Source organism: Molothrus ater, chromosome 1 (assembly GCF_012460135.2).
Source record: "Molothrus ater isolate BHLD 08-10-18 breed brown headed cowbird chromosome 1, BPBGC_Mater_1.1, whole genome shotgun sequence".
NCBI lineage: Eukaryota > Metazoa > Chordata > Aves > Passeriformes > Icteridae > Molothrus > Molothrus ater.
This window is the reverse complement of record NC_050478.2, coordinates 144,262,051-144,406,229: the sequence shown is the minus strand read 5'-3', so window position 1 is coordinate 144,406,229 and position 144,179 is coordinate 144,262,051. Positions and strand designations below refer to the sequence as shown.

Below are 144,179 nucleotides of genomic sequence, written 5' to 3'. Positions count from 1 at the left end.
ATAATTAGACTGAAAATGTATCGCTTAAAATTGACTCTGATAGAAGAACTATTTTTGAGCACTTAAAATATACTGGACCACAATTTCCTGAGCTTCAAACTTTACTAAGTTTATACATTTCCTAACTCCCTTGAGAAAGAATGGAAACAAAAAGCCCCAGATTCATCTGTCAGCCTAAATCTCCAATGTATTCTGGAAAGAGACAGTTATCTCCATGAAGGTGTTGTCTATCCACCTTATACACAGTGGATTCCACCTGAGTCCTTGAGGGAAAATGGAGTCCTCTCAGCTCCTGCTTAATATTAAATCATTCAGCTAAGTTCCGACTGGATGTAATGAATCTGGGCCAAGGTAAGTGGAGCTGGACACAACAAGAAACTACTTTCTTAATAAGGATGAGGGAACATCAATGGCCACCAGACCCCGACTGTATGTACTGCAGACCAGCATAATTTTGGTCTGGAACATCTAGAAATTCCCTAGAACTTCCCCTAGAACCTAGCAGAGGGCAAAAACTCTCAGTAAGTAACCTGTGTGCAGTCATCCTGTAGAGAGCAGGCAAAGTTAACAGTATGGACACGGATTATTCTGTGCCAGTCAGCCAGAGAACTAAAAGGCAATTTTAGGCACAGGTGTTTTACTAGAATTGAGGTAAGTGGGGCTTGGCTAAGCCCCAGCTGCCTCCAGATATCCCCTAACCAATGCCAGATGCAGATATTTTCAAGCTTCTCTTTTGTTGAAATCTAACTGTGGATAAATCAATGCAGTAACAGCATCTCATATAAAAAATGTGGGCAGCACTTTGAGAGATTTCCATTGCCATGTCACCGGGTTATGATCTGCTTGTGATTCCAATGTTCTGATTGTTTTTATTTAAACCAAACAATTTACGTCTCTCTTTGTGACCTTGCCAAAGTAAACATGCCAGGGAAGAGGAAGGGTCACAGTTTCACAGATCAGCTTGCATGGCCATAGGAAATTGCTCTCAAACAGACAAACCTGACTTAGAGAATTGTTTGGTTGTTTTGAAGTCTGGACTAGAAAACATATCTTGATGCTTAATATAATGTCTAAATTAGAAAGGAAAATAATAAATAATGCCCTGGACTATTCTTCAAGGAATAGGATTACCAATCCATCACCACTGAACATATTTAGAGAAAGAAGTCTTTTTTATTAAATTACTGTAAAAATACCAATGAATTTCTACCACACCTCCAAGCCATATGAAAGTCAATCAATGAATGCAAGTCAAAATGACTATTGCTAATGAGCTCAGTGGAAATATAGCTATGAATGTTTGGGATGTTTAAAAACTCAAGGAAAGATCATGGGTCAAGCATTAAAAACTTTGGTTTTTTTAAATTATATCTGATGCCACAGTGTGGGTGGTCTACAGTTTAGAAATGGAAGATCAAATTCTAAGATCATTCAAACCTTCACATCAGGTAGATCATTACCTCTGAAAATTTTATATTAATTAAGAATAACTTGAAACAAATGCATCCAAAACTACTGATTATTTTGGAAAATAATGGCTTTACCTTGCTCAATTATCCCATGTAAAATAAGGATGAAAGCAGCTTCCTGCTCTGTTACTCAGATATGTAGATCCCATCTCTTTGCCCACATTGCCTTCAGTAGTTCTATCTCATACTCAGATTGTTGGATTTTTTTGTTCTTTCTCTCAAATTATTCAGTAACGTTCACTAGCATCATCACTTAAACACAAACATAGGCAGTTTCCGCTAATTTCTGAAACACAAGTTTCTCTGACATTTAAAAGAAAAATATAATCAAAATTCCTGTCTTGATATTGACAAATTCAGCCAGTTTTGTGGTTCTTTCATTTATTTTTCCCCAAAATTATCAGTTGACCTTTTCAAGCAATTACAATTAAAACTTAATTATTATTGTTATATTTTGAATAATGTTCTTGTAGCCATAACTGTCTACTTTTCTGCAGAAGGCTTTTTCTTTAGAACTATTTTTTTTTCAAGAGTATCAGTTGAAATAATAAAAATATACTACTTTTTTTCTGTAAATCTTCCTTTTTTGTTGGTTTTGTAAAGAACTATCTCAGCAGCAGCTCAAATATCAGAGCATTCCAAGCAGCCCTCATTTCCTATGTAAATTAATTTGTCTGATCTTCATTTATTCCAAGTAATTTTTAATAAAAATCCCTGTGAAGAACTGAAACTGAATCTTAATGTCTCATCTCTAGGCTTCACATACCTTTTAATTTATGTCTTTCAAGCAGCCTATGAACCAGGCAAAATACAATCATGTGCTTGTTTTGCATTCTGAATTACATAGTATTCTTACTACTGTAGTAAGATTTTCCTGTATTTTTCCTAACAGTTGCTACAATAGAAAAGTTATCTAACATAGAAGTAGTTTTTGAGAATAAGGAGCAGAACAATGTTTTTTCCCCACCCCAGTTCTGTGCTGTAACTGCAACACCACAATTATATCCTCTCTTTTTTTTTTCTAGGACCAGAGGTCCCTCTTTGGAAGGATGGACAGAATGCAAGGCTGACTGGAAATAACTTCAAAACATTTAGGGGGGGAGGAAAAATGGAATCTGAACCTCCCTGGCTCTGTGCCAAACTCTCTAATCATTTCACTGGTACATAAATGGAGACAAAGAGGACTATGATGGGCACCAAAGTCAGTTCAATAGGAAACAAAACTGAAGAAATCTCTTCTGTGAGTCCCAGGTGGGTTGATGTTTTGCTGCTTGGAAAGGTGTCTGTAGAGTTCAGGAACCTGCAGGCTTTGTTCTATGGGTTTAGGGACTTCATAACCTTAAATTCCTTCATTACCTTACTGTCTTGTAAAACACACTCAGGCATTTCCAAAGATGCTGGGAATATAACAGCTTCTGTGCTTGGGACCATGCACTTTTAGACAGAAACATCCTTTTATTCATCTGTCAGTTTTGTCTGGTTCAACTGAGTGCCTCACTGTTGGTGCAAGGGCATGTGTGCAAAACTTCCCGCAGCACTGGCCTTTGGTGTCTCCTGAGGAAAGGAAAATTCTCTCCCTTTCCCAGAGACATTCAGTCGAAGTTCTGCTGTGCTGAGGCAGCACTGGCTCAGTCCATGCGCAGGAGCTGCCTACTCTTCTTGGAAGTATGGGTTTAAGATGCATCCCCATCTGGTTTGGGAATATTTTCCACTTGCTTTAGAAAAATATTGTATATATGTACAGGGATGTAGATTTCAAAAGATGATATCTAAATGTACAAAGAGCTATTTGAGGCCTGAATTTCTTCTTGGACTCAGTTCAGGACTTCCTATCTTCCACAGCCAAAACTCTACAAGGGTTCAGATTAAATGATTGAATGACTCTTTACTCTGAGATAAGAACACAATCATCGAAAACCTTAGGTCAGAAAGGACTCCTGGAAATATCTAGTGCCACTCCTCTGCTCAAGTCAAACCTAACTTCCAATTTGGGTGAGGCAGCTCAGACTCTGATTTAGGGTTCAGTCAAGGTCTAAAAATCCCCAAGGCTGGAGCTTCCACCATCTCTGTGAACCTTTCTTCCAGTGTTTAACTACACTCATGATGACTTTTTTGGTTTTTTTATGTCCCTATGTTCCTTATATCCTAAATGAAGAACGAGGAGTTTCCAAAGATTGGGAGGACAAGTAGTGTTCATGAGAAGGGGCTGATTAGAGAAATCAGATAAATTGAGTGCAGAGAAAAGGCTTGAAGCGCTGCTTGACGATGGAAACAGCCATTTGTATCAGCACTCTGGGATGCTAAGAGAAATGTCAAAACAAGAATGAGAGCAGTGAAGATTCAGGGAATAATCCTGCTTCTCAGTAACCTCTCAGCCAATCTCTTCAGATGAAAAGCTTGATCACAAGGTGAGCTTTGCAAAGGTTTCATGCTTCTCTTTCTCACAATAATGCTCCAATTATCAGAATCTTAATTACCAAAACAAACTACAGAGAAAGAAAAATATTCAGCATTCTATTTTTAACTGCAGGCAGCTGCAGCTGGGCATGATTATAATAGCAATGATTAGTTACCCATGGAAATTGCAATGATGTTTGTGAATAAACTTCCCCAAGTTTACATCTGAAGATTATTAAAAACAATATGGTCAGTTGTTTAGTGGGGTCAAGCAGTTAGAGGTTCCCTACAGGTGGCTCCCCTGAATCTTGTCATCCAAGTTTTTTAAAAGCAACAATTTCATCGCTTCTCATCAACTGTCTCACACTATGGGCTCACGTGAGCTTCAAACATAGTCAAATGATCTTCACTTTTCTGCTTTATCTCTTTATGGCAAATGGATTTCATTTGGTATTTCAGGAAGAGCATTTCCAACAGACATCCAAACACAGCTGAAATGTTATTGAAATCTTTCCCTCCTGCAATACAGAGAATAACTACCAACCCAGCACATCAGTGTCATTTAGATTACTGGTAAAACACTTCAAACTGCTAGGTCTATGGAGAAGCTCACCTTAATCTATAAAGCAGAGAACTTTAGGGAGATTATTTTAATGTTGCACGACAGTAACAACAGAATCACCTTAGCAATTCACATCACAGTAAGATAATTGATTCCATGAGATCATGCCTCTGAAGGGGTATTAAAGCAGAGCTTGGATGTACTGAGTGACAGCAGAAATGTAGACATTTCACCACAAATTGATTTACAGGTAGAAGTTGCATCAGTAGAGCTTCCAGTGTAAAGTCACACCTGGATCATTAAAGTAATGCCAAAGTCTGTGTGAGTATGCATTTCAGCAGCAGAATTGCTTACTTTTAGACTGTCTTATGACTGGCTCTCAAAGGAGTATTTTTGGAAAAGCTCTTACGCCAAAGCTATCCCAAAATAAAAATCCCCATCATGAAGTAAACCATACTCTGTATGACACCCTTTAAGTCCCTTTTAAACACCTCTGTCAGGCAATCAGCACTCTTTTTCTTATTTCTGTCAAGGTCCAGCTGCTTCGTAGCTTGGTCTCACTATCTCAGCCACATTTCCACCTCCAAGAGATTCCTCTGGGAAGCTTTTGACCAGCTGCTGAGGAAAAAGGAGCTTTGTCAAAATGAAGGGTTGCTTATTTACTCAAACAGCTGCCAGAGGAGAGAGTTAGCCCAAGAGTGAAGCATCATCAAGTCTAACTAAAGTTCACAATCTCCTCATAGTTTTAAATGCTCCTTGTTGACTCAAAGAGCCAGGTTCATCGCCTGAAGCTTCCTCATCCTCCTTTACTTCTCTTGGGTTCACTCCTGAAATATCTCCCTTAAATAGGTCTTTTCCTGCCTCACTTACTCCCCTATGCCAGCTCTGACTTTCCCCAAAACCGTCCATAGAAATGGTTTGTAAAGTGTTCTTTTAGTTTTTGATCTTAGACCTGCGAACTGCAGAAAAACCCAACATGTCTGTGTACTTGGCTGCAGACAGATAAATAGGCACTTCCCCTAAGCCTTTGTTCTTTCAAGGCCTTCTGATATTTTCTTTGAAGATATTTTTTATCTGCCCTGGTTTCATTTCTGACTGCTTTTACCAACAACCCTTTGTCTTTGTTCCTTGCAGCTATATAAACAATACCAAGTAGGTAAATTAAAGGATATAGACAATAGTTAAAAATTAACCAGACAGCTCCATCATCTGTGAACTCTTTTACAAAACACTCTTCTGAAAGCTGGCTCTGGGCTGAAATAATTGTGATACTTTGAAAACAAAGTAATTATTTCCAATTAAATCACTTTTATTGTGCAATTAGAGTGCCATATGGAAGAGTTTTTGTCTTCAAAACAACTAGAAGAATCTGAAGGATTGCAAAGAGGCAGGTTCATTGCAGACACAACTTCCTCACGAGGGGAAGAGGATGGGCAGAAACTGATCTCTTCTCTGTGGTGAGCCGTGACAGGACCCAAGGGAACGGCCTGAAGCTGTGTCAGGGGAGGTTTAGGTTGGATACTAGAAAAAGGGTTTTCAGCCAGAGAGTGTTTGAGGACTGCATCAGGCTCCAAGGAAGTGATCACAGCACCAAGCCTGGCAGAGTTCAAGGATTTGGACAATGTTCTCAGGAGCATACATGGTGTGATACTTGAGACAATCCTGTGAAGAGTCAGGAGCTGGACTCGATGATCTTTGTGGGTCCTTCTAGTTCAGGATAGTGTAGGATTCTGTGATTCATCTTTTCACTGGCTTTTACAGCCTCAGGTAGCAGTACAACTGGGAGGATTCAAATACATTAGCATTCCCTTTAAGCTCCTCTGAGAGAAAAGTCACAACTTCTATTTCAATGTTCCCAACTTCCAGACTGCTTTAAGACACTAATGATACAAAACAACCTGACATATGCTTCAGACTGGAAAAAGGTGAGTAGGAGCCTGACAATTTTGTCATTCTACAATTGAAGAGTTTAAGAATAGAAATCCTGAAAAAAGATAATGTACAAACCTAATAAGTTTTACTGTCCTTTCCTAAGGAGAGGAAAAATCCACCAATTCTGCCACAAATAGGGAGAGTGAGGGAAGGAAAAATAATGAAAAGCACTAACTCCCCACACCCAAATTAGCTCATTTCCATGCTAATAGCTCCCAGGTTTCATGCTTTGCTGCAGATATTGCTTGTGCAAGAGCATCCGAGCAGCCAGGTCTGGTGCAGGGAGTTTTGAGGGGCAGCTGTGAATGTTAGGAGATGGTCCATGATGGGAAGGGGTTATCTCACATCAAAGCAGCTTTGTCCTGCCATGCACCTGTTTCAGTCCAATTAGTCTGCTGTGCCTTGCATTTCCTAGGTTCTAGAGGAACCTTGAGGTTCTTCAAGACTTATTTTTTTATCTTTTAGGATCTGAACTGAACAGACCATTAAAACTAATGATCTAAAATATGGACTGCAGCTGCTTCTATATCTTATTAGATGTTCAATGTGGAAGTTACAAAGGGTTTTCCCTGCCCTTTTGGGTGAAATCTTGTTGACTATGCCAATGTACAGCTTATGGCTGTATGGGGTCTGCTTGACCAAGCTTTGGTAATGAGGAGTCATTGGGGGGGTTCTGTGAGAAGCTGCCAGAACCTTCCTTCATGTCTGGCAGAGCCAATCTCTGGTGGCTCCAAAGATGGATGTGCTGTTGGTCAAGGCTGGGACAATTAGAAAGGGTGGTAATGCCTTTTTAACAACATAATGAGGGAGAAAGAGAAACAAAAAGTCATTGCACAGTTGTGATTGTGGCCAGAGAAGAGTGGAATGAAAACAAGTGAGAGGAACAACTCTGCAGACACCAAGATCAGTGAGGAAGGAGGGGGTGGAGGAGGTCCAGACGCCAGAGCTGGGATTTCTCTGTAGCCCTGTGTGCAGCCCATGGAGATCCATGGGGATGCAGGGATCCACCTATTGCCCATGGAGGAGACCCACACGGAAGCAGGTGGGTGCCTGAAAGGAAGCTGTAATCCTGTGGGAGGCTCATGGAGAAAGGAGCCCAGGCTGGAGGAGCCTGTCCTTGAAGGACTGCACCCCCTGCAAGAGTGACCCATGCTGCAGGAGTTTGAGGGGAACTCTTGCCCATGGGATGGACTCATCAAGATGCTGCAGCAGGTCACAGGGAGATGTTGCTTGTGAGATGGAGCCATGTTGGAGAAGTTCATGGAGAACTGGCTCCTGTGGGAGGGACCCCACAGGGCAGCAGGGGAACAATGCCTCTCCCTGAGCAGTGGGAGAAACAACTTGTGATGAACTGATCATAACCCCCATTCCCTGTCTCCTTGCACTGCTGGGGAAGGAGGTAGAGCTGGGAAGAAGGGAAAGGTGTTTTGAAGATTTTATTTTACTTCTCATTATCCTGATCTGATTTTCTTAGCAATGAGTTCAATTAATATCTCTAATTTCAAGCCTGTTTTGCCAATGACAGTATTTGGTGGGTTATCCCTCCTGGTCCTCATCTGAACTCATGAACCTTTTGTTATATTTTCTCTCCCCTGCCCACCTGCAGAGGGGAGTAAGAGAGAGGTTTTGGTGGATGCCTGGCATCCCACTACAATTGTCCGGTGCAAACGCAGTTTCTTGTATGCACCTATGTGAATTGAGCATGTGGCATCAAACGTGACAAGCTGGGGAAAGAACTTCATCAAAAGCAAGTCCCACAATGGTCATCTTTCAAGTTTTATCATAAAGAGATTTTAAAATTACAGGCTACATTAATACAGTTGTCTCATCAAGAAAGCATCTTATGACATTCCTTATAATTCTTAACAAGTCTTTGTTCTTTCTCCCTCTGTCTAAAATGAGCTTCTTTACCAAAGAGAACCCAAAACTAGTCATGGTCTACAAAAACTTTCATCAACTATCACATGGAAAAGAAGGGAAAAGAAGATTTAGGTGCTGTAACATTCAATCAGTTTTCAGGCACCCTGAGTGCCTGAGGGTCAGAGCCCTGGGAGCACAATTAGGTATAATTGTCACTGACCAGAATCCACTGGGGACTCCACCAGTGTTCTCTGCCCATGGGCCCAGGTTTTCAGCTTAGTCCTGGAGCTTCAGCCCCTGCTTGTGCTCTGTCAAAGGAGCGCCAGTCTCTGGGTCTGACTCCTGGATGGACCTTTAACCTTCACTGTAGCTAAGTTCTATCCTGGATGGATCCAACTCCTCAGATGTATTCTGAACTTGTGCCTAAACTGGGCTTTAGGACTCTCTATTGGATGAATTTAGGGGATTCATTTAGGGGCCCAATCTTTTTGTGGCCCAATCTTTTTGTAGCCCAATCTCCAGTCCCATTCCTTGCTCCATGATCTTCTGCCCACAACTAAAACCCCTCCAGGGACCTGGGCCATGGTTTATTATTTGCCATGTCTTGTACTGCAAGCAGACCCTGTTAGCAGTGCCCAAATCTGTCTGTCTTGTCAAGATCCTGTGGGGTTCTGCCCTATTAGAGGTGGCACTGTCTGCATAAGGATGACACCCAAGTCTTTAAACAGAAAATATTCAATCTGTCTGAGACCATGGAAACCCAGGAACAACATAACTGAAGGGAAAAAATGATTTAGCACCTGTGAGCCAGCATATCTTTGCAACTACTCAGTGCTGACATCATGTTCTGCTGTTCACATGACATGAGAGGAGAAAAAATTTTTCCATAACAAAACAGCATGTCAATAAATATTCCAGTATGGAAAAAAAATGAAAGGCTTTAGATGACTACCTGGAAGGAGGGCAAACAGAAAGTTAAGCAGTTCTTGACACACACACATTGGAATATGTGTTATTTTGTTCTGGAGATAGAATAAGAGTTATTTTATATAGAAGAAGAGAAACAGAAGTTATAGACTGACACAGAGCAAAAATACCTGTAGATTGGCCTCTTAGAAATAGACTCATGATAATGTCTGTCAGCTGGAGAGAAACATGCCCATGCAGGCAGTGCTTCATTTTAGTCATTAAGAACAGCGCAAAATGGAAAAAGAAGTCAATTATATATAGGCAGAGAGAAGAGGAGGTTACTCGATAACAAAACTTTCCTTTCAGTCTTGCTTCTGACTTGAAAATCTGACACGTAGAACAATATCTGCTAAGTTTCATTGTCTTCAGGAGGATGCGTGTGGGATTAGATTTGTATTTGACAACTGGAAACAGAAACTTTCATTCATAGAGGAAATAAACATCATGGATGATTTTTTGGTTGCAGCTGAGTCAGAAAAGTTTCTAGATTTCAGTCAAAACAGACCTCTTAGAGGCACTGCAAGAGCTGATGCCAAAGGGGAGTGCCATAAGCTTGGAGACATATTCATCCCATCTCTCTGCCAGTCTAAGGTTCAGCCTCAGATATTCTTGTAGGACAGTTTCCCAGTTTAGGCAAGGAGACTGATAGCAGAGCTTATCCCTGTGAGCTCAGGCTGCACATCATTATGGAATAAAGAAAAAAAGCCTTTCAACAAGCACCTGCAGATAAATATTTGGACAGTTTGGGATGAGCTAGTATTTCTGTCATTTAAAATTCATGCTGTGCTTAATCATGGTGTCCTGAATCCTATGCAATATTGAACTTTTTGGTAGCTAAACTGGTCCTTGTTTTGTCGGAGCTTCTCTGCCCACTGGGTGGCCTGATTGAGGTAGATGACATAGATCAGAGAATCATAGAATATCCTTATTTGGAAGGAACCTACAAGCATCATAGAGTCTAATTTCTTTGTTAACTCCCGCCCTGCAAAGCAAGTGGGAAGCTGTGCATAGGGAGTTGCTGATGATGTCTCCACCATGGTAGGGTGACATGCCAGCATGTCATCACACATAAGCTGCCCATCAGCAAGACACCTGGAAAGAGACAGTCAAGTAAAGGATGTTTCTGACCAAACAGCCCATTCCCCAGCACAGCTACAAGTAGCTCTGACAGAACCCAGGAGAGAGAAAAGCAAGGAATCATTTCTGAGAACAAATTAACTCTAGCTATATGCCATGAAACATTCAAACAAGAATATCTTCTTGCTCCTGCCTTCTTTTTGCAGCACTTCTTCACCCAAAACCTTCTTCTCTTCTTCTGTGCTCCCAGGACTTTATGAGAGCCAACAACCTTCCTTCTACAATCACTCCTCTTAACACAAAATGGTCTCTTTCCCTGTTGGCAGTCTCATTTCTCTGAATAGAGAAACATCACCATTTTCTTCCTTAAAAGTATGAGGCAGAAATGCAAGAAATTTACTTCATTCTCCCTGGACACTCAGTTAATCCTCACAGCCCACTTCCCAGTACTTAAGTGTAGCTTTTACCTGCAACTCATCAAGTTCCTAGGGAGGTTCAGGTCTCATTTAGCCAAAGGGTCTCTTGAGTGTTTCCTCTGCCTTGGCAGTTCAGATTCTAAGAATCAGCCCTCCTCAAATAAATGGGAGACTATAACTGTGACATAGGTAATGATATTCTCTCTTTTCTAATCTGCCGTCTTGAAAATCTGCCCCTGGTGTTTTTAGGATTCCACAGCTCTGATGAATCCACCTACTAGATCATTCTACATATTTACTGGTCATCCAACTTATAAAGTTATTATAAGCCTGAATTAGAATAATGCATTTACATTTCACCCTTGTCATTGCAGTGAAATCAAGGGCCTAATACAATACAACACAACTCCAAACTTTCCAATTGTTGTGGGGACAGCAAACACCTCTGATGTCAAAGCTATATTTTAGAAAAGATACTGCAGGTGTATAATATATATAATCTCTGTTGTTTTTACTAAGCTTAATGGAATGAACCATATAAATTCTATTTCCAGTCCATCCAGCATTCCTCTGTCTGCACTGTACTTTTACAGGAAAAAAAACATAAAGGTCATTCTGTTTTTCTGAGGCAGCTTCTCTAATATAAATGGAAAATTTGTGAGGGTGCACAGCAGGTTTTCCTACATCTAAAGGACTCAGAGAGAGAAGTGGTTTCCAATAAGGCATTATCAAAATCACCTTGGTAGTCCTTAATATCTGTATGATGTGAATCAAGAGGGTAGGTGAATGAAGCCTACATTCTAAGTGTTAGAGTGAATGGCACTGAGGTATTCACCTGCAGCTCCTGGTATTCACTACTTCATTGTGACACAGTCACCAGCAGTAGGGAAAGAGTGGATCTCTCTGTCTGGGTCCGTTTCATGCTCTTATTACAGCAGATATTTGTATAAATGGTTTGTGTAAATGGTTCCATGCTTAGTGGGTCAGACAAAGATTTTTTCCAGCACCCATGTGATAAGGGGCCCACAGCACTTCTGAATACATTGCTTCAAATCCCACTCTATCACATAGAATACAGAATAGGAGATGAATTTCCCTTATTTTCCTTATTTTAGAGGAGTAACTGAACCACTAAATCCCTGCTAGAAATATCTTTGAAACGATTTCTCATTTTGAAAAGAAACTTCAATAAACCTTTTTTTGGCAGAGTTTTATGGGAAAAATAATCTTTTGTCAAATGTGACTGCCACTGTTCTTTTGTGTTGTCTCCAGTTCCTTTCTTGGGCAACATTTGTCATACTTTTCTGATACTTCCTCACCTATGATCTACCTCTTTCAGTGGTTTGAACCATACCTTTCTCAAATTCCTCTCCTAGAAAAAGGACAGTTGACTCTGGAGTTTTTCCTTTGGTGTTTTTTCTTCACTTCTTGTAATGTGAAGTACACTACAAGAACACATGGCTGGCTTCCTTCTATGGGAGATAAGGCAGGGAGTACAATGGAACTGATAAAGCAGCCCGATATCTTAGGCCTGATCCAGCAGAAACCATGGGAGACACAGACACAGATAACTGATCTCTGGGGTAGAAGTGACCAAGAAACATGTTGTGAAACTATGTAATGATTACCAGGTAACTGACGTCATGTAGAATGTGTTACCAATGGGAAATTGTTACCAAAAATAGAATCCTAATATAAGTGTCATACAAGTATACCCTACATAAACCCTTTGTGTTCTCAACAAAATTGGCTTTTGCTCCAGCTCAGTCATCCCTGTTTCTCCATTTCTGATATCCTTCTCTTGGGAAGCTCTTAACACTGGCTTTCCCAAAGGACAGAGATGTTCCCAATCTGACAGTGCCTCCATCTTCCTAGGTGCTATCACTGCTTCTCTTTCTCTCCTTTTCTGGACTCAAACAAGGATCAGTGTATGACTCAGGATCCCCTTGGAGTGAGAATTTCCCTGCGTGCTTGGTCCCACCACATCATTACTATTGAAAAAGACAGGAAAAGAAGGTAACACCTACCACAGGATCCTGGGGTGAATTAGAAGTTAGCAGTGAATGCACCTCCTTAATACACTTCTGCAGAAAATGCTATTCTAAATTAAAACAGGAGGCAAAATAGAAGTTCTTTCCTAGATTAAGATTTAACCCAGTAGGTCATTTTCTGAGTGTTCTCAGCCAGTGTATAGTGAGGAGCCAGGCCAAAAGTCATGGGCATTCTCTGATGTCAGACTTTAGAATATGAGGGAAAATTGACTTTGCTTCTTACTCTACAAAGAGGTAGTAAAACTCTTCTATCTTTGAAGTGCCCTTTTCATTTGTTATGGGTACTGCCTGCATGGGAAACTTATTCCACAGTGTCCAAGCAAATGAGCTTCAGAGTGACAGTAATGGTGTTAATCATTCAAGGATATCAATGTCAGGACTTTATAGTTTCAGGCACCTGGAGTTCAGCATATCAATGATACCCCATGGCTATATAAAATTAAATTGGGAGGCAGGGTGATAAGGTAGAATATATTAACTCATTGGGTGAAAATAGTGCTTCCCAGGAGAGTACAGCAGAGTAAGATGCTTGCAAGCTTTTCTCTAGTGAGAAAACCAGAATAGGTGTCAGTGGAGCTCACCTGGGAGTAAGGGAGTTCACAAGAGCAAAAGGATTCAATACTGCCATTCAGGAGCCTTTGTTCTGCGATTCTCAAGAAGCCACTGCAGCAAATGAAAGGCAATGAAAAGAGGTCCAGCTCAGTGGTCATTTTTTCCGCTCTAAGATACAACAACAAAATACATTGAGACTCACACTGCACCCTGAAGGCTGAATTCTGCTTGCTGGGTATTAAATTCCTCCTAGGCAAGGATGGGTGACTATGTTGGGTCTGGCCTTATGCCAAGCAGAACTGGAGAGAAGTGGTTGAACTTCTGCCAGCTTCTCTCTTTGCTGAGTCAAGAGAGTCTCAATGAGATGAGAACATGGCCTTGTATGTTCACTTCATACAAAATACTGAGGTTTGCAAAAATACAAAGCATTATGAGAGCAAATGTACACTACCTATGACTCTGAGCTATTGAAATAAAAAAGGTGAATAGCTACATTTCAGCTGTTGAGAGCCTATCAAGGATAAAAAATTATTCCTCCCTGTTCTGCAGAAATATTTGAAATTGAGCTTCTAGAAGCTGATGTTTCTTTAAAAGGAAATTAACTTGTCCCCCCCACGCACTATATGTACAATTTAAATTAACATAGAATAAATGAAGTTTTGAAATGCAAATGTGAAAATGAGTCAAGAATACATTATAAATAAAGTTTACATATGGTGATGACAAGTGTCATCACATCTAAGTAACATCCACCACACTTTTCAGAAAATCACTAATGCAGTTTGAATGCCTTCTTTCTTTCGTGAAGTATACATCAGTCAGATAGAAATACCTAAATAGCAATATCCTCTACAGTTATAAAACATTAATACTTGCTTTGTGTTGCTTTGCTTCTTTACTATTCTTATAATAGTGTTCTTTAATTTTTTTTTAGGAGATGACATTTGAAGGCAGCACCTTAAAACAGCCAAACAAGTGTTTTTTTGAACTTCCCTTCTGGTTACTTTTCCTGCATCTCAGATCAACGTCTCTCATAACTGTTTCTGGAAGATGCAGTATTTCTTGACATGCATGTCTCAAAACTGGTGCTCATCCACCAAAGGTCATCAGCTTTTTATTGGCTTTGGTGCACTTTTCCCAGGGCCTCTCTAACCTCTGTCCATGACTCAGGATCCTATCCCAGCCCATCTCAGGGACATCAGTCCCTTCCCCAACAAGGTCATAAGATGCCAGTCCTCAGGTCCACAGGCTGATGCCCCAACCTCAGCACATCTCTGTCCCCACAGAAGTGTCTGGTGACCTGGAATGGGGCTGCACAACTCCAGCAGGGGAGTGTAACCTGTACCCATCCCCCAGAGAGTCTCTGTCCCTTGCAGTACCCAGTACGACCTTACTGGTATTGAACAGAGTGGAAAGGATTATTCTGCAAGAATACCTTCCTGCTTATGCACCACAAGGTTTGTTTTCCCTGCAACAACATGACATTGTTGGCTCAATTTCAGTAACCCCCAGATCATTTCTTGCAGAACATTTAAGCAGCTGTTCCCCATCATGTGCCAGTGTAACCAATTATTTCTGCTTATATGCAGTGCCTTCCACTTGCCCCTATTGACTTGCACCTTCTGTTCTTTTCCTTGTTTTTCTTGCCTACATCTTGAATTAGCCAGTATTATTTTTAAATCTGGTTATGCCCTTCAACTGCAGGTGCTACTGTTTGTCCTGGTTCTTAGTAAGTATAGCATGTATTCCATCACACAAGCTTTTAACTCTGGTAGACATTTTAAAGCATAAATAATGCAGTGCCACTGAAGTTAAAAAGAGTCAACGATCTATGAACACAGATAAAATGGTCCACCAGGATGTTTGTTAAGGGTTTCTGAATATAGCTGTCTAAAACATGGAAGTTGAATGACCAGGAGAACATTTACTGTTGGAGTGGTATTGGATAACTCTCAGCTCAAATCTGGAAGAAGACCTCCATTTTCTATTTTGAATTTGTAGCACTAAAGCTTCACCACTTTGACAGCATCCTGCTTCTGTAAAAATGAAAAAAGATACTGTCTTTCCCCCTAAATACTTAAATATTTCTCGCCATAATTCTTCAAGAGATCTCAGAAGAGGTCAGGTGCTATATAAAGGCCATTGCTTAACACAGTGGTCACCGGTTCTTCACTATGTCTAAGTGGTGCAACCCATCCTGGGCTGCAAAACCATTGGAAATGAAAACTTTTTGTTAATACACGTTTACCAGGAGAATTATGCAATGAGGTTATATTCACAAGCTAAATTCAAAGAAAAAATCATGTGCAAAAGCTTAGAGCAATCAAACACACTGGGCTTTAATTTCAGAGGCATCTCTCACTTTACGATGTGAACTGTACTAGAGTAACTCTTGGGATCAACAGGCAGCAGTACCCCAGTTTCTTTTACTGCCAAAACAAAATGTCTGAGCTGCTGTATGTTGGAAACACCCACTGGAAATGTCTTGGTTAAAGAGATGCCAAAAAAACTTAGAGCAGAATGTAATGCAATGGGGAATTTCCTTCTTACAAAGCACTGGAATTTAAGCTATTTTGTCTCCCATTATGACTATAGAATAAATAATTTTGTGTACTTCCTCATATAGCTGAGAGCAGCCACAACCATCCCCTGTGTAAGTTATTGATGGTGCCATTGCAAATAATATTAATCACAATAACATTGTCTATAACTTATTCTCATATGGAACTGGTTAACTTGGATTTAAAGCCCTGTAGATGTCATAGGCATTCTCTGTGCTTGTTTCCTTGAAAATATATTTGGATGTTTTGTAGGTCCCTATATTACCTGGCAATGAGATTATGTTCTTGGCTCTAAGTAGCCTCGCAATGTTGAATGCAGAGTAGATGCAGGCTGTAAGATTGCTATTGCTTTTTCTTGTCATATAAGAGAAGATGAAATTAATCTCACATGTAGGGTAGACCACCTACAGACCATTCTTAAATCTTCATCTCCACCAAAAACCTGCCATTGCTATCAAAAGGAAATCAGATTTAATCTTCTACAGTAAATCCTGCAACACTAGAAAATGACAGGTGTTGGTGATTTAGAGAAATTCAATATCAAATAGATAGCTCAATCATGAATCTATTATCCTCCCCCTACGCCAAGGAAGATGTTAGTGAATGTAAAAACAAGATAATGGAATGGAGAAACAAGTACTCTGCTGAGCCCATACACATTAATTGTATCATTTCAGAGAATGACTAAAGATTGCCATGAGTCAACGATTCCTCCTAAACATTTTGTCTAAGTACACCTACCATCCCAGCTTGACTGGCAACGAGCAGATTAGCATGCTTCAGTTATGATGGCAGCTCAGTTTGAAATAAATCACTATTAACAGCAGCACACCAGGCATCAGTGCTCTCTCTGCCATACAATCAGTCACCCAAAGTGTTATTTTGCATACTCTCCATTTCCTAATGCAAGAAACCTTCAAAAAGAAGATAAGAGAGTGAGGGGCAAGAGTTGTATAGGGGAAAGAACTGCCTAAGAACCCAGTTGAATTAAACCCTGTGTTTATCTATGGGCCAGCAAACTAGAGTCCTACACATTCACATATGCAAAGTATCTGATGAAGCAATGTTTCAAAAACATTGTCTTTCAAAAACCTGCCTGGCACCCTGTCAACTCATCAAGAGCTGCTTGAGAACTCAGCTCAGGAATCTGATTCTAAGATGACACAGTGAAAGTCTTTTTTGGCCCAGACTCACAGCATTTTTGTAATTTTACCATCCTTGAACACCAGTACACCTAGAAACCCAAGTGACAGTCCCAGGGCTTCCAGTTTCCCTGGTTCATGAAACAGGGACATAAAGAAAGGAGTTCTCAAGAGCCTAATAATTGTATTTGTGTTTTATTTAAAAACTGAACAGAAATCTTTTCCCCCAGACAGAAGAAGGAGGAGAAGAAACAAAAGGAATTTCCTTTCCCTTGGAAATATGAAGGTTTCTAGGTTTTGTTCCTGTTCCAAGATTTAATACATGCACATTAGCACATGCATACACAACCCTAACAGACTTTCCCCTCTTTGAAGTGGCTGACAGGGGGATTTCCTCTTAGGATATGTCTTATACTACAGCAACTGCAGGATACTGATCTGGATGAATTCAAAATGTCATACAATATAACATTTCCCTATTTGAAGCCTAATTAGATTTATTGTATACATCCACAGGAAACATCTCCATCCTGTAACAAGAAAAACACTTAGAGATCTAAATCTTAAACTCTCTAAAACAAGCTAATTTTTTTTTTCAATTGAAAAAATTATACAGAATAGACTTATGTGTGCTTTTTTATGGTTTTAGTTTCTTTTGAATGTCTCAAATTCAAGTCTCCTTTGTAGTATTAATTTCACTTGTAGTTTCACTAATCAGGCTATCACTCCTAGAACTTGCTGCTTCAAGAAAATAAAGAATAAAATGTTTGTAAATGGATCATCTTCTGTGGATTATAAAGATTTCACTTTAGAGGTGAATTTAATATTAATTTCCTTTTAACTTCTGTTGCACTTAACATGTAAATCAAAGGTCTTTTGTATTAAAAGGGAAAAAATATCCCTCCTTCAAAGGAAGCCCATGAAGTATCAAGAACCATCTAGTGCTTTGTAAAAAGTATGATTAATTCAGCAGTGCAGGTGCTTCGGGGATTTACAGCATTACAGGAGAGTGGTGGTGTGCACAGGAGAGACCCATGAGCCAAGAAACAGATGTTCTCTAAAACCTGGTTGGGAAAGGGTGACAGAACTTCTGGACAGTCCAGGAGGCAATGGGAAGGACAGCAGTTTTGTTTTGGGAAGGGTTTTTTTTCAAATTCTTTAAGCTGCACTTGATTCTGATTTAGGATAAAGGGCCTCCTTTCGTAACATGGAAGAACAGTACTTTCTAGTCTTCATTTTTTTTCCTTCGGTCCATCATGTGTCTTCTCTGGCTCTGGAAGAAAACCAAACCAAAACCCAACCAATCAAAAAACAGAAACAGCCAAGCCATGCTGTCATCCACAGCAAAAAATTGAAAGAATCATTTGAAAATGAAAAACTTAAATTCACTGTCTTAAAAATGTGAATTTCTTCAAAGACCTAAAAATTTCCATTGCTTTAAAAATTGGTTGTATATACAGACCTCTTTTATTTTTAGTACAAAACAGCTATTCCTGGTCAGCAGCAGTGCCCAAAAAGTCTTGGGAAAAAGATTTGCAGTGGTCAGAGCTGCTAATCCATTTTCAAAACCAGAGCAAAGCTGGGTGGGTGAGGAAGGAGTGGACCTGGAAGAGAGAGGAGGAAAACACAGCTCCAACCATTGGTTAAAAGGTGCATTGTTTATCTCAAATCCCTTATTTCTCTTCATAAAATCCCCATGTTTAGACCATCTTCTGACTTTTTTATGTGGATATGTGTGTCTGTGAATGGAGGGAGAGATAAGAAATTTATTTGCATGTCAGGGAACTGCTGCTTCACAACATGGAGAAGCAAAAAATTGACTTATCTTGCTGCTTCTTTATACTCTGGCATAATTTTTTTCTTTTATTTTTGGTCCTTCTATTTCCCCCTGCTTTATGGCATCACTGGGGTATGCAGTAATTTAACTTCATTGCTAACAAACTTTAAAATATTTCATTGATACTTTTCTCATACTGAAAAAAATTATCTGCAAAGCACAGCAAATGTTGATTGTTTCCATCATCTGCTAAGATATGTGTCCTCATCCTCTTTCTCTCTGATATTTCAGTCCATGAAGCCTTGCATTCCTTTTACCATGGCTTTTATTAATTAGTCTGAATGCTTTTACTAACCAATGTTACAATTTTCAATCCCTGCCCTGTGCTTGCTTTTGTATAGACATCATATTGAGATATGCATTCATCTGAGGAAGGTGATAGACAGGGTTTTTAAAAGAAGACTCAGTCAGTGCCAGAAGTTTTTGTGGGGTTTTTTTGTTGTTTTGGGGTTTTTTGATTTTTTGTGGGGTTTTTTTTTGTGGGTTTTTTTTTTTGGGTTTTGTTTGTTTGTTTGTTTGTTTTGTTTTTGGTTTTTTTTTTTTTTGTAGTATTAGAACATCTAAAGTGTTGAATTGTTTCCAAGGAGAAGAGGAAAAAAAGAAAGAGGGAGTTATAGGAACAAAACTCCAAACCACTAAACAGGTAAAGAGATCGTTCCAAGTTAATTTGCTCATATTCTGTCATTTCTATCATTACTCAAGACACACTTTTCAGATACAATGGCTTTCTGTCAATTGTTTGGTTTTCCTTTCTTAACTTGCTTTGTCAAAAATTTATTTAAGTAAAAAAGATGTATAATAACACAAGTGTTTTTTCAAAACGTGTTTGATATGAAGACATCTTTATTGGAGAACCCTAGAGAGCTTTGCAGAGCATGGTGCCAGGTTTGCAATCCTGAGGACATAAATAGTCCCACTAAAATGAATGAGATCATTATTTGCATGATTAAATATCATAACATTAAACTGTACATAAATGCTACTGCTGTGGGTAGAGAGGGGGAAGAGGAGAGGAGTGTGACATAAACTTTCAGGTGACAGAAGAGGAATGAATTCTGCCTGATTTTTCATCCTTCAAAAGCCTTCTAGTGACAGTATTATTTTTAAATGGCTTTTAGTGATTTTGTGACACTGCCAAGTCATTTAGCTCTATTAAAATAAAAAAAGGAAGAAGAAATCCAACAGCAGCAAAACCAGAATAATGCACAGTATTAATCTTGTGCCAACTGAGTTTGGGACTCACAGGGCTTCGTGCCTGTGTGTGAAATTACCTTGTTGGACCCCCAGCCCATCCAGCCTTCATTGGCAAACAGGGCCCTGGCAGGATCACCCCTCTCCTGCTCCCCAGGATGGTCAGGCTTCTTCCTTGCTCTGCAGAGCCAAGAGCATTGCTGCAGTGGGTGCCAATGCTGAGATCTTTTCCCCTTCTTGGTGACCCTCCACAAAGGTGCCCAGTACTCCTGTGGCTGACTAAGAAATGAGCACACCGACTGTAACCTAAAGGCTCTGCACTGCTTTGCCATCACCACTGAGCAGAGAGTAGGCTCACCAAACACACAGATGGCACAGAGCTGAGGAGGGCTGCTGGCATGGAGGAGGACAGGTTTAGTTTTCAACATGTTCTATTTCAAATTTGGCATGCAGGGTGGAAAAAACAATGCATTCCAGTGAGGGCAAAGGCAAGATACTTCATGTAGGCTGTTATGCACATATGGAGCAAGTGACACCTGCCCAGGCCTTGAGGACAGCAAAGTTTCAGTAGGTCATCAGTTCTGGATAAGCCTGTGAATGTCCCAGGATGTATTAATAGGAGTGCAGATCATAAACATAGTCCTAGATATAAGAAAACTTTCCAGTGTAGAACCAAGTTGAGCTGCATGAATTTCAGAGAGAGGGAAGAAAGATAATACAATCAAGAAACAAGTGTATATAATCAAAACCAAACAAAAAAAAATCAGAGATCTATAAAATGTGACCCATGGGGGGAGGAAAAATGACAGAAATTATGTTATTTTGCCTAAGCAATGAGAAGGGGAAGAGGGAGTGGATAGAAGAGACATTCATTAAATATGTATAGACTACTGCCAGGATAATCTGTTCTCCCTGTTCATGGTGGACAGGACAAGAAGTGATGTGCTTAGTGAATGCTGCAAGGAATGTTCAGGTTAGATATGAAAATGATAAGGATGGAGAAGCATAAAAATAGACTGCCTGGGGAGGTATAGAGCCTTTATCACAGGAAAAATGATGAGAGTAGAGTTCACTGTGCCATGAGGCAAAGGAAACTGCCAGCACTGTGATTCAGTGCATACAGTAACATTAGAGAACTGGGATGTCCTATCTTGGTTTCATCTTATCTCTTTTGAATGGGTGTCTCCTGAAATTGTATTATATTTTTTTTTCCTTTTCCTTTTATTTATCACGATTTGTGTTGAGCAATCTCAATGAGAAAGATGCTTTCTTTCTGTGCTCTGGGGTAATAGCATTAATAATTATGATTTCTTTCATTAAAGAAATATATATGTTTTTGAGTAAGATTTCTCCTCTTATAGTATCAGTTTCATCTTGAAGTAATGCTATAATTTCCATGTAAGGGCTTTATCTAGGAGCAAGGATATGTGTCTTTATTACTATTGTGAAACCAGGATTAACCCTCTCCAGGTTAGCAGAGTCATGCTGAACCACAGTAAAGACCCATCTCTGTTCACAAAATGCCAGTCTTTCCTTGTCTGGGCTCTGGAGAACAAGAATTTCCTCTGTTTATATCTGTACAAAACCTGCCTCACACATGAGACACAAGACTTGTCTGGAGTTCCCGAATTTATTGTAGTGTAAATACAGAAACAATAGTGAAATCCTTCCTAAATCTCCATGTCCTCCTGACAATAGAAATAATAATAATAATAATAATAATAATAATAATAATAATAATAATAATAGGTGAATTAAGCCATGACAGCTGGAAGGGTGTTCATGGAGGCTTAGACCCACTGGAAGTCAAGCATCACATGCCATTTTTAAGCACCCCAGCTCCCAACAAGCCAGAGCTCCTACTGGGGTAGCACAGCTCCTTTCCAGGCAGGGCCTTTGTCCACACTGCTGCTGTTAGAAGGCAGCTGCCTGTTTATCTCAAAGAGTTCAGCAGGCATCACTCTTGTCTTTTGAAACACAAAGGAAAGTCCTCTCCCTTAATTTGCCATAGTCTAATGCACAGACTATATCTGTTTCAGCTGCTTCCAGCAGCATAGCTTCAGCTCCAAAACTGAAGGTTTCATCCTTTCCCTCAGGACAGGGTTCAGACACTTTAATGAGGTTTACTTTGGGCAGGGAAGGAATGGAAGAGATAAAGACAGGTACCTCTTCCTCTCCAGGCTGTGCCACCATGCACAACACATCCAGGTTTGCTGGCACAGAGTGACTCCACAAGCAGAGGAGCTGGAACAATTTCATCTGCCAGCATGGGGAGTGAGGAGTGGCTTTATATCCAGGCTCTGTGCATGGGACAGATTCTGTTCTTTCTCCAGCGTTTTTAATGTAAAAGCTGTCAGGATAGCTTCATCAAACATTCACTTAACACAGGGTGGTCAGACCCACAGTCCTGGCAGTGACATCACCTTTCTGATAAGGTTTGAACTTGCTCAGGCAGAGGTGGAGGGGCTCATAGGGCTCCCTCACCCTGGACAAGTGTGGTCTCTCCGAGCAAGGCCTGAGCATCTTCCTTGTGGCAGGGCAGAGGGATGCCGGGCTGCAGCATCAGCTCTAACTGAGCACTGTGCAGGGATGCACCTGTCAGGCAAGGCGGGACAGTCCAGGGCACCTACAGAAGGGCAGCTCAGAGAAACCTAAGTGACACTTGAAGGAGCCTCCTGGGGGCAGGGGACCTGCTCTGCGGCAGCCCCCGCCTGCTCTCCGCCTCCCAGAGCCGCGGCTGCGGCTGCTTTAACCGGGCTGGGGGGGTGCTGGCAGCCCCGCCGACGTGGCGGGCATCAGCTGACCGCGCCGGGCTCTGCCTCCTCCGGGCCGCCCGCCCGCAGCTCCACTCCGGCGGCGGCGGCGGCGGTGGCTCCGCCGTGCTCGTCCCGCGGCTCCCGGGACAGCATCCGCCGCCGGCTCCCCGCAGCCCCGCAGGCACCGCGCTCCCTGCGCTTTGCCCTCAACCCTTCCCGCTGCTGTTCCTCCTCCTCCTCCCTGCCACCGGGGAAACCCCTGAGCCGGAGCACTCCCTGCCCCGGCCCGCGAAGAAGTTGGGATACTCCCATCTGGCTGCCCAGAGCTCTGAGTTTAGGGCGGGATTTTCATTCCCCGCTCTCTCGATTTTTTTTAGATTTGGCGTATGATGTGATTTTTTTTTTTCCTCCTCCTTTCTTTTTTTCCCTCCTTTTTTTTTTCCCGTTGCCAAGCAAGCCGAGTGTCTGCGATGGATGGGAGCCCCGAGTCCCCCTCGGGCAGAGGCGCCCCGTGAGCCAGGGGTATGCCCCGCCGCCGGGGGAAAGCGGGCGGGCAGCCCCCGGCCGGCGGCTCTGGCGCCGTGACCGAGGATGCCCGAGACCTGGCTGCCTCTCCCCTCCTGCCCGAGCTCGCAGCGCTGCCGCTGACCACAGCCGCGGGAATTACAGCAACTCCCGGGCACCAGACCTCGGAGCGGAGCCCCGGGATCCCCGGAGAGAGGAGCTGCCCGCTGTGACCGGCTCTGCAAGGCGGCTGCCCCCACCCCTCCGTGCCTCCGGCCTCCGGATGGAGCCGAGGATCGCCCACCGGGCAGCGGGGCTGCGCCCGTAGATGCTCCGCTCCTTCCTGCTCCACCTCCTCTCGGAACCCGCGGCTCGGTTTCACCCCCGCGCACCGCTCCGAGGAGGGCGCGCACCGAGCCCGCCGGGGCGCCGGGGCTGCGCCGCAGCCGGGCTCCGCGGGATGCGGCTCCGCGGGGCGCCGCGGGAGCGGGCACGGGGCTCGGGCCGCCTGCGCTAAGCGGGCGCAGCCGCCCCTCGGACCCCGGCGGCCAACCAGCCCCGCCGCCAGCCGCACCGCCAGACCTAGGGACCTGCCGATAAATGTGATCCCCGCACCGCCACCCCGCCGCCGCCACCCGCCCTTCGACATCCCCTCCCTCCTCTCCTGCGGTTCCATCCCTCCCCCTGCTCCCCTCCCCAAAGACGGTGGGTGCCCCCCCGCCCGCCAGCCGGTGCTCTGCCCCCCGCCAGTCACCGCCATGGAGCTCTCGGAGGTGCGGTGCTTGAGCGACAGCGATGAACTTTACACCATCAACAGGACTCCCCCCGGCAGCGGCAGACCCCAGCGCCTGCTGTGGCAGACGGCCGTGCGCCACATCACCGAGCAGCGCTTCATCCAGGAGCACAGCAGCAGCAGCGGCGGCAGCAGCAGCGGCGGGGGCAAGGGCTTCAGCTCCGACGAGACCTGCTGCCCCAACCACCACCCGCACCCGCCGCACCACCTCCGGCGGCAGTCGGCCGGACGGAGTTTGGCCAGCGAGCGCCACAACAACGGAGGCACCAAAGTCTTCCCGGAGGGCACAAGCAGCAGCGGAGACTTGGGCTTTCTGCCCCTGGACTGTGCCCCCAGCAACTCCGACTTCTTCCTCAACTGGGGCTATACATATCGTGGGGTGATCTTCCCCACTCTCCGCAACTCCTTTAAGTCTCGGGACTTAGAGCGCCTTTACCAGCGCTACTTCTTGGGTCAGCGGCGCAAATCTGAGGTGGTCATGAACATCCTGGACGTGCTGACCAAGCTGACCCTGCTGTTCCTCCACTTGACCCTGGCCTCTGCCCCCATGGACCCCATTAAGGGCATCCTCTTGGGCTTCTTCACTGGCATTGAGGTGGTGATCTGTGCCTTAGTGGTGGTCAGGAAGGACACGACCTCATACACCTACCTGCAGTACAGTGGTGTTGTCACTTGGGTGGCCATGGCCACGCAAATTCTGGCGGCAGGACTGGGCTGTGGCCTCCTTGGGGACGGCATTGGCTATGTGCTTTTCACGCTTTTTGCGACCTACAGCATGCTCCCGCTGCCACTCACCTGGGCCATCCTGGCTGGACTGGTCACCTCTGTCCTGCAGCTCGTTATGCAGCTGGTTATCCCCAGGTTTGCCGTGACTTCTCTTAACCAGGTACTGTGGTGAGGAGAGGGTGGGAACAATCCTATTTTTCCATCACCCTGAGTGAGAGGAGTTGTGGGAGGATGTCCCAAAAGGTCCCTTCCCTTTTAATCAGGTGCTCAGAAGTTCATTACCTGGAGAGGGGATCATAGACAAAAATCAACCTTCTTGTTCTTCTTCTTCAGTCTCCCATTTCCCATCCCAGTGTTTCACCTCATGCTGGGGGTTGGGACTTTCTAAGCACCCTGTGCCCTCTGCTTGTGCTCACTACATTTCTGTCTTTTGAAATAGCACTGGGGTGAGAAGCTCCTGGGGCAAGTGGGGAGGATGGGTCATTTATTATTCCCCTCCCTGACTTCCAGCAGTGGTTTGGGGTTTGAGATGACTCTGTCTTGGCCAAACTCTCCCAGTGCCCCCATTTAACTGCTCATGCCTTTTAACTCTGAATCTGCTGGGGCAACTGGTATACTTTTATATGTGAAGGGTAGCTTGATCTGAGCTATGGGAAAACAGGAGCAAAGCATGCTGCTCTTCTGCAAAGAGAAACCAGTGAAAACTCAGTGAAGCCAGAGCAAATCTTCCCTGGGAGATTTGGTGTGAGATCCTAGACTATGGTAGAGGACACTAAGAATCCTTTTCTGCCAGTGGTCAAAGGACAAACACTGCTGTTCTGAATCCTTACAAGTGATGTTTAGGACAGAGTGCTGGTTACATGGTAGAGTGTTGTGTGGTGCAGACTGCTGAGAAGCACTGGTCAGGATAGGTCTGAGGGGTTAAAACCAGGTCTCACCTGACTTCACACACAGATGACTTCTTCCACAGTAAAGTGAGAATGCATCAAACTCCCCATATCCCTGCAAGGCAAGAAATAGTGTGTACTAGGACAACTTAATCCCGGAAATTCTTGCTGCTCCCTTTTCCCTCCCTTTTCAGACTGTCATATCTCAGTGCTATCAATATTTCATAGCAGATTATCATCTCCATTTGGCTTGCTCCACAGAATCGGGGAGGAAAGGGTGGATATACTGTCAGATAATCCCAAAAGGAGGGAAGGTACAGAGGAATTTGTTGCTGGTGGCATGTTATTTATATGAGTGTTGGGATGTGCACCTGGGAAGTGACTATCTTGCACCTGGAAGTTTGGTGTCCATGATTCTTGGGACACATCTACCTTCCTTAGACCCTGGTCCTCCTGAAACCCCTGCCCACCCCTGCCCATGCCCTTACTACATGCACTTGTTAGCTGTGGGCTGCCTCACCTCATGTCCCAGGGATTGGGCTCACCCTGTTTTGGGAAAAACAGTGTGTTGTGCGGGGCTGAGCCCTGTGAGACAATTAGGCTGTGGCAGAGTTATTGCCCAGCCCTTGGTGATGTGCTGATGAATGAACTGCAGCTGCACGCCGTGTACTACTCCCATGCACTGCTGCTGCTGCTAGTGACGGGTCAAAAGCTGTGTGAGTTATGCTGATTTCTTAATTTACTTCCATGTCCTCTCCTGGAGCTGTGAGTAATGTGCTGCTATCTCATTACACACCAGTATCACAGCTGTTTAGCTGCTATACACACACAGCACACACATTTCCCAGGAGAGATACTAGTATCTGTGTTTTGCAGCCAGTTGTGTGAACAAACTGCCCTGGAGCGATGCAAAATGAGAGATTACCAGCCAGATGATTGCCTTCATGAACTACACATATAAATCTCCTTAACAGGATCCACGCAGCTTCCCACACGTCGGTTCTGATTTACACCGGCTGTCCAGGGACCACTTAACACAGCCCGCCGCTTCGGCCCTTGGCCTCCAGCCCCTGCGGGAGAGGCCGGACCCTTCCCCGCCCCGGGGCTGGCTCCCACCCGATGCCAGAGGAGGTCGGAGGGGTCGGGGAGGCGCGGAGCGCGGCCTCGAGTGCTGTCCGCCCTCAAGGTGCTGAAGGCGGCGCGGCGCGGCCCGGGGGCTCCCTCCAGCGGCCCCTGGGCACCGGGGGCTGCCTCCAGCGGCCCGCGGGCACCGGGGGCTCCCTCCAGCGGCTCGAGGGGACCGGGGCCTCCCTCCAGCGGCCCCCGGGGACCGGGGCCTCCCTCCAGCGGCCCCCGGGGACCGGGGCCTCCCTCCAGCGGCCTGCGGGCATCGGGGGCTCCCTCCAGCGGCCCCGCGCGCACCAGGGGCTCTCTCCCTCCAGAGGCCCCGCGGGCACCGGGGGCTCTCTCCCTCCAAAGGCCCCGCGGGGACCGGGCCCGCCCGCGACCTTGCGGCCCGGACCCCACGGCCCTCACCCTCCCAGGCCTCCCCTCGCAGGGCAGGCATGGGGCTCGGCCCCGAGGCTCCGGAGAGCCGGACCTGGTGCCCGGGCGAGGCACAGCCCTACTTTGGCGCTTTCTAGCCTTGCACCATTTTCTTACTTTTGGCAGAGGATTGCTGTGCCCTCTCGAGCATTAGAGGATGAGGGTTTTTACAGCTGGTGAAGGATGTAGAATTGTTGCTTCACAGGTGAAGACAGATAATTTAAATTACTGTGCCATCAAGGTTAGGTAGAAATCTTTGGGCCAACAAAGATTTCTTCCTCCTGCAGGCAAAACATTCTCTTTATCACCAGGCTTATTTTCTCCAGGAAAAGACAGCATCTTCCCTTCAAAGAAGCTTTACAAGACTAAATGAACTATTTGATTATGTAGCAATATCTGTGAGCATCTTGCTCTGCCTCAGGATGCAGACAAAACCCAGGAATTAAAGTATGCAATGAAAGAAAAAGCAGATGGTAAAACTCTGATCATGCTACAAACAATGTGTTTTCTACTGATTTTTTTTTAAATCTAGATTTCATACAGGGAAAATACTGAATTTACTTCCAAAAAAAAAAAGTCAATTTAGTACTGTATCCAGAGTAGCCTCCATGGGCAAAATGGTTGTGACTCTCTTAGTCACACAGGTATAAGTCAGTCATACATCTATCTAAACTCATAAAGCTGCAACAGTTTACACAAAAGGAAAATCAAGTGCCTTGATGTGTTTTCCCCTAACCTCTTGGTTAAGTTTACCAACTTAGCTAGGTTTCACTGACAAGTTTGTTTAGAAGCAGGTCAAACCATTACTAATGCTTCATACAAGCATGCAGTACTGCTGCCTGGTTCACTATCTGCTGTAGTTTTCATGTATTGTCATGAATGCAAATAATTTATTTTGTTTTCCTTTCTTTTCTTGCAGTAATTCTTAAGATGTCACCTGATTTTTCTTCCCTAGCATCCTAGAAAAAGGTGAAGGAGAAAGGCTTGAAAATAGACTTACTAATTTCAATCCTGCTAAGTGTTGAATATTTCTGGGGGGATATGATCACTCTTAAACCCATCTGACTCCAGGCTGAAGTGCTGAGGAATGTGCTGCTGCTCAGCTTGAGGGGAACCATGAAAAAGAGACTGATACCATGACTTAGGTTAAGACTGCACTGGTACCGATTAAAGATTGGGTCAGGAAGCAAATGAGAATGAAAGATCTTACTGGTAAACAAGTGCAGTGCATGGATTTGTGTGCCTGGCCAGATACCATGATGGGGTAGTGTTTGTCTCTGACCTTCCCCAAAATGAATGTTTTATCTATATTCCATTTATTTTTACTTTTTCCTGGGTAACAATGTATACAACCCAAAATTTCAAAGACCACATGTGTTTCAGGCATATGGGGCAGAACAAACAACTCAGAGCTCCTTCATATTATGTAACATAGGCAGATGATAATATAGACATGAGTTTTGACAGGCTTGAAATTATGTAAGCTACATACATCCTCTGGATTTTAATCCTCTGCCTTTGCACTCTTCATTCACATAAGCAAATTCCACCAGAGTCAGTAAGAATACTCTCATTACTACATCACATTTATAAGGGATACCTTGCAGAACCAAGTCCTAAATTATGTATATTAAATAAAAATTTAAAAATACATTTAGAAATAACCTTAAAGTGGATAATACTAAGGCTGGGTAAACTCATTCTTTTCCCTCTATCTTTCCAAGCCTAGGCAGTTCTGTGAACTATTTTTTCCCCAGATCCTCTCTGTGTTATTAATAGAGGGAAAGGCAGAATTTATGAAGTCACAAGGAGCCCTACAGAGATAAATCTGTGTAATTGTACAATGGAAACTGACAGCTTTTGCATGCGAATTTCGGTTGCATGTTTTCCAAAATCTGATCATAGATATCAGTATGTGAGTATATGCAAAAACATCCTCATCTCTTCAAAATTTCTGCTAAATGCTTGTGGAAAATCTATCCAATCTTTAAAATATAAGGACATTTCAAAGTTAACTACCATTTGAGAAGCAGAATCAAAGCACTCAACCTTTCTCCTCATGTTTGCTTTTGTAGCATTATTTGCTATGCATTTTTCTGCCATAGTCTTTTGTGAGCTACTTATAAACTGAGTGTGTGATTTGAGACTGGATTACGAACTGCTTTCCTTTTATATCCTGTAATATCACCTGACCAGTATCAGTGGGTCACAGCTTAATTAGATTAGCATTGGATACACTTTTCTTTGGAGTAGCTGCATCATTGTTGTGCTAAGTAGGGCAAATGCACTAAGTATATTTACAATTTGATGATTAATTGCCTCCAATATATAGGAACTCAGGCAAAACCATGAATGAAACCTGCTTTCATCAGTGAATTTCAGCTTACAACAGTCAGTGTGCTTGCTCTCACTAAAACTTACCTCCCTAGATTTGATGATTTGATATGATTTTTTTTTCTGCTGTCAAGACACTTCTGGTTTGCTGTCAAGGGTTTGTTTATTGCTTGTTCGTTGTTTTTCATGGCCTAGAAAGAGGCACGTGCTCCAAAACAGCAACATCTAATGTGAAATAATCACATACCAGAGCAGTGCACTTACTGCTCACAGTTAACAGCAGATCATGTTTGAATGATCCTTATTAGCCTGTACAGAAGTCTGAAGGGGATAAACATCTCTAGTTCAGCTTCTTACTGCACTTCTCAACAGTTCAATGATGTCATGGGAATAGGAAAGAGAAGGCAAAACTGGAGCTGTTCAAGGGATTAGTCTTTTTCCAGAAGGTGGGGAAGGTTGAGGGTAGGACAGCTTCTCCTTACCTTTTCATATTTCCAGAATATCTGGCTATGCAGGAGATAAACTACAGCATTTCACATAAAAGGAAATTTAGTAAACAGAAAAGAAATGACACTTTTAAATGAATGCTCGGGTTGATGGAAACTCCAAACCTGAAAATCCTTACTCAGCTCCTGCCTGGCACTCCATTCCTGTAGGCACACAATGAATAATGGTCTGGGCCAGTGTTCAGTGCTGTGGTGGGCAATGGGCTGAAAGGAAGCACCCATGGGGTGGCAGCAAGTGGGTCCTTTTCAAAGTGGCAACCTGTCACAAGTGGAGTCCTCAGGGAATCAATATTGGGCTCAATGCTGCTTAATGTCTTTATAAGTGATCTGGAAGATGGGATCAAGAGTACCCTTATAAAGTTTGTCCATGGTCTCAAACTGAGTAAGGAAAGGAGAAGCCCCCCTGCAGGAAGATCTGGATTGTCTGGAAGAGTGGGCTAGCAAGTACCCTATGTCCTTGTCAACAAGAACAAGTGTAAGATGTTGCATCTAAAAAACATAACCCAGGATTGCAGCACAGGCTGGGAATCTGTCTGGATGGGAAGCAGCTTTATAGAAAGGGATCTTGGAGTCCTGGTGGACAACAAATTCAGAATGAGTGACCAGTGTGCAGCTGGGCAGAGGAGGCCAGCAGGAGGCTGGGCTGCTGACATCCCCAGCAGAGATCAAGAAGTCATTATCTCACTTGATTCAGCATTTGCCTGGCCTGGAATACTGTGTTCAGGTTTGGTCCCAGCTATACAAAAAAGATGTGGACTGGCTGGACAAACTCCAAAAAGAGGCCACAAAGATGAGCAAAGAAGGGGGAAGTCAGATAGATATATGGGAAAAGGCTAAGAGAACTTGGTTTTTTCAGCCTTGAAAAAAGGAAGCTTAGGGGAGATATTTTCACCCTCTTAGTATTTAAAGGATGGCAACAAAGATCAGACCTTTCTTACAAGGAGTCTTATAGAAAAGTTGAGGAGTAATGTGTAAAATTAACTCTTGGGGAGATTATGATTGGACACAAGATGAAAAATATTTGCAATGAGAATAATCTCTCCAGGGAAGTGGTTGATTGACTGACATTGGACAATTTTAGGATTCATCTGGACAAGATGCTGGGCTATTTTGTCTAGACTGTGCTTTTGACAAGAAAGGCTGGACCAGCTGATCCTTGAGCTCCCTTCCAAACTTGCATTCAATGTGTCTGTGACTATATGATCACATTTCTCTAAGTATAGCCTTCTTGCCCTTAATTGTGCTTCTGTTTCTGTGCACCCCATGAAGTGTCTCAATAACTCTAAGTTTCCAGGGAGCCTACCCTACCCAGCATCCAAAACTGTTCTACTTGCAACACATTTTGCAGTTCTACTACACACACAGCACCTGTCCAATGTCAAAGTCAGTAGAGAAGGTTATTGTGCTCTTCCTCTGTGTAACAAATATGGTAATGAAAATATTCCAGGGATGTGGTAGACCAAGGTTTGAATCCCTTTTTCCCTAGAGGAGATTGAAGTCTGTCTCTTACCTCACCAGAGAGTTTCCAAAGCAAACCCATTCCTAGCACAGCTGTCATTCTGTGAAGATAAAAGTTTAAGATTCAATGTGAAAAAAGAAAAATTTAAAAAACAATAATACTGACTCTGGAACCAACCATCACTAGAGGTGTTAGTGTTTTATATATTTTTTTATATTTTATATATTTTATATATTTTTATATATTTTAATGTTTTCTTTAATGTTGTTAAATCATTCTCTTGAACACAGGTCCCAAACAGCAGACTGTACAGTTTGATCTCCACTCTGACCTGGTGAATTTTGAACCTCTTTTTCAGAGTGCTGAAAAGCCCAAGTACGTAGGGGAAAACATCACAGTGATTCTGTAAATCAGGGAAACCAAGAGGAATTAGAAAAAACTGAGGTTTTAGACATACTCCCCGCCTTTCATAGTTGCAGAGTCTTTTTGCATACTGTGCAAGGATCTGTAAGACTATGGTGGCATTCAACATAGGCTTCTGAATTAAACTCTAGTAGTTGTGTGTCTGCAAATGAGTTGCTCAAGGACCTTGAGCTTGCTTTGTGGCTTATAAGCCATTTTCTCTTTATCTTGCCTTTCTTACAATGACAAGTTCTGTCACTTGCTGTCTTCTTGGTGCAGTGCAGCTTGTACCTATCAGGAGTGCAGAAAGGACTGTAAAGTTTCAATCTGACCCAAGGAGGGAGATGAATGCAAATGACTGGGTTAGTGCTGCAGTGAATCTTGGAGCATTTTGTTAGCAGTCTCAGTCATTCAAACCAGGGATGGAAGAGACCATCAAAAGTGATCAAGTACAAAAAATCCTGAGGATCTGGCATTTCTTGAAACTAAAGATTTTTCAAAGTGATATTAAGATATTAAGACCTGACTTACTCACAGGCTTCATTTAGATCCTTGATTTAAAGCCCACATAATGTAGTAGAAAGAATCCCATAGATATTAGGATTTTTAGGTGAATCATGAAGATGACTTGTCAGGATTCTCTTTAGGGAAAGTTTTGCCGTGAATCCACAGTTCTTCTTAAAAAGAACACAAATGTAGACATCCAGCTCCTCCAGGAATCTCTCTGAATGAGCTGTGTCATGCTTATCTCTCCAAACAGCTAGGTCTGCTGACAGAGATACCAGTGTGGTGCTGCTTAACCTAGAACAAAAATATCAGGAACTGTACACAGGATGAAGTGCAAGGCAGGCAGCCATTGCCTGACAGAGGAATGTCATGTCATACGAGTTGTATTTATTAGCAACTATTTAAAGAAATGCTGCTATTTCATTTGCCAGCTTCTCCTGCTGCAAGGTTTCATGCAGTTAGCTCTAGAGGAGAGAGAAAGTTCATTAATTAACCATTGCTGCAGTCTGTGAAGCAGCTGAAGTATATCAGTGTAAAAAAAAATCAAAACTAACACAAGCCATTTTTTTCCACAATCACAACAAATAATTGTACTTCTTCCAAATAGTCTGATGTTAGTGTTATGATTTTATATTATGCATTAGTTTAAATTTAGATAGCAGTAGCCCTGAGTATAAATGAAATGTCTGAGTTCAATAATATAATTTTTTACTTCAATTTTATTTTTCAATTTTGATTTAGTCATCACTTTACAATTTTGTATTTTCCTCTATATTTGCTTTCCTTTCCCTTAAAAAAAACCCAGAAATTCTTCTTTAATTAAATTAATGGAAGCTTTCAATATTGTCAGAATCTTCATTTTGAGAATCAGTTTATGTCTTTGGGCTGATCTAATCTTTAGGCACTATATTTATACTATATTATATACCTATACTATATTTCTCCTTTGTTCAAACTCTCCTGCTTCATTTACCTTAGAACTATTCAGGGAGGGAGCTATCTATTCTGTGTTCCTTGCATTAGGTCTGCCACCATAGAAGGCTCATTCATACATCCGTAAATATCACCACAGTGAAAAGAAGAAATAGTAAAAAAGCAGGAAAATTAATAAGCACAGAAAAACTAAATTATATTACATGATATTACATGATATGACATGATATTGCAGGTAGCAGATGTTATATAATTCTGGAGATAGAATTTAAGGTAAATAAATTACTTAGATCTCAAGGAAGTTATTCAAATAACAGCATAAGATCTAGATATACATTCTTTTATCCTATGATCCTCTTTTCATATGGGAAAGTACCTCCAATGCTCATTAATATTAAAAAGCTTCATAAGCATACTAGACAGGGTTATAATTGACATGGAAATCATCCCACATGTGCTCAGTATGATTTATTATGCAGATATGCTTGTTCTTTTAGAGGAAGGAGTAATGTTCACCACAGATTTGAGCTAGGGATTGGGAATGAGGATCATACTCATTCCATCACTAAATCAATCATTGGTCTGTGGTGACCCACAGATATCTTTATGGATTTCAGAGCTTCATTTGATTTGAAAATTTTCCTTCCTCAGCTGCTGTAATAAGTGACTAATATTCAATTGCTTTGAGAGTTTTGTGTAAAAATCCCAACATCTTCTACGATGCATCAAAAGAGGAATACTGCATTGGCTTCTTTCAGCCATGCATATTTTTGTTGAAATATGAATCCATTGAATATAGTGGGAATGCATGCATTTAACTTTATTCTTTCTTTAAAGACCTTGTTCCACATCATTCTCTTCAGAATTGGAAGGTATGTCCTATAAGAAGAAGTTAAGAACTCTCTAGTATGGAGAAGAGGAGGCTGAGGTGTGACCTCATTGCTCTCCAACAGCTGCCTGAGGAAGAGAGGGGGAGAGAGAGAGATGCTGACCTCTTATTCCTGAGATCCATTGACAAGCCATGTGGGAATGGTCCAAAGCTGGACCAGGGAAGTCAGAGAATAGACACTAGGATGCATTTCTCTACCCAGAGGGTGTTTAAATATTGGAACAGGCTCCCTAGAGAGGTGATCAATGCCCCAAAGTTGTCAGGATCTAAGAGGCATTTGGACAATATCCTTAATAATGTGCTTTAACTTTTGATGGCCCCTGAAGTGGTCAGGCAGCTGGCTTTTATAAGTACCATGAAACTGAAATATTCTATTCTATTCTATTCTATTCTATTCTATTCTATTCTATTCTATTCTATTCTATTCTATCCTGATCATCAGTGACTCTAACAGCCACCAGTAAAAGGAGGTGTCATATAGGTGGAAAAGGACCAGGGTTGCTGGTCAACAGCTGCCTGAACATGAGCCAGAGTGTGCCCAGGTGGTCAAGAAGGCCAATGGCAGCTGGCCTGGATCAGCAATAGTGTGGCCAGCAGGACCAGGGCACAGATTATCCTCTTGTACTTGGCACTGGTGAGGCCACACCTCAAATCCCTGTGTCCAGTTCTGGGCCCCTCGCTGCAAGAAAGACATTGAGGGGTTGGAATGTGTCCAGAGAACAACAGAACTGGGGAAGGGTCTGGAGCACAAGTCTGAGGAGGAGCAGTTGGGGGTGTTCAGCCTGGAGAAAAGGAGAATCAGGGGAACCCTTATCACTCTCTACAACTGCCTGACAGGTGGCTGTAGCCAGGTGGGGGTTGATCTCTTTTCCCAAGTAACGAGAGACAGGACTAGAGAATGTGGCCTCAGATTTCCCCAGGAGAGGTTTAGATTACATAATGGGATAAATTTCTTCATCAAAAGGATTGCCAAGCACTGGAACAGGCTGTGCATGGGAGTGGTAGTGTCACCATCCCTGGAGGGACTTAAAAGTCATGTAGGTGTGACACTTGGGGACATGGTTTTACGATGGACTTAGCAGTGCTGGGTTAACAGCTGGGCTTAATGGTCTTAGAGGTCTTTTCCAGCCTGACTGATTCTATGATTCTTTATAGTAACTTATTCTTGAAACATTTAGGGTGTACTATACCTCAAAATGATCAGGGAGATTTACAGGAGATTCCTCAAGGATCTGAAGTTCCTTGAGAGAAGCCAGTGAAAATTCTTTTTTGAGACTTAAGCAGAACTTAAGTCATATGAAACTTGCCTAAAGGGCTGTACAAGTTCAACAAATTGCTGTAAAACCATTTTTACATTCCAAATGTAGGCAAATGCCACTCTGACTGATGCTAGGACAATTTACATGTTCTCAGCAATCCTGAGAGTAATAGCAGTTTGCTGACAACAATAGGGAAAGAAGAATTTATTACATGTACTTAATTTGTGCTAATAGAATTGCTTTTGTCTGCTGTGTTCCATTAGCCACCTTAGAGGCTGTAAGAAATGCCAGAAGTGCACATGAAGTGCTCCTATTTTCTATGTGATGGTACAGGATGGTAGGCCCCCATTAATCTTATAATCTCAATAGCTCTTCTTGCTTAGAAATTATTTTTTTCAATGGCTTATTACTTTCTTCCCTGTAAAAGTACTTGTGTCTGGTTATTCTTAAGGTACATTTTCTGATGACAACCACTCTTCTTTGATAACACTGCTTGGTATATTATGTAACACAAGCATTCAGTTACTTCAAATCTCATCAACAATCAAAGCTTTAAGTACAGAACTCTCCAAGGCAATGTGACTTTGGAGAACGAGTGTACAAGAGTGAACCTTAACACGTCAACGATTTAAAACTCAAGAAAAACTCTCATATGCATAAAGATTGGTATAAGTTTAAGTTGTTCAATGTCCCCTAGGTTTTGTACAAAGATTGTAAGGTAGTTGCTCCATTCCTCTTCAAGCAGTTAACAGAACTTTGCTGGCCAGATTGCTTTCCATGACACCAGAACATGCTAACTTCCACACCGAGTTTAAAAATGGTCTATCCAAGTGAATTTATTAAAGAACACTTCTGGTGGTGTACAAGAAGGAAGAGGATTTGAGATCACTTCTAGTTTTCTTTTGCAATGCAAAGCTTCTTTACTTTGACTTGACCTAGTTGGTTTTTTTTAATCTAAAAGCAATGTATACATCTAGTAAGATTTCATATTTAAATTTCTAAAGGTTCAGACCAATTCATAGATTTACATATTTTTTTATTATATGATGGAAATACTCAGCAAAAGTAATGCTGTGAAATTTCAGGCTTTTATTCCTTTTTTTGTAACTTGCTTTCAGGCTCAGTAATTACATTTGCAAGTCAAAATAATATTTACTATGTCCCTAAAGTTTGTGTATATCTGAAGATGGTTTATAGGTGCAATTTAAAAATGGAAAATATGCACACCATTAATTAAGAGATGTTTTTTCTAATTACTATCATTAAACTATAATCTGGAAATCAAACTGTCATATTCTGGCTAACAGCAATATGGATTCAGAAGCTGCAGATTTTAAGAGAGCTTGAAAGGTGTTTAGTCAAAGCTTAGTACAAGGAAAAAAGAAAATGCTAGAGCATCCTACAAATAAAGAAATCATTAAATATCCAAATCATAAACACATAAATACACAGAAAACCCCCAGATTTTCTTGCAGACTTTGTACAAAACTTGTGGTCTCCAAAACATGGAAGGATAGATGGTTAACTACTGAGTTAGTCCAGAGAAGGGCTATGAGGAGCTGCCAAATGAGGAAAGGCTGAGAGAGCTGGGACTGTTCAGGCTGGAATGAGAAGGAACAGGGGTGTATGAGGGGTGGTAATCTGATAATTGTGTATGAATAGGTTACTCTAAAGTAAGGAGAAAAACTTTTCTCAGCAGTGCCCAGAGACAGGATGATAGTCAATGTGCATGAACTGAAATGCAATAAATTCCACTTCTACATAAAAAAAAAATCCTTTTTTACTCTAAATGTGAATAAGCGCTATGACAGGTTGCCTAGAGATGTTGTGAAGTCTTCATTCTAGGGAATTTTCAAAATCTGACTGGACAAGATCCTAAGCAGCTTGCAGGTGATCCTGCTTTGAGGAAGATCTGACAATATGATCTCCAGAAGTCCTTTCCATTCATAGCAGTACAGGTATTGTTTCAAGAATGCAGATACAAAGATCTACTGAGAATCTGGAGGGCAGACCTAACATGGGAATCCAGACTGAACAAGGTTCCATGGTCATGTGCAAAGCACATTTCCTGTGATCACAGGGTGACACCTGGTTTACATGCTGTGCCTTCTGCACAGACTTCAGTCCATTCAAGCCCCATGGGAGGGCCTTGCCTGCAGGTCTGTGTCATAGAATCATGCAATCATTTCAGCTGACAAGGACACTTTGGATCATCAAATCTAACCATAAACCTAAGACTACAGAGTCTACCACATGTCATCAGCTCTCGTTTCTTCATGGGATTTGTTTTATGGGCTTATCACCATCGCATGGTTCAAAGTTCAAAGCGGCAACCTTGTCTTCCCCATCCCCATCTATGGACATCAAGCACTGCCAGAGCACAAGCTTACAGCAAACATCAGATACATGCTCCTCCATGCTTCTTTTGGGTAACAATTCTGTCTCCACTTCCTAGATCTCTGTGGTCTGTGCAATATTACAGGTGGAAGAGTTTGAAAAATAAGGTGGAAGAGTTTGAAAAATATTAGTAATACATGTCTTTCTTTCTACCAGCAAAAAAAAAAAATTCCTCTACCAGTACCAATCCCTCAGTTTCACATGGTGCAATTGCTATGTTAATGTTAATTTGATATAAGTGTGAGAGTGTGTGTGTGTGTGTGTGTGTGTGTGTGTGTGTGTGTACTGTGGTCTCCCTAGGGCTTTCTCAGCAATCTTAAGTGCCAAAGAAAGCTGGAGGCAAGTTTACCCTCAGGCAGTCAGTCTACCAAAGTTAGAACAATGTTTTGAGCAACAGATCCATCTATTCAACAACTCTCCTTTAAAAAAAATAAAAGTAGAAACTAACCTTCTGCCAAGAAAGCACTGATGATCTTTAAAAATACTGTTTTCAGTTGCAGTGGATCCTGCTTATTTTCACTTCTTCTCAGGATAGAGGATCACTCTAAAATGAAGAGACAGCTGTGACAACTTTCAAATATGGAAGGGGTTGCTACAAAGAGGAAGAAATAAATTGCTCTTTGTTTCATCTATGAGCGATTGTGACATGATGGGTTAAGTTATTCCATGGAATAGTTACATTAGATAGTACAAGAAATTTTGGAAAAACAATCTAATAACAGTATCTTCAATAACCTCATTTTCTTGGAAGGTTTTACCTTGAGGTATAATTAAACAGTTTAGTGAGACAATTTTTAGGAGTGATTTAGGTAATAACCAGGACCTAGGAGCATGGGTTAAGTGACTTATCAAGGTCCTCTCATGCCCTACTTTCTATAATTAAATGAAACTTGCTCCTAATTTTGACTATGATGCAAAGTGTTCTCACCCCCAGTTTCAAAAGAAGCAAACAATTTCATATATATAATGATTGCTGCCCTGAGGCTGATGGATTACTCTGAATTATTTTAATTTATGTCGCCTGAAATGCCACAGCTTTGGGTATTTATATTTGTGGTTTGCTACAGAATTTTTTGATCAAATAATAGCCAATAATATGGTGCAAGAAAATGACAGAATCTGATTGTCTCTTCCAAGAGAGTAACAACTGGTGGAAAGGCTGTGTTGCTAATAAAGTCATGTAAACTTCAAAGCCAAAAAACCAAAGAGTGAATTTATTGATTGAATAGGGGCTATTTTTGCCCATTGAAATTTTTAGATCATCATCAGCTCATTTCACTTCACCTTTAATCTTCCTCATCTTATATCATTATCCTAGTCAGATTTATTTATTTTCATGGATATCTATCTATCTATCTATCTATCTATCTATCTATCTATCTATCTATCTATCTATCTATCTCTCCATGAAAATAAATAAATATTTATGTGTGTATATATATATATACATAAATATATTCAGAGGAGCAGTGTTATTTTAGATTCTTTCTATTGTATAAATGTGCATATACCACTTAATTATAAAGAATAAGAATTTTCCTGGATGTTCCTGCTCTAAGCAAATATTGCAGTCATTGTGTACATTAAAAGATACATCTCAGAAATCTTTGGGACTACAGCTGACTTTAGGACTATTACTAGATATGTGGTGCACATGAAAATAAAGGAAACAATATAGGAATACATAAGTAAATACAGAGATTGATTACCTGTGTACCTGGAGCATCATTAAGCGGTGGAAGAGTCCTGTCTCTAACTTTGCATCTAAAAATCCATCTAAACTCTGGGAATGCTCATGGAACATCTTGTCTCTTGCCAAGTTTCTCCATGTGTGACACCTCCAACAGGTTGATTTGACCTGTGGATACTTTCTGTCACTGCAGTACCAGAGCTCCCTCCATAGGGCTGAGCATCCCGCTCTGACACCAACAGGGAATTGGGGTTTTACTGTGGAACAGACACAAAATATTTCCTTCCTTCTCCAATAACGAGAAATGCCTTAGTAGCAGACAATATTAACTTGAGGAACCTGTTGGCTAATGCTCTCTTCAAGGGCAATAAACTCTGACCTTGGCAGGATATTTTAATCCTGGTTTTCATGTCGTGAAGGGCGATTCAGTCTTTCAGCAAAATGCTTTCATTCACAGACTACAAAATCAGTAGTAGTCATTCAGAGTAATTATTCAGACAACTTTAATGAAAGATTCTCAGACAACCATTTTTACTCCTGCTAGACACAGGACTCTCTTTGAAAAATGAGTACTTTGTAAATTATGCTGGATTTTTTGTTCAAGAGGGATGATGGTATTAAACACACAGGCAAAATACATTTACTCTTGTTCTTAGTGGAAGTCAGGTGTAGGACATCCTGGGTTATTCATCATAATAATAATTTTAAAGATGATTGACAGCATATGCATTTTTCCAGATGTCTTGTCATCCAGCAAAGAGTTTTTATTGAATACTGAGGTCAGCATGAGCTGAAACCCCCCAGAGGAGGGGGGTTTCAGCTCATGCTGACCTCAGTATTCAATAAAATATTCAATTTGCAGCTCTGAGTGGCAATGACTCTTCCATTTCAGTTTTCCAGTTGAACTGGGAGCTGAGGAGTGCCACATGCTTCCCACAAGCTGCAGGTGTGTTCTGAAACTTAAATATTTCTGTGTTGCCACATTTTCCCTTCTGGGGGCCACCAGACACATATTAGCCTAAGAAAGGCATTTCCACACCTAAAAGTCTGAGGTTTTCAGAAATGCAGCAATTGCACTGCTTTACTACTTACTAGGGAAATATAAAAGATGTGAGGGTGGAGTTTGGGGTTTTTCCAAATTCTTTCAAGAACTGAAAATTTTAACATAGAAACACACACACTTTTTTAAAATTAGCACTTCATAAAACTGTTTTGGTTCTCCATATTTAACTTGCTTGTCTCCAGGTATTGTTCCCCAATACTTGTATTTTTAATATCATCTTGTGAGGCACTTAGTCACATAGTTCTACTTCTATAATCAACATTTTTCTCCTTAAAAGCAACAACTGGCATCATTTAGAGTCCTCATCTTTTTTTGTAAACTCTGTAAAATACTATATAGGAACATATCAGAAGGTAAGAAAGAAGACCAAAATGCCTGGAAAAAGTAATTTATGATTTACTACATGGTGTATTTATTGGAAAAATATGTAAGGCTTGTACTCATATAATGATTAATCATGCTGACAAATGGATGTGAATATTCATGAGGATGACAACATAGAGAAGTCATTTGAACTTGTTCCTATTTCTATCTAGAATTTGATATAGATTACACACGTAGCTACTGTACAGTGTCAGCTGTGAGATATCAGCTTTATATCAGCAACTAGTGAGTTCATGGTGCTGTCTACAGACATGCTGGAGCCTTATTTTAATTTAAGGACAGAAAATTTCTCTTCCTTTTTTTTTTTTTTTTTTCTGTTTGAAACAATCTGATCAATGCTAACTGGCTGAGTGGCAAAACTTGTGCAGTAAGAACTGATTTCATCCTTGCAAGGATACCAAAATATTCAAATTGTAATCAGGAAGGAGCCATAAGCAATTCCTTAGGATTTCTGAAATGCTTTATTTCACTCATGTTTTGATATCTAACAGATCAAGAATGTTGGAAGAGACTGCTTAAAAAACCATTAGGGTCAGGAGAATATCTCCATCAAACAGATGGAATCCGGATCAAGCCTTAAACTCGATGAAATGTCATTGAACTCTGTCATTACCTGTGACCTTTCTCCTTCAACCCTTTCATAACTTAACTACTAGAACTGTCTGGCTTTCAAAAAATATCAACCAGTTGGAAGACCATTTTATGAAACTGATTGTCTTTGGTTTTCTTTTTTAAAGCTCAGAAGTAATGTTCTCTCCCTTGTCTGAAATTCCAGCAAGAAATCAACTCTATCAGCTAATTCCTGGCTGAAATGATGGGATGTTTTTTGTGCCACAAAACACAGTGTCATCAGGCTTGGTATTCATATGCCAGCATGTCCAAAACCACACTCAATTTCTTTTCAAGCACTGGTTTGCTTAAGTGCTCCTAGGAGCACAATATTTATGTATCCTGACTACAGTGATATTGACTTAAATATTAAATCTGTGAGCTAAATACGCACTAAGACCAAACACTGTTTTGCTCAAGAAAATTTCCTTTTGAAGACAATCAGCTTCTGTGTGAGCAGGTAAACACTGACCTTGCTCCTGAGTTGGTTCCTTTACACAACCCAAACTGCAAAAATGTCCACATCAATCATGGCTGTGCATTGTATCAAATCCTATACCCAGCCATCCTTATGTAAATAATCTGAGGGGCTTCTCTCATTATTTTATGTCCACCAAGTTTTAACAGTCTCCAGCAGCATTCCTTGTATCAGCAGGATTCATTATTCAACATCAGAGACAGAGGTTGTTTTGCTTTGCGTCATTTATTTAATATTCCATGAACAGTCCAGTTTCTGTTTCTCCTGCTTATACAAGCAGGGAAAACAAAGGCATGGCTTGTATTGTCAGGCAAGGAGAATTTGGCTCACGGTAAATATCAGGGTTTGAAGTTAATCCCATCCTTGTTTTAAACCAGAATAAGCCACTGCCTTCAAAGGAATTAGTCCTAAATCACACCACTGTCAGTGCAAAATGAATCCTGCACTATATGTCTCCTCTGCTAGCAAAGTGTCAGGAGAAGCCTAATCCTTCATTATTTGTCTCTGGTATATTCTGTCAGCCAAGGACTGAATAAACTCTTTTCCACAGCACTCTCTGTACTTTTGATGTCAGTTTGACTTCTTCTAGCTCACCACACTGAAGCGTTCACCATGACTAATAGCAGAACAACACCCACAGGTTTCACAAAGGAAAATGTTTGTCCTCGCCTAACTCTCTGAGATAAAGTTTTAATCCAGCAGGTCTGGAATGTTGTAACCTCTCATGGTTTTTGTCTGGTACATTTCCATTTGCTCCCAGGTCCTTTCTCTATTTTCCTAATATTTTATATTAGGGTATCCCTAAATGATAGCTTAAAAAAACTCGATAAAGCAGACTTTAAAGGAAATATCAAATAACATTAGATATCAATAAAATCCATGTTTAACATTGAGTGACTCATGTCATCTGCTGTGCCTAAGACATGTTCAGTTCAGCCCTGGAGGACAAAGTCTCCTGGGCCCTATTACAATCCCCAGCCATTCTAAAGTTTTCCTCACAAGTTCATCCAAATCTTTCTGAGCTCTCCATTTCCTTAAGTCTCCCAAGGCCCCAGCATGGTTCTCAGTGTGGTTAAGGGTGCCTGAGATTCTGTGTACACTGAAGTCAGACTACAACTACTTCTTTTAATATGCCCAAGATTTCTCTGAAGTGCTAGTCTCATGTTTACAGCTCAACAGGGACATCTAAGAAAATAGGTGTTTGGGGTTTTTTTATTTTGGGGTTTTTCAAAGTTTTGCTAGGAAAGGTCTCTAAAAATGGAATTGCTGAGTTCTGTCTTTTCCTGGTTTTCAGGTCATCACAGTTAGCAACAAAAGGAGATACTGAGGGAAAAAATAAAGACAGGAATATAAATTTCTTTTATTGGAGCTTTCTCGTCACTTTTCAAAAAATAATTTTAAGTGGAAGCAGAACAGCCATGATAAGAAATTTGGAGGCAGAAGATATTTTCCATAGTATTTCTGGTCTAGCAAAGCTAAAACCTGATTTGGGGAGTCTAAGTTGATTCTTGCTGTCTCACACATTAATCAGCTGTAAATTCAATGGGCAAACTCCATCACCAGTGACACCCATGCAAAACGGCAACCACTTACAGGTCAAAACTGGGGAAAACCTAGCCTTGAGATTGGCCTGCTCTAAAAAATGCTAATAATAAAGTGTAAAGACTTGTTTCCATCACTGTTTTGGCCTCTTTTTTTAATTATTATTTTAGGTCAATAGTTTCAAAAAAGAACAGCTGGAAGGGATAATTTGTTTGCCAGCAGGTATCACTGATTAACACACACAGGTAATTATTAGAGCTTCCCAGCAGAATGCAAGCAGGTTTTGGAAAAGTACACTCGACACTGTGATAACCCTCATGTATTTTTCATTAGCAGTATTCTCAGTACTATTTCAGTTAAACTAAATCACTTTTTAATAGGTATTAGTCTCATTCTGACACAGACTAGAGTGGATTTCATAAGGTTATCTATTTCTTGATAAAGAGTTCAAGAGTAATTTCAGATCATTGCATTTTGCTATTACTTTTTTTCCATTGTAATATCAAAAGGGAAAAACAATTTGCAGAATCTTGCTTCTTTCTTTGTCCTATGGACATACCTTGGTAATCCAGAGGAAAATACATGCAACCTGGCCTAACATAACTAGGAAGAATAACGAAAAGCTTCTCTTGTTGTTAGAGCTCTGTGGAATGCACCAAGGCAGGGTCACCCACACAAAAATTATGACAATTGCCGGTTCCAGTGGGAAGAACCATGGAGTATGTCCTGCAGGTAATTTCTGGGACATGAACATAATTTATTCGATGGAAAGGGAAATGACATATGCCAGAAAAGAGGAACAGCTGTCAGCCCCACAAACATAATTATTGGTCACCCTTTGACATCTTACTTTGGATAAGAGCCATTATCCAGAGCGATGAAAACAGCTGTGCAGAACAACACCCTAAAAATACTTAGCAGAAACGCACACTACATAATTCACATCTCCTTAAAATGTAGTGAAACTCTTTCCACTGCTGTAAAACATCTTTGATATGTTTGGGGTTTTTTCCTCCAATACTCTTAAGTGGTTGCACCATCTGATAAGGGATCCACTAAGAATTTTCTTCTTTGGCTATCTGACATCGACTTAGGTAAAACTATTGTAATAATTTGAAGAAAATTTCCAGAAGTGACTTTCACTTTAGGCATCCTACTTTTAGGTTCTCCAAGATCATCCTAAACTCAGTGATGCTCTCAGACTTTTTCAGACCAAGTGTCAGCTGGAATTTTTTGTCAGCGAGATGATGTTTAATGCTTGGTCCTCAAATGTACAGTAAAATTCTACTGGGAGACAGTTATTTACAACTCAGATATCCTTGCATGCAATTCAAGGGGAAAATGTAATATCTTGTAAGAGTTGCTTCAAAAAAACCCAGAGGCATTATTTCTAATTCTCAATATCCAGGAAGTCATGGGCATACTTCCCCATTTCAGATTAATTTGTTTTAAATCTTTGTTTAGATGTTGTAACTTTCAGCTAGAGTAATTTATTTCTCAAGCAGCTTTAAATGGGATGTGGCTACTTTTTGAACATAATTACTTTGATATTTGTTTTGAACAGTAAATATGCAGTTTGTAAGGGTGGACTGCTTCTGCATAGAATCATAGAATATATTGAGTTGGAAAGGATCCTCAAGGATGACTGAAGTTCAGCTCCTTGCCCTGCACAGGATAACTCCAACAATCACACTATGTGCCTGAGAACATTGTCCAAATTCTCATTCAGCTCCGTCAGGTTTGAGGCTGACCACAGTGACCACTGTGGTGAGGCTGACCACTGTGACCACTTCTCTGGAGAGGCTGTCCCAGGGTCCAAAAGCCCTCTGGATGAAGAACCCTTTCCTAATATCCAACCTGAACCTCCCCTGACATAACTTCAAGCCATTCCCTTGAGTGTTGTCACTGGTCAGGAGAGCAATGAGGTCAGTGCCTGAAACTCTGCCTCCCCTCATGAGGAAACTGCAGACTGTGATGACATCTCCCTTCAGTCTCCTCAAGTAACTTCAGCTGCTCCTCGTATGTCTTCCTCTCTAGGTCCTTCATCATCTTCATGACCTCCCTTTGAACATATTCTAATAGCTTTATATCTTTCTAATATCTTTGATGCCCAAAGCACAGGACTTGAGGTGAGGCTGCCCCAGTGCAGAGCAGAGCGGGACAATCCCCTCCCTTGCCAGCTGACAATGCTGGGCCTGATGCCCCTCAGGACATTCTTGGCTACCAGGGCACCTCTGACTCATGTTCAACTTGCCATCAACCAGGACCCCCAGGTCTCTTTCCACAGCCCTGTCCCAGGTGCAGAATCCAGTACTTGTTTTTGTTAAACTTCACACAGTTGATGATTGCCCAGATGTTTAATATGTCCAGGTCGATCTGAAGGGTCTCTCTGCCTTTGAGGGATCAACAGCTCCTCCCAATTTATTGTCACAGGCAATAGAAAAGTATAGGGAAGATTTCAGAGTTAGACGGAGCTTCATGAATCTGAAATATGGAAGAGCAGGAAGAGAAACAGCTGCTTTGCACTCCCCTCTGAGCAATGAACTGGGAAATACTATCTCTCTGTTTCCTAATTTTTCCCTGACTGCCACAGGCTGCTTCCAGTGTTCTCTACTGCACAGGATGTTGTGCTGTGCCTTGTTTTTTGCTGGTTTTTTTTATGTGTTTTTGCAGGATCTCCTGGTTAGACAGCACAGGTAATTTAAGTATTTCTGTAGTACATGTGCTCTGGTTTCAAGGTCACATATATTTAGAGAGGAGAAGAGATTCCTGTCTGAGCCCTTTATGTTACCTTATAAAAACACACCAAACAAAGTGATGTTTTTGGCAATGAAATATTATATGTCTGGAAGATTTGCCTTTAGATTTCTCCTTGTAATTGCCCTGCAATACAACTGTCTCAAAGCAGAGGAAAAAGGTACCTAACAAACACACAGAAAACACTGAATGGAGAAAGTTATTCACATCAAAAAGACAAGACTATTTTTTCTAAATGGGAACATTTTAGATATCTGGAGGTGACAGCATTCTGTATACAAAATGATGACAAAAACGTGCTTTGCTGCTCAGTGAACTGGAGATGTGATCACCAGATATCCTTGCATAGTTCAGGATCAGTTCCTAGGTAAGTGTCAGAGAGTTCAGCTAAATACCTTTTAGCCATGGAAAAGAGTTTCTAAAAAGTGAAAGTCATTTTCCTATCTTTGTTCATTCCCCTGTATGCATGGGCTATGACCCTGCCACTGACATTGTGCCAGTCATGTCTGGTCTCTTTAACATCTATAAAAAGAAAAGTACCAAAAAAAGATCCAAAGTCCCAGAATAGATTTATTTTATTATTAAAATTATTCCTGAACTCTAAATTTTAGACAAACTCAAGGGGACTAGGAGGAGATATGTTGAAACTTTGGGGCTGCTCAATGGCACTAGCAGGGTTTTGTATTTGCTTGACTGCCTCTGCATCCCTCAGTTATGTCAGTCCTTATGTGTCTGAAATGGTATATGATATAATTTTGATATTTTATGATTGATATTATTTTCTTGGAAGATCTCTTGTACCACACCATGTTGCAAAAGTTTTGCCATCGTTGGTAGCTGACTTAGTAAATTTGTGTGGCTTTAGATATTTATAGGCAACTTAATCAGACAATCAATAATGAATTCAATGGCAGGAAGAGCAAAAGAGGATGCATCTATTTTTTCCAAAAACAAATCAAACTCCTGAATATTAAAGATACATATTTTTAAATACTATCTTGAACTGGAACAATTGATTATATGCAAACTCGTCATTGTTCAGAGGGAAAATGGTTTTTGTTTTCTAAATTACTAATAGGACAAAAATTCATGTTAGAATATTCTGCAAAAGGGTAGAGAAAACTTTGTCTGAAATCAGTTGTTTTCATTGAAGGTTATATAATAATTTCTTGTGGTAGACTCTATGATTTGATAGAGCCAACCTGCTTGCAGGCTGCACATTTTATGCACCTTAAAGGCCAGACAGTTCCTAAGCACACAGTGAAGTTCTCTAATGACAGCTCTAGTAGTAGCAAGATCAGGCATCTTAAAAGGTCTCAGCTCTCCTAGAGGCATAAATAAGATCAGAGTTTTTGAAGAATCAGCCAGTGTTCCCATGGGAGCTGTGCACAGCTGAACCACAAAATTCAGTTCTGAACATGAAATCAGATGGTGACACTGGTACAAATGTCTTCTTTCGCATGCAGCAAATCTAGGGTGGGTGGGGTAAAGCTGTTCTTAGCCATCATAGTCTGTGCTTGTCTAACTTTACCATAAATAATCATTATGCTATTCTCCATCCCTGTCTTCCCAGGGGTGTGGTGTATTTCTGTCTTTCAGTAAAGTACGTGTATGTAGATCAGATTAAAGAGTAGCACTCACTCCAGCTGTGAGTAGGAGTTAAACATCTGCTGTACTTATGCACTGGAAAGTAGAGAGGATCAGGCACAGCTGAGTTTTCCAGAAAGTCGAGGCAGCAGTTTAGGCACCTTTGTGTGCCAGATTGATTTCCAATAAAAGTTACTGAAGAAGCACCCACAAACTAAACCAAACAAAACTGCCTCTTATCACAGCCAGGGGAATTTAGCAGTTAGACCCAGGAGAAGTCAGAATGAGTGAATCTTAGGAATAAGAACACTCTTCACAAGGTGATTTAACAATAAGGCAGCAATGATTTCCATTTAATGAGTTGGCAGCAGTGCCAGCTATGAATGTTCACATGCTTCCTCTTCCTGTGGAGGCTGTGCTGTGAACTTAATCAGATGATTGCTCTAGATATGGCCAACACCAAATGTTTGTTTTTTAAGTTGGCTAAATTCCCTGATATAGTTCACAGTGTGGTCCCACAAATAATTGATCTGGCACGGCAAAGGGGAAGCTGTACTGAGGGATCAAGGTGGGCATAAGGCAGTACAGAGAAACAGGTACTTACTAGTTTCTCTGCCAAGAGCTTTGATTCATAAAATCATACTCTCAGTGGGAGAGAGAGGCTTGCTGCAGCCCAGCAGTGAGAGAGCCATAGAGTCTGTGATGCCAGATGTTCCTATTTTAGAGAAAGTAGAGCATTTTGGTCTTCTTGTGCAGCTTTCAGTCCTTTCCTGGTGATAAGTTCTTATGAAAGCATTTATTTTCCCTCAAATCACCCAAGAAAGACAGTGATTGAGAAGGGAGAGAGAATTTTCTGAGACATTTTAATTACAAAAAACAACCTTGTGGTGAACTTCTATTTTTAGTTAAAAAAATAATGAAGAATCAAAATGCTTCTCCAAACTTAATTATCCAATAATAATTACCATAGCAACCAATTCTTTATGTGGCACATGCTGAAAACACTCTCTAAGGAGCACAGGTTTACTTTCCCTGTTTTTCCAAAACAGACAAGAAATACTCTAATCTGTTTCTAAAGCCCTGAGAATGACTAGCTGGAGATTACATTGAAAGCCACTTGCTTACTTCTCACATGTGTTTGGGTGACATCAGCCCCGACACTGCTCTGTTTCTACGCAGCAGAAAAAAATTGCTTGCTGAAGAGGTTAATAATAGGTTTATTTCTGCTAAACATTCTAGAGTGTATTTCTGCACTTGAGGTTGTAACACACAAGTTTGCTGTCCTGGATTTCAGAGTAATTTCAGCTTTCTCTCCTCTGTCTCTACTGTGCTTTCCATGTGGATATATGCTGTTGTTGTCTCAACTTCATTATGAAGTTACATCAGTTACAATCTTTTAGGGCTGTCTATCAATCAACATATTTCCAATCCATTTGGTTTGTTGAATGTTCATAAATATTCATTTTTCCTCAGGTTATGTGTTCTTTGGAGGTGCTGAACTCAGTCAATCAGTACACACTCCATAAACATCTGTTAATGGCTGGCCCTATGGCTCTAAATTAACTGCATATTTCAAAAAGGGAAATCGTGGTAAACCTAAGCACAGTTCACTTATGATTTTTGAAGCCTTGAAACTTCTGACATTTTCCAAACCTTCTTTAACTTGCTTCCAGTTATTCATAAGCTCACAGGATTCTGTGTAAACTCCTAAGGAAGGCCAACTCAATTAGGTGCTCTTAATAGCAGGACTGCCTAAGAATTGTTGTGCTCATCCCAGTATCTCACCTTTACCCTTCTGACCTTCCTGCTTCCTGACCTAGATTCAACTCTGCCTTGAAAACTGTCTGTAGCTGATTACCTACCACTTCACAACAGACACAGGAGTTACTTTACCATATTTTCAATGAATTTTCCCTCTCCTGTTTTCTTGCATTACTATATTGTACCTGCTTTGATTATCACTTCTTCCTGATGAGCCACGTCCGGTGTTTTTAGTTGTTTCTTTGAAACCTGGTGTTTCCCAAATCAACTCAAAAAGTTTCCTTGGTTTCGTCTGTCTTGGCAAAGACTCTTTTTATATGAGTGGCAGATAAAGATGATGTTATTTCAATTCTGTCAAATTTAAACTAGGCTTACTTGTCTGACTTGCATCATCTCCTTTCTTATCTTTTCATTTTTGCTAGTTTTCATAATGATTTTCAAAGGGTTCTGAGGTGCCTTTATGGAGGACACTTCATAAGTGACCCTTTATTTGACAAGTGATTTCTATGTGAACTAAGCTCTTAATCACCTCCTATGAGAAATGAAGAGCAGAGTTTTGGAGTAAGAATTTTAATGGCTGCTTCTTCTTGGGCACCTCACTTCCAAAGGGACATTGAGGTGCTGGAGCATGCCCAAAGGAGAGCAATGAAACTGTTGAAGGGCCTGGAAAACGTGTCCTGTGGCTGAGAGAACAGGGACAGGACTTGTTTCATCTGGAGAAGAGGACACTCAGGGAGACCTCATTGATCTCTACAACTGCGTGAGAGATTTTAGTGAGGTGGGTGTCAGTCTCTTCTGCCATGTCTCAAGTGAAAGGACAAGGGGAAATGGTCTTAAATTAGATTGTGCCAGGATTAGATGTTAGAAACAAAATTCTCTCTGAGAGAGTAGTAAGGCACTGGAATAAGTTGACCTAGGAGGCAGTGGAGTCTGAAATGAATCAAGAGGCGTCTAGATGTGGAACCTTGGATGTTATTTAAGGGTGATTATGGTGCTGCTGGGTTGATGCTTGGAATGGCTTACCCTGAAGGTCTCTTCCAACCTTGATGACTCTGTGGTTCTGTGATTCTACTGCCTCAGTGATCTTTTCAAGTAACTTCCTTTAGCTCTGCTTATCCGATTATGTGATTATGTGTAACTGCAGGTTCAGCAGGGACAGTGGTGTTACACTGTGTCTGTCACAGACAGAACCCCAAGCAGTGTGGTGAAGGGTACCTTGTTTGCATTTTTTAAATATTCAAGAAGCACACCTCCTCAGAGCCCCATTAAAAATAAAAATACATCACTTATGGCTTTTTAAGATCACTTGCTGTGCTGCAACTCTTCGTTATTTAAGTGCTGTGAAAGGTACAAATAAACTTATAAATGTTGTGAAAGTATTTTGTTTTTTCACATTATACCTCAGCTTCCCTACTGTGTAAGCATTGATTATTTTCAGGTCAGTCAAAAAGATACGAAACTCTGTTCATCTTCAAAAACAGAGTCTAAAACAGAGTCTGTCCTGGCTTGTAGCCTTGATAGGCTGTAGAACATCCTCCAAGACTTCTGAAATTGGCCCCAGTAAGCTCTAGAAAAAAGGAACAGCAATGAAAGACTCAAGTCTTATATGTCATTTAGTTCTTTTATTAACAAGAGCCCCAGATTAGTATGCCTGGCAAGTCATAGTGCTTTACTCCTTGGAGTGATTTCAATCAGACTACCATATGTCAGGAAAGCCAATTCTGCCCCTGCATAAACTGTTGTTTTACCTGTAACATGTTTTCCATTATTCCCTTTGTCCAAATGAAATTATGTACCCATGAAATCTAATTGAAAAACAAGTTCTAGTGCATTTGCTCTAAGGAGATCTGCTGAAGGGAGTGGAACAGGTCCTGAGCACTAGCAGAGATGGGTGACTGAACTGGGCTCATGAGGAAATTGCAAATGAATTTGCGAGCGAAGAAGGCCACCTATTCACTGCTTTCACTGATGAAATTCACTTTTCAAATGTTCTGGAGAGATTTTCTTTTTTTTCACCCTCTACTCTAACCTTCCTAGTATATGTGAAAATACAGTCCAGGTCGAAGTTAAAAGTCAGTCAAAAAGGTTTGAAAAGTTGACTCCTCAACCTCCCACAGCTGATTTCAGTTGTCCTGCTGAACAATTCAGTTCTGAACTAGTTCTGATTGTGAGTCTCATCATACGCCTCTTAGTAGCTTGCACCAGGAGTTATTTCATAGGTAAATTACTGCCTTCCCTGATTTATCTTGGATCAAAGGCAGAGAGTGTCTGGGGGAAGCTGACTGGTCCAGGGTAACATGTCTTCAGTAAAACAGGATATGGTAGATAACAGTAAAAATGCAGAAAGTGCAAAGAGAGAGTAGTGATACATGCAGAGTGACTAAAGAGCCTCAAATTCCTCCCTTTTAAAAAGTAAAAGTAAGGGGTTATGTTTTAAGTAAAAAATCAGGAACAGTGATGAGCTAATTAATTTGAAATGGTTACTCACTGTTTATAAACATGATGCAGCACTCAAAGAAATTATAAAACTGTGAATTAGAGGAAGCAAAAGGAAAAAGTTTTATCACAAAAGACCTAATTAAATTGTTAAAAATCTTTATTGTTGAGTGACATAGGAGCCAAATGTACTATTAACTTAATAAAGGCATCAGGAAAAGTTGTGCAGGTGCACTGAGTATGCCACCTCCAGCTTAGAGAATCCTGGAAGACAGGGAGATGCAAGGATCATGCTAATCATGCCCTACTTCTCACAAGCCTTGTCTAGACATCTACCACTGAAAAAGGTTAAACAAAACTTCTTCTGGAGCCAGGATATGCATTATTATTTAATCATGGCACATAAATTGCAAATTAATTCCCTGTACTATAGTAGAACAATACTCCAGATTCAGAAATACGGGAGTATAAAAAGCTGAAGTTTTTCCCAAATGCTTTTGGTCTGATATCAGATCTCACTTTCAAACCCACATGACTGTGGGGAATGAGATCTGCAGATCTGAGTCAAAGCATCACAGTGCTCCTTGTGATGCACAAAGCATCACAAGGAGGCCTCTAATAGGACAAACAACACTTGAATTTTAGGAAAACTGATTATTAGAGGACAGTAAGAAAATACAATGTCTATCCCAAAATGTTCTACAATCACAGATTGCTGGAGTGTTCAAGACTGTTGACAAAGCATCACATTTTCCACCACCAGAGAGAGTATCCTGAACGATGAACACTTGATGTGCCTTGCTGAGGTTGTTCTGGTGTTGTTATGATCCTGTATGTATCACCCATAGCTATCAAAGCCTTTGAAATCTCAACTAATTACAAGGATGAGATATTTGATAAAGGTACTGAGGCTGCAGAAATTTTTCCTCTCTCTGCTGCAGTCAAATGCTACCAGTTTCTTACTCACTTTCCCAACCAATCCTCACTTCAATGGTGTTGATGTGCCCTGCCTTACAAACATGCAGAGCACAAAGAAAGGTCAATGACAGATAAGTAATCCCCTGAAATTTACACTGCCCAAGGATCCACTCCCATTTGGCTCTCTTGAGTTCATATGGAAAAGGAAGAAGCTGTGACGCAGCTTCTACAAGGAAAACCAGTTCAGCTCTTGCGTAGACTTCAGCAAAGAAAAAGTCTGTGTACACAGGCACTGGCTGTGCAAGAATCTGCTTATCCTTTCAGCCTCCCCTGTTGAATGGTTCAGAATTCAGATTGTGTAAATTTATATTCCAGCATCGGTTGAAAATGAATGTATTTTTTTTGGTTGATAATAATACAATAAATATTGTCACTGATATTAATAATACAATAACTATTGCCACCAATATTAAGTCATAGCTAACTGATATTCTTTGTTTTCCTTATTATGGCTTGCTTCCCAAACTAAAGTCATGGAGCAAACCACAAAGTTTCTCTTGCAGAAGAGGCAGTGCAAAAACAAATTGTTAATTACATTTGTAATCAGTCCTTGCTAGAGCTCTCTGAGTCAATTTTTGGAAACATAATATGTGGTTCAACCAGAGTTTAATGCCCCCAAATACTGCATATCTCATCCTCAAGGCAGAGACAATTTACAAAGTTGATGTCCCTACTTAAGATCCAAGACATTCTTTTATGCAAACTTTCCTAACTGCTATTTTTGCAGCCTACAAAGCTGTCTTCATCTTTTTCATTTTTTTGAACAGATATTTTTGCTTCTCCTGTCTAATGAAGGTTTGTTGTTCATTGCAGATTGCAGCTCAGGCAGTGTTATTTATGTGTATGAACACTGCAGGAATCTTCATTAGCTACCTATCAGACAGAGCACAGCGCCAAGCCTTCCTGGAGACCCGGAGATGCGTGGAAGCCAGGCTGAGACTAGAGACAGAAAACCAGCGACAGGTATGGTCACCAGGAAAAACATTCCTGGTTTTCTATTAACTGGTGTTGATAGTTGGACAAGACCAGGCTTTTGTAGCCTTATTGGCTCCAGTGTGATAGCACCTGATTTGTGCATGTTAAGTGAGTTTTATGCTGTTGCTGTGCTGGTGTGAATTGAGTTGATGTGGCATCTAAAAGATTTCCCCTAGGAAACAGGATGAATAGAGTGGCTGCTCATCATCCTTTCCCACAGAAGAGGCCATCAAATGAAAGAGCACCTGGCAGGTGTTTAAAAATTCTTCTTTATGCAAGAGGGGTTAAGCTGGGGAACTTCATGTTTCAGAGTGTTGTAGATATTAAAAATTGCATTAGCCAAGTGGAAGATACTCCAGAACTATCTGGATGCAATCCTGTGCCATGGGCTCTGGGATTGCTCTTCCTGAGCAGGGAGGCTAGACCAGATGACACACTGTGGTCCCTTCCAATCCAACTACTTCTGTGAATCTTTCAAAACTAAGCAAGTTCATGGAAGTGAAGTCCATCTAGGCAGAGAAAATACTAAAGCATCCCTTCAGGCTCATAGATGGATTTTTGCAGCTGCAGCAAAGTATCACTGTTCTGTTTCTCTGCTCTTAAACTCTTCTTGAAAAATCAACCTTTGGCCACTGTGTGCAATAGCAGACTGGGTCAGGTGCACTTTTGATCTGAACTGGTATGGTTGATCTTAGGTAATCATCTTTTGTGATCCAAAATAAGTATTGAATAAAAAGAAGTCTGCTGCTTATTATTTTGCACCAAGGGAGCAGCACCCATATCACGTATGTTGCATTGCTGTATCCTTCTAAGATGAATTTAGCCTTTCATTTTGCCCTGCTGTATAAATATATATATGGCTTCTTAAATTTATTTAATTTGTCCCCTGAAAGTCATTCTCTTATACAGAGTTCTAGGAAGATGTCCCATTCTGGACTTTAATGACTCAGAACACATGACTGTGTTGAGTAATGCCAGGTATCTCTGCCAGAACATCTCTGCAGCCATTGCTGACTGAAAAGACTTTGAGGGATATTATCTGGGATGCTCTGTTCTTTTTTTGACTGCAGGATCATATTTTCATGCCTTTTGTGGATTTTGGGGTATTTGGGTTTTTTTTCTGCTCCTTCTTGCCTTATTTTTCATAAACCATCAGTTTGCAAGCTTTACTTTGACCATAGTTTTCTAGAGTTCATTGTAAAAAACTTTATATCACTAACAAAATGGTTCCTTGTTCCATATTATTCTGAGGTTTTCCCATTAGAATTATTTTATCCTCTCATGTAAAATGAAGGTAGTACAAAGAAAAATGTTTTGAGAAATCCAATTTTGCTGAACTTTTATTATCTACTAGGAAAATGAAAACAGAGTTTCCATTTGGGTGGGCAGATTTTTTGGTTTTTTTTCTTTTTGAGAAGGGGGAAGTAGTGGTTGGATCAGAAGTATTTGCTTTTGTTAAGTCAGGTTGAACTGTGAATTTTGTCTTGGCCCTGTGCTTTGCAAGGTTTCAGGGCTGTGTTGTTCCCTGAGGGCAGAACTTCCTGGAGTGTTACCTCAATGCAGCTGAGATTCACCTATAACCAAACAAAGTAGTGTGTCACAGGCATCATATGACTGGAAATGCATAAGGGGAAGTGTCCTTGGGCCAAGGAAAATGCCCAGAGGAGAAAAATACAGACAAAAGGACACCAAATTAATGATCTCTTCTGAAACTTAATTTATAATAAAATAGCTCAAATTTTTTAAATATTAAGTTGTTATTATATAAAAAGAAAACATTTTGAAATATTTCTGATTCATTTTCTTGCAACTTTGTAATTTTGTTATTATGGATGCCACTATATATGAAAATATTTAATAAACATTTCAGCTTTTCATTTGTATTTGGAACAGCAACATTAAACAAATATTCCAATACTGGAACATCTTGAGGAGTTGAGAGACTGTTTCCCTCAGCATTCTATTTTTCCATTTGTTTCTGGGGTAGCATCTCATTTAAGCAATTTTTAAACCTTTCTGTTTTAAGAAGACTGACAAAGTCACATCTTAGGTGACCATATTTTGTAGCAGCTTGTTCATGCTCACTTAGTATACAGGCAGTAATTCAGTGACTGCTAGCACTTTTCTATCTTGAGGAAAAATATTGCATGATAAACGGTATCTGTACTTCAGATTTATGTAAAAAAACTTATTTCCTGTTAATGCACATTAACTTTTAAAAAGTAAGGATTAAAGTTTACTAAATTATTTCCATTACTTTAATTTCCTTTGAAGGGGAGAAAAAGGTGGAAAAAGAGTGTGCAGGGTGATAGTTGTGATGTGTCTTCTAAAAATTTCTAGAAATATTGTTGATGAACAATAATTTGCAGGGAAAATTGAGGAATAATTATTTGTGTAATTCTTCCAGGAATTCCAAGTTTATTCCGCTTAATTTTATTTTCATTTCACTTGCCATAAACTGTTTAAAATAAAGGGTACTTACAGCAAGGACAATGTTTTGCTGCTTTCAGTGGTGGTCCTGCTACTTTTTATAGTAGTGGATGACTTAATTTAAATCTCTTGAAGCTTCTTTCGTCTTCACACATCTTCTGCTTCTTCAACTGAAAGCAATAGAAAATTTAAATTTATTGACATGTTGTATGTATGGCATGTCATGTGAAGTGGGACAGCTCGCCAGAAAGATCCTGTAAGGTCTGGTTTTTTTGGTTTTTTCTTTATTTTATTTAAATTATAAAACCAGTAAAATTAAAGTAAGAACAAAACAACATAAGTTTTAAACTACAACAAGGAGTGGTATGGTTGTCCATAAACAATTACAGAACAATGCTCCAATTTTATGTAATCATGGAAGTTATAGAAATGATTCAGATATACTTCTATTCATTATTGTGTATTGTTAAAACCAAGAAATTAGGTTTCTGCTCTCCCAAAATGACCCTTCCACTTTCTTAATATCCCTTGGATTCATAATCTCTAATCTTCTGTCGTTCTAATAATGATAAATGCTACTGCTCACATTATGCATTATTGTGCAATGCCTGAAAGAACCAGTCATGGAAAGTCACCCAATTGTGAGACAAACATTTTATAATCTGTTTTAGAGAAAAGTAAGAGGTGCCGTTAGAAATGTGGAGGTTTACAAGGAAAAAATAATAGTGACAAGGAAGGATCTCTCATTGTCAGGGGTTTTTAAGGATCCTCTAATGAATATATGTAGATTTTCTGGAATACAAATATAAACTTTCTACTGTGTCAGCTTCTGCTGCTGGTGAAAAACAAGAGAGTTTCTGTATTTCCAGATACATTTCATGTATATGAGCTGATTTTTTTTCAGTGAAAGCAGCTTCATTTCTTCACTTGCAACCATTGCATTAGGAGTGATGAAAATAGGAGGTGAAATCACCAAAATCCCACTAGGGATGAATAAACATTTTTGTTGTTCTTCAACTTACTCTAACCTGAAATTTGGATGTCATGTGTTTCCCAGATGCCATTATCTTCCAGCAGTGTCTCCCTTTGTGGGTTTTCAGGGTTCAATAATTCCTTGAGCGATTTCATTTTTTCTGTGAAGTTTTCAGTTTGACAGTCACAGCCATTGTGTTGTTCAGAAATGTCTGGGCCTATGGCCTCTGTAAATCTGAATTAGCTCCATAGGCTCATTTTCCACTGAAAATATCTTCAGGTGCAAGTTCAGCTTTTACACCAATTGCAGTTCATTCAGTGACTGTACAGGAAGGAGGAGAATGCAGTGCAGACCTGGATGATGCAAAAGACTTTATGGAACTTGGCTGATCCAGAGCAACCTGACACCAGTTTGGAAGTGACTCAGTTTCCAGAGTCTATTTCCAAAGGTCTACATACAATAAAGCTCCTATATCTTTTTTCATTCTTCCTCCCCCATCCCCATTTACTCTCCACAAGACTTGTAGACAAAATTTTCTGAAGTGTTTCAGAAAGTCAGGATTTTCAGTTGTATTTTCTGATCGTCAAGGATCTGATTTTCTATTGTTACCCTTTGTTTTTAAACACCTGGGGTATTTAGAAGTACATATTAGCATTTTCAATTGCAATGAATTTCCTAACTCTAATTACTCTATTATGAAAATGAGCAGCAGTGTGGCTACAAAGGAGAATTACTCCAGCAGTCATTGCTAATGATGTTTATGCACTTACCTGTATGGTATTATCTGTGTGACACCATTTGGAAATCCCAGCACCTTGTAAAACTGAGGGAACATCTGTCTCTAATTATTTCCTAATTTTCATTAAAAAATTAAAATTTTTGTGAAAATCTAAAACATTTCAGAGCTTGAAATAGTTAAAGGAGTTGATGAGTACCAGAAAGACTTTATCATCAAAAGATGAAAGTATCAGGGAAGCAAGCTGCAGGAGACAGCACAGACAAGGGTGTGGTAAAAACAGCCTCTGTTTAGCCATTATTGATAGAATAATGAATTTAAATATTTTCTAATGAATTGTGGTTAGCAGCATGTTCTTAAGGAATGTATTTATACCAAGCAGCCAAATATGGCCGCCAAAAATGTCCTCTGATTTAATTTTCAAAACATTGCAATTATGAATATAAAAAACCATGAGGCTCTCAGTTTTCACGAATCCATTTTATTCCAACAATATCATAACTTGCTACCACCTGTTTGAAATTTTGATTTAATACTTTCATTTGATATCAAAAAATGTCGACAACCAGTGCTGTACTTTGTTAGTGAACACTTCAAAGACACTGTCTTTGTTTTTGCTTGATTTTGTTGCAAGTACACAGCAGGTAATTCTGCTTTCATCATATCTGGGCAATGAAAATAGATAGTCTAACTCACTTTCTTAATTAGCAACTGAAAACCCTTCAAAACCAATGACTATATAATTTCCCTCATTGTGAAAATGCTGTGAAATTTCCTTAATGAAGAGCAGAAACCTGCACTAAATTTCTTTTTCATTTCTATTTCTCAGGATAAAAAATCCCCAAGTTTTAAATGAATGACATATTAAGTCCAGACACATATTGAGATGACTTTATGTAGAATTGCTTTCAATATATATCAGATGTCCTGACCTGCTCTTTCTCCAGTCTTTACTTGAAATTTGCATAATATTTTAAACCCTGAAATACTGCAATTTAATTATAAAGAGTCTCTCAGATAACTTTGTCATGCTGCCTTTTTGTGCACCCCACATACATATGTCAAGTTATACATATCTGAAAACAATTATTGTGTTGTGAAGTCAGGAATATTGTTGTGCAAGAAAAGTTGTGTTGGAATATTTGACTAACTGAAGCTGCAAATGAAGCCTTAAAAGGACTATACAAGGAAAATCACAAAAGTTAAATAGCTAAAATTATTATAGCTACAAGACTATAAAAATCAGTCCAGCCTTTACCCCTTCTCTTGTTATAAGATCACAACATTGCAGGACAGCAATTCACAGAAAAGGCATTTAGTCATAATTAGAAATTTCTCTGGTGTCATGACCACACATCAACTCCCTATCCAAGACTGCTCTAGACCAAAGACACTAATGAAGCCTGGACAAAGCAATAGAAAATCAGGGATGGGAGGCTGCTTTCAAGCTAGGGAAATTTGTTAAACTGTATCTCACTAACATGAATAACCTGGGATTTGAACTAATGATCAGAAAACCCAATACATATCCTCTCTGAAACATTTTTTTTGCATTATTTCTCGTAGATTTAGAGTACCTAATAACATTTGATATAGAAGTTGTTTGAGATCAGAGGGGAAAACAGTCCATATATGTTTGACTTTTGCATTCATCCTCTGGAGAGGTGCTCATTCTTGTTCTCAGAGTAGCAGGTTTTACCTCTTGCACAGAGCTCACCAGCAAGGCTGCTCAGCTCTTGCTGTGTTAAACTATTGGGAGGGTGTGAACTTAAATCAGAAACAAATCCTCCAGGTTCTAAGTCTTGACAAGCCAAATGGAGAAAATTATTCTAATTTTAGCACTACATTTGTGTTGTTCAGTGCAGATAGTTCAAGAAGTTACTAAAGCCACAACACATTAGTCTTTTTAGTTGTATTGTTTAAATCCCTTTCCAAGACAGCCCTCAGCAAGCACGCCCATTTCTCTGCAGAAACAATTTCCGATTCCACGGGGAGAAGATCCTCTTATGTGAAAATAAAGGTCCTTCTTAACATCTTCCTTAATTCTTATGGAAATGTTCTTGGGCATCTAACACACTGGCAGAGGAAATGGAGCTGAAGGCTGGAGGCAGGAGGGAAGGTGGGGAGCAAGCACTGCCTGCTCCCAGTCTTCAAGGAGTATTCAGGCCAGCGGACCCAGGCTGGTACCAAACCTTATCCACTGGGCTTCCAGGGATGCTTCCCATCAAGATGGGACAAAGATGGGTGTCTGCAAATTTTAATTATGGGTTGAGTCAGATCAGTGGGGAGAAAGAAGAAAAACTTTTCTACATTAAATGGTGTAAAGAGAAGAGTCCCCTAAGAGAGTGCCCTACAGACAATTCCTCCCTGCAAGTCCTGCCACTGGCTTACTGAGCACCAGCATTCCAGGTAAGCTGTTTCTCATAGGGGATTCCACAAATCCAATTAAAGCTCATTTGAAAAGTCAAAACAGTTTGGATAATGTTTCATTTGATTGGCATAAAGGATGAGCTCACCACCTGAAAGGACCATTTGTCCAGGTGAGAAGAGGATAGTTTTGTTTTCTAGGTATGATCACACATTCTGTCTTTCTAGTATGGGTATCAGAGCTAGAAAATAAGAAGACAGCCCTTAGTCTTCAGAAAATCTGCTGTTGGCATATTTAGTCTCTTCTGCCTGAGATCTTTGGAAAAACTGTAATCCTGTCTTAATCTCTTTTTCCATTAAAAAACCTGTTCTATTTGACCATTTGTTCCCTTCTACCTCTACTTCAGGAGGATTTTTTTTCACACTTTCCCCTGCAACAATCTCTGTTTCCCATAGCTTTAAGAAGCTCTCTGCAGATTGATGAACTCTAGTTTGTTTTTTGGCTTTCATTTTTTAATTTTTTAAAGCAGCTTACATGTTATGTAGGTTTTATCAAGCTCTCACAAAGCTAGAATTTAATCAACTGTCAGTACTTTGCAACCTCTAAAATAAAAGCAGATTGGACTGGGATTGGAAAGGACACTTTAAGAGGGTTAAGCACCATGAAGTCTTGTGTGTGTATATATATATATATATATATGTATGTACATATGTAGATATATGTGTGTGTGTGCATTTGTGTATATATGGTGGTGGTAAGAATACTAAAATCTCTGTGAATTGGTATGAGGATAAAGCTTAGATTTAGTTTAAAAAATAAAAGAATAATCTTAATTTTTGAGAGCACATGGTCTTTATAAAAATAGCTTAATGTGCTTCATATTTTAAAATTATGATCACAATAACTGAGCCTTTTTTTTTAAAGGGCAAACAATAAACTGACAATTAAAAAAAAAACCAAAAAAACAGCTATGTAAACCTCTGGTTAAATACTACATTTTAGGCTTTTTTTTCCTCTTGATAGAAACCAATTTGTTAACTGTGAGATTCTAAGTTAAGCTTCACATTTGTCCAGACCTTTTTTCATCTTAGTACTTTTCTCTAAAGAACCATGTTTGCCACTGAAATTTTCTCCTCGTGTTGTTCCATCAGCACTTAGATGATCAAGCTCTAAGTATAACATACTGGTTAATCAAAAAAATAAAGGAATATGAAATGTTTATACTGTTCTTCATAATCCATTTCCATATTTTGATTTAGTAGGTGACCTGTTTTCTAAATCAAATAGAAGACTTTTCTTCCTTATTGTTGGGGGGAAGAAATATTTACATGCATTTATGATTCTGTAGATACCAGGATGTATATTTATTACACCTTCTCTCAAAACCCCCCATTACTGAACCCATTTGCAGTAGAAATCCAAAGATTGTAAAGTCAGAGTTTATATGTAGTGCCTTCACATTCACTGCTGGTGTTTGTTACTTGTCATCAAATCCTAACTTCCACATTTTTCTGTCAAGTAGAAATCTAAGGTAAAATCAAGACAAAAATTATCTGCTTCCTTCTCTTCTATTCCTTGCAAATCCAGATTTGTCACATGGGCTCAAACAGAATAATGAGATTTATAGTCAATGACAGAGAGATAGGAGTCAGACCCTGAAGTGCAATTCATATAGGGGAGAAATCCCAGTATCTTCAGGCATGGGAGCTTTCCTTGGAAGAACTTAGTGAGAAGGAAACCTCCTTCCTAGTAGATGGATTTTGGATTCACCGTGGATAAAACTCCTGTGAGGTACTTTGATCTCCAAACCAGGTTGTTCAAATGTTGTGCTGGTCAATAGTGAATGAAACTGACAGGATTTTGGTGGCCTGTGTCTCCTGTGCTCTCAGCTCTTTGCTAAAGAGAGAGGCGTCTAAAAAGAAAAAAAGCTTTTTTCAGAGCTGCCACCAACTAGTGACCCTCGCTGATGCATCAGGGAAGTGGACAGAGATGGAATGAGTAAGGGGAATGAAATAGTTTCAGCCCCCTACGGTGATGAGGCTTCTACCAGCTGGGCTGTCACACATTCCCCTTGGCTTAATAAAGAACTCCATGCTCCAAATTCATCAAGTTAGTGCCTCTGCTCTGAGTTTCTCATTCAGGATCAGAACTTTTAATGTACTAAGAAACTTCCCTTAGTGCCCTCAAAGGACTGTAGGAAGACTCTAAAATTAATGTCCTTACAAGATGCTTAATTAATAGAGGGACTCTGTAGTCCAGGTAATGGTTTTAAATCATATTACCATAAGCAGTACCACACAGGACCACTTCCAAGATAAACAGAGTCAAGTTACTGATGCCATTACTGAGGTAATTTAAGGTAAAATAGAATATTTGGATTAACATTTTTAAATGGCTAATGGTTTTTCATATTGATGCCATTTGGGTTTTGCCTTTTTTTCCTCTTATATGTTCTCTGTATTCTTCACACATATATTTGTAACTCTGTCACCTATTGTATTAGTAGCTAGTTTTCCCAGTACTTTTCCATAGCGCTTCTGTGAGCAGAAAGACAAAACAAATTCCAGAGCTCCAAGGCCCAGGAGGTAGAAGGTTCTGTGCTATCTTGGATCTTCCTGGGAACCAAGGCCGAGAACAACTCGTCGAGATCCATTCTCATGGACAAAGTACAGCCAGTGCTGAAGGGGGGGCTCCAGAGAAGGGGTTTGACCTGGGGGGGAATGGCATCACCCTTTGTCCTCCTAATTGGTGCTTTTTATCAATTATGCTAATTTCCTAAAACCTATAAATGTGTACTTATCCCTGTAGGAGAGGGCTTTTGAGGACATCTTTCCATAACTGTCCCTGAAGGCCTTCATTAAAGATCCCCTTTTATATTACCTCCTTACTAAAATTGTCTCTAGTTTCATTGCCAGGTTGGGCAAAAGGCAACAATATCACCAGTATTCAACTTCCTATCTACAAGCCTATTCAAAAGGGGTTTGATTTTCAGGAGGTGACTATTTCTCCCACCTACTGAAAGGAAGTTTTATCCTGCTTGTTCTGTTTAGTACTGGAGTCTTGTAATCCTATGACAAGGTGCATCCCTTGTTTTAACCAGAAAATATGACCTTGTGGCTCTTATTCATCTTGGTGTCTGCAGTGATTTAGTCATAGAAAGCTGAACAATAAAAGGCACAAAAGCCTTTTTTCTGATATTTTCTATGCCATTAGCTGCCATGAGTACTCCTCACAGATGTGTATTTTACTGAATTTGTCTAGAGATTTTCAAAACAGCTCAAAAAAGTAACAAAATGGAAAAAGAGACATCTAAATCAATAGGAAAAAAAAAGAGTACAGAAGAATTTATGAAGATTTAATAGCAGATAAGTCAAAGCTGTTCCAGAGAAACACAGCACAATAAGCATTAAAGTCAGATGGTGCCATTCTGATATTTTAGAACAAATTTGAATTGTAGGAGCTGTTTTGTGATCATTTTCTATCCCAGTAAAACAAGGAAAGCTTAATATTATGTTATTATGAAATCAGTGTTGTGTCTGCCTCTCTCCTGCTCTTTAGCTCTGACTCTGGCCTTCCTTGCAAACTAACTGAAATTTATGGAAGCCAATACACGAGAAGATAGTACAAAGCTTTTTGTCATAATATGGGTCTTATTTCCATATAAATATTTTTCTTCTGAATATTTGGCTTCTCCACTATTGTTTAATAAAGAATAAATTTAAAAAATCATCATGATATTTGGAAGAAACAAAATTAAGAATATAAAATATAACTTTCCATTATTAGATGAGTCTAATGGGTTACTGTGGGGCTGGAGAGTATCACTTGTTCAGCTCAGGGATCCCCAGCAATAAGTAGGACATTGACCTGTTGGAGAAAATCTAGAGGAGAGTCATGAAGATGATCAGAGAGCTGGGGCACTTCTCCTATGAAGACAGGAAGAGAAATTAGAAATTGTTCAGTCTGGAGAAAAGAAGCCCACGGGGAAAACTTATAGAACCTCCCAGTGCCTAAAAGGGCTACAAGAGAGATGGAGAAGGACTTTAGACAAGGGCATATAGTAGTAGGACAAGGGAATGGCTTCAAACTGAAAGAGAGTAGGTTGATATTGCTATTAGGAAGAAATTCTTGACTGTGAGGGTGGTGAGACACAAGAACAGGTTGCCCAGGGAAGTTGTGTCTGCCCCTTGACTGGAAGCTGAATGGAACTTTGAGCAACTTGATCTAGAGGAAGGTTCTCCTGCCCATGGCCAGGTGGTAACTGACTGATCCTGAACAGCCCTTCCAACCTAACCCACTGCATGATTCTATGATAAATATTCATGTCTACAAGGTCGGGCAGTAATACAAATTGTTTTGTAACTCCTGCTTTTCACCGCTCATCTTTCTAACATGTCTGGGTTTCACAGTGAAATGTAAATCTAACATGCTCTTCATTCAGGAGATAAAAAATCATATGTAAGGGTTCAGAGGACCTGGAATTGTTAACAATTGTATGTATTCAATACAGACACTTAATTTGAGAGCTCTTAATCTGAGACCTGTAGATCCTACTGCCTAAGCTAAAAGATAAACAAAGCACTATCAGGAGATTGTTTCATGATGTGCTCCCACCCACTCTTGTGAAAGATAGTGGTGTTCATGTGGCCTTATGACAATTTGGTTCATTATACCTGTGCCATAGTGTAATTACTGCCTGCAGTTAGCAGTTAGCTTCATGATCAATTGTGTTGCTTCTAAATATTTTTTGAAGTATTTTTGTAAATATTTTGAAGAGGAATAATTATTTTTTATTAAATATACCTGCACCAGCAATAATAAGTATAATGCAAAAAAAAAGAAAAAAAAAAGTCAGGGAGTGTTATTCTACCAATTACCAGTATGTTACAGGATGAGCTAAATATTTATGAAGCAAAAATTATACTGGGAAGGCATAAAAACCCAAACTGGCAGCCCTGGAGTCATTCTTCCACATCTCAGAAACTGCAGGGTAAGCAGGCACTAAGATTGTGATCTCCTCACACAGCCAACTGGATAATAAAAAACACCTCCTTTTACACATGGCAGTAGACTGTTAGTCATCACACCCTGCCAAGATTTTGTAATGTGGCTTCAGGTGTTGAATTATCAAACCATTCCCCACCCAGCCAAAACAAAGGACCAGCAGGACTGGCAGTTCTCCCTTCAGCATGTGCTATGTATATTGTTTTATGCTGATTTGGACAACAGCATAGAGGAAACAATTGAATAACATCTTCCTACAAGAATTGTGTGGAAAAAGCTTTTTTCCTACTTTCATTGCCACAAACTTTGCAACATGTGTCATTAGGCACTTTCATGAAGTGTTCACTTTCATTTACTCATAAATACTGGATTATCAGTTTGATTGAGATTCTAGATACGTTTCATAAACAAAAGCTAAACAAAAGGAGACTCCAAGACCTTCTGTGTGACCTGGCCTTGTTTGTTCTTTGAAAACAGCTAAATAGAACATACCGCCAAGGATGGGATAATTTGGGATATTAATTACTGGAATTAAAATAAAACTAAGTTGATATTGCTCATATCAAACATTGCAGAAGTAGTAAAAGCTAAAAGGCAGCCTCATAACCCCACAAGTCTGAATGAATTAGGTACTGCAGTTCCTTCAGTATTTTTTAATTAACTCCTATTGTCTTGATGAAACACAAGAAAGAGCAGCTGCAAATAGACTGTCCATTGTGCACTTAGTAAGCACAAAGGAATTTCTCTTCAGAGCAGTTCATCATAATGAGAGGTGCTAATTTCCATTTTCTAGAGTGACATCTACAATAATTGCATCTATTCTCATCATGGTCAGATTTTCAGTACAAAACAATGCAATTTTTATTGACTTCCCTTAAATGTAATAAAAGCTCATGTGCTCCAGAAAGACTAAAACTACTGCTCTGAATGGCCCTTTTCACATCCTATTAAATTCAGTGTTTAAGACAATAAAACACCTCTGATATAAATTGTAACTGTTGTTAAAGATAAGCTTGATGGTTCTGGAAAAATTATTCTTAAAAATCAAGACGAAAAATATGAAACAGTTTCTCTAGAGCATCTATAGTTAAACACTTCTGGGCTACACCCACTCCAGTTTTACACAAGTGACTTGGGAACAGCCATCAGCAGCATGATTCCAAACCCAGACTTACTCCCACGACTTCTCTGTAGGTTCCCCCTTTTGATGGTACATGCAGAGGAAGAAGAGCAAAACCTGAATTCACCCATCAGTCAAGAGGGGCTTTTGTGCCTTAGCAAAGCCATCCCCAGTAAAAATTATGTGGAACAAAGAAAAGACTATGCCATCTAAATGGAGCTGGTGCATGGAGCCTTTGCAGACAGCAGACCCTGCAAGGGTGATTCCCTCACATGACCTGCAGAGAAACCTCAGGGAGTTTGACCTTTCTCTTAGCAATCTCCTCCAGATCCCAAATTGCTTGAAGATGTTTTGTTCTTGTTGGAGTTTTGGTCTCTTTGATCAGCCCAAGTGGAAAGGTCTCTGGTTTTTATTCACAAGACTGAGGTCTTGTGCACTGGTTAATTGACTCTTCTCAAAAACTGCTGCAAAGGTCATTATTTATTCATCAGGGATATGCCCCACTTCTCCATAAACGTGCCTACCTATGTTTGTGCAGTTGTAAGCACTGGTACCCCCTGATTTCAGTACAAGTGACCCAAGGGTTCATGCAGACCACAGCAAAGCTGTGAAACAAAGAATGACTATTGCAGATGCATAAAACAGTAAATGGGCCTTAGAGGCAGTATAAATGTTAAATTGTAGTCTTGGGATTTTAAGTAGATGTAGGTGACTCATGAAGTTAATTTACTTATCATTGCAGGATTTGTTTCACTGCTGCTAACTTTTCCTGAAGGAGTAGATTGGGTAGGAGTCAGCTCCACATTTGTCACCTCCTAAACTAAGTGACTACACACTCTTTACATCTGTGAGCTCCTACTACCATGGACTGAGTTCTAGTCAAAACAGGCAACAGAACCCAAAGGGACCCATAGTAACACCAAAGGAGTAATTTACTCAGTTGATTATCTCCCCAGATTCCTTGGATGAAATGAAAGTTTGGGCGTAACTACCTTGGAATCACAAAACTCAGGTGTTCGAATGCAGACCTGAATTCTACCATCAATTTGTTACATTTAGTGTTTTCTACTGTTTTTTTTTTTTTCTTTACCGTAGTTATTCTTCATGTTAAAGGTACTTTTTAAATTTATTTACTCTAAACTCTGACTGCTCCATCTTAAACACTGGGGTTGATTCATGTCACGAATTGTTATTAGAAGAATAGTTCACCAGCTCTTTTCTAGTATTCCTTTGTTGCTATTTTCTTTCTTCTATGTCTTTTCTCTTGAACAAATATATCTCAGCTCCTTTTCCAACCACTTCCACTGTTGCTTTGAATTGTTTCCACTTAGCCCATGCTGAACTAGTAAGCTTTCAAAAGATCTGGGTGATGGAGTTTCCTTCACCCTAGATTTCATAACATTTTATTAGGGTTTTCTCTGTAAGAAAAGGAAATTTTTCTCATGTGTTACCCTCCAGCTCTGAAAATACCTTCCAAGAGAGACTGACTAAAAAAGTGAGGAATCTTTGATCATGTAAATAGTAAGGTATAGAAGATAATAAAAAATGACATTTTTCTTTCCCCAGGATTAGCTACTGCCTTTTTGTACATCACCTCCACACATTTGTGCTGTTCTTCTGTACCACAGTATCTAAATCTGTGAAATAGGAGCAATAGTATTTAAGTAGCTTGAAGGGGAGTTATGTGGCAAGGATCTTTACATCAAGGAAAGAGTGACCTGACGCTCATTCTTGAATAACCGAAAACCTTTCTTAACTTTTGGATTGAAGAAAAGTGATGTGAAAGACCTCTGAAAAAGGACTTGTCCAGAGGACACTCGAATCAGCTGTAGGAGAAGAAAGAATGGAAAGGATCCACACTAGAGCCCACCTCAGTTCCCAGCTTGGAGAAGAAGCCTGGTTCAGCATCCCCACCATCTTGTCAGTGTGGTGTGATGTAGGAGTAGCTGGGCATAGCAAGGGACAGCTGACACCCACAGAGAAAAAAAATTTCTGTCATTTGAATGCTTCAGTACCAGATAATTGATGGTAACTGAAGTGCCTCAAAAAGTATACATAGAAACACACATGCACACTTGAATGCTGTTTTTCTTGCAGTGCTCTTCCTTAGCACAACATCCACCACACAGAGCAGTGACATGAGCTGTTCATCAACCTTCAGTTGTGATTCAAACAAAGGCTCATCACACGCTTCACTATTAATGGAGGAGGGCTGCTACAGAGGCAAAGTAATTAACCTCAGTTTTATGGGTCATTGCCAGATCTTATGTGCAGACAAGAACACTTAACTTACCTTAATGAGTAGCATGAAGGTTAAGATATCAAATGTCCTAGGCACATTTTTCTTGGCTTAGTGAACATGTGTCAAGCCAACTATGTTTTATTTTAGATAAACTTTCTAGAGGCATTGCTCGATACTCTCTTAGGTGAATGCAAATGATGAATGTAATATTTTCCTTTTGGGGAAAAAAATACATTCTCTATTTAAGCCATAAGTGTACAAAGGAACTGATCTTTTTTTAAATGTTCACTTATCATAGATTTCATAAACAGTTCAATAAAAACCAGTATTTCTGTTTGCTTTCTTTTTTCATATCTCCTTAAAAAAAATGGTCTTCCACTTTGCCATCCTTCATGGGTAAGCTAGGAAATAACATACTTCTTTTAACAGTGAAAAAATTTAGTATTATTCTGAATGTATCTTACAAGAAGCCATTGGACACTTTATTCATACAACTCCCTGAAATACTGATCTGATATGTTCAGAAGGTTTTTTTATTTTTTGGTCATAGTGAACTATATATCTTAATAGTAAAGGTATAAGAAAATCTAAGTGCCTTCTATGATAGGCAGCTTAAGAAAACAAAATTTTTAAAGTATTTCTAGCTCCCAGCCTAACAATCAGCAGCTCTTTGCATTTACTTGTGAGTGAAGCTACCTGAGGTGTAGATGTTCCTGTGAAACCTGGGTTTGCAGGAGTATGAAGGACCTCCTAAGGGATTAGTTTCATTCTTGCTATCACAAGCATCACATCCAGTGTTTACACATCAGAAGAATGAAGGATAGCAGAATTCCCAGGTGGAAAGGGTGGAACAAAGCCAAGACAAAGCAGATGTGCTAAAATTAGAACCACCCAGTATGAAAACAGAAAGTCTGAGCTTGGCTATTTCCCAAAATAAAGGATGATCTTGCTGCATTATAATTCACAGCCTGCTCTATAGCAGACATCACTCACATAATTTTTTGTCTCTTCCTCACAAAAGCAGGTCTTTATTTAGCAAAAGTTTGTAGAATAGGTGGATAAATTAAATTAGGAGATTCTCAGTTCTCTCATATTCTGTCAGCATGTTATGCAGGAAGGAGTGCCTTCTTGGACGGGGGTGTAACACTCCAGTGCTGCAGTGGTGAAACACTCCAGTGCTCCAGTGGAGCTTGTGGCAGCCTGCGTTCTCCCCTCTTAAACAAACACTCAGTTCACCTCAGCTGGTGCTGCCATCTAGACAAATGGAGGTGTTTATCCACAATGTGTTCCCATCAGAGCTAAAGAGTGTTTACTAACTGCTGACTAAGACTGCTCAGAGTGAGAATTCTTCATGATCTACACTGAGAAAGTTGTAAGTTAGTAGTGATATCACTTCCTATGAAAGCCAGGAAGGGATTCCTTCATTTATTCAGATGTTTCATCTATGGCAACATTTCATCCACATGACATTGAATCTTGCTGGCATAAAAATCATTATTTTCATGATTGGTTTGCTTGTCTCTCTCATTCCACCCATCATTCCTCTTTGTTTTTTCTTGTTTTCTCTGAAAAGAATTTCACCCTTGAGAAGGGACATAACATACAGCCTGCATACTATGAGATTATTTTATATCCTTCTGATATCAAGTTGCCTCAAAACAAATTCAACATCAGTTTCTTTGACAGAAAAAGGTGGAGGAGAGGAGAGGGGAGGGGAGGAGAGGGGAGGAGAGGAGAGGAGAGGAGAGGAGAGGAGAGGAGAGGAGAGGAGAGGAGAGGAGAGGAGAGGAGAGGAGAGGAGAGGACTTTATTCATCTGTGTGTTCTGTAGTCTACATGTGTGCCTGAATTGGAGTTCGTATCTGGTTAACCCTAGATATATCCTATTCCTCAAAATATTGTTTGAAATTTGGTTATAAATAGCTTACATATATGCTAGTAAAATTCTCTTCTTTAATTCAATAAGATTTCAGTATTTGCAATTCTCTAAAGCAAAAGAAAAGTGAAAAATTGTAGCTTTGCTTCAGAGTGATTGGGAGTGATAAATTCCAATACTGGACAAAGCTTTCTAATCTAAAAAAAAAGAGAGACACATGGAAAGTGGACACAATAACAGTATTTTAGTACAGAAAGATTATTATAGAGAAAGCAGCAATCAATAATTATCCATGCCCAATTTGAAAGGATAAAAAGAGGGTTTAATTTGCAGAGAAACAGATTTGGATTGGATACTTGCAAAAATCTGTCAAAGCCGTTAAACTGATGAGCCACTGAAGCCAGTCTAAAATCTCTCAGGGGATGATCTAGGGCTTTCATTAAAAAACTTGATTACTTTTTGAGGGCTTGCCTCGTTGTACTGAGATGTGGTTAGTTAGAGCATGGTGCTAATAACCATGAGTCCAGATTCAATCCCCATATAGGCCAGTCACTTCAGATCCTTGTGGTCCCTTCCCACTCAGGATATTTGGTGAAATTCTGTGAAAATTCTGGGGTTAATTATATTATGACAGGGATGGAAACAGGACTTCCATGGATATATCTTCTTATACACAAATACTAGAAGTATATGAGCACTAATATGCACTGATACACTGTGTTTGCATGCTAATAATAAACTAATATACATGGATACTCTACTAATATACAGTAGTATATTAGTAGAAACATGTGTATATATATAAACATATGTATCAAATGTTTATTCTTCCTGAGTGTTCTTGAAACACAGACAAAACTAATTAGAAATGTTGAATATGTTCTCCAGTCCTCTTAGTCAAGAGGACCAGTTTGAATGGCTGCATGTGAGCTCATTTTATTCTTCCTTACCTACACCAAAGGTGTCCTGGACTATGGACTCAGGCTGATAAAGTAAATTATCACAAATGGCCTGAGCTAGAATTTTTAGAGAGGAGGGTCACATCTTAAATAAGCAGTTATCCAGATCCTTAAACTGGGCATTGTGAAATACCAGTTCAGACTGAGACTGGTTTCCTCTTTGTTTAGGAACGACTGGTGCTCTCTGTGTTGCCACGGTTTGTAGTCCTGGAAATGATCAATGACATGACCAATGTGGAAGATGAACATTTACAGCACCAGTTCCATAAGATCTACATTCATCGTTATGAGAATGTCAGGTGGGTGAAGTAGCCTTTCTGTAATTTTTAAGGTCTCAGATGTTGCTAAATTACTCTTGTCTGGAAGTTTCCCTTCTGTTGCTTTTTTCATTCATAAATCAGAAAATTAATGTACCCTTGCTTAGTATTTGAGCAGAGAAGCATTTTGATGCCTTCTTCTACTCATCAGGATGGCTGGATGCCATGGCAATGGCGAGACCCATTTGAACTAAACACTGAATCTGGACCATTTGTGTCTTTTTTCACTTTTTTTCACTTTTTCACCCTCAATTCACTTAAGTGGTCAGGATTGAACAGGAAGGGGAACCCTGCCTAGATGTGGACACATATTCTGCCACAACCTGGCTCACCCCACACACTAAAAATGAGATGGAGACTTGTAAGATGTTTTCAAAGATGGTAATCAGTTATATGGTTCCTCTGTTTTATAGCCATTTTCATTTAATCAGTTTTATTATTATTTTCTTAATCTTTATTCTTCTCTAATTTTTTTCTTTCCTGAAATATTATCAGAAGGGTAATAACTATCCTATGAGCTGCTACTCAAGGTAATTAGTCCTAATTGTACATTTACACCAGAATGATCAACTTCCACTCCATGACATTACATAATCTTGGTTTTATTGTATTTCCAGAAAATCAGAATATTTTATTAAGCTAATAGCATTTTCCACAAGCCTTTCCCAAAACACAAGGGTAAATCATTGAGGGACCATCTTTGAAATCATTGAAGGAAGTGAAAAATAAGCATGGATATGGTGGCAGATAGTTTGCATGGGAAGCATGTACTTTGCCTTTCAATGAAACCAAAATATAACTTCGTCAGGAGAAGTTCAATAAAATATAATTTGCACTTCTACAGAAGAATAAATTGATTATCTGATGCTTCTGTGCCCATGCAGTAGCTTGGATATGTTATTTTATTAAATCTGATTGAAAGTATCAAGGACCCTCATAAAGGTTTGAGTTGCACTAAATTAAAATGTCTTCCATTAACCTTTTTCATACTCAGAGTAAGTGTTGCTGTAGAAGAATAAAAATATGGAGGAATGACCCTTTTGCTTTAATGGAAAAGAGTTGTAGACAGGGTGAGAAGTCTAAACGTATTATATGCCTGAAAGAGATTTGAAATCGAAATTTTGCATGCTTTAAAACAGAGATACTGGTTGGCTTCTATACATACTGCCAGAAACTAGATCTTTTCAAAAGAAGGTTTCATACACCTTATTTTGTTTCCTAAATGTTCAGTACTGAATACTACCTAAACCAATGGTATATGAATCCTTAAAAGTATCCAGGTAGAAATTTTTGTTGGTTTGAAAATTAAAAGTGTAGAAACTAGTAGTTTGAATATCTTATTTTTATAAATTTAGTCTATTATTACTATTCATTACTCTTTGAGTAGCTTGGTACTTTACCTTTTAATTTTATTACTTCTCACTGGTAAAAGTCTTACCAAGTTTGTAAGTATCTTGTTTAAACCTCACCCAAACCTTCACCAGTCCATACATTTGAAGATGTGTTATCAGTCAACCTGATTATTACTGTATTTCTTATTGGTTACATCAGTAATTCTCAGACTCAAAATTCCAAATTGCGATCTTGTTCACCACAAGTCATCAGCTAAAGTGAAACAAAATCTTCTGCTACTCAGATTGTAACACCAGTTATTGGTTGACTTTAAAGGGCTAACCAGGTTTGTGCCAGAATGATGTGTGTCTTTTTGTGCATTACTACTTTATAAGGTAGCCAATGCTTCCTTTAGCTAATAATTACTGAGCTATTACATGCTTTGTTCTGGGTGGTATCTTGCACACCTCAGACTTTGTGTCTGTTTATGTTTCTCTATATTCACATGTTGGCATTCTAGGCACAGTGAGCAGCCAAGAGGCAAGAAAAATAACTGGATGTTCAAACACAGGTTAGAAGTCTGTTTGCAAGTAGTTTGTTAATGGACATCCTACCACAATTTCAGGCACACAAGTTGATACACCTAAATTCAAAGTACAATCACACTGGGCTCCCTGTAAAGTCAGTAGAATGAAAAAAATTATCCAATTAAAGATTCATACCTTTTAAAGAGAACACTATAGTTCTAACTCAGGTACTTCTGTCACATGCCTAAAATGACACTAAATAAAACTGGCCTTAGCCTGGTGTATATCAAGACTATCACAGATTTGTCTGTACTCTTAGAATTTAAGACTTGTATGGTTTGAAAATCTAGACTAGCATGACTCCTATTTTTGGCAAAACATTTTCTCACTCTTAGTAGTATTTTTTTTAGTTCCTTCAATATTTATATTCAGTACTCCAGTATGTACAAAACTATAGAACAGAGGTAATGTTACTTCAAGGGTAATAAAATTATCCTTCTGCTAGTAAAATGCTAGAAAGTAACTTAAAACATTCAATAATTAAAGGAAATAGAGTGAAATATTAATATGTTTTCTTTTTTTAGCATTCTTTTTGCAGATGTTAAAGGCTTCACCAACCTTTCCACAACTCTGTCAGCCCAGGAGCTGGTCCGAATGCTGAATGAACTCTTTGCCAGATTTGATCGACTAGCACATGTGAGTTAAACAATTGATTTTCAAAAAGACAAAATCAATTTCATGTTTGGGAGTTTTGGGAAATACCCTCTGATCAATTTGAATAATATATATCCAGATTCTCCCAAAAGGGATTTTATACAGCAATTGAGATTGGAAGATACTGACAAAATTATATGAAAAATGATGAGTTCTGATAGCAAGTGAAAGCAGAGGTTGTCACCAGAAAATTAGGTTTCTGTAGTGCTGGATAGAGAATGGTATGAAGGGAGATCAGCTACCACAGTTTCTAAGGAAGCTTCATATTTTGGATTTTTGCTGGAAGTTTATTTTTAAGACCCTAGCTTTATTTGTCTTTTCTTTTGCAAAGTGAGGACGGTTAAAAGACGCATTCATTTAAGGTCATCTAATCAGTTCTCACAGTCATTGCAGTGGTTAGTTAATAGCAGGGTTTACAGTCTTTAGGATGGATTCTATCTAACTCAACAATGAAATTAATTAAACACAGCAGAGGAAATTATTGCATCAAGAAAATGAATTTCTCCTTAATTAGCACTAATCAGAAAAAAAGTGAAGCACAAAAATACAAGCAGAACATGCTCAGTTTTGCTAGCTTGCGTATTTTAATTTTTTCTTTTTTCTTTGGTCAAAATGTAATTTAATATGGATATCTTTAGTGTCAATATCTGAGTCTTCTAAATCGAGGCAATGAAGTACATTTTATAGAGTTTATCTTATAATTTATCCAGCCAAATGTATGTACATACTATGGGAAAATGCTAATTGCACTGAATATCATAGACCATGCTATCTATTTACTGTAAAGGAAACCTAAAATGGCTTGCCTGATGTAGAGATTTGCATCCCTCACTGGCTTTTATACATTTCTAAATTAGGGTGATGGGGTATTTGTACACATATTGCATGGTATCAGAGTAAGATCCTTGTGGTTTTCTCTCATCTTACACATTAAGGTCAAGAAAAGCAAGTCTTCTTATTGAAATTTCTTTTGATTCAGCTATTTTTACCTCAAATATCAGTGTGTTTTCTCTTGTACAGAGTGATGCCATAACCTATTGCCTGGGCAGTGGCAAATTAGCAAATGCAACCCAAAACATCTGCTTTGAAAACAAAAACCCCTTGTCAGCTTTGGTCTACACTGTAAAGCCAGGTGAAAGAATGACCTCAGTCTTGTCTTTTAGAAAGCTTAGAGGAGTAATGTCTGCTTTTGTATGGCTTGACAAAAATAGCTTTTTTAATTGAAGAAACATATTTTACACCAAATAGAATGTATGTATGTCACAGAAATATTTTAGGAAGACTATGTATAAAAAATTCTTTATTTCCTTGCTTCACATTTCAATTTTGGCTAGCATTCATGATCATTAACCATATTTTGTAACCATTCTATAAGCTATATTTAACCAATAGTGATTTTGTATAGAATGACTATATTCAGTAAAGGAGTTAGGAACAAAGAAGGCATTTACATTTAAAAGTCTAATCCAGTGAATCCTCCTCCACTTGCCACTTAACCCTGAAGTCAACTTCCTGCTTGTTTTGTTTTTGTTTTTTCGTTTTTGTTTTATGGAAACTGAAAATTTTGCTTCTTTTAATGCCTAGACATTTTCCCCTCTCTGTGGCTTGTCACACATCTCCACTTAAACCTTCTAGAAACCTTTCTGTTGCAGTTCTAAATTCATAAATCTTAATGGAGAACACTGAATATGCCACACAATAATAGGTATCCCATAAGTGTAGGTGAGTTTATTTTAAAGAAATGGTAATAAATATATCAGTCTGTTTTACATAGCCAAGAATTTCTTATCCAGAAATCTCTGATTTGGGATGAAAGAACATCTGTGTCTGCAAAACATCATTATCAGGATGATCACCTCTCAAGTGAACGTCCCAGTCACTAAATTCAAGACTCTAGGCTCCTTGATGCATTTCCTTTCCTAGTCTGGGAATTTACTTCTCTTTTTAACACACCATTAGACTAAGCCACTGGTGTAGAACAATCCTCTGAAAGGTAGAAGGCACAGGGAAGAACCACTGCAGAAATTGAACAGATTTTGCTTGCAAAGATTAAAGTTATATGATCATGAAAAATTAAAATTTAGTAAAAAGAAAGTCATTTTGATTATGTTCCTTATTTGTGAGTTCTGTGACCTGGATGTCATGATACCTGTGTGATGCCCTGACAATAGAGATGTCTAATACAGAGGAACCTCTCTTGCTTCCTTAGAAAGGGTTTGGTGTTTCTATCAAATTCAGGGAGACAAATTCTCCCTCTGCACTTTGCAGGAAACCAAGACTCCACACTGGACTCTTATGGAGGGGACAAGCTGCATAAAATAAAAGGGTTTCAATCGTATATTGAACTTCACCTTTTCCTCTGGAAAATTTTGGAAATGGACACTGAGTGTCCCTGAATTTTAAGGACTTGTGAATTACATAGATCTATCAACCTACACATCTGATATTGCATAAAGCTTTCACACCTGGTAAAAAAGGTGTATCTTTTGGAAAAATTCCTGGTCTTCATCTGGATGCACCGCGAGATGATCTTGCTTTAATACTGGTCCATCTTGGTAGTATATTCCAGTGCCTTAACACTCTCACTGTTTTATTCTGTATAGGTTTTTTCTCCTTTGATTTTTTACTGACTTTGAATTGCATCCATTGATTCTTGCTATGGCAAATCATTCTCAGACAAAAGGACCATCTTGTAGCCCCTGACTTCCTCTGGGAATGCATCTGGATGCTTTGATCAAGGGGCTTCTTGGGTTTCCTTTTGATAAAAGAAACAGACCAAACTCACGGCAAGGTTTTTACTCTGTGAGATTTATTCCTTCAAATAGTTTTAGGGGCTACTTTTCTGGAACACCTCCTGTTTTTGAGAATCCCTTTTAAAGCACTGAAAACAGTGTTCCTGAACTAACCTCCATAAGTGTGAAGGCAGATCATCACAATTCCTTCTAATCTCTCTTTCCTCAATCACTTTCCAAATGCCATGTTTCTGAACATACAGTGATAACACTATCATACTGAAAAATATTATTTTTGTGTTTTCTGGTCTTGCTGTCACATTGTGACCACCATGTCTGCATGGTAATTGTTTATTTTACTGGTCTTATTCCTTTTGTAAATGTTATTAGCAATAGTTTTCTACTTGCCTGTAAATCCTCCACAGGACTTTTGGGAAGTGGTTCTTTCAAGGCTTCCCTAGAAGGATCTTCCACTAAGGAGGATTACACAATCACATCTAGATTTCAGATCTATCACTTAACTGGTTCTTAATCAGCTTAACTAGAGTTATCATAACCCTTTAAAATGTTACTCAGACTCTTGGAGTTTGCTAAGAATTACCATCAAAGCAAAGACAGAAGTCGCAGAAAGCTTGAGGCAGTTTTTTATATTTTAAGGAAAAAAAAATGTATAAATCCTTATTTATTTCTAAATAAAAGTATTAAATTATAATCTCATATAAAGGTTTGTTGGATCTGCTTGAACATCTTATATAAATCATATAATATTAAAGAAGACATTTTCACAGCATACTGAAAAATGTAATTTAGCTAAGCTTCTTTTTTCTCTTATTAAGCTTTATTAAGCAATACAGAGCTAATGAAAAGTCTCTGATTTTTTTTAATCTTCCTTAAGTTACATCAAGTTTTATTGATGTAATTATTATACATTGATGCCTATAATTAATAACAAAAATAATCCATAATATCTGTATCATTACCACAGAACACTCCAAACAAAAATTAGAATTCAGTTCAATATTTCTTCTAGGAAAAAAATATAATGATATGTTATGTACAGCTACTTCCCATTTCTAATCACTCTGTGATATTTGTAAAAAATTTATAGTTATTAAAGAGAAAAGTAACATTTACAAAGAAGAAAAATAAGTTGACATAAAACAGAACTGGAGAAAGCATTCCCTTATTTATACTTCATCTACTGAAAGGCCTAAATGGAAACTCAATTAATATTAATATTTTCCTTAGGCAGAAATTTTGAGAAGGGAAATAAGATGACATTCAAGAAGATACTTAAGCCTAAAAAAAGTCCTGCCTTGGTGAAGTAAAAGTTATTTTTGATAACTTTTATTTTTGATGTTTGTTTTTCCTCTGCCTTCTCTGCAGTGCTAGATGTCAGCCAATACCATGATTTAAATTATCATCTTTCTAAATTCATCTACGCTCTTTGTAGATTCAGTTTCAGATACAACAAAGAGGAAAAGGAGCTTATTAAGGGACTGATGGGAGTTTTGTTTATTTTGTTTCTAAGGAGGCAATCTTCTCCTGTAACCTTGATTAAATTGTCTCCTGTGGTGCTGCAGACAAGCTGTCAAAAATTCCGTCAACAGTGTACTACCAATCTTGTGACTGCTGTTTCCAGAGGTGGAAACCAACCTGACTACCAGGCTCCACAAGAACACACCACCCATAACCCCAGTAAAACACCTGCACCTGTTGGTATCAGGAAGGGAAGACTGGAGAGTTTTGGGTGCTTTTCTGTTTCTTGATAAAGACATTTCCTCTGCAGTTCTTTACAGTCCCAGGCCACCTTTCAGCTCTGAGCTGGCAGTGCTTTGTTCCATGGTGAAATTATCTTCAAGCATGTAACCCACAGGATTCCAGAGACTTCCTAAAAAACCTTGTATGAACATATATGCCAGGTGTGAATTTTTTCATGTGTATACGTTTGAGGTGTTGCAGCAAGAAGCAGAGTTTCTGGATTATGAATATGAATATATAATATTTAGCTCATTATAAAGACATTGTATGAATTTATAGTAAAAGGATGGAGTGAATCCTCTTTTTGCAGTGCTTAACTCTGAGGTGTTTTTCCTCCCAAGCAGTGTCAATAATTAATTGGCTCATACTAATGAATAAACAACCTTGTTTACCATATTCTCCCTACATTTACAGTTTTTCAGATGGTAAAGAGCCCATCAAAAGAACTAAAGAGTCATATAAACCCCAGGCCACAAAACACTTTTAGAAGTGATAGTATACAGTTTTTTTATGAAAAAAATCAGATGGAAATGACAGATTAAATAAAACTTGTTTCAAATTTTCCAGTTATTTATAAACTAAGAATTACTCAAATTCAACCTCCCCCAAAAAGAAGCTCCACTTTTTGACTAATTTGGGATTTGAATTAAATTAGGCTTCACAAGTATATTCTTGGGAATTCTCCAACTCATTCTTAAGAGAATAATAGAATAATTAAGGCTGGAAAAGACCTCCAAGATTAGCCATGTACCTAACACTTCTAGGGCCACTACTAAACCATGTCCCTAAGCAGCACATCCACATAACTTTTAAATATCTTCAGGACTGACAACTCAACCTCTTTCCCAAGCAGCCTGTTCCAATGCTTGGCAACCCTTTAGATGAAGAAATTTTACCTAATATCCAATCTAAAACTCTTCTGGTGCAACTGGAGGCCATTTCTTCTTTTCCTGTCTCTTATTACTTGGGAGAAAAGATTGACCCTCACCTGGCTACAGCCCCTTTCTTGGCCACCTGGGCAAACCTGGCTCATGTTCTAATGTTGCTGACCAGTGTCCCACGTACCTGAAGCAATTCAGTTCTAGAAACTCCTAAGGGGCAGAATTTCCATTCAGAATTGTTGCTGTTTTAGCTGGAAAGAAACACCTTGAATCTTTTTCATGGGGATTTCTGTCCCTGAAATCACTTAAAGCATAGTCTTCTAATTAACACAAGCTGCCAAGGCAAATTGCTCACCAGACACAACAGTCATAAGAGTTTTCTTCTACAACATGTCAAGGAACAAAGCTGTTGATATAATAAATTACAAAACTCATTCACCATCATGCCTCAATTCCTTCTGCAGCATGAGAGATCTCAAACCTATTTTTTTTTGGCAGCACAGAGAAATCCTAACTGCCCCATTATAGGTTATTCTAAAAAAACCCCAAACCATTCTTTATACAGTATGTTAAAATATGTAGAAACTGTTTAATATAGTGTCATGTATTCAGGCAAATGAAAGACTGCCATATTTTTCCCTTTATGTGTATAAAAATTAGAAACAATCTTTGTAACTGTGTACCATATCTAGTCCTTTTTTTGCCTGCACGGCCAGGCTTGAGAACCCCCGTCCATCTGGCTCTCCCAAGGTCCCAGTTCTGTTTTCCAACGTGACAGAGCTGCAATAGAAGGAATTTGGATGGAGCTCTCTCACCAACCCACCCTAAAACAGACTGCTGATTAAGAGCTTTGGCCTAGCCCCCATTCATGCTGAGAAGTGAGGTTTGTCCAGGTTTCCTCTACCTTTGGCACATGTTTCAGGAACTGAGCTATTGTGCTCAAAGGCCAAGTCCCTTCCTCCTCCCACTCTGGCTGCCTTTTAAAAGAAGACTTACGTGTATGACTTCTCTTTGTTCTGCAGTTCAGTTGCAGTAATTTTTCATCCTCAATGTTCTAAACTTTGAGCTTGAAATTATGAAAATTGCAAAAAATTTTGCATTTTCTATGGTCTGTTCGCTATCCTATGGGGTTCCCTTCAAAACTAGGTGAAATGATTAATTCAGCACTGGCAGAATTGAAAAAGTGGCATAGCTTATAAAACAAAATCACTATTTTTCCCTTGTCAGAAATTCAGCCCAAGGAAACAAGAAATATTAATGAAGTCTCTGACTGTGTCTTTCAGTAACTTGTTATTTGAGCAACTCATTTCTGCAGCCCCACCTTATGCCAATTTGCTTTGCTTCCTTTCCAGTCACTAGGGGTATATTTAATAAGCTCAAACATAAATCATTCACCACATACAAGGCAATTATTTATGAAAAATCTGCATATTTTCTTTTTCTCTGGATTTAGGTGAATTGAAAAGAGGTTTCTTGTCAATTGCCACTGAATTAATCTAGAATTATTATTAAAAATAGTTGGGTGTTTGAGTCTGTTCAATTTCCCCAGGCAAAAATTCTGATTTAAATTGATCTTGGCAGAATCAGGCCCCTTAATCTTCCACTTGCAGCAAATGAAAAGCTGCAAATAAGGGGAGAAAAGAGCCCCTAATTGTGACATGCTGAGATTTTAATTGATCCCCTCAATAAATGCTATTAATGAATGAGTATTGAAAGGGGTGTGAGACTGATAGATACTGATGTGAATGTCTGTTTAATATCAGCTGTCATTTACATGCCTAAGGACAACTTCTAGAATTGCATATGAAAAAGGGAAGATGGATAGAATAAATTAAAGAGGAGATGATAATGGCCTCAGAATGGTGTAAGAATTTAGCACTGTTGTGAAAAATATTTCCTGTACCAAAGTTCTTGCATGACAATTTTCTCTTATTTAAATAATTTACTCATTTTACAGTTTCTTCATACATATTTAGACTTTTCATTCATTTTCATTTAATATCAACTTGCCACTCTTAGATACCATTGCAGTGAAATGATTTTAGGAAGTGGGCTTGAGGTCTTTCCTCTTGATTGATTGATTGATTGATTGATTGATACTATACTAATATCATGATTGATACTAATATCTAATGATTGATACTAAAATCTTGGTTGATACTTATATCCTTTTATACCAGAGAAAAGAGGGCAGGCCCTGACAAAACTCAGTCTCTGATATAAAACTGGAGCATGGCTGCCTGCATTATCCATGAGTCTAACCTTAATGCTCTTGTACAACCATTTTGACAAAGCTTTGAGTCTAAACTGTGGATGTGATTAAGCTACCGAGCCATTTGAGGGAATCTCAGGAGAGCAGGCAGTTTGCCTCTGCCAAAGGCAGATACCATTAGCCTCCTGTCCTTCTTGAGAGTCGTTGAATTATCTTCCTCTAGATGAAATATTTCCAGTGATAAAAAGCCCATAGTTTACTTTTGAAATGAGTATGATGGGAATAAGTAGGGAAGAATAAAAAATGAAAAAGCAATGTAGTCAGGCTGTAACACAGATCACATTTAGCAGTCATAATAATATGATTAACAGGAAAAAAAAAATAGGAAGACAAGGAGTCATTTAAAAGCTCCCTGTGGTTTCTTGTGCCAGTAGAGACACCTTGCCTGACCCCTACAATGTTCAACAGGACATAAATCTTATGTCATATTTGTTAGTCCTGTGTGGGTGTTTCACATACCCAGGGTTTTACAGACACATGGTGAGTTTAGGTACAGACAGCTGAACTGAAGCCCAGCCAACAGCTTTAGCTGTGAGCTGAATTTGTCCCCAGGCTTCCCTGACTGCCTTGCCTGGCTCTCCTTGGGCTCCACTGCTCCCTGGCGTAGGGACACCTGACACAGTCATCTCCGCTTGGATATTGCACTCCATGGATGACTTCCTGAGCTTTGGCAAATGAGTCAGGTGACATCACATGACAAGGGATAGAAAGCATTCATGAGGACTTGAATGGATTTCCTGTGTCACACACATGCACTCACATTTGCATATAACAGACCCTCGTTAGCAGATATTGACATGCATTAAGATTCTTATTCTTACAAAAAGCACATGCCTCTGAAGTTGTCTGCTTTATCCTGTATTTCAGACATGCAGGAAGGTGATATAAGTCTCATCTGAATTTACTGGAATCAGCACTGTAGCCAGTTTAAGTGAGGTATTAAGAATCAAACAACAGTCTTAGCCTATTGAAGACTGAGGTCATTAACTGTGCTAAAATAAATTCTCACTTAATATTCTCACTTAATAGGGATTACCCATGTCATCACATAGGTATAATAAATGTTGAAATCAAAAATGTAATTAAAAAATTAAAATATAATAATACTAGAGATATATCTTTCTTCTTTCTTTTATTCCAGTCTTTCTTTCCTAAACATTGACTACTTTTCCTTTTTTCCCCCTCTATCCTACTATAAGGTTATTATTTGTAAAGTATTTGTAGTGGCTCGAATCAAGTACTGCCTTTTGATTTATTCCACCTTGGTCAAGCCAATATGTCATTATACAGAATTCTTTTACTTTCTAGATGTGAAAGCAAACATCTCTTATAGTAAGAATCAATTGAATGGGACCTTTAGAAAAGCCCAAGAACTCTAGAATCTGTGGTTTATATATTCATCTCTTTGCATTTTGTCTAAACAAGGAACACAGAGAGAAGCTTAAGGAAACCCACTTAATGTTTGACATGCACTGATTTATGCCATTGAGTCCTACCTACTTGTTAATTAACTTTTATGTTTCATAGTTTCACTCTACAGTTAAAAAAATAGATGGAAAATGTGGTAACATCAGAACTCTAGTTCTTTCCATTGAGGAGGAACAGTTAAAAAAAAGGTTTTTTGGAGGGCTTTGGGATGTACAATTTCATTTGAAGCATTATGAAAAATTCCTAGTGTTCTTCTGTGGGTCTGCAGAGGGGCTGAAAATAAGGGGTTGAGGAGAGAGGAGAGTTACAGATGAATTTTGACATTTTAGAAGCTTGAGTTCAGTCTGGAATTTTGTGTGAAACTTGGATACCAAAGCATTCCACTTCAAAGACAAGCACTGGTTTTAGCTGGAGACTTAACCAAAGCTTCAAACACAGTCAGTTCCTACTGATGATTTAAGGAGATTTTGGGGTGAATCAGCTTACTTTGGCCACTTGCCCAGAGCAGCTTTTACCATTGCTGGCATGCTTAAGACTTCAGCTGTCTTCTCAAAAAGCTTTGGGTAAAAGTGTGTGAATTCTGTGTGTCACTCCAGGATTGTGCAAGGCTTGTCTGAGGTTGACTATAAACCTTCATTCTTCCTAAGCAAAACTTTGAAGGGAACCCATACTTGATTCCTGGGAGAACCAGCATTCACATTTGCTCCCATATCTTACTTAAATTTTTCTTTTTAAAGGTCTGTTATTGCAGCCTTTACTGATTGATTGTTAATACTACATTCAATATTTCAATGACTCTCAATCATAAAAACACTTCCTTGCCACAACTTGTAATGTTCTCTGCTCCTGTGCATTGATTGCCTCCTGTGAGGGCCCAATCAGCAGAATACATTGGACAAATTACAGGTAATCTTGGAATCATATGCTGGTCTGGGAACTGCCAAAATGCAGCAACTCAGATAGTTCTGCTCACTAGAAAAGGATCTTCTAAAATACTGATCGAGTTACACAATAATATTCTGCTTCAGTTTCTAATGATACTGTTAATATGCATTTTAGAAATTAAATTCACTATTTGCTCCTAGGGTAAAGGATGTCTCTAGCTGGATGCCAAAGAAACATCATTCCTCCATAGCATGAGCTTGATGCAGGACAGCTTCTTTGAGAACCTTGCCATGCAGATACTTGATCAGCTCCTATAGCTGTCGGGAATACTTGAGTGTCAGTGCAGAAACTTTAGGTGGGAAGGAATTTCAGTGGGAAGAAAGAGATTTTTCATTTATTTCCAGTGTAAAAAATGGGCAGGAAAACATGCCCTGGAGGAACATAGCTTAAATTGGGTTATTCATTATCTCAGCTGGCATTTCTGAATCCTTGGCTTATGTTCCTCCGAGCTCTGGTAAAACCTTTCTCCCCATCAGCAAGAATGTCTCTGATTAGAATAAAATAAAAATCACTATAGCCTTTTTTTGCAAATGTAAAGGTACTTAATTTCAAAAGTGATATAAATCATAATTATATTAATGACAAGCAGGAAACATCCAGAAAGAGGGTGGGGTGTTCGTTGGTTTTTTAAGAGTAATTTTTTAACCACTTTTACTTTCACCTTAACATGATGAAAAAATCTGCAAATATTTTCTTTCTCTTTGTTATATTTGTGTGTAGGAACACCATTGTCTCAGAATAAAGATTCTGGGGGATTGTTACTACTGTGTCTCGGGCCTCCCAGAACCTCGCCAGGACCATGCACACTGCTGCGTTGAAATGGGACTCAGCATGATCAAAACTATCAGGTAATGCCTTTTTCTCCCCCTGATTCATTGTTTCTGGCAGTGTTCTCAACTTCCTACCTGAGAATGTTATCACTAGACGAGTAATTATTCTGTTGGTTCAAAAATCTCAGCATTATCACTGTGAAAAGGACAGGACTTTTTTGATCCATGTAATGGGTGGGAAAAGTTGCTAAAATGATTTTACTAACCTGTGCTATTTCAGAGATGTAACACAATAGCTGTGTGTGCAACTGAGAGGCTTCGCAGTTCTTGGCAGTTCTCACTTTGTACTGTTGTCAATTTCAAGAGGAGACAGAAGAGGAGGAGTCTGAATTACTTCCTATAACCCCTTTAACAAAATTAAACCACAATATAAACACAAAATAGACAGCTTTGGCTATCCTTTAGCTTGGAAACTAGCTCATAGACAAACTCATAAGTACTGAGATTTTCCAGATGAACAAATTTTACCTGCTAAATTAGGTTCTTGCTTAAATTCACAAGCACTGGAAGTATTTTAATGAAGGAATGTGTTCCCATCATGTAAATATAATTATGTTGCTGTTAGATTATTGTATTTTGATGCAATTACAATTAATAATAATCATATTTCAGCAGCCTGTGGGTAGAGCTTGTCCAATGAGTTACCATGACATTGGTCAACATCTAGTACTCCAAGAGGGGTTTTGTCCATCTTTTAGAAATTTATGGGTTTTTACTGATACAACATATCAAAAAAAAATTGCTGTGCTTATCATATTTAAATACTTTTCTGTTGTTGTCTTCCCTAAAGTAGTGTTGCCTAACTCGAGCATTCTCCGCTTTCCCTGGATATTTTGCTGTCCAATCTCTTTGTCTGCTTCTTGTCCAGACCTCTTTGCCCCTTTTATCTGGGTCTGTCTCATGACATACATCAGACACTTAATGCACACTGCAGCTGCATTACTGAGCTCTTAATAGAGACAGAATTTGACTAAAATTAATTAATGGAAAATGTAACTGAATAATGATTATGCAACAGTGATATCTAAGAAGGCTGGATTCAATTATCACAGGCTAAATGTTGAATAAAGTAATCAATACTTTCCTTCTGGAATCCCCACAGTGAAAGTGAAACATGAATTAGAGAAAACAGAGATGAAAAACTCTACCAACACTGTCAACATTTTTTGGATACACACATCAAATTTTTGCATTTCCTTGGTAACACCACCAGCAGACTACCCATTGTTATCTCTTTTTCTTTAGACAGTAAATCTCTCTCCATCTCCGTACACATGTGGAAGTCTGTAACATCCTGTGCCCTTCAATGAACAGGGTCTTGAAGGCAGCAATCCAATAGAAATATTGCTCTATTTTTAGTATCCTAAATGACAGCTACAGTCAGTCAGAGCCATGACACAAAGTCCATCAGGACTTGGGTCATCCATCACAGACTACTTCAGTTCCGATTACCCCAATTTGTTTGATAATCCCAGTATCTGATTTTCTGTCTATGCAATGAGGATGGTTCTTCCCCCAGGCTTTTCTGTTCAGAGTCTTATATAGCTTATCTTAATGTGTGTTCACACAGTTCACAGGGAGGACCAATCCTGCCATGGAATATTAGAATTATTTCTGCCCACACTTCTGAGAAAATTTGGAGTTATCTACATTCTATTAATTAAAATTAAAGAAGTAGATATATGTCTCACAGTTAAGATTTAAAAAAATACCCTCTATATAAAAGTGAGTTTTTTATCACGTTGGTCCCCACAGAATTTTACCATATTTAAAACATGACAGAAATGACATTTTGATGATTAGAAAATTTTTTATCTTCATCAAAAGATTGCATAAAATAAATATTTTTAAGTCTAAAATAATAGGGAGATGACCCAAGATATGCAAAACCATCATTCAGATTGGAGAACTACATTGAAGTTATACAGACAAACATTTCTATCCATTGATATGGGCAATGTTGTACTCACCAGTACAACCCTTCTGGTGAGGCAGCACCCAAAAAACCCCTGCGATCTCAGGATACCATGGCTGAATACTCCTTCTATTGTCCTTGATGTCTCCATGGCCAAAGGGAATAGAACAAGAATGTCAGGTCCATTCATTACACAACATGTAAAATAAATCTACATGGACAGACTGTCTCACAAGGGACTTTTGAGTGTTTTCATACAGCTTGAATCCATACAGCTAAATTGTTAATATATTGTTAATTGACAGTCTACAATTTGATTTTAAGCTTGAATCTTGCAGCTCCACTACTCTTTTTGCAGATGAAAGGAACTGGTTAGAACTCAACAAAATAATTCAAGATCCTTATTTTTCCCTGTAATTTTTTTTTTTTTGCAACACCATGCTTTGTTAAAAATCCCATAAAAGAAGCACTATTATTGTTATTCCAATCTGTCTTCTTGTTCTTTGCTCCCTTAATTGTTGAGAACAATTGATGGGTGACTTTTAACCACAGGAAGATGGCATGGAATCTGATATTTACTCCAAAGTAAGGCAGTTTTGCTCCACCACATTTAGGCAGGTGAAAAAGGCCGTATTCCATCTGTGCCACAAAACCCAAAGACCTGTAAAATTCTGTTTATCTGCAGCTGGAAATGCGAATTAAAATAAAAAGGACAAGATTTTCACAGGGAGTTCTTTTGTTCAGCTGGTTTTCACATCTTTTCACGTGCAGCAATAACTCTCATTTTGTTTAATTTTATGGTACCAATGCCTGTCTGTACTGACTGTTGATGGAAACAGGATTCCAGTGGAACTTTTAGTCATGAGATGATAATTCATTTTAACAGTTATCATTTCATGATAATTCATTTTAACAATTATCACCCAAGCAAGTGGCTGTCAGGAATAGCACCACCTTCTCAAATGTCCTTATTCCTAAAACCTCTGTGACTGGGAGTAGAGGGGAAGGGAGATTGTGTGAGACTCAGCTGGACTCACTTTCACACTGTAATGATGGAAATGGCACATTATATATAACACTGGAAATTCAAACAAACCCTTGTGCTGGTATATTTGTTTGGTGAATCAAGGAGTCCTGAGCCGTTTCATTTGTTGGGTCATTTCCCACTAAAAGCCATCTGAAAGAGTAACTATTATGACAGAATATATGGTCATATTATAATAGATTATTTCTCCTATGATCTACAAGGCTCTTCCTATGATGCAATAAGCTCTGATTCACAGAAGACAGGATGTATTCACAAACCCAAAAACTAAGCCTTAACGTCATTTCTGTGTGGTGGTGGAAAGGGATATTGTAACATATTCACAAGTTCAACCAGCACTTTTCAGACAGTTCTAAGATTGAATATAGGTTTCTCACTGAGACTTGATCATATTGTCACCTCCATATGTCCATTTCAGCCACTGACTCTGAATGGAGAGAACATCAGAATAGATTTTCCTTCCCTGTTTTTGCTGTTGGATGATGATATGAACTAAAATGGGTAGAGATGAATGAGTTCATGCACTTCTGTGACCTCTTTCCTTTGAGTGCACCATGAAACACAGTCAAGGCCACGTTGGAAAAAATGGTATAGGACTGCGTCTATATATATACATATATATGTATATGATTATATATATTTTTATAACATACTTTTCAAATCAAAAAGCAAACTTCTATTGTGTGTGGTCCCTCTTACTGTATTATTTTCCTGCTTCTCAGAGCAGATTCACATAAGAGGAATGCAGCAGTATTAACTCTGCCCATGTAGCTACAGTTTCTCTCTGAACTCAGAGCAAGTCAGTTATATTAGTGACAACATGAAGATTCTCCAGGTAATAGTTTCTGCCTACACTAGATTACAGTTCTCAATCCAAGGTAAACTCATCCTGGTGCTATTTTAAATTGGCTCCTTGGGAAAATATCTACATTAAATTGTAAATTCAACTTGTGTAAAGTTCACCTACGAAATGTTACATCCGACAGGTCACATTGCCTGCACTGTACCATTCAAAGAGTTCAGTAGTTTAGTGTATCCTGTTACCAAGCTTTTCTAAAATAATGGATAATTCCTTCACAGGCATGACACAGTTCCCAGAGTCACACTGAAAAGATCACTTACCTTACTTCACCTACTATCCTGTAATGTCAACACCAAAAAGCATTTGAATTCCTTTAGGAAAATTCCGTAATTCTGTTGAGTCCAACCAAATGTTCCCTATATAACTGAACCTTATGATGAAAGGACATTTCAGTTAGCAGGAGACACAGGAGATCACCTGTCCATCCTTCTGCTCTCAGCAGAGTCAGCTAAAACCCTTATTTACTTCAACCAGAATACATGGACTTTCATATTTCACCTGCATGAGGATGATAATAACCATGTCTTGATGGGTAAATTGAATAACCCCAGAGAATTTTAACCATCACTGAGAAAAAGTGAAACAGACTGGCCAACTCCACTCTTCTGATGTCATTTTGCTTCCAAAACAAGACCGCTGAATTCAAATTCCTACTAGAAATGGTCTGGAACAGGATGTGAAAGGGCTTGTTGAGAATGAAAAAGCACTCTGGATTGTTTTAAGAATCTCAAAGCATAGTGATAACCTTGCACAATTGAACTGGCCAGCACAGAAGCAGCCTGTGTGTCACTCTCAATCTTCAGGGCCTGAATTCCAGGGCAGTCAGATTTTTGACAGCTACAGAAAAGGCTGAAAAGCAAATTTCTGACTTTTGGCTCACCTTCTTCATGCAAATAAGAAAGGTTTCAATTAACACCATAAAAATCAAATACCCATCAAAGAATGCTGACCAGGAGGAAATGCCAAGATCCAATTAAAATCATTGCATTTTTTTATCTCTGGCTAGACTGAAATGAGATGAATGGCAAAAATAACACCAGTCACAGTTACCTCATCCTGGATAAGATATCAAAGCACTTGTGAGGCAAAGAGGGCTGCTGTATAGATCATCAATAATGCATCTTTGTGCATGCACTTTGTCAATGTATCTACAGAAAGCCTGTAAAGTAGTTGAAGAAAATACATTTTTTAATTAGAAACTTCATTGACAGTTGAATAAATTTAATAGAGAGAAGAAGTAGATGTGGAATATCTGAGATTTTGCAAAATGGACTTTCTTAATTTTTTTCTCTACATTTTTTATCTAGTACATGCAATAATTTTTTTCTGAATAAGTTAGAGCTACCACTATTGATGAAGGTGATCCAGGCTTTGTTATTTCAGGCTTTGTTTTTCCTATACCTGTATGCAAACAAAACATCCTAAAGTATGTGCTAGTCTGGCTGCTAGAGAGTTAGATTTGACCATGATTAAGTCTCCTTCTTTACATAATTCAGAAATCTTTTTCAGCCCACATCACTCCCAATTTTAAATAAAAAGAATAACTCCATGACTTCTTATACAGTAAAAAATCACCTCACTTTTAAACATTTTTAGTGTTTGCAGATAAATTTTGAAATAAAGCAAACCATTTATTCTTTGTTCAATTTAATATCTTACAACAAAAACTTTTATATGAAGACTATTGTTTCCATGACAGGTTATCAACAGTTCTCCTTTCAGTCTTGTGTTGCAAACAATAAAGTAAATTGAATGAGACTAGGTCACCCTTGTGCTTTGATTGATGTCCTAGACAGGGCTGTTAAAATGTATTTCAGACTATGCCTGTTACTTCATGCAATCAGGTCCCCTCCTGCAGTTATTTTCCCACCTATCCAACCAGGAGCTGTGCATGCCAAGAGGAGGATGCAAAGACAGAGCCCTGCATGTGCCCCAGCACTGCAGCAGACAGAGAAACAGAATGTCCTCAGCCAGAGGCTGCAGGCAGGAGGCCAAATCCACTCGGACTGCTGGGGAAGAGCTGAGATCAAATATCACCTGAGCAGCACATAAAGAGCTGCTTTATGTGGGAGGGAGACTGTGAGAGACAGATAAGGCGAGGGGGAGAGGACCTTGATTAGTGTCTGCAGGAGGAGCTGTGTGAGTTTTAGGACAAATTCTGAAGTCCTGTGCTGCTGATGGAGGATGCCAAAGCCTTCTCAGGCCATCCCCATATTTTTATGACAAAGGACAAGTTAAATCCAGGAATACTTAATGGCCACTCTGGAAATAGAGGGGCACATTGCTCAGTTGCACCATTGTTTGTACCTGGTCTCTCCAGTGATATCTGCATGTGTGAGTTCTCATATAAGATACAAGAACCTAAATGAATAGAATAGAATAGAATAGAATAGAATAGAATAGAATAGAATAGAATAGAATAGAATAGAATAGAATAATAAGATATTTTAGTTGGAAGGGGCCTACAGTGGCCATCTAGTCCAGCTGCCTGCCAATTCAAAGGTCACCAAAGTTAAAGCATGTTAAGGGTAGTGTCCAAATCCATCTTGATCATGGGCTTGGGGCATCAATCAGCTCAGCAGAGAGCCTGTTTCACTGTTTGGCCACAGTCATGGTGAAGAAATGTTCCCTAATGTCCAAGCTGAACATTCACTGACGGAGCTTTGAGTTATTCCCATACTTTCAGTCACTGGATCCCAGGGAGAAGAGCTCAGTATCTCCCTCTCCCCTTCCCCTCCTCAGGAAGCTGTCAGAGAGCAATGAGGTCACACCTCAGCCTCTTCTTCTCTAAACTAGACAAATCTAGAGCCTTCAGCTGCTCATCGCAGGATATGACAGTTGGTAAAATAGAAATTAAATTGGTAAAATAGCACATGTGTCTATACATGTATAGAAAAATACATAAATATAGGCTATTAAAACATTTTATTAAACTTAAACCCTTCTTATTGATAGCATTTTTCAATCAAAAGCTTTTTGCTCAATTATTCCTCTAAATACAATTATCTTTTATTTCAAGATAAGGAAATCAAATGTAAAATTAAAAATAATTATCTTAGTCTGAACAAAAGAAAAAGGCAGACTGGGGAAACAGTCATGAGAGAGGTTGTGTGATAATTCCTCTGACAGTTACGAGTATCAGTTTAGATATTTCTGTAGCATATAAAAATTATTCAAAACAGATTAAAATCTCAGTGGTCTCACTTCTATTAGTTGCTCTCACAACACTTAAAAGTGCTTCAATGTGGAGGAAGCATATCCCATCTTCCAGGGACAGGTAATTTTTTGTATAATTTTGATATTTCAAGCTCTCTTTCTTGCATGAAATGAAGAAATTTGTAAATGAAAACTATAAGCTTTAATTATAAGGACACAGATCAATCCCTTCGCAAAGTTTCTTTGTTTATTATTTTATGATTTAGTATTTTAAACCTTTTTCTCTTAGCTGAAATGTGTTGGCTTCCTGATGTGATGAACAGGTCTTGTAGGCAAACTACTGCACTGAGACTTATCATATGCCTGCCTTTCTCCAACTTTTCCTAATCTGAAGGGAAGGGAAATGATGAATCCCTTATTTTCAATTATTCACATTTTTGTGCAACTAGTTTTCATTTTAGAACTCTTCGTTGTTTTTTTTCCCTTACAAACTGAGCTGGTGCTCCATTGCAACAATGAAAGCTCAAGTATTGAATGCAGAAAGCAATTTACCCTTTTCTCCTTTACAGAGGAACTGTCAAGGTCATTACTGATGCATCTGAAGCAAGGGTAGTTAACTTCAGAGCAGTGAAATAGAGCTGTTTATTCTTTCCCTGCTCTGTAGTGTGATCTTGCTGTGCTTCTATTGACTTCAGTGACTGTAGAGATGAGGCTCTTTACAGACACACAGCAGGTTTGTAGACCAGCAGTAGCAATGTGCTTTTCCTATCCTGAACACACAATTTAAAGATTAATGAACACTAGCTCTAAGACTATTTCTGGTGCAAACAGTTATTGTCACACAAACAGAACTAGAAAAGCAGTCTCTTAACAAATATGCTCATATGTTGTTTATTTTTGAGAGGTGAAATGGTCACCACCACCCCACAGATTTTAAACTCACATGGTTGTCATGACAGAGCAAATGGTTTTCTGACCAAATCTAATGAAAATAATCATTTGACAAAAAGTAACTCTGGAAAATCCCAGTCAATAAAATAACATTTTTCTAAAAATTGAAAATAAGTAAAAAATACACAAGAATATAAAAGAATAGACAGGTTTGATGAAAATAGTTCCTGTTCCTGAACTGTCCACATTGTTCCTGACAGTTCCATACTGTTCCAACAGTTCTGTACTGTTCCTGAACCTTTTATAAGGTACCAAGCTAAAGCATTCAATAAGTCCAACAAAATATTTTCACTCAGTCATCTTATTCTCTCTCTATTTTTCCCTGTCTGTCTGATTGAAATAAGAAGAGTGCCACTGAGCCATGCATGCAATTGAGTGCTTAATGATAACCTGGCTTTTAGAGTAATTTTATCACTACTTCTACCTTTGCTATTTAGAAAGTTCTCTCTTCATTTTACAGGCTAGACTGCACTTTGCAGCTAATTGACATCATATTTTACATCATACCCTTTTCAAAATGATATGGAAAATTGTGGCATATATTTTCATAAGTCTGGTCTTTTTTCTTTCTTTGTGTGTTTTGTTTAACAGATATGTCAGATCAAGAACAAAGCATGACATTGACATGAGAATAGGGATTCATTCTGGATCAGTTCTGTGTGGAGTGCTGGGCCTGAGAAAGTGGCAGTTTGATGTCTGGTCATGGGACGTGGATATTGCAAACAAACTCGAGTCAGGTGGAATTCCTGGGTAAGGCAAAGTGTATTTCCCACAGACAGAAAACATTGCCAGCACATTACACTGTTAACCTTGCCAAGAGATTAACTGTTTTACATCATTTCATCAACTATGACTTTTTTTTTTTTTGCTATTTTGCAGTTGGCAAGGATTAGTGAGGATATAGCCAAAAAAGGTAGAAATGGTCTGCTTGTAGAGCCATTTGAAAAGACAAGACAAAATTATTAATTTGTCTTTGTTACCCCTGATTTTCTCAGAATGATCCATCTTTTGTTTTCAGCCTTCATAGTCCTCAGAGGTAGCTCAGATTTCCCAGTTAGATGTTGACCATTCATAAGATTTTCCAGGCTTCATTCTCTCACTTTTTTCATTCAAACAATACTATGAGGTACAAAGCTATAATTTGTTCTATTTTATAATGCACAAACTGTGGGAAGAATTACATGTTCATGGGTCAATAGTCTAATAGCAAGTTGTTATGAACAGCAGGATCTCTGTTAATATAATTTGTCAAAATAATTTAATGCTTTAGTAGATGTTTTGAGATATTTATCTTAACCTGTCTATATGTGAAAATGTATGGTTTTCAACTAAAAAAAGCCTAGTTTCTTTCTGTATCTGAGTGTCTGATGTGGCTGATTCACCTGAAAGTTGAATGTTATTTCTGCTTGATATATATCCTGCTAGTTTGGAAGCTACAAATCCTAGATTTGAACAGTTGTGATTGCAGGAATCTTCTGTTCACTTTCAGTCCCACCTGCCATTGATGAAAGATGTAGAAAAGATAACCTAGACAATTCCAATTTTAGCCATAGAGTTTGGAAGCAATAGCAGCAGACATCTTTATGTGGGAAAAAAAAATCTAAATGGTGCTGTCACCTTGAATGACAGAGATTTTAAGTCATCAAAACTGAGTCATGTGCTGTCCTCCCTCCATACACATCAGGATCTGTCAGAGCTGTCATGTTCCCAGGAAATTGGAAGGAAATTTGCTTCATATATTGCAAATGCAGGCCCCTTCCACATTTCTACATAGTAAACCTTTATTCTAATATATATTCTTGGAATTAGCAGAAAATGAAATTCTGCATGCTTTGAGAACAACTTCTGTACTCTGCATATGTCACCCGTGTATAAAATTTCAGAAAAAAAATTTCATTGTCTGCTACTTATTGCACATGATAGCCCAGATGACTAAGAGGATGCTTTGTTCACATGAGCAAATTGATCATCTAAGTCTCCCCATTCACACCTGCAAAAAGCAGAGTCTATTGCTGTTAATGTGTGCAAGCTGTTTGGCTAATAATGAATAACCCAGAAAATGCACAGATAAAATGCTGCAGATAAAATGCCTGGCAGGTTTTCAGTCTGTCAGAGCAGAGTGATTTCCTGGATACCAGTGTGCCAGCAGAACAAAGCCTGTATGTGACAGCAATGAACCAAGTCCCTCAGAATAGTGATTTACATCAGAGTTTCCTAGTGTGCAGAGCAGATTTAATAGATCAGTTAAATTCATTTCAGCCTCTCCTTACTTCTCCCTGCCACCAGCATCCAAATCCCCCTATTTATTGCAATACTGAGGTCATTCCCTTTCCTAGAGCAGCTTGACCAGGAAAGCTGCCCTGGGGTTATGAGCAGTGCTGCTCTCAGGGTGTAAAACAAGAGCAAAGATGAACTGCAGCATTTTCCTGAGGCATAGTGGAGAGAGGAGCTGAGGATGGGAAACATCCTTTTACCCAGCTTGAGAACAGGAAAGAAGGGGCTCAGCTCTTCCCCTCAATGCTTGCATGTCCCCCTGAGCCCCATCCACCTCGGGTGATGCAGGGAGAGACTGCACCTGACAGAAGGAGCATGAACCAGCAGAGACCAGCTGCTGTGGGGAAGGCACTTAGGAGCACTGAGAAAAAAATGGTAATTTCCAGTTTTCTGAGAGTAAAAGATGTGTCCACAGCACCTGAGAAGGAAATCTTGTGATCTGGTAATCAGTGACGTTCTTCTGCCAGGATTCTATTTTCTAATAGTTTTTACTTAGTGTATGTGGTTATTATTCTGCAGTAGTGAATTGCATAAATCCTAGGTAATAATTAATTTTCAATATTGTCCCAATGACGGGTGTCATCTAACACTGCAGGCCTGATATGCTTTCAAGAGTAGGTCAGGCAATATTTTTTTACTTCAATACTCAGGTTTCCAAAGGTATTTGTAGAAAATTAAAATATATCTCTCCGCATTTTAAGTTTTTTTAAGCAGTACAAAACGTGAAGCCAGAAAATACTTATAATCTGCCAACTGTTTATTAATATTTGGCCCATTTAAGCACATCACATTAATAACTATCTCCATACTCTGGTAAAGCTGTTATCATATCCATCATAAAATCCATATTTCAAGGCCTTATTTCCTAAATTATATTAGTTGAATCTAAAGAGAGACACAGTCACCTTGGCAACTAGTGTATCACTTTCTCTTTCTTTTTTCTTTTTTTCTTTAGTTTTAGGTTAGTACTTTACTTAAATCAATTTAACCTTTTTGGATTTCTTAGGACTAGGAAATTCATCATCTTTCTGAGAGGTCACATGCTTTGCTGTTTCAGTCCAGGCCAAAAGTTGCTTATATTTGAGAAACATTTTTACTGGTTTTATAATGAGTTTTAATAACAGCATGACTTTAGAAAGAGAAAGTTTTACAAAACCTGGAAGAACTAGGGAATTTGAGACAGCCTAAAAATGACTGGGATAGAAATTTTTGATCTTTTAATTAGATGTTGATATTGAATGCTCCACATGAACAGTTTGTGCCAAGTTGTGATACTCCTGGGCACTTCACACTGCTTAAATACAACCAGGACTTTATTTTCTAGCAATGCATACACATCATATATGACCTTATAGTCTTTTATTGCATCAAAGTATTATGCAGTTTCATTCTGTATTGGCATCCTTTGAGTAACAGAAGAAAGTTCCCAAGGGACTTGCTAGGACCATTTCATTCACAGGAGGAAGCCAAATTGTGGTGCCTGAGAAAAGCAACGTAGGGTGTGTCATCAAGAAAGGATCAAGAATTTCAGCTCACTCTGAGTATTAAGGATCTGTATGCAAGTCTGTCTTTCAGAAAGTGACATACACCCAAAGTTTAATAAATCAGCTGGTTCAAAGTCACTACAACTATTTTCTTTGGGCCAGATAAATGCCTAATGAACAACTCTCACTTCATTCATGATGCTGCATTGTAGATTATAGTATAGCTGACCATGTTGATGGGCTCTAGAGGTGTCTGCAATTCTCCTACATGCAGGAACATGAAGATTCCTTAAAAATAGTTTGGCTGGAAGACATCCAAATTCCTATCATACCATTGCAAAATTTGAGCTCTTTTGCATGTAGTGTCTTAAATTCAGCTTTACTTTGGCCAAAGCTTATTGAACTCATTGCCTGGTCTTAATAGAAATAATTATGTTGTTTGCCTTTGCATAGTTCTCACATTTCCCTAATTCACTTCAGGTGCAGTCAGACCATAATTTCAAATGTTTAAGCTACCTCAGGAAACTGAAGGAAATTAAAGACCTTCACATAAACTGCTCCAATGCCTACCATTTATTTTTCTCTCAACATGCTTCCCTGAAGTACAATTTTCTTTCACTCAGAATAGCATTTTACTTAGGAAGGCCTCCCATTAAACTATTAACTATGAGTGAAGATATCAAGTGTGAATGTCAAAATGTTTTTCCTGTGACAGGACTTTGTGCATTAATGACATTTTATTGATGTAAACATATTTTGAGATTATTTGACGACAAATAAAGCTCATGTTTTTAAATGCACTAATATTCATTGTTTGCAATACAAAACCTTGTATTTATCCATGATGTTAAACAATATAGAGTTCAAAACCTCCTTCTAACCTACGTATAGTAGAGCACAATCAGTATTTGCTACTACTTATTTCACTTATGCAGGAGGATTCACATCTCCAAAGCCACTCTGGACTGCCTGAATGGGGATTATAAAGTTGAAGAAGGGCATGGCAAAGAGCGCAATGAATTCCTGAGGAAACATAATATTGAGACTTATTTAATTAAACAGCCTGAGGAGAGTCTGTTGACTTTACCTGAAGATATTGTGAAAGAGGCTGTCAGCTCCTCTGACAGGAGAAACAGTGGAGCTACATTTACAGAGGGATCCTGGAGCCCTGAACTTCCATTTGATAACATAGTGGGAAAACAAAACGTAAGTCAAACTTCCTTTAATGTCACTGAGATGAATGCATGATGGAGTGCACTTCAACAATGGAGGCCTCAGAGGAGGAAACTTCATCTTTAACCTTTATTCTAACATGTACTGTAACAGCAGAGGATTGAACAAATTGTTTCAAGGCAGAAAAATCATGTATTTAAACTGGGAAAATGCCAGTGAAGCAGAGATTTTGGGTTCATTGTTTTTTTTTTCTTTTTCCCAACTGAAATTAAATGCTGCATGGCTTAGTTTTAATTGAACCACTCCACAAAGTAATTAAAAATAAATCTAATGTTACTAAACTATTGGAACATTCTAGTGAGAGTGTTTATCTCATTGCATAGCTTCAATGTAGGGCCATCAAATTAAAGGGATGAAGGAAAGGGCATTTTCCCAGAGGAAAACACATAAAGTAGTTTATTGATATATGAAGGAAGAAAAAAAAAACACCTTGTGAAATCAGGTTCTTAATTTCTTACTTTTTAAACAAAAAAATTTAAAAACTCATACTCTAAGATACAATTAAAATTCACTAGCAGATGATTTAGACTCTAAGGACATCTGTACCTCAATAGAAATATGAGATAATAGCAACTTCTCCTGATCAGATATTTTCCAAAAGCACTGCATGGCTGATTGCCAGCAACCTGGGAACCAACAATTCTTGTACAGTAAAAAAAAAAAATCATTATTGTTTAGAGGAATTAAAGATGGAAAGGTTGAAATACCCTCAGACTCCACTCTTCTCACTGCACTTGGAGGATTGATGAGTCTTTATGACGCAAGGTCAGCTGAAGTTTTCTTTCATTTTCTTCGAGGGATCTGTAATGACATGATAGATCCTCTCTTCTGCTGCACACCCTAATTCCTACTTGTCTGAACTGTCTGTTGAACCTTAAGCATTGTTGTGTGGAGGTCTTGCTTTTGTCAACTGTCTTCTGCTTCTTACAAATGTGCTCAGAAGTGATAAAATCTCCCAAACAGTCAGACCACAGCAGTGTCTTCATCTCCTCAAACTGAATTGGAGCATGGCACAGTTTGCTGTTATGTAAACCACCTGTTTTATATATGTTCTGTACATCTGTGCATCTGCATGTACACTGCCTTAGAGCATTCTCTGTATTTTGTTGACTTGTCTCTATACTGTCATTTCATTAGGAGTAGAGATATGGGCGCATGCTGCTGTCAATATCTTGTGATCTGTCTCTATTTCTTTCCCTTTAAGATATTCCAATTTCTGTAGTCCAAAGAAATCTGTGTAGAGAAGGCTTTCATTTTTTTTGGTCATTTTCTCAGCTAAACCTGACCTTGATGCTAAGAAAGACAAAGAAAAAATTGAAGGATTAGTGGGTTTATCCAATTATTGATCAACTCCTAGTACTATTACAAAGGACTTGAAAGTAATTGAAATAGTCATAGCTTAACAGCTTCTTTAAAACTTTTTTTTCTTATGGCAATAAACAATCTACATTTAGAACAGTTTCTCACAGGTTTTTTTAAAGAATTTGAAGTGGTGTTGGGAAAAGCTGTAATTTTATATAACACAGTTTAACAATAAGCCTTTTGGTGGAGACAAGATTTTAAAAATCTGCTGTTCTATGTATGATTCAATTATTATGTAATTTTTAATTTACAGTTGAGACAATAGGCAGTATTGCTCATAAATAATGTATTTTAGCTAAAAAAATTCAGATGATAGATTTAAATTATACTAGGATGTAGTAGCATTTTCCAGAGGTGTGTCAGTCTTGGACAGAATAAGCATTTAAAAACACTAATTAAGCAGCTTAAAGGTCACTGTCAGCAGCAGGCTTTGAGAATTGTAGAAGCAGCAACCCAGCAGTGAATCACTCTGTATGTTTGAATATTTGCCAATTGAATTTAAATTATTTCTTTACCCAATATAAATTACAACAAAATTTGAGCAATTGATCACATGTGTCTTACTTTTAACTCCAGTTATGTTAGGAAGCATGTGAAAAGAAATCTCTGGGGTGTTCTTAAGCCAAACTCAAATTTATCCCAACACACACTCATTACCTTGAATTTGTGTTCTATGAACAGCCTGAATCAGTGAATTGTAGATGTGTTTATGTGAGTAAGAAACAAATAACCACTTTTTATGTAGGCAGTCACAGATATTAGCAAAAACTACACCCATCTACAGCCCAAGCATCACTATGTACCCTTGCTCTGATAGTGAGTTAAGCCAAGGGTTCAAGTTCTTGTCTGAAATTCAGCCATTCCCAATGTAAATCAGGGTTTCTGTTATTGAAACAAGTGTTTGGAGTTCTTTCTTAAAGCAAAGAAAATTGAACAGAAGTTATTTTATTTCAAGAGAGAAAAGGCTTCCTCCTCTAGAATGAATTAATGGCAGTTTAAGTGGGATTTCTTCCATGTACCTTAGAAAAGGAGTAACTGAAAGCATAACACGGTCACTGGATGTTCTGGTGGAGGCACCTGATGGTCCTGTCAGGATATGAATTAGGAAAATCAGCATTTTAAAATGTCTGTCTTCTTTCGGTGTACCTTAGTAGTGGTTGTAGTAAAGCTTAACAGTGAGCATAGAAATTATACTAAAAGACTGCCAAGATGACAGACAAGTCTAAAGAAAAGGATGGAAATCAGTTCAAAGCCAAGGTACCTGTGTGTTACAGCTGCCCCATTGTTATTATTGTTGTTATTTCTGTGCTGAGATGCCCCAGCCCTGCCCAGCTGTGCTCACCACTGACCACTGGTACCACGGTGTCCCTGTGTCTTGTTCCACACCTTCTGGCTCCTGACTATTGTCCAGTCCCCAGAACATCTCTGCTGACCACAGCTACATGTGATTGGGCAACTGAAAGTATCTGCAGTGTGTATTGAAAGAAGTAGAAGTTTAGACACTGAGCATGTAGACACCAAACTTGTCCACACCCTTATTTAGGTGTCTTCCTCTTGAGCTAAATCCTATCTGCAACCTGTTTTTTTAAGCATGTGACCTTTTATTTTCCTATTTCCTTCCAAAACATGATGCTCACAGTATGAAAAAAGTAACTCGAAACCTTCCTAAGATTTTCTAAATGACACAGATTAAAAATTTCCATTCTTGTTGAGAGCTGTGTGCTTGGTATTTTTGCAGGAAAACTTCCCAGAAAGAAAGTAAAATCTAATCTTTTAAAGTGTCTATAAAATTTGTCTAAAGTAGGAAGTTTATTATTTGATTGTTTTAATTAATCTTCTTTTAGTTTCAGATGCAAGTTTGGCTAGGGTTTCTTGTTTTGGGTTTTTTTTTAAAGAATTTTGTGTTTGTTTCTGTATGATCAATGGTTATTGTCAGCATCAGAAAACTCCAAAAGCCCACTGTAGAATTCACAACTGTGTCTTCCACAGAGCTGCTCACAAAAGTGAAGGAGAGATAATAGGAAGAATCAATATTTCTTTGTGTTTCATAAAGTCTTAAAAGATGCAGAGCAAAGAGGGGGATAAGATACAAAATGTGGTTAGAACTTATTCTTGAGACAATAATTTGCATGATGTTTTTTCATTGCTTTTATATCTAAACACAGGGAAGCAGTTTTTTAAAGTATGTGCACGTATATAAGGGAGAGAAAATGATGAAATAAAAATATGAATTTCCTTGTTATATTGTGAATATAAATGCAAATTCAGAGTCTATTTTTGCAAAATACTACAGACACCATGGCCATAGTGGTGATGTTATGTCATGTTCACCTACCATGAGATGTAAAACACTTCATACATTCAGCAAGGAGACAAGCCTTCATATCAATCACAGCTTAAAGTAGAATTTAACCAAAATACAGTTGCTTAACAGAATGAACTGAGATTATTGTCCTTGTATAAATAAAACAAAATGCTCATCAAAAGCATTAGGGATGTTCTCCACCCTTGTTTCCAAGGGTGGAGAAACAGAAATAAAATGTAATTCTGAGGAATCAATTTACACACCACCATCTGATGTAATCTTATCCTTTAGCAGGGACTTCAGACACACTCATGCCCTTTCAGACACCACAAATTGATAAAAGCTTTTCTTCCTAGCTCAGTTTAAAAGAGATAGGAGTACTTAAACTAAAGTAGTGTCACAGTGTGTAATAATATAGCATTTATCCACTTGCCTTGATTGTTTCCTCTCAGGTCAAGATATGAGTTCAGACATATATAAAACCTAAGCATAAGAAAAGTTTCTTTGATACTGTTTTTTTCTCCTAATGTTGATAATAGTGATTTGCTAGACAGAAGAAGGGAGGATTCGAATTGAGTGTCATCCCAAACCTTCTCTATTGAAGCCCTTTTTCTACTAAACAAACAGGAAAACTGCTTTTCACTTTGAAACAGAGAGAAGATTATCTGCCTGTATTTTGAGATCTTGAATTACTGTTAACAAGATGGAATATGAAATACTATCTGTGACTACACAGTCCATGGATTTGATTTTAGGATTGTAAGGAAAGTTGTCACCTGGGCTTTGGCAGTTGGTACCTGAGACCCTTCTGTGTTTTAATGTGCTGCCCAAGATTCATTAGAATATGTTTGTTTACTATAGTTTGAATATCAACAAGGGAAACCTCCCTACAGCATTTGCCCAATGTAATCCTGTGATGCAAAAGAATTTGTATCACAAAATTTGTATCACGCCTAGCTTTCCAGGGACATCTGGTGACAAAACATCCTAAGCTCCTGTTTCAACAATGCCCAATAGGAGATAGAGCTGAAGGTCTTTTCAGGAAGGACCTGTGGAATAAATTTTCTCAGGCAGAATTTTATTTCCCACCCATAATAATGCTGAAATGTCTTATGCTATGATGTATGAAGTTTCACATCCTTTTCATTCATTAACATTTCTTAACCCTTGGGAATATTACAGTAGTAGAGTTTCTTTTCCCATTCAAGTGGGAAAGAGCTGCTTCACTGTGGTTTGTGTCATGTAATGGCACCATGAAATGGGAATGAGTTATTCTTTTTATGAAAGCAAACTCTAACTCTTTGCTGAAGTTGAAACACCCTTCATACTATATCTGCTAGAATTCCTTTGTGAAGCAAAAGTATTTTCATTTTTTCCTTTGATTAGTCATTGAAATACCAAAGGAATAATGCATCTGAGATGATATTTTAAATACTAATATGAATTACAGTTAAATTAAATCATATAGCCTAACTGTAATGTTAGATTGGCTGAAATATACCAGTAGTGAAGAAGAACATATTATCTGAAAACTCATGCTGAAGTAATCAGAAATGTCACCTTCTTCACTCCTGACTAAGTGATCTGTTCCTTAACTACACACATCCAGTAACTTTGAGATAAAAAAAAACTTCATTACTCCTTTGTTGTGGATTTTGTTTTATATGGCTTCCATTCTTATTTATTAAAACACACCATTGAGTCAGATATTCTGCTGTGATTTTGGTGTGTACTCCCCTCATGCATGCTTTAATAATTACATATCAGATTTGGAAAGTGGAATATAGTCCTAATGCTCAGTGCAGCAACAAACCTCCTAGCCTGTAAAAAAGAAGGCATTAAAATTCCCACCTTAATGTACTGTATGTGTCTAGTGGAACAGAGTTATTATTTTACATTTCTATAGATTTCATTGAATGAATTGCATGGAATGCTGTAATGGTTTGCAATGCAACATGAACTAAAACATTGCATTTTTAACCCAAGGGGACCAGCAGGTTTATTCTGTTTGCATGTGCTTTCCCCTAGACTCTGGCTGCCCTAACAAGAAATTCAATAAATCTGCTTCCAAACCATCTTGCACAAGCTTTGCATGTCCAGTCTGGGCCTGAGGAAATTAACAAGCGAATAGAGCACACCATCGACTTACGGAGTGGCGATAAATTGAGAAGAGAGCATATCAAGCCTTTTTCACTGATGTTTAAAGACTCCAGCCTGGAGCATAAGGTAGCTGGGGCTTGGTAGCTGCAATATTCACAACTCAAATTGTAATAAATGTTCACTGAAGTAGAAAAGCTGTAGGTTCTGGCCTGTGTTGTTTTTTCTTGTTTTGTTTTTCTTTTTCATTTTGTTTCAGCTTTCATAAGGCGGGGCTGAGCTAGAGTTCATAATACACAGTGACATGATGCAGGTGCTATAATGCCGAAATGATTGCATTTCCTTGTTGGAAAATATGTACACTGAACAAACTCAGTTTCTGAAAACAGCAGCCACTGACTGGGTTGAAGTTCATATCGAGTACAAGCAGTTTTCTGTCAGATGACAGGTTACTTTGGCACTAACGGTGATTGAGCATATTAATAAACTTACATTTCTATTAAAAAAATACATGTCTATATTTATAAAGATTTGTTCCTTCCATTTAGTCATAGAATCCCTCTGATGTCTTCTATGCAGCTGCAATATATTTATTTCAAGTCAAGAGTAATTTTTCAACTCTCTGTTTTAAACATCCTTCTTAAAAAACCTGTTTCTAAGACCTAGATATGGTTTGTGTCTTTGCTGCTCCTCAACAGCAATATGATTTCATTAACTTCTCTTTCAGTCTACATCCAGATGTAAGTTATAAGTTTTAAAAGATAAGGTAATGGGAGAGCACTCCTCGAAAGCTGATGGCATGGGGTGAAGTTGCACAGATCTCAAATAATTTCGTTGACTTTCTTTGACAATCTCACTTGCAATGACAGTGCAGCAACAGCAGGTCTACAATACTATGTGCACTTGAAAGAGAATAAAAATAGCAGGGAAATGAAAGCACAGAGGCTTATCTCTCCATCAACACTCTTATTTCCACTGGAAAACAGACTTTTTTACTTGATTTATGAGAGACTAGTCCTCAGGAAGGCTGATTAGTGAGAGCTTTATCACAACTGGAAAAGAAAAATTCTTCTTGAAGTATACCTAAGCCTTATTGCACTAGTAATCTTGTAGAAGAAACAACAAATGTTTGCTAAAACAGAAATACAAGATTGCATTTCCTCATGAAGATATTTAGAGCGACACAAGGTAGAATCCCCAAAATCAAATTTTCCACAAATAATTATCTTCTGAAAAGGAAGATATGAAGATACTTCTTTCAGTGCAGTCATAGTGCAAAGCTGACACAGACCCAGAGCAAGTGGAATTCAAGATCTCTGGTATCAAATTAATTTCTACACCAAGTCCCAGAAGTCATGAATGATCTTTAATCTTTTCAACACACAGGATAAAAAAATATGGTGAAAGAATCTGAAATTTTTTGGTTAAAAGAGGAAATAGCCTGATCACAACAACTTGATGAATGGGCAAACTTGTCAGTGGCTCACCTCGCCTTACTGTGCTATTTTATCACACAAGGGCTGAGCATGGGCTGGTGTAAAAGGGCACAGCCCAGAATCATATCCCACATCCAGAAAATAAACTCTCTTATTATTTTATATTTCACAATTATCAGCCACAAAGAAAAACTCTAAGGGTAGTGTAGAATTCAATTTAAATGAAATTTAAGAAACCAAAAAAGATCCATGCCCTAATCCATCACATTACATTGGTCAGATTTAAAATATTAATACAGTTTTTAATTGCATCTGAATGAAAAAAGTCTATTTAAAAGTTAAATTTTTTAGCAGATTTGGTACATCTTCTTCCCAATAAGATATTTCCAGTGGAGAATTGGGCTGCAGTGTTTGGAGAATTATGCTTTCATTCAATATTTCCTTAGGTGTTAGTCCCTAGTAGCACACTAGTAGCACAAGCAATAGAAATAAAAAATCCATTCAGCAAAGTTGACTGAGTCAACTCTCTGTTCCATAAATTATTCTGGTTTCTCATATTAGGAAGGAGTAAAGTTTTAAAAAAATATCACCACTGCTTTATTTGTTCTGGCACATCCACCACCATCAGCTGGGCAGCCTCTGGTCAGCTCCTCCTTGCTTCTGCTCAGGGCTCAGGGTGCTCAGATAGTGATGGGGAATGTACTAGGATACAAAGAAATGATGTGGAGTAAGGGAAGAAGAATCATAGTGTCCTCCTTGTTGTGGACAGGAGAAATTATCTTATGGGACAGCATGGGAAATGTCCCTTTTCTGCTGCCTGCCTGTACAGTAATTACAGGTTTGTCCTTGTAACCTTAGTCTTTAACCATAGGTTTCCGGAAGTCATGGAAAAAAGTAATATTTGAACTATTTTCCTGCAGAAAGCAGCTATTTCCTCCATCCCATCTTGTTACTACCACTTTCTCCCTTCTTCCAGTCCATTTAGGAAACAGCAAATTCAGGTTTAAATAGCTGAGATCCTGGCCAAGTGTTACCTTTACCTCATTCAGTGAGAATTGTGTTAATGCTCTGTACCTCAAATGACAGAAAAGTGAGTAACCACATGAACAATAAACTACATTTCTTCCTCCAGCATTAGTAAAAGGACTACCCTGATGTGGGATCATGGGGTGACATGAGTGGATCTGAAATGTTGTACTGGACCTCTGTTTAAACAGTCTGGGTTGGTTTGAATTTTTTTCCACTATAAAACAATTCCAGATATCAGGTTTACACTAGCCATGAAATGTACAGATTTCTCCCTTTAAGATTTCAAAAGGTTAGGAAAAAAAACCCAGAATAATTCTGGAATCAACACGCACAAAACTACCATGGAGCTAGCACAGATCCTGGTTTTCACTGGTTTAGATAGCTGCTATGTCATTGCAGTTTAAGCCACTGGAACATCTTGCCACTCCTCTCTCTCTGTCCTTCTGTGGTAACAGGATAAGTGTCTATTCCACAGCAGGCAGTAGCAGTTACATTAGAGAATGAGTTACCTCTCTCAGGCATTATTTTCTATATGAATTCTGCAATACTTCATTTTTCATAGGATTTGTGCAGGACCCCACCTGGTATATTTTATAGATTCTTTACTGAAATTGACTCATCATTATTAACCTGTACTTCACCCATTAATGCTTGATATGTCATTTAGAGACAATGTGGCCTCAATTTTGCTAGAGGTTTTTTTCACAAATAGCATGTAGGCAGATCATCACAGGAAGGTACTTTTGATGGTGGCATGAAAAGATGCTAAAATTTCCAGTTATATAATAGCTCATAGGAAAATCTGATCCTACTTCAGATTATTCCAATAATTAAAAGATATCATCATGATGATCTCCCTAAATATCAGCAATTTTAAAATATCCGTACCATGTACTTTCATACAGGGTAAAGCAGAGGCACAGGACAGGGAATTTTACATGCTGGTAGGGATTTATTAAAGAAAGTTTCCAATGTAAATGTTTGTATAAAGATATTCAAAGTCTTCCTGCATATTTGTGCTTGGATTAGAAAACAGTCTGGTCTTAGACATGAAACATTTATGTATTTTCTGTGAGGTGAGCACACTGGAAATATCAAAAGAGCTTTGAATTTCAAAGTACACATTTTCTTAGTTCAAATATTAGACATAAATATCTGAATTTCTCTGTTTCACAATTTCTGACTGGTAAGATAAGTAGAAATTACATGAGTAGAAAAACAATTTTGCTCCTCCTTCTTTCTATATCTCAGCAAGCACAAGCATCACCTCCTTCCTTCAACTCAGAAACTTCCACTTGCAAGGAGGTCTGCAAGCTCAGGCAAACTCTGTGCCTGTCCAGCAACTTTTCTATTGTGGTCAGCAACTGGATCTCTGTCTACTCTTTGGTCTTCTCAGAAGTTCATTTTCTCTCCTGTCTTAGACTTCTTGAAACATATTCTTCCATTCCTCTCCTGTATTGCAGAAACTTTTCCAACTTCTCTGATGAAGAACAAACCTGGTCTCCCTTTTCATCTATAAGGTCCTGTCTGAGTCAAAGAGCAGCAGTGAGGATAAAACCAAACACCTTCCTCCCCAGTGCACAAACATTTTCTTTAGGGGAACATGTGAAGCCTGCCATATTACTGGTGCTCCCCTTTCAAAGAGGCTTTGGAGGAGAGAGGTGAGGAATATGCAGCATTCTCAACAGGAGAGTCCTGGCCTTTCTTAGTTTCAGCCAGCTGGCTTGGATAACCAGTTCCCTCCCAGCAGTGCAGGTAAATGGCCCCAGCCCCATGGGAGCCTTCACTGGCCAATGACCAAGTCACACCAGGTGGCTCTGTGAGGTGTGCAGGGAAGGTTTTCACTGCAGACAAGGTCACATCACAACTCTTCCTACCACTCTACACAGCTCTGGTTGGCTACATGCCTCCCCATGATTTTTGAAGGGCCTTGAGGCTTAGTGAATCCTTCAATTACTTCTCCAAGTCATTAAGGGGTAGACTGCTACAGAGCTTCTACATTTATCATTTATGTCAGTGCTGCCTAGGGATGCCAACAATTCCTCATCACAATGTTGTTACTGATTAGAACACAGCATCCATCCTTTTGACATAATGCTCAACACAGCAGGCCATTCCATGTTTGTGCTTCATTCATCTAGTTTGCCTTAATTTCCCTATGGAACAGTTGGGATTTCATGTTATATTTTAAGGAATGTACCTTTCTTTTTCCCTATTTGAAAAAAAACCTTGGCCATTATTTATGCAGACTGATACAGTTCTGTTTCCTTGCACATGAAATCAGGGTCAGTGCCTCTGGGGCTCCAGCAGCAAAATGAAGTAGAATTACCTGTGGCCAAAAATCATGCCAAAGTGATACTGCCAACAGCAGACACAAGGTGGAATCACAGGAGAGGAGGAGTCAAAATGAGGGACACCAACACATGAACCTCCTCTCTTACTCATGACAAATGGGAGCAGGGAAGTGAAACCTTTTTTCCATCTGGAAGCTTGAGACTGTTTTGATCAGATGTTTATGCTGAGATGATGTTCCAACCAAAGATCCATGTAGGGAAAGTTTAAGTCTAAGTCTAAGCTAGGATCTCCCTTCAAGAGCAAATTAGCTATGAAATCCAGTTCAAACTTGGACTCTCTCAGTATATGCTCTTGACACATTTCTTAATTTATTTTTTTTATGTTATAATGCTTTCTAGGCATTAATAACAGCAGTTTTCTCTATTTCCAAATATCTGAAGAGAGATTCTGGTATCTGATATTGCTTTGACTCTTACAACCTTTTTTTCAGCCCCTTTAAAACAGCAAAGGTTTAAACAAAATGAAGTTATTGTTCAGAGAAAGAAAAATGAATGAGGCAAGCCTTTGCAGGATTTCTTATAATACAAAGAAACTTTGGTGGCATCCATAAAGGGTACAGAGAATTACAAAACATATTCCTATGGACTAATCTTCATCTGCTGTAAACAGCTGCAGTTTAATTGAATTAGCAATGATAAATAACAGCCAAGGACTTGGTGAATATTTCCACTTTAACTGATCCACTGTGGTCTATCAATGTGTCTGTCACTCCGTTTCTTGGTAATTTCCATTAAAAAAGGGACCTAATAGCATTCTCAGTTGTTTGATATGCTTGAGAAAAATATTTTTTCAATAAATCTTTATAATAATGGACCTCAAATAGTCTTTTACATTTGGAGAACACCCATATTGCCAAGTTTCCACATGGCCTCTGACTTTGTTAGGATACAGAGTTTCAGCACCCCAGCATCCCAAATAGTCCCAGAATGTTCTAACTGCATAATAGAAAAATAGCAGAGCAGCCTCAACTTGGCCATCATAGAGACACCTCTGTGCCATCATGCATGCAGAGTCACAGATGACTCCAGTGCTTGTTTTCATGTGAGAAAATTCATGGTTTCTCTGGTTATTAAGTATTTTATTAACTTATTCAATGTTTAGTATTCTACACAGCAGCACAAGCTCCTGGTATCTATCTCAGGGTTTTTTAAGCAAATAATTTTGAACAAAGAAGAACAATTTTGTATTGAAAATTACAGATTTTTGCTCTTTTGGTTAGAATATTTTACCAGATTATTAATAATTTATTAGATGGGTTTTATTTTCAAACAAAATTCAAGTTTATTGATTTATTGGTGCATTGTGCTAATTTTCCCCATGTCTCCTATATACATCAGGCTTAATGAAATTACTTCATGTGTTAACAGCTAATTTACTTTTCTCTGTGTGTTTTCTTTTTTTATTCTAGTATTCTCAAATGCGGGATGAAGTATTCAAATCAAACTTGGTGTGTGCATTTATTGTTCTTGTATTTATCACCACTATCCAAAGCTTGCTCCCTTCTTCCAGGTAAATACAGAAATATATCTCTATATATCTGAAGGCACTCTTAGGGACACAGTGGAACAACATTTTTAGGATTGATGTGCAATGAACCAATAAAATCTGCTCATTCCCCAAAAGTGTTTGGAAATATTTGGTCACTTTTTTTTGCAATACTATTTTTTTACCACAATATCTACAGCTACATGTTTTCAAGTGAGACAGCAGCATGTGCTGATGTTATATTGTTATGTTTTCAAGTAGAACTACCACCAAGTTAAGTGGAAATTTTGAGTTACAAAAATTTGCTCCAGTATGTCCTGGTGAAACATGATCCAGAACAATAGCTGTGCCTCTTTGCTAATCACCCTGGCTATCAGTGACTCTCTCAGTTTTGTTTAATAAATGCTTTGTAAGAGAATTACACTGCTTGCTTTGCTGCTGACAGTGTGATTTGGCCATCTGGGAAAAGAAGTCTCAGGCCATTAATAAGCATGGAGGTGATCTGGTAGATCTGTTTTCACTTTGCTCTCCTCTGGGGCTGACCAAGCAATATATTCCTATCAAGGTGATGAAAATCTGACATAGATGAGACCTTGGTGTCCACATTTCACAGACTCAAACATATTATTTGGCATTTTTGTCTACAGTTTAATCATGAGATCACAAGAGTATGTGCAAGGACTGAGGTCAGTTTTCCAGGACAGGACTGCCACTGTAACAACCCCCTGGTCCCATTTGGTCTTTGACAGAGAAAGTGTTAAAAGAGTATTGCCAGAATAAAACATTTCTTGGGTAGTTTCTAGCACTCAGATGAACCTTAACTTATGGCTGACAGCAGAGTAACTTTGAAAATACATTATTTGTATACAACAAATAGGACATTTATTGTGTTACAGCAGTGCAGCAAGATTTCTTGGATCATTTCTGGAAGATGTGAGTTACCAGGTTGATGTCTGAGAACACCAAAGTGGGGGTTAGGTGCAGGCAGGCAAATACATTCTGTAGCAGTGTTGTCTCATATGTTTTGTAATTCTCAGCTGACAAAGTACCTGGAGAAGTATGTGACCTTCTGTTGTTCCTTATGTGCTATATTGCTCCCAGTAAGTTTGCTTGCTTTTTAAAAGCTCTTCTCCCAGTACACATTTAAAGTTCTTCATTTCTGGTAGATGTTTTTTTTTTGTTTGTTATTTTTTCCTCAGTATGTACAAGAAGATTTATGGATCTTATTAACAGAACTTGTTTTCCAAAAAGATTTCTGCTGCTATATCAATCACTGCCATACCAGATTAAAAAAAAAAAAGGCATTTTTTTCTATCTGCACAGACTCATCTCAGTTAACTCCTGTGAGGGTGTCTGGTGCCATTGGAGTGAGGGGGAAGGAGTCACACAAACACATTGCCTGCAGCTGTCTCACCTCCTAGTTTCTCATCTTGCCAGTAGTCTTGTGTTTTTCCCTGAGGACCTTTTTGTCACTGAATGTTAAAGAGGCTGCAAATACAAATGGGTCAAAATTAAGGTTAAATAAATTCCTACAAGAAAAGATCAGCAGAGGTTTTTTTAAAAAAATGTGAGTTTGTCTTCAAGAATGCCCTGGAAGGCTGATTGCTAGAACCTGGGAAGATATTTAGGGGAAGGGTATTTACCACTACCCCTTTTGTGAGAAAAGCTTTGGAGACACATGGGTATTTATTGGCACTTCCTATGTTCTGTCAGGAGCTGGAGATCACTGTCAAGGCTTAAGGAGACAAATTTTGGTCTCATTTTTTTAATGTTCTGATACTCTGCTTCAAAAAGTGTGTTTCAATTTTTTTAAAAAAGCATGCCTGTCAACAGATGAGCAAGCCTAAAATAACAGGATAGGGGTTTTGAGTGAGAAGGTTTCAATATGCTTAAACATATTGGATGAGAAAATAATCTGGAAGTTCAAATTTCCTAAGTTCCAGTTCTAAAAGCAGTTCAAGGCATGAGCAATTGAACAAACTATCACAAAGTTAGACAGGATTTGGATTCAGAGAATCCTTGAAATAACTTCATATTCATTTGTTATGCCTCTGGTAAATATCAGAGAAGTCAAATACTAGAGTGGAAAACCACGGAAATAGTTTCCTTGAAACCACTAACAAACTATAATTCAGTCCTCATGGTAACTTACCCATTTCCTAAAAACACATATAAGAGTTTTTCAGTGAATGCTTCAGATTTCTGTTGAACAAGGATAAAATTATGTATTTGCTTAAGTAGATAAATATTTTTTCAGCTGAGTTTTTTTGTTTCTGAAAATTTGGTGAAAATGCTATTTAAATTGTCATAGAACATATATTACTAAGGTTCTCTGGGGAGTTTCCCAGAGAATTTACCTTAGTCTGTGTGTTAAAGAAGGGAATCATATCTCAAATTTAATAGGTATGGAAGTTTCAGAATTTTCTCTGTTTATATCTGTCTCCCTAAGGATAAATATTTGATCCATTCATGCATTTTTCCCTGACAGGGCAGATGCATGTGAATTTAAAAATCTTTACAATAGTTTTTATTCTTTGAAATATGGAGTTGGGGAAATTAATCTAAGTGAGATAAATTAATGTCATATTTTTTGCCATAATTGCCCTTTATGAAACCATTATATTACATTGCCAACCTTGCAGTGATTCATCTTCTCCTTCTAAGAGGCCTGGGAGTTTCATCAATTTCCTGCAATGAACTGCTTATGTGCTCACATGGACAATAGGTCTTACTAGAGTAGACTGCTGAAATACTCTTATTTCTGTCCATTTTTGACTGGGTTATTCTTGTGAAGGAAAAAAAAAAGCATATTTCAAATTGTTATTAATTTAAAAACTTACATCTTCTGTTTTACATAAGTTTTCCTTTTGGCTCAAATCAGTTGATTTGTACATCAGAAAGAGGGAAGGCAAAAGCTCTTTTTAAACTTCACTTGATCTTGGCAGTAAGAGAATCCCTGAAAAGAAAATCTATTGGTCTTGAACCTCTTCTTGAATGAAGGGGCGATCCAAGCCTGGTGTCCTAGTTCTGGGAGAAGTTCATGGACAGAAAATTATTACAGTTTTTTTGTTTGGATTCCTCTAACCTTGTCAATGTATTTTATTGTACTTGATCTTATCAGTGTGCTCCCATCAAAATCTCAGCACAGATACTGGATTGTTCTTCTCAGAGGTCACACTATGCCACCTTCAGTTTTGTTTTTAAATCAAGCAGGCTTAGGCAAGAGACAAGCACATCAATTGAACAGCTACAGTGGAAAAATTTGTTGCTTATAAATTTTTTGTGAACAAACACAAGGTCTAAGTTTCTCAGGCACATAAGCAGGTTATTCTGCAATTTTGGGTTTATATCCCATACTTAGGTGTGTAGATGGTCCCTTTAAAGTATTCTATTATAGTATGCTCCTATTATAGTATTATTCAAAAACATGGGTCTTACAAGTAGAGTATGGCAGTCCAAAATAAGTACTAATGTTTAGTGTCCTCAAGCTGGACCTCTTGAGGCTTGATCCTAATCTTTCTGAAGGGCTGAATTTGGTTTTGTTCAGAGCTGGATCAGGCTAGCAGAGCTGGTAGGCTACACCAGTAAATATAGACTGTCTATATATATCTGAGGTATAGTTAGAAACTATCAGTTCCAAATCGGATTGCAGGCACTTGGCTTTGCAAAGCAAGAAAGCTGTTGCAGAACACTGCTGTACAGTGGCAAACTGAAGGAATTAATCTTGCATGACCCTCTGTCGGTGTCCATAACCCACATCAAAGTATAGCCACTGGAGAATGAGTTAATGTGAATCTCAAGTTGGCTTCTACCTGCATAAACCTAAGAGACTGCTATGCAGTGAGATGAATTGTATCCAAAGCCACACAGGTGTCAGCCCTCCTGACTCCCTTAACTAGATCTACATGGACAATCAGCTTTTCCCTTGATTTATTGACTGATTGTGCTGAGATTTAATGCTGGATTCTCTTTTTTTTTTAATTTTTTTTCCCCAGAGTGATCCCAATGGTCATTCAGTTCTCTATCCTGATTATGCTGCACTCCGCTCTCGTGCTGATCACTACGGCAGAGGATTACAAATGTTTACCCTTAATGCTCCGGAAAACTTGCTGCTGGATTAATGAGACCTACTTGGCAAGGAATGTCATTATCTTTGCATCCATTCTGATTAATTTTCTTGGAGCCATCATCAATATTGTAAGCTTATAGGAAACCAAGGAATATTATACAGTAAAAGATGATTTATGAATAATTAAGCTTGCTACAGGACTTGCTAACTATGTCTATAAGCTGTCTGTGATTTAGATAACATAAAAAAGGCAAAGCATTACAACTTCAGGAAATTCAATCCATTGCTTGATCTATGTATTTCTGAAATATCTAATTATTTCTCCCTCATGAGTGTCATCTATTTTTAAAACCTTTTGTCAAGTTTCTGTCCAACATATCCACTCTTTGAGGACCATTTGTAATTTTCTGACATGCTGAAATACTTTCTTAGAGACTGTCAATCCAAAAAATGCTTATGGATATTAAATTCTTCCTCTCATATATTCTCAGCTCATCTTACAGTTCTACTATTTTTTACATTATTTAGAAAAATAAAACAATTGCTGGAATAATAATTTTAAAAATTCCAATAGAGCCCTGATTATCCTGATATATTCAGCAACAGGAGAGAGCTTTGCATTATTTAGGGAGATTATAATGTCAGACAACCTGACAGGTCTGAGCCAAGAATGTGGTAAATATCTCACAGATAGATTAAAAGTACCACTGATAGGAGAGTAAGTCAGAGAAAGAAAAGTGCATTTCTATCATTACTGAAAAAATATAAATACAGTAAATGTCAGGAAGTTCAATTGGGCTGAAAACTTCCTGAAGAAAAGGACAGTGGTGCATTACAATACAAATCACTAAGCAGTGTTTTAGAATTTAGAAGTTTTTAAATCATGTATAACAAATACCTTTCAGGATAGATTTTGGTACAGATAGATATAGTTGGTCTTGATCTTTAAAAAAAGATCTCTGACACAGTATCTATGCCAAATTTGTTACTTCCCCTAATTTCTTGTGCATTATTTTTTAAGATTTGTCCTCTGCAATTTTCTGGGTTGGTTAATCCAAAGACTGTCAAAATAAAATTACATTTTACTCTCACACCAGTGGTTTTCTATAAAGCAGGAAACAGTCATATGTATTGTCATATATTTAGCTGGACAATGACTTGAGTCACTGAGTCCTGATCTCTATAGGAAATGACAATATTAATATACTCTCATTATTTCATATGTCAAAGTTCCTTCATAATAATGGTTTGTTCAGGAGGGACCTGCATGCATTTAAGAACAGGTAATGCATCTCAGCCTTGCAGCTTTATGTGTTCACTGAGTTCAAATGCAGCCAACTGGAGGGGTCTAAGACTCAGATGCTTTCTGAGCCATCAAGCTTTGGTTTCACCAGGGGGGCAAATGAGTCTTGTGAGTCTTAAGTACATTCTTATTTTTATAAAATTAAGTTTCTGATCCTGAAAGTCCCTTAAAAAAACACCTGTACTTGTTCTTGTGACATTCTGCCCTACAGAGAGGTGTTCTATACCTCATAAATTTTTAGAAAGTACCATTGATTGTCTGGTGTCATGGAAGAATGCACAGCCAAGCAGGTAATATTCCTGCACTGCAGAGATGGCTGAATGGCTGAAAGAACAAACAAAAGAGTGCCAAGTTCAAAATTAACTGGAATTTAATGATAAGAAATTGGGCCTCATTAAATGAATTCTTTAACTATTGGTTAAAAAGACCTCTAAATAGCTTGTACAAACCAGGTTGGTGACATGACCTATTATAATCATCCAAAGTGAATAAATATATATGACAGGAGACTCCATCTGCTTTAAGTGTCAAAGCATGAAGCAATTAATGATTTTTTCCTTTATTTTAAGATCATAATGTATTCCAACTTTACAATGCTGGTTTCTTTGTATCTAATGCTCTTGGTTGGAAATACCATTAAAATCAATGCAGGTCATAACAACAAAAAGCAATATTACATTATCATAACCATAGTTTCATGAGTGAATTTTTATTCCCTTCCATTCTAAGCATCACAGTTGCTGTTCTGGGACCACATCATGTTTTGGTACAGCCAGGTCTGTGTGATACCATTAAAGTGAAGGTTGGGTGTCCCATATCCAAAAGGATAACACAATCCATAGCAGATGAAAACAGCTTGCAGAAAGGGTACACATTCAATCTGATTTTATGCTCCCAATTAAATAATTTTCTCTATAGTTTATAGTAAAGTCTAAGCACTTTGAGAGGTCATTCTGAAGAGTCCCACATGAGTCCTCCAGAAGTCCCAGAGGAGCTCATCTTACCACTCTGGAAAGAGAGCATAGGGAAGCTATTCAGATGCTGAATATCTGCAGCACAGATGGCTCCCCCTTTTCCATTTCATCTCCACACCATGTCTTCTTACTGTCCATTTATTCAGCTCTTGGTGCTAGGTGGGATCTGGCATGGAGGGCAGCAGGTCACCCAGTCCCAGCCCTGAATCCAGACAGCCACACAAGCAATTAGTCACCAGTGTACAATAGCCCTGATTTTGTTTTATTTCTTCACAGCTCTGGTGTGATTTTGACAAACCAATAGCCCTGAAGAACCAGACCTTCAACTCCTCTGCCTCTTTTACAGACATCTGTTCCTGTCCTGAGGTATTTCTGAGGGTACTTTTGAATCTGAGGTGAATCCAAAAAGGTCATATGGCAACCACTACCTTGTGGTGGGGTCAGGGGCTCAAGACTGTGAGAGAGAACATTTCCATTTGTTGATAGAGAAAAGCAGAGGCTGGTTACAGAAGAATTAACCTTAAGATCTAATGGGGCATTACAAATAAAATTTAACCTTTGAACATTATACAGAACCTTTATGCTGGGAACACACCCAGCAATGATTTAATGAACCTAGTGCAATAAAGCACACTACCTAATTCACATGAATGTAATGGAGAGCAAAACTTCTTACATGACAAAGAGAGTAGTAGGACTGCTATGGTTATTTTAAGATTGGTCTTGGAGAAAAAAAAAAAGAAACCCTCTCTAAGATGAGCAAGCAGGCAACAAAATCAATGTGTTGGTCATGTGTAGATAAGAGAAGTATGTTGCTTAGAAAGTCATATGGCAGTGTCATGATACTGCCAGCAGTAAGCTCTAAGCAGCAGGGATACAGACTTTCCTACAGAGAAACTGTACTAGAGAAAAGCTGTACCCAGAAAAATGAATACAATCGCTCCTAAAGCTGTGTGATTTGAGTTAGTTTAAACTACTTTTGGACTGTGGGTGTTGATGTTGCTATTTTAAGTCTGAACAGCTCATCGCCATGATTGTCTCTCTCTATCCAGTATCAGCTGCATGGATTGCATTTGGCAGATGACTAATCATTGAGAAAAATGAGACAATGAAAAGATTAGAAAATAAGATATGAGTAAAACTTCCAGGCATCACATTTTAAGATAGTAATGTAACCAAGCTAGACCTACAATATTAAAAATAAAAAAAAAAAAAAGAAAAAAAAAAAGTCCAAATCTGTGCCTTTATCCTCTCTCCAGCAGCATGGGAAGAATTAAAGTAGAAATATGATTCTCCCATCCTGAGTATTTTGTGGGTCTTGTGGACATTTAGACTCCAAAGGAATATAAATTGTTTTCTCCCAGTAGACTTTTCAGTAGCAAGCTACAGCATGCAGCATCTCTCCCTTTCCTCTTTTAATTATAGAGGATGCTGTTTCACTTACAATGCAATGAAAATGCTCTAAAGGCACAGAAAACGATCTCTGCTGACATGGAGGTACCATGAAAAATATAGAATTTGTAATTTCACTTCTATTTTAGCAAAACACTTATTTTCAAAGTGCCCTGGGCCCTAAAAGGACTTAGCTGAGCACTGAAATCCAAAATAATCTTCCCATACTTCTGGTTACTCAATTGTTTACATAGATGCTTATCTCTGATCACCAGAATTAACCAGTGCTGTTTTCTATGCAGTATTTTGTCTTCACTGGTGTGCTGGCAATGGTGACTTGTGCAGTCTTTCTTCGTCTCAACTCTGTCCTGAAGCTGGCAGTGCTTCTCATCATGATTGCCATCTACTCTCTGCTGACTGAGACCATTTATGCTTCCCTTTTTCTGCAATATGACAACTTTCACCACAATGGAGAGTAAGTGTTCACAGCCCCCTTCAGGAACTGCTTTTTCTTAAGGTGATGGTTCAAGTCTTGCCAGAGTATGAGTGTATTGGATAGCACCAAAGTTAAATGTGGAGTGATGGTTGCAACAGGCAATGACTAATTCAAAATGATTCATAACCTGTTTTTTTCTCAACACTTTTTACTAAAATGTTCATTTCATCAGGACATTTAAATATTGATCAGGACCTGTCTTTTATGTCTCCTCTAGTCTATCAATGAGGACTAAAAATATGCATTGCAATGCACGTACCTTGGTCATTTCTATTCTTGAAAGCCCCAGGGATACCAAGTGAAAAATCCCCCTGTTTCAGGCAACAGGATTGAATCATTGATTTTTTATACTAAAATCCAAACAAATAGTGTGCACTTGTGAAAGATATAAGGAACATCGGCATGATCCTGTTTTGTAGGAGAGTTCTTGAAGGACATTCTCCTCCTCCTTCTCGTCCTCCCAGGTTTCTTTCCCAGGAAAGGAAACTGAAGAAGAACCACAATGATTTGCAGAGTCAGAGATGCAATTAGTGTTGCAACAACTGAATCTAGAGCAGCAGTAATTTAAATCATTCAGAAAAACATTTCTTGAGCCTTTGATACTTGACCAGGGTAGTATTGCAGTTGTTTGTGCTTGTTAGTGCAGGTGAAGATTCTCAGAGTAAGGGAAAAGCAGGGATTTGCAGTACAATTAATTCTCCCAACAGCCACATCCTTACACATAGCAAGGCTCTGCATGCACAGCTTTCCTTACTTGCTTCCTACAGTACCAAAGTACCAGAGATTTGGGCTGAAATTCCTTTTTCTAATGCTAGTTATCATTGTACAGACATATCATATAGCCAGAACAGACCCCAGAAAATCTGACAAATGGCAGTAAGGAATACTTGGCTAAGTAACTAGAAGTAGAAATCATGATAATTGTCACTAACCAGGCATGGCAATGAATCTCTTTTGTGAGATTCCTGTGAGAAAAACTTGAAGAATTCAGAGTAGCCTCTATTCCCTGTCAATAAAACTCTCTGGAGACTTTTATCACAGAAGATTGAGAAAGAGGCAAGAGTATTCCCTGAGTAGCCAATAGCCCAAGACATGGGGAAATCAGTTGAGATGCTCCACTCTCACAACAAGGATAGGAACTTCAGCTCTGATATTAGTGAGAATGAAGTTCAAGAGTGTGTGCTCTGAAAATTATTTGGCTTTTTAACTATATAAATCATTTGAATAAAAGGCTTTGCAGCTCCTTAAAAAAATCATGCAGCTGTGGTGGGTATAGCTGCAACACCACAATATGCAATAGCAGGTGGGTTTATGACTAAGACTTTTAAGACTCTTGCCTTTAGACAAGGGGTCATTTTGGAATGTGTTCATTTGGAGTGGAGGTTGTATTTTGGGCAACTTCAAAATAGGAAACATTTGAATTCCAGCATATTTGCAGATGACAAGGTTACTTCCTGCTTGCTCTTGCTCTGTGTTGATGACTCATCCCACAGCAGCACATTTCCAGCACAGTAAATTCATTAGGACCACAAAGACAGCTCAGTTATATCTCTAACTAGAAAGTTTCCTTTTGGTTTAGTCTCAAGTTCTGCTCTTTCTTTCTCTAATTTCTCTGTCATAGGAGTCCTCTGACAAATAGCATCCCATACTTCTTAGAAATTACTATGGAAAACAGATCCAGTATCTGGACTTTGCTTTGTTCTTAGATCTCAAGGCAGACTAAAGATTGTCCCAAAATCTCTTTCAATTTCTGGTCCTCATTTACTCATTTATTATTTTTTTCAAAAGTTCAGGGTTTTATCACCACATATCAACTTCCTTTTCTCATCTCCCTTTAACAATATAATTGAAAAGTATCTCTGTTCAATTTAACTCCAAATTTATTTTTTCTCCCATTTGCTTTACTATAAGTTTGGCTCTACCATTTCCCCAACCTCTTTTGTCTGTTACCTGGGAAACATGCTTAAAAAAAAAACCTGGCATACAGAGATACTTTCTTCAGCTTTTGTTCATCTTTCCACATAACTGTAATTTATCTCAGTATTTGAAACCCCCTGTTAACTGCTTTTAACCCCTTTAATTTTATTTTAAACTTTGTTTTTGTTCCATACACAGCACCTCAGTGATTTCATACAGCAGATTTCATATAGCCAGCACCTGCTTTACCCATCTTCTCTGCTTCCCTGTGGTCTGCAAGGTTTCCTTTACCTGCCTTGTCACAGGCTTCTCTGGTCTCCTCTTTGTAGCTCAGTAAAACCAGTCCTAGCTACTGTTTGCCATACTTTTGGTCCTCTTTTAATGCATGCTATATCCCTGTCATCTCCAAACCCTTCTCACAATATGTTTAATTTCAGCTCCTGCCTTGGAGATCATCCTTCATCTCTAGCTTTATTCACTGGGCTTTTACTTTCACAGCCTGGAAGTTTCCCTTTGTCAGCTCCATCTCAACCTTTCCCCCCCCTGATGTCACCTCCTGCTCCCCACAGGGGCTGGCACCAGGCTCCCAGGAGGGGACTGACTGACACACAGCTTGCATATCACATTTGAAAGTGAAAGCTCATCACCTCCTGTGTACCTCCTGTAGGCTACAATTTAGTTACTTAAGTTGTGTCTCCAAACAGGGAGCTCTCCAATTACACTCCTGTTCTCTTGAACTAATTACTGCTAAATTAAATTTTCAAATACAGTGGATTTCTTTTTAATGAACAACAAAAATTGCCACTTATGAAATGAAACTTCTGAACAATTACAACACTGGCAAATAAATAACTGTATTTTACTTTGTTGTTTGTTTGTTTTTCTCCAGCACAGACTTCCTGGGTACAAAGGAGGCCTCTTTACTACTGATGGCAATGTTTCTTTTAGCTGTATTTTATCATGGTCAACAGGTAATGCAAACATTTTCTTCAACCTTTCCCTTTGTCCCTTGCAATTACAAGATGTGACAACAATTACTTTTAAAATACCACCTGCCTTTTTACCCTCTTGAGCATATGACCTTTTGCAATTTAATAAACCATATACAGAATCTGATTAAAGAAAGCCCATATCTGATACTGTCTAGCATTCTTAAAGAACATGTGCAATATTCTATTCAGCAATACTCAAATTGCATTTTCTATTTGAAGGAACAAACAGGACACTATTATTTTAGACATGTGTGCAGTTCTGGAGGCACCTGACAGCTTCACTGCACTTGAGTAGGCATAAACCCAAAATAAAGGGAATAAAAACCAATAAATAATGAAACCACTGTGAAATAGCTTATTCTGTCTGAAAAAAAGCAACAGACTCAAGGAAGTGAGGAAAATTTGGGTTAAGCATCAGTACTTACTCATCTGTGTCATGGACCACTTACAAGAATCCTTTCTCATGGATCTAGATCTTAAATGGGATTTAGGGGCCTCAGAGCTTTAGGACTGACATCCTTGAGGATGAATTGAGAAACTGGGTATTTCAGGATTTCAGTACATGATGCACAGGGAGAGAGAACTATGGCAAATTTAGATTTAAAATAACAAATAGGTTGAAAAAAAACCAGCATAAGCAGGGTGCTTTCTCCACAGTGTTTCTGGTTCTCAAGCCCTGGATGTCAAACATGCTGAGTTGAGACAGTTTCTAATCACAAAAAGCAAGGAGCACACTGCTCTAAAGAAAGCCCCAAGCACAGTTGCCTTTAGACATTGTTGACTTGCCTAAAGATTTTCCCCTCAAGACCATTAGGCTGAAAAACTCCAGCATTTCTCAATCCTCCTGGAATGAGGTAGAAAGACAGAAATGATGCTGTGATTAATAAGATTTAGGTACTTTATTACAATAACTTTCTAAGCTGTCCCAGAAGTCAGAGCCTCCATTCCTTCCACATGAGAGCAAAAAGAAGCCAACACCTAAATATTCAATTCATTTTCCTACTGTTTTCAATTCATTTTCCTTCCCTTCTTTTTGTGGGAATGAGGAATGAGTGAGTAGGGGAAGCAAGGCATGAAATGCATTTTGCACAAGGCGCAGATTTAAATTTGATGGAAATCAATGAATTGTGACATGGCTTTATCATGACATAAAGTCCACTTAGGAATAATATGGAACAAATAAGAACTGAACCACTCAAATTTCAGATAAGCCTTATAGTATTCCCAATTATTATTAACATATGTCAGGATAAAAAATGTCAGGCTTGGGAATTAGCCAAGGTAGTGAGAAAAACAACACTAGACAAGTTTAGGTGCAGTAAGAATTAGGCTGAAGCCAGGCAATGCTCTTCAGGATCCCCATCCTGAGTGTAAATATCTATCTTCTACAAAAGCCCGATCTGGGGTGTTTAAGAGTGTTTTCCAGCCCAGAGGCCTGTAAGCAGAGCACAAGTTATTTTCCATTTTATTAACCTTTCTGGTTCCATAAAACAGGATAGGCTGCACTAGAACTGCCCTTGGAAATGGTCCCTGAGATGTGCTAAGTTCTGCATGTTCTCCCAAATGGTTCATAAGGCCAGTCTATCAATTTAACAGCATCCAAAGGCAGAGTCCAGGAAGATTTCATTGAATTGTTTAATTTTTTTTATAGAGTTAACATAAAGATTTCTGTATAGTTGTTAACTTAATATAAATTTATATATAAAAGTTCCATTCAAACTACATTAAAAAAAATAACAAAAGCCAAAACGCTTCTGAAGTGTGAAACGGGGAGCACATTAAGTCCAATAAAGCTGTCCTCCAGCAAGTCTTCCCACCCCACAAGCTGCAAAAGTTATCTGAAGTAGAATAGCTTAAAACTTGTCTTATTCTAGGTGAATTTTCTGAAAAAGATTATTTTTGTAAGATAATATTTATCGATGATCAATTTCTGAATAATTAACTTTTTTTTTATCTGTTGTGATTTAAAATTAATGCCTTATTTAGAATCTAAAATTTAAAACTAAATTTGAGAAAAAGGTGTGTGGTACCATCTTATTAGATTTAATTTAATTTTATGTGACAATTGTCTGCAGAGTGGTTGGGTTGTGCAGCATGCTGAGGACAAAATGTTAGGCTTTCTGTGTAATACATCTCTCTTTTCTTCACCAGCTATTGTAATTAGAGGTGTTTCTTAAAGGTACATATCAGGGCAGGAAACCATGGACACTTTGGGATTTAAATCCAGGAATATTTCTTCAGAAAATCAAGCCACTAACCTTAAAGTCAACCCTACGATTCTTTTAGTTTTAGCAAATATAAGAACTTAGCAAAACATGTTCTTAATATTTTCTAATTTCAAATCTCATACATATCACTCCTTTCTTTCTGAGCTGATAATGCCATCTTGGTAGTCCACTGATGATGAAAGATCATGTTTAAATGTGATCACAAATAACCAGAATGATGCTATCTAAAATGTAAAGATTAGCTGCTGCTATTCTGAGCTAGGCTTAGAGATGTGACATTTCCCTGTAGAGCAGCATAAAAAATCAGCTCTGAAAAAATACCACACTTTTTTGCCAAGCTCTTATTGTAGTAGCATTAAATATCTTGAAGCATCAAAGAACCCAAAATCCAGCAGCAGCTCCTATTTGAAGTCAAACTTTGAAATACCTTTTGAACTCCTTGAAAACTTCCAGATAATTTTTTCTTCTCAGTTAGTTGGTAGAGATAAAAGTCAGTTATCTGGTATGGGCTCTGTCTTCTAGCATAAAAGAAAGGCAAAGGAAACTGAAAAAGGTTGAAATATATGTTTAAAATACTCTTTCCTGACAGTCTGTTTTTGTTGCCATTAATTCAGGGAATTAATGGTCACAAGACAGAAGATCAACATATCAGTAGAAAAAAGTTTGTTTATAAAGCTGGTTACAGCAGCCAGAGGGCAAGTAAATCACTGCCAAGTTGCATACAGGCTTTGGAAGTTTATATCAAGCCACAGTCACTTTTAGCTTTTAGGAAGGAAAGCTCCCTAGAGCACAGCCAACAAATAAGGTCCCTTGCAAAGTGCTTTGCTTTTTTCTCCTGAAGAGTTTGCCATTCATGACTGCTGCTGACTAAAACTGTGACCAAGATGAGTCACCAAACAATGCCTGAGCCCCCTCTTAGTCATTCCCACCCACTGCAGGCTGCTCCTTTATTTTAGTTTGGTATATGAATTATATTTCAAAAAATTCCTCTATCCCAGCACCTTCTGATGTCTTTCAAAATTGTAAAATTCATCTATTTGCTGGCACAATACCAGCAAATAGATGGGTCTTCTTTACTGAGTGTTATTGTCTCTGGTTGGAGCATCTCAGACCTCACAAATAAATGTTCTCTTTCAGTTTACTAACTATATATATATATATTTCCATCATTTTCAGTAATGCTGTAGCTTAATAAGTCACCCTTTGCGCAAGCTACAGTATCAGCTGCCTTGAAATCTGCTTAAAACTCTGCTTCAGTGTGATGCACACAAAATCTCTGTCAGTGTTGGGCTTGTCATGTGTTGACACACGTGTGCCTCTCAGGCAAGTGACACAAGACTTCAACATGTTCCCTGCCTCAGCCAGCAGACAGCTGCCATTCATACTTAAATGAATAAGAATTTATATATATAGATATATATATATATATATCTCAACAATGCATATATATGCATGCATATATAACCTCTGCTGTGGACAGCTTTTGTTCTGCACACCCACTGCACTGGAAATCATTTCACTTCAGTTTTTAGCTGTGGGTATCAGGCAGTGAGACTTTGCATGGATAAACTGTGATTGTAGACTCTGATCCCACAATACAGGCACAGAGTATTGGAGGGGATGGCAAATAGCATATTTTCTGTTATTTTTATAAGATTAAAGTTGCAAATAACTGCATGTCCCAAGAGTATAGCTATATAATTTTTGTGCCACAGATTTAGACGTTCTCTTTGGGAGCACTTTGGGCTGGTATACAGAATTTTGCTGAAAGATGCTCATTCTTCAGAAGGAAATACTTGCCAAGAGTTTAGAGCTAGCCTTGTGCTAATTTTCTCATTTAAATTGAAAACACATGAAAAGGGGAATATATTTATTTCATATCAATACCTGCCAACACCTTATCTCCTGTCAGACTCCGTTATCGAAATAATAAAGATATGCTTAAAGGGAAAATAATTTGGTGACAGTTTGAATCCACTGACCATAGCAGTAATATGCCAAATATTTTTGCTCAACATTACTCTGAGAGTCTCACTGTACATAAAACAAAGAAATAATCTCTTTTTCTGGCAAGGAAATCAAATTGTTTCAGAGATCTCCAGCAGCACTGAAGGTGGTTACATGGCAGGAGCAGCCTGCCAGGACAGCAATACAATCTCTACTCTTCTCTTGTCAGGTTTTATTTTTGCCTCTGTTTCTTTCTGAAACTACAGCTTGAATATACAGCAAGGCTGGATTTTCTGTGGCGTGTTCAAGCAAAAGAAGAAATCAATGAAATGAAGGAGCTGAGGGAGCACAATGAGAACATGTTAAGGAATATTTTACCCAGTCACGTTGCCCGTCACTTCCTGGAGAAGGATCGGGATAATGAAGTACGTGTCGATTTTCTGATGTTTTTGTTTAATTAGTAAAAGAAAAGTAGATCTGGTAGGAAATTGCTGAAACTTATTTCTCTATAGGATTCATTGCCCAAACACTGCCAATATTTGATATCTGATCAACACTGAAAAATAATCATGTTTTGAAGTAAATGTTCTAGTACCACACCTGGAGTTATGCTCCAATGTTCTGAACCCACCAGTAGGAAACATGTGGACCACACATAGAGAAATTCTAGCGATAATTCACCAAGATGGTTATGGGTTTGGGGGATAAAACACATGAGGAGAGGCTGAGACAGCTGAGATCATGCAACTTTAGGAAGAAAAGACTGAAAGAGCATCTCATTGTTGCCTTTAAGTACCTAATGAGTGTTTATAAAGAAGACATTGTTAGGGGCCTGGAACATCTCTCTTATGAGAAGAGACTTGGGAGGAGAAGACTGAGAAGGGATCTCATTAATGCATTTAAATGTCTCCAAGGCAGGTACCAAGAAGATGGTGCCAGGCTCTTTTCAGTGGTGCCCAGGGACAGGACAAGATCAATGGCAATAAATTAAAACACAAGTTGTTCCACCTCAACATGAGGAAGAATTGCTTTACATAGAGGGTGCAGGCCCCTGGAAGAGGCTGCTCACAGAGGTCACAGAGTCACCCTCTCTGGAGACATTCCAAACCCACCTGGATCCATTCCTGTGTAATCTGCTCTAGGTGACCCTGCCTGGGCAGAGGGGTTGGCCTGGATGACCTCCAGAGGTCCCTTCCAGCCCCAGCAATTCTGTGATTCTGTGGTTTTGTCAGTCTGTGAAGGCAGAGCAGGGCTCAGCCCTCAAATCAAAAGGGCTGTGAAAGACTTGATCTTAGTCCTGCTTTGAAAGCAAACTGTATTAAACGAGATTCAGAAGTCTGTTCCAATCTATGAGTCTATGAAAATCTAGTACTTGAGTCTATGAAAATCTACTATTCATAAAAAAGATAGGGGAGTTTAACAGAATGTCTGTGCAAGTTTATGATAGAAGTATTGTTGCAGAAGTATTATTAGAGCCCTGATAGTGACTATGGAAGGAACAAGCTGCAACAGACCTGAGGCTCTCACATCTGCAGACACAAAAGAACATTTTTGCCATTTCGTATTGCCCCTGAATTGCCTGTTTGTGGCAGATAACAAAACACCCATTTCAGCAACAGAGTTTGTGGCTGGGTCCCTAAAAAGTGTTTGCATTACACAAAGAAAAGCATGATAATAGAGTCTCTGAATATTCCTAACATGAAGTTTGAAGATGGATAAAAGAAATTCCAGAATTTGTTTCTGAAAGTAGCAGTAAGTCAGTTGCTCCTCATTTCAAACAAAGTAAATGCATGTTATAACATTGCATGCATATTAAGGTACTGTATGATGAAATTGGATTTTTTCATGCAATGTTGGAATTCTCTTTTTTAATGGGAAGGAATGTTGCAAGATTCACCTTGCCAGCACTGACATATCTACTGATGGTGCAGCAAAAAGGAATTAAGGACACCATTTTCTGTTGTACATTTTGGAAATGGATGTAGGAAACCTAATTAGACTGCACAATGAGGAATCATTGTGTGCTGATTTCAAGTATCACCTAGGGAAGGATGGCACAGTGAGAAGCTACAAGGAAAAGCACTTTAGAAACCACTCTTGAGAAATTTTAAACTCTGTGGGTATGAAAGTGCCATAGAAACCCTGCAATGCACATGAGAAAAAGTGAGTGTGAAAGCAACCAGGTTCAAATGTTTTATTGCAAATGGAGCAGACCTTGATACCAGCCAGCAGTGTGCTCTGGCATATCTGCATTATGGATTTTCAGGGAGTAAGTTTCCCATCTTACACTTTCATTCACGTACAGTCACGTGCATAATAATCTTCAGAAGCAAGCAGATGCCCCATGGATCACTGCTGATGCTTCAATAATTTGCCACTGAATTAAATTCCACCACCCCTGCTTTTTGTAAGGCAATTTCCAGAGTAACTATACTTGGGGATGATTTATGCATGAGCTGGCAGACAGAAAAATCTACCAGATTTCAGTGCAATCAATCCTGCAGTTCATGTCTGGCCATTAAGTTAATTTCTCTGCTCTCAAAAAAATGAATTCCCAAATATGTACTGTAGTGGTTTCTTATGGATGTTTTATTTCTGTCCTTATGCTTCTCACCAAAAATAGAAAAATGGAGCAACTGAAGGCTCAGGCAGTTTTCTATCTTCATGATCCAAGGCATGAGTGTATGGCTGAGTGTATTCATGCTTCTCCTAGCACACATTGTCAGATCTTTCATAAGCATCCACGAATTAATGTGTGTATTACCTCTTTCTATACCCACAAAAGGGAATGAGAGTGTTCTTAGAGTATGGCTTCCATAACCCTGAAGATGCTCTTCAGTGAAAGAAAGTGTAAGGGCAGGAAGGGAATCAATCAGGTTTTCTCAACCAAGGCTTTGCCATGGCTTTGGAAATGAGAAGAATTTCCCCACGTTTACTCTAAGACACATTGTAAAGGAGCCTGGATAAACAGAAGCATTAGCAGCACATCCAAGAGCAGAGCAGAGGTTCGGGATGCTTCTAGGGAGAAGCAGGATAAAGAAAGAAGGGCCTGAATTGATCATATCAAGTGTATGGCAATCAGCAGTAAATCTTTTTTGTCGTGAAACCAAAGCATCAGCATTTCTTAAAGCCACTAACAAGAACTTTGAGAAAAAAGTACTTCAGGTCATAACAACAAAACAAATGTTCATAAACAGAAATGGAAGTGTCCACCATTACCTAAAACTACCAAAATTGCAGCCAGGAAAAAAAATCAAAGGAGAATACATATGATGGTGGTATATTAGCTGCAAGAAAAGCATACCAGGAGTTGTGGTAGCAATCCCTGGAATCTTTAAAGTTGAAATTTGGGTTTTTTCCTAAAAATTAGCTTTAGTTCAGACAACAACTCTCTACATTTTCACATATGTAATGACACAAGCCCCTTCATAAATAAATCTGTCATTCAGTACCAGAGTGAATTATATGAATAATGTAAGTGGAAGTTTATTCCAAGGCATAATTTATCCTAATAGCCTTCTGTGACTGATCCCTTATAAGCTGCTTTCTGTCCTCCCAGTATCTCTATTACCACTTCCACTTCTGTTTCTCTCTCCTTTTGAACCCTAAGAGTAGGAACATCTCCCAGAGCCAGGCAACCAAAGAGCTCCACAGCCATCTTAGGAGAACCAGAGTTTACCAGAGTAAGGTTTTTCTGAAAACTTGTGAATAAACAAACTTGTAAAGAGCTGTAGTAGTGTGAAGTACAAATTATCCACCAGAAAATGTGATAACTGGTATTTGTACTTGACAACAAATCCTTCATGTATTCAAGTCATTCCTCACGTAAATCAAAAGCAAAATTTCTATTTCACTTTTGCTGGTGTAGCTCCTTGACCTGAGAAGCAGAAAGAGCAGGCATTCAAAGAAAGGAAAACTCTGCATATAATCTGCAGTGAAAACATTAGGAGCTGTGAGCCTCCTCCTGTTGAACCTGGCTAACCCTTAAAATACTCATGTCAACATCAGATGTTAAGGTATTATGCATGGAAAAATTAAGAAAACTCTTCTAACTGCTGCCAATTACATTTTCTCCATTATGTTAACACTTCATTTTTCCTCATGATTTTTTCAGGAATTATACTCTCAGTCCTATGATGCTGTTGGTGTGATGTTTGCTTCTATACCTGGATTTGCTGACTTTTATTCCCAGACTGAGATGAATAACCAAGGAGTAGAATGTCTGCGCTTACTGAATGAAATCATTGCAGACTTTGATGAGGTAATGCCAGCTACTAGAGGAAACCTGATAGTGTTTAAACTATGAGTTTAAAATGGCAAATATGTCATCCTAAATTACCAAATTTGGTAATTATTTTGCTTCCAATAGTTCTCTGATTTTTTTGCTCATATTACTATTGTCTGGTTTGCTTTTTTGCCCTTCATCCTGCCAAACTTTGTTCTGCATGATCTAATGAGATAGAGACTGAAAGCAATCATCAGGTATAAATATCCATAAAAGCACAAATCTGCACCAAAGTATCTGAAAGTAGAAAATACTTCAGTTCTGCAGAAGAAAGAAGTATGAACATATCTGCAACTGTTCTGAAAAATAGTGGTCTAAATACAAACAGGTAAAGGTGTTGCTTTAAAGTTGTTGGTTGAATGGACTCAATGAACATTAAAGGGTAAAACAGTGTCCAGTTAAATGTGAAGCACAGAGCTCAGAAGAAAATATTGGGTAGAGAATGGAAGGTGGTTGTGACGTATTAACTGAGAAGACTTGTCTGGTTAGGATTTTTATAGAGAGATAAATGAAGTTCAGCTGCTTGTTTCACTGAAGAATTCAGCGGTGAAAGGATTTTTTATTTTTTTTTTTTTTAATAGAAAGGACACAGAAAGGAAAAATAATAAATTTAGGTATTCTGTCCAGATAATTTCAGAAAAGGAGCTGAGGAGGGGACAAGATAAAAAGGAGGAGATAAGTCAAATCCCCAGTGTAGCTATTGCCAGGTGAAAGCAAAGAAAACTTGGTAACTGAGGAGGAAGTCAGCATAAATTTGTATACTCTGCAAAGTAGTTTGTAAGGAAGTTTAGACAGGTGGTATCATGTCCTGCAATGAGCCCAAGAACAATTAAGAAAGGAGACAAAGAATAGGCCAACAAAGAGCTTTAAAAAAATTCAAAACCAGGAATGATGAATAAAATCTGCCAAAATTACCTAGCAGAGGGAATTTTAACCTCTATACTGCAGGCAGTTTTCAGAAGTGTGTTGCCCTCCTGAGATCCCTGAGTGGTAAAAATAGAATTGGAACCACCTCTACCTAGCAACAAGATTGGACCCGTGCTCCAGACTGCAATGGTCCAGAGAGAAAAGGAAAGGAGAAAATATGGTATCATTGGTCTGTGACTTCCATCCTGGACACCTGCATGGGGAATGAGTGGTTGCTCATAAAGGTTGTACCAAGGCTAAGATTACTGACACTGAAACTGAGAGTTTATCCATATCATTTGTGAGATACTAAAACCGTGAGTGGGAAATAGAAGAATTCACCAGGAACATTTCCCTTTGTATTTTGACTGAGAACAAAATCTCTCCCTCACAAGAAGAACTCTGTCACCTGCTAAGCTCCTGCACTGCATTCCCCATGGGTTTAAATGCCTGCTTCTTACCTCCAGGATCTAGCACAGCTGTCAGCATGCTTCTTGATTAATAGTTTTGTTTTTATTTCCAGATCTGATTAAAATGATTACCACTCAAATTAATTCATAGCAATAGTCTTCACATTAAGATATTTTGTCATGCACATTCACGTAATCTTCATAAAAAAATTCCTTTGCTGCTGTGGCAATTACTGAAGACAAGGTTTTAATCAAACCCGTAACACAATATTACTTTCAGGCCCCTAACACCTGCTCTGTAATTAATAAAGGACCTAATTAGAGACTGTATTATGTCCCAGACATGTTTAGTTGAAGAATAGATATGTTTTCGGTACAGGTAGCAAATGAAATTATGGGATCCCCTGCTGACTGCTAACCTACTTGCAGCATGGTGGTGTCATTAGTTTACTCTGTCTAAACAATCTGAAAGGTGATATGCCAGACAGAACCACTGAAAGGAGTAACCTTAGCCATGGAAAAGGAACCACAAATCATTCCAGGTGCAATGTTACAGGGCTAGCAAGGTTTCCATGTAACTGCTGACTGACACTCTACAATGTCACAATTCCTTCTTTTTTCCCCTGTGCTCCTTGCCAAGATTGCCTGCTGTTCCAGTTCAGCCCTGGGAGGAAAATGCAGATGTGCAGCTTGAGAGCAGAACAGCTCTGATATCCATGGGGAAACTCTGCAAGTGAACACCTCTGCAGAGACACCCTGATGTATAAATCTTAGCAAGGAGTGTAAGACATGGGCACCTGATGCCATTTGATATATCCTAGGTGATTTGGGACACTCACAGGGGATTTTTAGCTCCCACTCTGCATTGCCAGAAAACTCATGCTCTGGAGCAGGTCACTGGAGGTGTTCAAGACAAGAATCAAGATCACACTGGACATATATGTTTAGACAGCTGAGTTGAGTTCCTAAGGTCAGATCACATTCTACACTTTGAATTGCCTTTTTTCCTTACAGAGATAATAACATTAGAGGCCAAAATGATCTTCTGAATGGAAGTCATGGTAAAAATACAAATTTACCTGGTTTGGAAAATGTGATAGGTATGTGAGAAAGAAATCTGGGATATTTCTTCTTTTTAGAGGGTTTTCCTTGTTAATGCAACACAGCAAGGTTACAATCTGGATCTGTCACTTTGCTTTCCACCTGATAGATCTATGTCAGGGAGACAAAGCCAGTTACAAAAAAATAGTAAATATATAGTAAATGTTGGAACAGAACCTGTCACTGACAACTGCAGGGGGTAGGTACCCACTGAGGAGTCAAATTGTGACTGGGTCTTTCTTAGGGAGTGGGAGAATGTGCTCCAGAAGAGAGTTTTGCAGAATAGGTCGTTGACTATTGTCAAAATACAGCCTTCACTCAGTCTTCTTTTTCCCTCATGGTTCACAAATTTTTTGACTTCCAAATTATCCAATCTTCCTGCCAGCTGAGGCAGAACAGGAGGTGCTAACTTCTGGACTGGCAAAAAGAAACTAATATGAACATTGAAAACCTACCTTTTATAATTACTTGCTTTTTATATGACTGTAGTTCTAAGACACTTACAGGGCTAAAATCCCTTTCTTAGATATGTTAGACCAAAAAAATTAACATTATAACATTTCTGCAGATATTATGAGTCTTGAAGGAATTTTTTTAATGTTTTAATATTCTTTCTAGGCCATTTAATCTGTCATTTATGTATGTTAATGTTACCGTTGGGCTTTGTGTTTTCAGAAGAGCTTTCTTGTTCACAGATTCTTTTATTTTCTTGCATTTTATTTATCCTGCAGTAATTTACATAGTGTATATCACAACAGATATTAATATATTATGTTGCCACAAGCAGAGGTTTCAATAGAACACTGGATCCTGCTTTCAGATTCTTTGATTACTTTGCAGTTGTGTGCTATGTCCTGCAATATTCTTTTTTTGTACAATTTTGTGATCCCAGGGTCTGACCTCACACAATCTTGGCTGTACATGAATTGCAGCATCAAGCAATTAGTTTCTTTCTGGATACAAACCACATTCTAGTGTTTGAAAATGTGTCCCTGAACTATCATGTTAAATTAGAAGCCTATTTAAAACGTTTTTACAAATGGCAGCTGATTTAGGACTGAGTTGGAATATCTTTCTCCAATATCAAAATCCATCATCCTGTCATAACATGAAGAAAGTAATTAGTAAATAGACCATTATTTGAAGAAGGAAAGAATCTATTGAGCAGACCATATAAAGCAGGGGAAAAAAGAAGCAGAAAGAAGTTTTGGAAACAATAACGAATGAGGAAAAAACCCATAACTTGGGATAATTTTTTCTAAATTGCATCACAGCCAATGTTTTTTTCTTTCCTAAAAAAGGTAATTTTAGATATTTATTATAAATTTTAAATTAGTGTGCTATTTGCTGTTGCTTCCAGCAACCATCTGGAAATGAAAACATGGACTGTTTTGAAGCAAGACCATTTTCTCCCCTTGCTCAAACACATGGTGCTCTCAGACTCACTCTCTCTGTGACTGCTCACAGAGGCAGAGAAACAATCTTTTTCTTCAAGAGAGCAGTAGGAAGAGCTGCCCTTGTAAGAGGGAAAGGTACACAATGGGCTGTTCTGGCAGTTTGAAGAAAAATGAGAAGCAGGTCAAGTCTTTGGACTTTCCTGTCTTGGACAGGAGCCATTAAGCATATGGCTTTGTGTTCCCTACGTGGAATGCTGTGCAGCCTCCCTTGGAGACAGATGGTGCCATATCTGCACACCAACAGCAAAGCTCCCGAGGCCCCGGAGCTCCAGCTGGGGTTACTTCAGTGGCAGGGGATATGTCATGTTGCTTGGTATGTTTCTCCCTTTGAATGAAATAATGCCTTTAGTGGACAGGAATTTCCAACCCTCAAGAAGGAAAAGAGAATGCAGAGTGTAGAAATAGAGAGGAGAAAAATGTTTTATTATTTTTGTTATTTTGCCTGGCCACAAAACTACTTTTTTTTTTCCATTTGAACTCTAACTAAATTGAGCCCTTAGAATTGAAAGTTTGAAATTCCTTGTCTTGGTGAAGTGATTTTTTTTCCTCCCATGACTTCGTAACCATATTGATCCCTAAACGTATTAGACACCACACAGTTTATCACAAAGTTTGACAGGGTATTTGGCATTCACACCAGCAACAAACAGCTTCCTGTGATGAGGTGATTAATGCCCATATCCCATACTCTGTTGTCACTGATAGAATCCACATCCTGAACTCTGCTAAGGTCTTTCAAGGAATATAAACCTCTGGCTTCTATTTCATGGAAAGTATCAAGTTAAACCATAAATATGGACATGGAATAGGGACCAAACTTTCACTCCCACTTCATTCAGTGCTTTAGTCACTCAGCTAAATTTTTTCTTCTCTTCTAGTTTCTCAATCTGACAAGTTCTTTTTAACACTCTTAGCTATAGCAAATCCCAAATACATACAGGGATTTACCAGTTCCCATTGGTTCTTGGAATTTTCGTTAGAAGGGGAAAATGCATAAATGTATAGATTGAATGATCCAATGGACACACTGGTGTCCAGTCTGACCCTAAGCAGGGGGAAGCAGGGGATATAAGAGGACTTGATGTCTTACAGGATTTCTTTGGAGGCATCTACCTCCATCCACTGACTACGTATAGAGTGGTCTGTCTTGGAAGATCATCTCATTCCAAACCCCCTGCCATGGTCAGGGACACCTTCCACTGAGCCAGGTTGCTCAGAGCCCCAACCAGCCTGGTCTTGAATATTGGTCTCATCACCATAATTGTTGCTGTAGCAGCACTTACTTTGCAAACAGTTCCTCTAGTAGAGTTTTAGGAACAATTTTAGGTAATCAAGTCTTCTATTCACACATACATAGACAGAGAGTTTGTCTTCACTAGGATTCAGAGATCATACATCAGGAAATGCAGGACTTGGATGCATTTCTCTTGGGCTGGAGTATGCATGTCTTATATTATCCATTGTGGAACTTACCAAACAGCACAATTTAGCTTGCATGCACCCAGTGAGTAGATGATGTTCCAGAGTTCCAGATCATGTTCCCCAGGACCCAGAATAAATTGTGTTCCATGACAGACTGGAAAGTGTAAAGATACATTCTCACATCTTTAGATGTATTTTGTGCTAGGAATTACAGAAGTAACAGTATTTTTCTTTTTACATATGTATTAGTTACTAGGTGAAGAGAGATTTCAAGATATTGAAAAAATTAAAACAATTGGCAGCACATACATGGCCGTGTCAGGATTGTCACCTGAAAAACAGGTAAGAGGATAATTTTCTTTAAGAAGCAAAGCTTGTGATTATTCTGACCATTCATATTCAAAAATATAAGTGTTATCTCTATGTTGTTCATAAAACTTGTTTTGCTAAAATAAAATAGACATTTGGGGCTTCTGGCAGACAGCAGTTGCACTTCTTGATGAATTGAAATGCCATCTTGTGCTTGGAACAAGAACCATATGGATTCTTTCTTCAAATTTAGGTTTATAGGAGAAAAAAAATTTCTTTCAGTCACACCAATGTGAATCTAGATCAGGTCTATCTATATCTTCAAACATACTCTAAAGCCACCTCAGTAACTCAGACAGGAACCTGACTGACAACCTCCAATAACTGATGAAGAGAGAGGATCTATTAACTGACAGCATACTTATGCAAGGGTAAACATACTCATGCTGCATTTATACTTTATTTTTGATACAGCATGTCTACAGTCAGTATGATAACAACACATCAAAAAGAAAGCAGGCCACTGGTTCAGCTGAAGAAGAAGCAAACTGAGCTGAGGGGATAAACAGTCACAGAAGACACACGCACAGTCACAGCCATAAACCTCACATAAGTCAGATGAGAGAAATCCATTCATAATTCAACCCAGAAATTTGCCTGGAAACAAATTAGATAAGGCTCTAAAATACATCCAGTGAGAAGTCATCTGTTGCTGAAATCTGTTTTTTTGGCAACTGGTGCCAGTCCCCAGGAAGAGCAGCACAAAAGGGGTGTGATGCCCCTAGTTGGTCACAGACTGGGAATCAGATTTGCCCACATTGATCACAACTTCTAAAAAGCAGGAGCCAGATTATCATGAGCTTCATAAACCAGAAAATTTCCACTGTTTGTTAAGAATACATTATAAAATTCGTGGAGTGTAACTAGCTGAGCATCTCCCACCTACAGAGCAACAAGTGATGCTGACAGCTAGAATTCCATAAAACTTGATATGCATGGGATTTTTGATTGTCAAAATGCTTCTGTGTAGACATGAGCAAAGAAGGATAGAGCACCAGGGAGATAGTTGGTTTTAGCTACACAGCTCCTAATCACTTCCTTAAACTCTAGATGGGGATAAAAATTCAAAGGGAGAAAAGCTTTATTGCCTTTCCAAGACTGATTAACTCATCTCTTTTCTTGAACTATAATAGCTTAATGGAATTTTAATGGGTGTTTTAAATATACTTGTCATACGTACATGTCTGCCACCTTGTCAGCACCTAAGAGGTGCAGGCTGCTGAGGAAGGTTGGCATGCTGAGAACAGAGCCAGTTCAGGATGAGGACCAAGCATGGTGTGAACAGAGCAGGGTGATGCCAAGGAGAGGTTCATGTTCAGTATTAAACACACAGGATGATGAAGACTGCAAAGGGCTGGACTGCATCACCCAGGGAGAGACTTACAATCCTTTGTACTATGAACTGGAAATTTGAAGAAGGAATTGCCTTGCTTCAGAACAGATGAGAAGACATCATACAATCATTGGGCCAAACCCACAGTCATCTGTTCTGTTGGTGCTCTGGGAAGACTAAAACCTACTGCTGGTCTCCATCTGTATCTTGACTGCTTTGTAGGAATGGAAGGGAAGGAGCGGGGAGTGACTTGCCTGCCCTAACGCAATTAATGAGCTACAGAAGAGCCTTTTCTCTCTCCCTTAAGCAATCCCAGATTGCCTGGTTTGCCCTGTTGTTCCTGTCATCATTACATCTCTGAGAGCACTTGAGTATATGCTTTTCCTGGGTGACAGTGTCAGCAATGGAGAATTACACATCCCTTACTTCTTTCACCCTACTTCATCCTTATGTGGGTCATCCCTTGTTCTCACTAGATTTTGACCCTTTAGTCCGAGCAATCTCAGTCCTCTCTATACTTTCTTTCTCAGCCTTAGACATGTTTCACATGCTTTGTTAATTCTCATCATCGCCTGATTGTTGACAGAAAGTTACTTTCTCTGGCCCTTTAAGCTGTTCTCTATCCAGTTATACAAGTATAACATAATGGGAAGCATTACCGTTAACAGCAGTGTGTCTCTCTTTCATCTACAATGTTGAGGCTAGATTCCAAGTGCAAGCCCTTGGTACTTGTAGGAGTGGGTAGCAGCTGGGCAAATGAAAAACTTTACTAACATTTTGATGTATAACTTTTTCCTCAGCAATGTGAAGACAAATGGGGACATTTGTGTGCTCTGGCTGACTTCTCCATAGCTCTGAATGAAAGCATACAGGAGATCAACAAGCATTCCTTCAACAACTTTGAACTCCGGATTGGTAAGCATGGTTCAAACGCCAGAGTTAAAATGAGCTTTTGTCTGCAAGGTTGTGACTCCATTGAGGACAATTTAGAAGAGTCTGTATCCTGTATCCTCTGTTTTCAAATACTGTATCCTCTGTTTTCAAATTGATTTCATCCCAGGCAAAGTCAGAAATATGAAATACTCCACTTGCAGAATATAGGCCCTGGTTTGGAGATTGCAGGAGTCCAACATCTCAGTGAATTATGAATGGGAATAATTAATTTACTGTCTTTAGTAAGTCTGGTACTAAGAACCCGTAGATATAACACAGAAAGTGAACAGGACAACCTAGATCTAGCCCCAAGACTGGTACTCACACAGTCTCTAATTAATCTCCCCGCATAATATTGTTCTTCATTAAAAAGACTAGTTTCTCCCAGACCCTGGGAGTAGTACTTCTGTTTTGCACAAAAGCTGAATACCATCTCTGACTTGACCAGTGGCAGCAGCTCTAAATTGCTGGGATGAGTAAGCAATTGTTCTTGATGGAATATCCTACATGGGTAGTGGGATGGGACATAAAAAAGAGGCCTGAATATATGGCACATAGCAGGAGTAAATTTGATGACTTCTCATGCTGATCTGATCACTGGCCAAAACAAAAAAAAAATCACCTGGAAGGGACAGGTCTTTTATATATAACCCAACCTTAAAAAACTGAAGTATATTCATCAGTCACAGCATAGAGGGTCAGAGTATCACTATCTGATCCGCACTTCCTAACAGTTTTGAATGCAAAAATCATAGTTCCAAAGATTTCTCAAGGAATAGGCATCCACATTTAGTAAGTGTAGATCACAGGTAAAGATTTCATAGAGCCTGAATGGAAGAGTACTTGATAATATTTCTATCACCATTAAAAAAAAATCTTTAAAAAAAACCTAAGAAACTAAAATTCTTTTCCAAAAGATATCTTGCACTCTACTAAAACTATTCTTAAATCACTCTTTTAGAAAAACAAAAAAAACCAACAGATATTGCTTGTCTTTTTATGCAACAATCTTACAAAACACAGTCTTTCAATAGCTTCAGAGAATGCTTTAATATTTTCACTTCATGGAACATAAGAATGCAATTTCTTGACTGTATAGCCCAACAAGGTCACCCTCAACAAGTGTAGTTCTAGAAGTCTTTCCTATTGTCTGAGAATAAGTTTTCAGGAGCTTTGGCAACAATGGGCAGAACACAGATGACACAAAAGTGTTATTCCACTGACAAGGATGTTCCATAAAATAAACCTGTTGATGTCACTTTTCAAGTTTTATAGCTTTTCCAGATTTTTTTTGTTTAATTTCTTTAAATATGCACCTCTTTCTTAAGCCTGGCGATAAGCGTATCTGAACCAGGCTTTACCTGGTTCTTAAGTGCAAATATGAGTTTTAGTCATTATTGTATACCATTTATCTTCTCTTTTTTTTCTTTCTTTTTTTTGTTTTTTTTTTTTTTTTAATTAGGGATTAGCCATGGCTCTGTTGTAGCAGGAGTTATCGGTGCTAAGAAGCCCCAGTACGATATCTGGGGCAAGACAGTGAATTTGGCAAGTCGAATGGACAGCACCGGTGTTAGTGACAGAATTCAAGTGCCTGAAGAAACGTATCTGATCCTGAAGGACCGGGGATTTGCCTTCGACTACCGTGGAGAAATTTATGTAAAAGGTATCAGTGAACAGGAAGGAAAAATCAAAACATATTTTCTTCTAGGAAGAGTTCAACCAAATCCTCTAATCTTACAACCAAGAAAACTGACTGGACAGTATTCATTAGCAGCTGTTGTATTAGGACTTGTACAGTCTCTTAACAGGCAAAAACAGAAACAAATTCTTAATGAGAACAATAACTCTGGAATCATAAAAGGACATTACAACCGGAGGACTTTGCTCACTCCCGGTGGATCTGAGGCAGCAGCCCAAGCAGAGGGGGCTGACAAAACTGAATTGCCATAATCAACATTATTTGTGGGGTTGTTTTTGTATTTCTTTTATATATAAAAATAAATATACAAATAAAAAGGGTTTAATTTTTTTTAGAAGGAGTGTGATTTTTTTTTACTGGTGTGATATTTTGATGAGATTCAAATTCCTATATTTTAACAAATGGTGCCAGCATCTCTCCCCAGCCAGCTGTGGTTAACCTCTGAACATCCAGACACAGTAGGTGTAGGCTACCACTCAGCTGTATGATCTACCTTCAGAAAGGGGCAAAAAATAAACCCCTGACTGGAGAGATATAAAACATGAATTGTGCAGGGAGTTAATGATGACAAAAGGAGGAAACTGTCTACATTTTTCAGATGAAAGCAAAACAAAAGTGAGTAGGCTCTTCTCACCCTTAATTACCTTCAAGTAGATTTATACAGTCTAAGGTCATTGCCTTGTCCTCATAACTACAGGAAAAATATTGACAATACAGCCAAAGGGTTTCAAGGTGTGTCATCCTCCCAGGTATAAGGGTCTGGAAGACAGAAGGGATGAATCTTTTCCTAAACTCAGTGATTCCACTGATTTCACTCTTATAATGGACTAAGGCATCCTCCTCACATCTGGGTGACTGCACTGTAGATAAACTCTTATCTCTGACCTCTTGCACCCAAGGCAGGAGGTCAAGGCTCTCTGTGGGCACTATCACATCCATCAGTCCTGTTTAGAGGGCTCAAACACACTTTAATGTGGCACACCAGACAAACAGACAACAGAGTTACACCTTGAGTGACATGCCTGATCATTCTGCTGAATCAGTTGTACAGCCAAGAAACAAATCAGATTCTCTGGTGTTGTTTTCCAGAGCTTAGCTCTTAACCCTGTTGCTAGTCTGAACTGTCACCAAAACAAGAGTTTTCTGAGGCTGTAAAATGAATTCATGTTGAAGTACAGTAGGAGACAAAATTCACTGCTAAGCTCCCACTCAGCTGCTCCAAGATGAGGGGAAACCAAGACTGAGAATACCCTAAATTATTTGTGTGCCAGCACAGACAGTCCTACAAGGGCACACCTCAATGCTACAAGCCCTGCATCAAAAGGAGGTCAACTTTTCGGGGACTGGCTAACCAATTTCACCTTAGACAGAGTAAATATATAGCCCAGGTTTATGCACTCATGCCATGATTCACACCAGGCTGTAAAGTGCATAAAACCTCTCATCAAGTCTGTTTTCAAAGGAGCTGGGTTTGTTTCAGTAAATATTATCCTTAAAGTAAATCTCAGATGGAAGAGCAGAACCTGTAATCACACAGCAATCCCCAGATGAACCACATTCAAACAGTACAGGGCAACATACAGATTCTTTGTGCAGGCTGCTGTTACATGGCCCTTAATAAAAACTGGGGATTCTTAGGACCACTGCTGGTGGATTAGACTCAGTTTTAGAAGATGGCCATTTTGGCTAGAACATCTTGACTGATACATTTTAGAAGACACAACTGTTTAATAACAAAAAAGTACAAAAACATGAGAGCATTTCATTGTAATGAGACAAAAAACAATGTGTTTCATTGTAAAGTGACCCAATGAATGGGTTTTAGGGCAATGTTGCATCAGTAAAGTGCCATATTCTGAAATAGAAAATAAGAAAGACAAGTAAATTCCACAGAAATTTGTATCACTGAATAGTGGGTCTGAAGCAATGAGTGATCTGAAATTTTATACCCAGTGATGTTTCTACCAGTAACTGAGCTCTCATTCCAGATGTATTACTCCTTTTAGTCCCCACAAATATCACTTTTATGCCATGCATGGAATGTCAAACCCGTCAGCTCACCTAGGCAAGTGCTGATACTGCAGGACATGAAGACATGGAATTGATGACATCTGAAGCATTTAAATTAATTTCATATTTCCAGTGGTATTTCAGGCACTAAATAAGGAAGCTTTGACTGTTTTAAACAGTTCATTAACAGCTGTCCTCTCCTTAACAGCTTTTTTTTGCTGTGCTGGATGGGTTCACTTCTCCTGGTCCTCTAAATATTTAATTCTCGTTAATAGCCCAGCTGAACTGATTTCTAATTCTCACCACCTCTGCAATGACAATGCACAGTGAGTGGAAGGTGCTAACTGGATAACAGGGTTTTAGACTGGAGTTATGAGGGCAACTTCACTGCTCCTTAGCACAGGCCCAAATTTCCTGCTTCTTATCAGAGATACAGATTTCTCTGTTATCCCTCTCAAAATCCCCATTAGCATAACTATGTTCCCAAGAAAAATCACTGGCTAGTGAAGCCTGAGTCCATGTTGGCCAGATGAAAAAGTTTGCTAAATCAGGTCATTGCTGTTAAATCAGCTGATTGCCATGAGCAATTATTTAGTGAGGAATTTCACTTGTTATTGTAGCAGGTAGATCTCTGCATGAGACTATTTTTCTACACTTGCTGGCTATTTGTCACCCCAGCAATTGCACTGTTTGTTCCTTTTCAAATGTGGTGATCTTATAGGTGCAGCAATGTTATTTCTCATTTTAGCATCTGTTTTCTGTGGAGCACAGCTATTATTTATGGTCTCAGCCTGCTTGCTGTACTCCGGGACTTTATGGAACTGTTATTCAGCTTTCCCTCACCATCTTCAGGTTTCTTGTTCATAAAGGATAGAATTGCTCATACAAGGACCTATAAACCAAACACCTAGTAATTATCCCTTGAAACAGGGATGCCTGGGTTAATAAAAGAAAATTGCCTTGAGATCATAACACTTCAGCCAAAGAGGCTTATAAATATTGAGGGCTTTCATAGATTTTCCCCATTAGGAGAAGAAAACCTTGGCAAAATTTGGCTATATTCTTTGATGCCACCTTATTCCTTTCTACAAATGTGGTCTACACAGAAACAAACAGTAGCAGGCTGCTTCCTCAGAAATTTGTACCTCAGTTCCTCTCACAAGCTCCATGTCAGGAGCTCTTAAATGATTTCTAAACAGGCTGAAAACCACAGCTTTCTTCTCTGAAAAGCAACATCCAATCAACTGCATCAAGGGTAGCTTATGCTTTGAAGTCCTCAATCATTAAAGTAGATGGAATATTGACAATCTGGACAACAGTTCTGTACCAAAATCATTACTTGATAGTGCTCCAAGGGTATTTTTGTAACCATCATGCCTATATTCTAGAAAAAAGTTATACCTGTACCTAGAGTGTTTGTTTGAAGGGCAGTGAAGGAGTTTTTGTGTTAATTAATTTATGCCATTGACCAATTTTTATAATGTATATTTAGAAACTCACAGTTAGGTACCAATACCAGTCAAGGTATCTACTCTTGGCTCACATTAAGATTCAATGAGTTTAACTCTACTGAGAAAAATATGATAGGTGTGGTATCATTTAGAACTGTGTGCTAACAAAAAAAGCAATTCAAAAAATAGCTTTTAAGCACAGGGGGAAAAAAATCATCACTCACTGTCCTCAGCTTTAATATATTCCTGATTATTTCACAGTTGTTTTCACATTTGGAAAAACACAGCAATAAAAAAAAAAAAATCTGATCTAATCCTTTTCTCATTAGCAGAACTTCAGTTGCCTTTCCTGAGTGCACTGGGAGCCAAGGAGTTTATACAAACACCCAGCACAGCAAAGTGCCTGATAGCCAAGTTCCCTGGGGCTGCCCACTGTGGAGCAGCAGGGCAGGGAGCAGAGCCTGGCTGCCCAGCTGACTTGAAAAACAGGCAGAAAAATAATCAGAGGAGTGGGAAATAACCACATTAACCATTATCAGTGGTACATGGTGAGTGCTATAATTGCACAGTCAACTTATTAACCTCCCCATCAATCTTCTTCTGTGCAGTGACACAATTCAGGGTTTGTGGTTTCCCCAGCTCTGTGCTTTACTGGAGGAGGGGAAAAAAATGACAGCAGAGCAGCTGGCAGATGGGAGGGAAGGGGTGAAAACTCAATATGCATATCTCCAGGCACTTGAGGCTTACAGCAGTTTTTAAGGAGTGCTCTCATTAGCTCTTCCAGAAGAACAAAAAATTTCCGTTGTTTACGTAACTTCAGCAGACAAGGCCCGATTTTTTTTCTAAAATTTTCTTCTTTTCTATTTACCCCTAAGCT

At 38.8% G+C, this 144,179-nt stretch overlaps 1 protein-coding gene across 1 annotated transcript; it reads left to right on the top strand.

The window, feature by feature from the left end:
* Positions 1 to 23,891: 23,891 nt before the first annotated feature.
* ADCY8 (adenylate cyclase 8) lies at positions 23,892 to 140,178 on the top strand. Its single transcript, XM_036405703.2, has 18 exons — positions 23,892 to 24,955; positions 54,012 to 54,161; positions 72,049 to 72,179; positions 74,641 to 74,752; positions 85,510 to 85,637; positions 94,140 to 94,298; positions 98,242 to 98,512; positions 104,235 to 104,432; positions 110,532 to 110,632; positions 114,604 to 114,805; positions 117,231 to 117,320; positions 118,649 to 118,821; positions 121,649 to 121,730; positions 126,193 to 126,351; positions 130,041 to 130,187; positions 135,757 to 135,849; positions 138,010 to 138,124; positions 139,605 to 140,178. Exons 1-18 carry the CDS (start codon positions 24,035 to 24,037, stop codon positions 140,090 to 140,092), a joined length of 3,720 nt encoding a protein of 1,239 aa, XP_036261596.1. The 5' UTR covers positions 23,892 to 24,034; the 3' UTR covers positions 140,093 to 140,178.
* The last annotated feature ends 4,001 nt before the right edge of the window (positions 140,179 to 144,179 follow it).

Excerpts from the sequence above, each read along its gene's own strand:
- ADCY8 (XM_036405703.2), top strand. The coding sequence starts at position 24,035 with ATGGAGCTCTCGGAGGTGCGGTGCTTGAGCGACAGCGATGAACTTTAC. Across the intron at positions 74,753-85,509 it reads GATTTGATCGACTAGCACAT|GAACACCATTGTCTCAGAAT; the intron begins GTGAGTTAAACA and ends ATTTGTGTGTAG. Across the intron at positions 138,125-139,604 it reads CAACTTTGAACTCCGGATTG|GGATTAGCCATGGCTCTGTT; the intron begins GTAAGCATGGTT and ends TTTTTTAATTAG.